Source organism: Oncorhynchus gorbuscha, linkage group LG05 (assembly GCF_021184085.1).
Source record: "Oncorhynchus gorbuscha isolate QuinsamMale2020 ecotype Even-year linkage group LG05, OgorEven_v1.0, whole genome shotgun sequence".
Taxonomy (NCBI): Eukaryota; Metazoa; Chordata; class Actinopteri; order Salmoniformes; family Salmonidae; genus Oncorhynchus; species Oncorhynchus gorbuscha.
The window spans coordinates 77,366,223-77,502,038 of record NC_060177.1 but is presented as its reverse complement, the minus strand read 5'-3'; the positions used below and the strand labels follow the sequence as shown (position 1 = coordinate 77,502,038).

The window sequence follows — 135,816 nt, the reverse complement described above, 5'->3', positions numbered from 1 at the left end:
AGACAGGACAGACAGCTGATCATCTTCGCAGTGGCAGACCATCTGTAACAACACCTGCACAGGATTGGTACATCCTAACATCACACCTGCGGGACAGGTACAGGATGGCAACAGCAACTGCCCGACTTACACCAGGAACACACAATCCCTTCATCAGTGCTCAGATTGTCCGCAATAGGCTGAGAGAGGCTGGACTGAGGGCTTGTAGGCCTGTTGTAAGGCAGGTCCTCATCAGACATCACCGGCAACAACGTCGCCTGTGGGCACAAACTGACCGTCTCTGGACCAGACAGGACTGGCAAACATTGCTCTTCACTGACGAGTCGCGGTTTGGTCTCACCAGGGGTGATAATTGGATTCGCGTATATGGTAAAAGGAATGAGCGTTACACCGAGGCCTGTACTCTGGAGCGGGATCCATTTGGAGTTGGAGGGTCCGTCATGGTCTGGGGCGGTGTGTCACAGCATTATCAGACTTAGCTGTGTGTTATATGGAAGACATCCTCCTCCCTCATGTGGTACCCTTCCTGCAGGCTCATCCTGGCATGGCCCTACAGCATGACAATGCCACCAGCCATACTGCTCGTCCGGTGCATGATTTCCTGCAAGACAGGAATGTCAGTGTTCTGCCATGGCCAGCGAAGAGCCCAGATCTCAATTCCTTTGAGCACGTCTGGGACCTGTTGGATTGGAGGTTGAGGGCTAGGGCCATTCCCTCCAGAAATGTCTGGGAACTTGTAGGTGCCTTGGTGGAAGAGTGTGGTAATATCTCACAGCAAGAACTGGAAAATCTGTTGCAGTCCACGAGGAGGAGATGCACGGCAGTACATAATGCAGCTGGTGGCCACACCAGATACTGACTGTTACTTTTGATTTTGACCCCTCCCTTTGTTCAGAGACACATTATTCAATTTCTGTTAGTCACATGTCTGTGGAACTTGTTCAGTTTATGTCTCAGTTGTTGAATCTTGTTATGTTCATACAAATATTTACACGTTTCATTTGCTGAAAATAAACGCAGTTCAGAATGAGAGGACATTTCTTTTTTTGCTGAGTTTATTTAAAGCAGTCAGTGTTTGAAACAATCTCTTTATGAAAATGTTGATCCCCAGTCGTAAATATACAGTACCAGTCAAAAGTTTGGACACACCTACTCATGCAAGGTTTCTACATTGTATATTTCTATATTCAAAACTATGAAATAACACGTATGGAATCATGTATTAATGAAAAAAGTGTTAAACAAATCAAAATATATTTTATATTTGTCACGACTTCCGCCGAGGTTGGCTCTCCTGCCCGTTCAGGCTGTGCTCGGCGGTCGTCGTCACCGTCATACTAGCCACTACCGATCCCTTTCGTGTATCTGTTGGTTTTGTCTGATTGTTTTCACCTGTATGTTGTTTAGTTAATTAGTGTCTGTATATAATGTAGGTTGTCCCGCCCTTGTTTTGTGCGGGATTGTTTATTTTGTCATTCATTTTACGTCTGTCGGTGTTATTGTGTTTCTTATTCCCCGGTTAGTCTGTTATCCTGTGTTGGATAATTTCACCCTGTGTGTATTTGGGTTGACCGTGTTTATTTTGTTCACCGGAGAATAAACTTTATATAGCTATCTGCTCTCTGCGCCTGATTCCACCCACCTTGATTAGACGTGACAATATTTGAGATTCTTCAAAGTAGCCACCCTTTGCCTTGATGACAGCTTTGCACATCTTGGGCATTCTCTCAACCACCTTCTCCTGGAATAATTTTCCAACAGTCTTGAAGGAGTTCCCAGATATATGCTGAGCACTGTTGGCTGCTTTTCCTTCGACTTCTGGTCTAACTCATCCCAAACCATCTCAATTGGGTTGAGGTCAGGTGATTGTGGAGAGGCCAACACTCTCCTTCTTGGTCAAATAGCCCTTACACAGCCTGAAGGTGTGTTGGGTCATTGTCCTGTTGAAAAACAAATGTCAGCTGTTGGAACCAAAAATCCAAAATTTGGACTCATTAGACCAAAGGACAGATTTCCACTGGTCTAATGTCCATTGCTCGTGTTTCTTGGCCCAAGCAAGTCTCTTCTTCTTATTGGTGTCCTTTAGTAGTGGTTTCTTTGCAGCAATTCGAACATGAAGGCCTGATTCACAAAGTCTCTGAACAGTTGATGTTGAGATGTGTGTGTTTTTTTAAACTCTGTGAAGTATTTATTTGGGCTGCAATTTCTGAGGCTGGTAACTCTAATGAATTTATACTCTGCAACAGAGGTAACTCTGGGTCTTCCTTTCCTGTGGTGTTCCTCATGAGAGCCAGTATCATCATAGCACTTGATGGTTTTTGTGACTGCATTTGAAGAAATTTTCAAAGTTTTTGACTTACCTTCACATCTCAAGTAATTATGGACTGTCATTTCTCTTTGCTTATTTGAGCTGTTCTTGCCATAATACAGACTTTTACCAAATAGGGCAAATATCTTCTGTATTCCACCCCTACCATGTCACAACACAAGTGATTGGGTCAAACGCATTAAGAAGGAAACAAATTCCATAAATGTACTTTTAACAAGTCACCTCATGAAGCTGGTTGAGAGAATGCCAAGAGTGGTTACTACATGATTCCACATGTTTTATTTCATAGTTTTGATGTATTCACTATTATTCTATAATTTCGAAAATTATCAAAATAAAGTAAAACCTTGGATGAGTTGGTGTGTCCAAACTTTTGACTGGTCCTGTAAGAGCCAAGTTGTGTTTGTCCTGCTAGAACCTTATGGCTGTGAGTGATCACACCTTGCTGTGTGCGTGTGGGTGCATGCACCTGTGAGTGTGTGTACAGATGTGTGTGTGTTTGTGCATGTGTTTGTGTCCATGTGTTCGTATATGGGCTACCACACCTGGCCCTTGGTGCCTGCAGTAGAGGACCCGGGGCCCTATTCATTAATGAATGTTTCATAACCACGTTCAGACCCATGGCAGTGACCTAGGTTTACAAGCAGGGTTCTGCTAAGCCAACATACGGAATTGTTTTAGGATGGTCGCACGTGGATCATTTAGCTATTTGGTTTTTCATTTGAAGAACCCCTGTAGGTATAAAAACAAAATATAAAAACATTAGTTTATAAAATATTTAATTGGGGCTTTACTACCATATCCCATAGAAATGCATTGAATAAAAAAAGTAATAAATGGAAAAACAGACAGTCAACAACAAAATAATCATAAGGAACCATGTTTTGAAGTGTCTGTCCTGTATCTAGGAGATGTAAGAAAGCTCAGGAAGTATTTTTGTTTTTGGCCACCCTTTGTTTGTTGGCACAAAACTACCTACATACTGTTTTAAAGGGTTACTTTGGAATTTTGTCAATGAGGCCCTTTATCTTCTTCCCCAGACTCAGATGAAGCAGTTACAAATCAGTTACAAAACCCCTACAAGTACTGTAAGGAAATTCTGCCAATGTCATTAGGCCTCCACTTGCAGTCTGAATTTAAGTGTCCACTGTTGTCCACGCGCGCCTCGATATTGGCCACTCATCTCCGCCTTGTCCACTCCTGTCTTGGTAAAAAAGTAAGTGTTCTCGTTGAACCACAATGCAATTTGAAGCATTTATACCACCCGGTTTCAAGTCACGTGGCTGACATACAGTAATGTTAAATAATGGTGTAGTAGCATATAGTTTTCTTGGCATTTTTAGTTAATTGTGATAGACTCACGTTTTATCGGTACGGCGTATCCCCAGAAGTGTTTTACTTACTTTCATCCCTGCTGCAAACTAGCACTAGCACAATTGCTAACTAGCATTAGCGTGATGACTAGGTGGGTATCTGCTAGCATTGGCTCACAAAACGACCTCTACCTTCCTTCATACTGGACATAGAGACATAATAATTGTATCCACAAGTTCATCTGACATTGGAGGGCCTCAATACCAACATTTTGAAAAATCCCTTTAAATCAGTACTGGGTTACCATGACTGTTGTGGGGGTCATGCAGAAAAGCAGAGAGAACACCACCGTGTTCTTGAGAGTGTTATCTTTCCATAGAGTGATATAGCTTGGACACTACATCCGTTTTCGTGAGAAGACCGATTTTCAGAATGTCGCCTGTAGCTCTGAATGTCGCCTGTAGCTCAGCACTGTAGCTCTGCCACTTTCCACTACAGATGTGGAAGGACAACATAGGATTAAGTGGTGGATTCCGCTTCAGCCATTACCACGAGCCTGTCCTCCCCAATTAAGGTGCCACCAACCTCCTGTGGTGTAGAGTACAGACCTGAGTGCTGCCTGTCAATGCAATAGAATCCTACTCAGATGCATTCTGCCTCCAACAAAATCTCTTGCATAGTTAGTTTTGCATAATAATTCTTTCATAGTTAGTTTTCTTTCTTGCATTGAAAGTGGCTAATATTTTGTTGATTAGATCACAATTCTCACAGTAAAGGGGAACATTGATAGTGTTAACTAAATGGGAAACCTCTAGTTAAGCGAAGTTCAGTCTCTTGCTTCTCTGTGCATGCTGATATTTATTTTTGCCTGGTGTGAAGGGTGTTGCTTTAATAATAATATAATATATGCCATTTAGCAGACGCTTTTATCCAAAGCGACTTACAGTCATGTGTGCATACATTCTACGTATGGGTGGTCCCGGGGATCGAACCCACTACCCTGGCGTTACAAGCGCCATGTTCTACCAACTGAGCTACAGAAGGACCTTTGAGGGAACATTGCAACTCACACATGGTTATGGGCAACAACAAATAAGACACCTGTACTATGTCAGATATAGAGTTGAAATGCATTCAATGTTGAGTTTGCATCCCAATATTACACTTTATATTCATCACAAAAATATTTTTATCAATTGTGAAATTATGAAAAATATGAAGAACATTGAGGCCAAAGAGGGCACTTTTGGTCATTGACTGCAGGAAAGGACTACGGATTTTAAGAGCACTAATCATTGCGCTTACAGTACACACATACAGTATATACATGCATACTTGTACATACATGCACTGAACTACATGTAATTAATCATTCATGTTTTGGTTCAGGATTTCTTGCTGCTGGAGTCCTTTTTTGACACGGAGAGTTAAATTGATTTGAGAAATGCATAGGGAAATGGACACATTATCAATCCTGAGAGTATTGTATAATATCTCCTTTCTATTCCATCTTTCTCACCTTGCCTCTTTCCCACTTCAGCATCTGTCCCTGCTTGTCTCTGTCCCAATCCCTGCTTGTCTCGATCCACTTCACTCTTTCTATCTTTCTCACTCCCTCTCCTCTCTCCTCTCAAAGCAGTCTTCTCACTCCCTTTCTCCCCCTCCTCTCTCCTCTCAAAGCAGTGTCTTCTCCCTCCCTTTCTCCCCCTCCTCTCTCCTCTCAAAGCAGTGTCTTCTCCCTTCCTGTGCTGTAGCTTGTGTCCAGAGCAGATTGATTTCATTAAAGTGAGAGCTGGAGGGAAAGGTAAGGACGGTCAATATTTGTGTCTGCTGCATCCAACTGTAAACACCATAGACTGAAGGAAGAGGTGTGTGTGTGTGTGTGTGTGTGTGTGTGTGTGTGTGTGTGTGTGTGTGTGTGTGTGTGTGTGTGTGTGTGTGTGTGCGTGCGTGCGTGCGTGCGTGCCAGAATTTCCCTTCTCTGCTATAAGTGTTGCCCAAATTTTTCTTCACAATACAATAACTATTTTCCCAGGATTATGTTTAATCATTGTGTCTTAGCTAATAACAGTGGTTACATTAACAATAACAATTATTCTGAACTAAAATATAAATGCAACATGCAACAATTTCAAATATGTTTTCTGAGTTACAACCCTAACCCTAACCCATATAAGGAAATCAGTCAATTGAAATACATTCATTAGGGCCTAATCTATGGATTTTGCACGTCTATGAATACAGATATGCATCTGTTGGTCACAGATACCTTAAAAAATAGTTAGGGTCATGGATCAGATAACCAGTCAGTATCTGGTGTGACCACCATTTGCCTCACACAGCACATCTCCTTCTTATAGTTGATCAGGCTGTTGATTTTGGCCTGTGGAATGTTGTCCTACTCCTCTTCAATGCTGTGTGAAGTTGCTGGCTATTGAGGGGAACTGGAATACACTGTTGTACACATCGATCCAGAGCATCTCAAACATGCTTAATGGGTGAAATGTCTGGTGAGTATGCAGGCCATAAAATAACTGGGACATTTACAGTTTCCAGGAATTGTGTACAGATCCTTGCAATATTGGGCCGTGCATTATCATGCTGAAACATGAGATGATGGCAGAGGATGAATGGCACAACAATGGGCCTCAGGATCGCATCACGTACAGTATCACTGTGCATTCAAATTGCCATTGATAAAATTAAATTGTGTTCATTGTCCGTAGCTTATGCCTGCCTATACCATAACAGCACCGCCACCATGGGGCACTCTGTTCACAAAGTTGATTTCAGCAAACCACTCACCATCACGACGCCATACACGTGGTCTGTGGTTGGGAGGCCGGTTGGACGTAGCGCCAAATTCTCGAAAACAACATTGAAGGTGGCTTATGGTAGAGAAATACACATTAAATGATCTGGCAACAGCTTTGGGGGACATTCCTGCAGTCAGCATGCCAATTACATGCTCCCTCAAAACATGAGACATCTGTGACATTGTGTTGTGGGTAAAACTGCACATTTTAGAGTGGCCTTTTGTTGTCCCCAGCTCATGGTGCATCTGTGTAATGATCATTCTGTTGAATCAGCTTCTTGATATACCACACCTGTCAGGTGGATGGATTATCTTGGCCATGCAGAAATGTTCACTAACAGGAATGTAAACAAATTTGTGCACCACATTTGAGAGAAATAAACTTTTTGTGCGTATGGAACATTTCTGGGATCTTTCATTTCAGCTCCTGAAGCCAACACTTTAAATGTTGCATTTAGGTATTTGTTCAGTGTATGTTCTGCCATTGTATTCCAGACAAGGCCTCACCATTTAAGCTATTTATGCAGACTGGCTGGATTGACCAGGAAATCCTAAAGTAAGCTGAGTGGTTGAAACGTCTGCAGTAACACTGGTCAGAATAGGCCTAGTATGCTATAGTGTTGAGGTTGAACTCTGGAGTTAGTTCAGTTACATTTTACTCATTTAGCAGACACTCCTATCCAGAGCGACATACGGTAGTGAATGCATACATTTTTTGACTGGTCCCCCGTGGGAATCAAACCCAAACCCTGTCGCCATGCTCTACCAACTGAGCTACATAGGAACAGTTATTCCTCTTTTGGTTCATTTTTTAAAAGTTGTATTTATTAGAAAAGGCAGATGGTACCACGAGTCAGACACTAGTGATGTATTTTTCATAACTGTGAAAACATTGTGGTCATGTCTAATACCAATACAACATTATTGAACATGTGATGTACAAGGTTTGAACTTGGGAAGCTCTCTCTCTCTCTACATTGCCAAAGCAAGTGAACTAGACAATAAACAAATGTGAAATGTCTATATAGAGTGTTGTAACGATGTACAAATAGTCTCTCTCTCTTTCTTTCTTCTTCTTGGTGTTCAAATAAGGTGTTTTCCTCTATCAGCAGTAACATGACTCATCTCTACTGTATTGACATAAGTGGATATGAATGGTGCTGTGCTTCTCTTTTCATTAGGAACTCCCAGCGTATAGATATCATTTAAGGTCTGACAGCTCTCTGCTAGTCACAGCGCTCCAACTCTCAGCTCTCTGTTAGCCACAGCGTTCCAACTCTCAGCTCTCTGCTAGCCACAGCGCTCCAACTCTCAGCTCTCTGCTAGCCACAGCCCTCCAACTCTCAGCTCTCTGTTAGTCACAACGCTCCAACTCTCAGCTCTCTGTTAGTCACAACGCTCCAACTCTCAGCTCTCTGCTAGCCACAGCCCTCCAACTCTCAGCTCTCTGCTAGCCACAGCCCTCCAACTCTCAGCTCTCTGCTAGTCACAGCGCTCCAACTCTCAGCTCTCTGTTAGTCACAACGCTCCAACTCTCAGCTCTCTGTTAGTCACAACGCTCCAACTCTCAGCTCTCTGTTAGTCACAACGCTCCAACTCTCAGCTCTCTGTTAGTCACAACGCTCCAACTCTCAGCTCTCTGCTAGTCACAGCGCTCCAACTCTCAGCTCTCTGCTAGCCACAGCGCTCCAACTCTCAGCTCTCTGTTAGTCACAACGCTCCAACTCTCAGCTCTCTGCTAGTCACAACGCTCCAACTCTCAGCTCTCTGCTAGTCACAGCGCTCCAACTCTCAGCTCTCTGCTAGCCACAGCGCTCCAACTCTCAGCTCTCTGTTAGTCACAACGCTCCAACTCTCAGCTCTCTGTTAGTCACAGCGCTCCAACTCTCAGCTCTCTGCTAGTCACAGCGCTCCAACTCTCAGCTCTCTGCTAGTCACAACGCTCCAACTCTCAGCTCTCTGCTAGTCACAGCGCTCCAACTCTCAGCTCTCTGTTAGTCACAATGCTCCAACTCTCAGCTCTCTGTTAGTCACAGCGCTCCAACTCTCAGCTCTCTGTTAGTCACAGCGCTCCAACTCTCAGCTCTCTGCTAGCCACAGCGCTCCAACTCTCAGCTCTCTGCTAGTCACAACGCTCCAACTCTCAGTTCTCTCTACTCGTCACAGCCTTCTAACTCTCAGCTCTCTGTTAGTCACAGCCATCCAAATCAAATCAAACCTACTCTCAGCTCTCTGCTAGTCAAATCTCTCCAACTCTCAGCTCTGCTAGTCAAAGCTCTCCAACTCTCAGCTCTCTGCTAGTCACAGCCCTCCAACTCTCAGCTCTCTGCTAATCACAGCCCTCCAACTCTCAGCTCTCTGCTAGTCACAGCCCTCCAACTCTCAGCTCTCTGTGAGTCACAGCCCTCCAACTCTCAGCTCTCTGCTAGTCACAGGTCTCCAACTCTCAGCGCTCTGCTAGTCACAGCCCTCCAACTCTCAGCTTTCTGCTAGTCACAGCCCTCCAACTCTCAGCTCTCTGCTAGTCACAGCCCTCCAACTCTCAGCTCTCTGCTAGTCACAGCCCTCCAACTCTCAGCTCTCTGCTAGTCACAGGTCTCCAACCCTCCCAACCACCTCACAATCAATCTACTCTAATGACTACTCCTAATCACCATGATAACTGATCTTAATTACCTCGTAGTGTTCCTTTGTCTGGCAATCCTTACCTCCAGGAATATTCACTGATAAGTTGTCATCATCCCAACCTTGGAATGCGTGACGGTCAGTTGATCGGAGAGTTGTGTTTTCTGACACTCAATTGCCGTGTTTTTTCAGTGTATGATATGTTGGTAACATTGGCAGAATCTGGATCAATCTGAACCTTTTAGATATCGTCTTTTTTCAGTGTATGATATGTTGGTAACATTGGCAGAATCTGGATCAATCTGAACCTTTTAGATATCGTCTTTTTTCAGTCCTTCACTTGATCCATTACTCTAAGGTTAACAATACATTATCTTGAACATGGCTGGAAATAGAAAATGGCAGGCAACAGTTTGGAGACATAATAATAAACAATGACATCCCCACACATCCCAGAAAGGCCAAATGGAATGGGAACTGAGCTGCTGTCTATTTTTAGATCACTGTTAGTATGAGTAAGCAGCAAGGTTGTTATAGTAAACTGAAGTTAAAATGAAAAACTACCGCTAAATACAGCATTTAGTAAACAAATAGAAATAAAAAGTAATGTAAAACACAAACTATATTAACCTTGGTAAGCATGCAGTTTGGGGATGAGTCTAGGGTGGGTCATAACAATTCAATTAGGCCACCCTCCAGAGCCACCCTCCAGAGTCACCCTCCAGAGTCACCCTCCAGAGCCACCAGACAGAACCACCCTCCAGAGCCACTAGACAGAACCACCCTCCAGAGCCACCAGACAGAACCACCCTCCAGAGCCACCCTCCAGAGTCACCCTCCAGAGCCACCAGACAGAACCACCCTCCAGAGCCACCTTCCAGAGTCACCCTCCAGAACCACCAGACAGAACCACCCTCCAGAGCCACCAGACAGAACCACCCTCCAGAGTCACCCTCCAGAGCCACCAGACAGAACCACCCTCCAGAGTCACCCTCCAGAGCCACCAGACAGAACCACCCTCCAGAGCCACCCTCCAGAGCCACCAGACAGAACCACCCTCCAGAGTCACCCTCCAGAGCCACCAGACAGAACCACCCTCCAGAGCCACCCTCCAGAGCCACCAGACAGAACGCGTAAAATCATCTTTCCTCATCTTTCCTCGGTTGCAACACTCCCTACCGAGTCCCAAACTGCCTCTGGAAGCAACGTCAGCACAATAACTCTTTGTTGGGAGCTTCATGAACTGGGTTTCCATGGCAGAGCAGGCGCACACAAGCCTAAGCTCTCCATGCACAATGCCAAGCGTTGGCTGGAGTGGTGTAAAGCTCACCACTATTGGACTCTGGAGCAGTAGAAATTTGTTCTCTACAGTAATGAATCATGCTTCACCATCTGGCAATTTGACGGACTAATCTGGGTTTGGCAGATGCCAGGAGAACGCTACCTGCCCGAACTCATAGTGCCAACTGTAAAGTTTGGTGGAGGAGGAATAATGGTCTGGCGCTGTTTTTCATGGTTTGGCGTAGGCCTCTTAGTTCTAGTAAAGGGAAATCTTAATGCTAAAGCAGACTATTACATTATCAACGATTCTGTGCTTCCGTCTTGGTGGAAACAGTTTGGGGAAGACCCTTTCCTGTTTCAGCATGACAATGACCCTGTGCACAAAGCGAGGTCCATACAGAAATGGTTTGTCGAGTTTGCTGTGGAAGAACTCGACAGGCCTGCACAAAGCCCTGACATCAACCCTACCGAACACATTTGGGATAAATTGGAACGTCGACTGCGAGCCAGGACTAATCGCCCAACGTCAGTTTCCTACCTCACTAATGCTGGTGTCTGAATAGAAGCAAGTCTCCACAGAAATGTTTCAACATCTAGTGGGAATTACTACCCAGAAGAGGAGAGGCAGTTATAGCAGCAACGGAGGGACCGACTGCATATCAGTGCCCATGATTTTACAATGACACATTTGATGAGCAAATGTCCACATACGTTTGGACATGTAGTGTATGTGTGTGTTTGAGCTTGTAGCATGAATCGCTAGTGTCTTTGAGCACTTGGAGTGTTTTTACAAGTGGGGCCAAGGCTATGAAAGGGTTGTGTGTGACTCTCTCTCAGGAGTACAAAAGCCTTGCTATGCAGGGAATGGCAGCAGTTATCTAGGCTGTAAAACAGCTATGTGTGGTATCCTCCAACACAATGGCACTTTACTGCCTCAACGCTCACTACATTCTACCCTACCCACTCTCTCACAATCACCATGACAAACACATTAACACACAATACTAGATTCATTCGTACACAAACACGTTGGCAGACAACGTTAGTATTGAAATAGGAATGTTGACATCTTTTGGCAGGTCCACAAACAAAGCAGCTCATTTCATTCCAGTGTCTAAAGCATTGACAAGATCATAAACAACCTAAGTGGTCTGTAATAGTGATGTGTCCAGGCCTAAACCCGGATCGGTCAACATTCAACATACATTTCGCAGATAAAGAGCTAAGTTGTACATTTACCAAGGATTCAAGAATCTTAGCAAGACAAGGACGCCTTGAAATGGGGTGGTAATTAAGATCACAAATATCCCCTCCGACACATGAGCTGATTTCCATACTTTTTGAATATTTCCTGATAACAACTTAAAAAATGGTGCGTTATTGGGCCAACAATAGTGGGCGCTGCAGACTTCAGGAGAACAGGATCCGATTGGTCAGCACCAGTTGATTTCTTGTTGTCAATTACTAGCAAAGCATCCAGGACTTATTTTTCTGTAAATAGTCTTAAAGAAAATCATTGACTATAATTCCTATTATCATTCAGCAAGTTTCCCTTATCAGCATCCAGACCATTATCAAGATAGCCCGCTGAAATAAAATGGTGATTAAATGCATCAATGATGGCATATTTTTCTGTAATGAGGCCAGTGTCTGCATTAACGTGTTGTGGGAGAGAGGAAGTAGAGCCCTTCAGGGATTAAGTTCAGAATTTAGACGGGTTCCTATTAAAATCCAAATGGTTACATAATAATCAGATTTATCCTTTGTGTTTTGTCTTAAACAATGATTCCTCAGTTGCTTACTAAAAGCTTGCCAGTCTGGACCTAAGCCTGTGTTGCTGGCCTTGACCCTAGGATCAGCTCTTTTATGAATGACTTCTGATAATTCCGGAGTGCACCAGGCATTCGACTCACCTTTAACCCTTTGGGGGTTTTTTGGAGCATGATTATCCACAATATTATTGAAGACATCTGAATGAAGGCTGAAAGCTAAGTCAGGTTCAGGGATAGCTGAAGTACAGTCAAATCAATAAAATAAGGAAGTTATTAAAGTTCCCCTTTCTGATGACATGAGGCTGACAGAAACAACTGTGCAATGGTCACTAATATCTTGGGCGAAGCCACCAGTAGAAACAGATTTCTCTGATTTATTCGAATGAATACACAAATCTAGAGTTGACTTTGAAGGATTCGGACATGTAGGCTTAGTCACTAGCTGGGTTAAGTTTAGATCATTACACATGTATTTTAGATTGTCTGAAGCCTGCATTTTCCACTCATAGGTCACCCAGGATAATAACTTCTGATTTAGTAGAAGATGTTACGCACGCCTCTAGTGAGAGGGAACGCAACATCCTGCCACAACTCAACTCCCCGTGGTGTGAAAGAGGTATGGGACTGTAAGGACGACAAAAGGCAGATAATTTACAGTTTACTAGGAATGTATTCCTTCACACGGTAATATGGGGAAAAGGGTCTGGACGGAACCAAAGCAAAGAAAATAAATATCGAAACCCCCTCTCCTATCTTACCTGCCTACCCACTACTTATCACCACATGGTGCACTAACCAAAATACAGGGGGTGGTCCACCCAGGTCTTACCTAGTGTGCATAGACCGAATATATACTACAGGTATATGTATGCCAGCGGGCCTCTTGCCTAAGCACTCCCTAGGTGCCTTCCCCCCTGGGAACAAATGAAACAGAATATTACAAACAATTTCAATCTAAAACAGTCCTTTTGGTCATAGACCTTAGTAGGACCGACTACAAAATACTGGCAACAAATTATACCTCTGCGCAACACCGAAAACACAGGACATACGAATCATCTCCCTCTGAGCACAAACAACACAGCATATAACCAACACAGCATATAACCAACAGAGCATATAACCAACACAGCATATAACCAACACAGCATATAACCAACACAGCCTATAACCAACAGAGCATATAACCAACACAGCATATAACCAACACAGCATATAACCAACAGAGCATATAACCAACACAGCATATAACCAACATAGCATATAACCAGCACAGCATATAACCAACACAGTACTTAACCAACACAGCATATAACCAACATAGCATATAACCAGCACAGCATATAACCAACACAGTACTTAACCAACACAGTACATAACCAACACAGTACATAAACAACACAGTACATAAACAACACAGTACATAATGTCACGCCTTGGTCTTAGTGTTTTGTGTTTTCGTTGATTGTTTGGTCAGGCCAGGGTGTGACATGGGTTTGTTTTGTTGTATTTCGTATTGGGGTTTTGTGGTTATTGGGATTGCGGCTGAGTAGGGGTGTTGTATGGGCTTGGCTGCCTGAGGCGGTTCCCAATCAGAGTCAGGTGATTCTCGTTGTCTCTGATTGGGAACTGTATTTAGGTAGCCTGGGTTTCGCTTTGTATTTCGTGGGTGATTGTTCCTGTCTCTGTGTAGTGTTCACCAGATAGGCTGTAATAGGTTTCACGTTCCGTTTGTTGTTTTTGTATTTATTAGTTATTTCATGTATCGTTCCGTTTTTCTTCATTAAAGACATGAGTAACCACCACGCTGCATTTCGGTCCGACTCTCTTTCAACAAACAAAGAACGGCGTTACAGAATCACCCACCACACACGGACCGAGTGGCATGGTAACAGGCAGCGACAGCATGAGCAGCGAAAGGAGGATGAATTATTCGGAGAATGGACATGGGAAGACGTTATGGACAGCAGAGGTATGGAGTATACTACGTGGGAAGAAATAGACAGGTGGGCGGTCGCCCCAGAGAGAGTGCAGGAGACCGCCTGGGATTCGCTGGAGCAGTGCGAAGAGGGCTATAGGAGAGTGGAGTCGAAGAGAAAGACACGGCGGCGCAGAAAGAAACCCGAAAGTCACCCCCAAATATGTATTGGGGGAGGGCTCAGGGAGAGAGTGCCAGAGTCAGGAGTCAGACCTGAGCCAACTCTCCCTGTTAATCGTGAGGAGCAGCGATCAAAGGACTTCTGGACTTGGGAGGAGATATTAGACGGAAAAGGACCCTGGGCTCAGCCTGGAGAATATCGCCATCCCAAGGAAGAACTAGAGGCGACTAAAGCGGAGAGGCGCGGGTATGAGGAGGCAGCACGGATGGAAGCCTGAAAAGCAGCCCCAAAAAAATTATTGGGGGGGGGGGGGGGCTTACGGGGAGTATGGCTACGCCAGGTAGGAGACCTGCGCAAACTCCCTGTGCTTACCGGGGGGCTAGAGAGACCGGGCAGGCACCGTGTTATGCTATGGAGCGCACGGTGTTCCCAGTGCGGGTGCATAGCCCGGTGCGGTTCATAACAGCCCTTCGTATTGGCCGGGCTAGAGTGGGCATCGAGCCAGGTAAGGTTGGGCAGGCTCGGTGCTCAAGAGCTCCAGTGCGCCAGCACGGTCCGGTCTATCCAGAGCCACCTCCACACACCAGTCCTCCAGTAGCAGCTCCCCGCACCAGGCTTCCTGTGTGTGTCCTCGCTCCAGTATCACCAGCGCCAGCACCACGCATCAGGCCTACAGTGCGCCTCGCCTCTCCTGTGCTGTTGGAGTCTCCCGCCTGTTCAGCGCTATCAGAGCCTTCCTCCTCTACAGCGCTGCCGGAGCCTCCTGCCTGTTCGGAGCAGCCTGAGCTGTCAGTCTGCATGAAGCAGCCAGAGCTGTCAGTCTGCAAGGAGCTGCCAGTCTGCAGGGTGCTGTCAGTCTGCATGGAGCAGTCAGAGCTGTCAGTCTGCATAAAGCAGCCAGAGCTGTCAGTCTGTATGGAGCAGTCAGAGCTGTCAGCCTGCATGGAGCAGTCAGAGCTGTCAGTCTGCATAGAGCAGCTAGATCCGCCAGTCAGCCATGATCTTCTAGATCGGCTAGTCAACCAGAATCTTCCAGATCCGCCAGCCAGCCAGGATCTACCGGAGCCGGCTACCTACCTGAGCTTCATCTCAGTACTGGGCTTCCTCTCAGTACTGGGCTTCCTCTCAGTACTGGGCTTTCTCTCAGTACTGGGCTTCCCCTCAGTTCCGGGCTGCCCCTCAGTCTCGAGCTGCCCCTCAGTCCCGAGCTTCCCCTCAGTCCCGAGCTGCCTCAGTCCCGAGCTGCCTCAGTCCCGAGCTGCCCCTCAGTCACGAGCTGCTCCTCAGTTCAGTGGGGTTCTGGGTGAGGACTATTAGGCCATGGTCGGCGGCGAGGGTGGATTATCCTGGGATGCGAAGGGGAGGAACTATGACTTTAATGGAGTGGGGTCCACGTCCCGAGCCGGAACCGCCACCATGGACAGACGCCCACCCGGACCCTCCCTATGGTTTTGAGGTGCGTCCGGGAGTCCGCACCTTAGGAGGGGGGGGGGGTTCTGTCACGCCTTGGTCTTAGTGTTTTGTGTTTTCGTTGATTGTTTGGTCAGGCCAGGGTGTGACATGGGTTTGTTTTGTTGTATTTCGTATTGGGGTTTTGTGGTTATTGGGATTGCGGCTGAGTAGGGGTGTTGTATGGGCTTGGCTGCCTGAGGCGGTTCTCAATCAGAGTCAGGTGATTCTCGTTGTCTCTGATTGGGAACCGTATTTAGGTAGCCTGGGTTTCGCTTTGTATTTCGTGGGTGATTGTTCCTGTCTCTGTGTAGTGTTCACCAGATAGGCTGTAATAGGTTTCACGTTCCGTTTGTTGTTTTTGTATTTATTAGTTATTCCATGTATCGTTCCGTTTTTCTTCATTGAAGACATGAGTAACCATCACGCTGCATTTCGGTCCAACTCTCTTTCAACCAACGAAGAACGCCGTTACACATAACCAACACAGTATATAACCAACACAGTATATAACCAACACAGTATATAACCAACACAGTATATAACCAACACAGTATATCGCCATCAGCCTCCTCTCAGCAATCCTCTCTTTCTGAGAACAACCAACACAGTATATATAGCTTCAGAAGGAGTCGTTAATTGAAGACAGCTGCGTCCTGACGAGGGGGCGGGGTCAGCTCTCCAATCATGAATGGGGCTGACCAATCAGCTGCTTGGGGAGAATTTCAGGAAGCCATTTCCTGCAACACACTCACAAATACACAAACTACAACACAGAAACTGAGGAACGTAACAGAAGACAACAAACTATACTGAACAAAAATATAAACACAACATATAAAGTGTTGGTCATATTTCATGAGCTGAAATAAAATATCCCAGAAATGTTCCATATGCACAAAAAGCTTATTTCTCTCAAATGTTGTGCACAAATTTGTTTTCATCCATGTTTGTGAGCATTTCTCATTTGCCAAGATAATCCGTTCCACCTGACAGGTGTGTCATATCATGAAGCTGATTAAACAGCATGATCATTACACAGGCACACCTTGTGCTGGGGACAATAAAAGACCACTGTAAAATGTGCAGTTTTGTCACACAACACAATGCCACAGGTGTTTCAATGCGTGTAACACAATGTGTGCAATTTCAAAATCAAATCAAATTGTATTTGTCACATGTGACGAATACAACAGATGTAGACCTTACAGTGAAATGCTTACTTACAAGCCCCTAACCAACAATGCAGTTTAAAAAATATGAGTAAGAATAAGAAATAAAAGTAACAAGTAATTAAAGAGCAGCAGTAAAATAACAATAGCGAGACTATACAGGGGGGTACCGGTACTGAGTCAATGTGAGGGGCACCGGTTAGTTGAGGTAATATGTACATGTAGGTAGAGTTATTAAAGTGACTATACATAGATAATAACAGAGAGCAGCAGCAGCGTAAAAGGGGGGGGGGGCAGAGAGAACAGTCTATGACTAGGGTGGCTGGAGTCTTTGACAATTTTTAGGGCCTTCCTCTGACACCGCCTGGTATAGAGGTCCTGGATGGCAGGAAGTTTGGCCCCAGTGATGTACTGGGTCGTACACACTACCCTCTGTAGTGCCTTGCGGTCGGATGCCGAGCAGTTGCTATAACAGGCAGTGACGCAACCAGTCAGGATGCTCTCGATGGTGCAGATGTAGAACTGGTTTTGTCGTGCCCTCTTCACGACTGTCTTGGTGTGCTTGGACCATGTTAGTTTGTTGGTGATGTGAACACCAAGGAACTTGAAGCTCTCAACCTGCTCCAATATAGCCCTGTCAATGAGAATGGGTGCGTGCTCGGTCCTCCTTTTCCTGTAGTCCACAATCGTCTCCTTTATCTTGATCACGTCAAGGGAGAGGTTGTTGTCCTGGCACCACATGGCCATGTCTCTGACCTCCTCCCTATAGGCTGTCTCCTCACTGTTGATGATTAGGCTGTAACAGTTTTCCTCCTCTTCTGAGTAGGAGTAGGATGGATTGGACCAATATGCAGCGTGGTAAGTGTTCGTCATTTTATTAAACTGAACTGAACTGAACACTACAATACAAAGTAAACAAAAAGAACAACCGAAATAGTTCTGTCTGGTAACTAATACAAAGACAGAAAACAACTACCCACAAATCATAGTGGGAAAACAGGCTGCCTAAGTATGGTTCTCAATCAGAGACAACGATAAACAGCTGCCTCTGATTGGGAACCATACCAGGCCAAACACAGAAATACAAAAACATAGAACAACACATAGAATGCCCACCCCAATTCACGCCCTGAACAAACTAAAATAGAGACATAAAAAAGGAACTAAGGTCAGGACGTGACATAGGCCTACCACTGTTGTGTCATCGGCAAACTTAATGATGATGTTGGAGTCGTGCCTGGCCGTGCAGTCATGAGTGAACAATCATATATATATTTTTCCCTAGAAAAAGGCTTAAAGATAATAGCAAAAATGTTGGGGTAAAGGAAATGGATTTCAGTAAACAGACAGAGAAATTATTTTTTATAAGAATGGCCACTCCACCACCTCTACCCTGTCTGTCAACTCTGAATACATTATTTCCCTCAATATTAAAATGAGTCCAGAATGTCCCCAGAGATCCAAATTGTAGTCCTTACCAGAATGTCTGGATTCGTCTGCATAGCCCAGATCTTGATGTAATCCAGTTTAGGAAGTAAACTCCTAATGTTCAGATGCATCAACCCAAGTCCTTTACGATTTGTGACCAAGCACCTCTTTTCAGTCTTATGTAGCAACATTTGAAATTGTGTTTTTTTATACATTGGATAAAGTACAGACTCAGAGCAAGACAATTGTATATCATACACCACAGCTGAGGAACAATGGGAAAGTAATTATTGAAAAACTTGTAACCCCACTTTTGAGAAAATGGCCCTTCAATTATTTGGTACAGCTACTGGAGAGCTCTTCTTTGTCTATACCCATTCAGCATCATCCACACCCTCTTAAGCCTTAGCCCCACCCATCTCTTTAAGGACTCACATGTTACATTACATTTACATTTAAGTCATTTAGCAGACGCTCTTATCCAGAGCGACTTACAAATTGGTGCATTCACCTTATGACATCCAGTGGAACAGTCACTTTACAATAGTGCATCTAAATCTTAAGGGGGGGGGGTGAGAGGGATTACTTATCCTATCCTAGGTATTCCTTAAAGAGGTGGGGTTTCAGGTGTCTCCGGAAGGTGGTGATTGACTCCGCTGTCCTGGCGTCGTGAGGGAGTTTGTTCCACCATTGGGGGGCCAGAGCAGCGAACAGTTTTGACTGGGCTGAGCGGGAGCTGTACTTCCTCAGTGGTAGGGAGGCGAGCAGGCCAGAGGTGGATGAACGCAGTGCCCTTGTTTGGGTGTAGGGCCTGATCAGAGCCTGGAGGTACTGAGGTGCCGTTCCCCTCACAGCTCCGTAGGCAAGCACCATGGTCTTGTAGCGGATGCGAGCTTCAACTGGAAGCCAGTGGAGAGAACGGAGGAGCGGGGTGACGTGAGAGAACATGGGAAGGTTGAACACCAGACGGGCTGCGGCGTTCTGGATGAGTTGAAGGGGTTTAATGGCACAGGCAGGGAGCCCAGCCAACAGCGAGTTGCAGTAATCCAGACGGGAGATGACAAGTGCCTGGATTAGGACCTGCGCCGCTTCCTGTGTGAGGCAGGGTCGTACTCTGCGGATGTTGTAGAGCATGAACCTACAGGAACGGGCCACCGCCTTGATGTTGGTTGAGAACGACAGGGTGTTGTCCAGGATCACGCCAAGGTTCTTGGCGCTCTGGGAGGAGGACACAATGGAGTTGTCAACCGTGATGGTGAGATCATGGAACGGGCAGTCCTTCCCCGTGAGGAAGAGCAGCTCCGTCTTGCCGAGGTTCAGCTTGAGGTGGTGATCCGTCATCCACACTGATATGTCTGCCAGACATGCAGAGATGCGATTCGCCACCTGGTCATCAGAAGGGGGATTAGAGAAGATTAATTGTGTGTCGTCTGCATAGCAATGATAGGAGAGACCATGTGAGGTTATGACAGAGCCAAGTGACTTGGTGTATAGCGAGAATAGGAGAGGGCCAAGAACAGAGCCCTGGGGGACACCAGTGGTGAGAGCGCGTGGTGAGGAGACAGATTCTCGCCACGCCACCTGGTAGGAGCGACCTGTCAGGTAGGACGCAATCCAAGCGTGGGCCGCGCCGGAGATGCCCAACTCGGAGAGGGTGGAGAGGAGGATCTGATGGTTCACAGTATCGAAGGCAGCCGATAGATCTAGAAGGATGAGAGCAGAGGAGAGAGAGTTAGCTTTAGCAGTACGGAGCGCCTCCGTGATACAGAGGAGAGCAGTCTCAGTTGAATGACTAGTCTTGAAACCTGACTGATTTGGATCAAGAAGGTCATTCAGAGAGAGATAGCGGGAGAGCTGGCCAAGGACGGCACGTTCAAGAGTTTTGGAGAGAAAAGAAAGAAGGGATACTGGTCTGTAATTGTTGACATCGGAGGGATCGAGTGTAGGTTTTTTCAGAAGGGGTGCAACTCTCGCTCTCTTGAAGACGGAAGGGACGTAGCCAGCGGTCAGGGATGAGTTGATGAGCGAGGTGAGGTAAGGGAGAAGGTCTCCGGAAATGGTCTGGAGAAGAGAGGAGGGGATAGGGTCAAGCGGGCAGGTTGTTGGGCGGCCGGCCATCACAAGACGCGAGATTTCATCTGGAGAGAGAGGGGAGAAAGAGGTCAGAGCACAGGGTAGGGCAGTGTGAGCAGAACCAGCGGTGTCGTTTGACTTAGCAAACGAGGATCGGATGTCGTCGACCTTCTTTTCAAAATGGTTGACGAAGTCATCTGCAGAGAGAGAGGAGGGGAGGGAGGGGGAGGAGGATTCAGGAGGGAGGAGAAGGTGGCAAAGAGCTTCCTAGGGTTAGAGGCAGATGCTTGGAATTTAGCGTGGTAGAAAGTGGCTTTAGCAGCAGAGACAGAGGAGGAAAATGTAGAGAGGAGGGAGTGAAAGGATGCCAGGTCCGCAGGGAGGCGAGTTTTCCTCCATTTCCGCTCGGCTGCCCGGAGCCCTGTTCTGTGAGCTCGCAATGAGTCATCGAGCCACGGAGCGGGAGGGGAGGACCGAGCCGGCCTGGAGGATAGGGGACATAGAGTCAAAGGATGCAGAGAGGGAGGAGAGGAGGGTTGAGGAGGCAGAATCAGGAGATAGGTTGGAGAAGGTTTGAGCGGAGGGAAGAGATGATAGGATGGAAGAGGAGAGAGTAGCGGGGGAGAGAGAGCGAAGGTTGGGACGGCGCGATACCATCCGAGTAGGGGCAGTGTGGGAGGTGTTGGATGAGAGCGAGAGGGAAAAGGATACAAGGTAGTGGTCGGAGACTTGGAGGGGAGTTGCAATGAGGTTAGTGGAAGAACAGCATCTAGTAAAGATGAGGTCGAGCGTATTGCCTGCCTTGTGAGTAGGGGGGGAAGGTGAGAGGGTGAGGTCAAAAGAGGAGAGGAGTGGAAAGAAGGAGGCAGAGAGGAAAGAGTCAAAGGTAGACGTGGGAAGGTTAAAGTCGCCCAGAACTGTGAGAGGTGAGCCGTCCTCAGGAAAGGAGCTTATCAAGGCATCAAGCTCATTGATGAACTCTCCGATGGAACCTGGAGGGCGATAAATGATAAGGATGTTAAGCTTGAAAGGGCTGGTAACTGTGACAGCATGGAATTCAAAGGAGGCGATAGACAGATGGGTAAGGGGAGAAAGAGAGAATGACCACTTGGGAGAGATGAGGATCCCGGTGCCACCACCCCGCTGACCAGAAGCTCTCGGGGTGTGCGAGAACACGTGGGCGGACAAAGAGAGAGCAGTAGGAGTAGCAGTGTTGTCTGTGGTGATCCATGTTTCCGTCAGTGCCAAGAAGTCGAGGGACTGGAGGGAGGCATAGGCTGAGATGAACTCTGCCTTGTTGACCGCAGATTGGCAGTTCCAGAGGCTACCGGAGACCTGGAACTCCACGTGGGTCGTGCGCGCTGGGACCACCAGAGTAGGGTGGCCGCGGCCACGCGGTGTGGAGCGTTTGTATGGTCTGTGCAGAGAGGAGAGAACAGGGATAAACAGACACATAGTTGACAGGCTACAGAAGAGGCTACGCTAATGCAAAGGAGATTGGAATGACAAGTGGACTACACGTCTCGAATGTTCAGAAAGTTAAGCTACGTAGCAAGAATCTTATTGACTAAAATGATTAAAATGATACAGTACTGCTGAAGTAGGCTAGCTGGCAGTGGGTGCGTTGTTGACACTACACTAATCAAGTCGTTCCGTTGAGTGTAATAGTTTCTGCAGTGTTGCTATTCAGTGGCTAGCTGGCTAGCTAGCAGTGTTGTTTACGTTACGTTGCGTTAAAAGAACGACAATAGCTGGCTAGCGAACCTAGAAAATCGCTCTAGACTACACAATTATCTTTGATACAAAGACGGCTATGTAGCTAGCTATGTAGCTAGCTACGATCAAACAAATCAAACCGTTGTACTGTAATGAAATGAAGTGAAAATGTGATACTACCTGTGAATGCGACCGGGTTGTTGAGTTCTATTCAGAAGACGTTGGCTAGCGTTGGCTAGCTAGCAGAGTCTCCTACGTTAAGGACGACAAATAGCTGGCTAGCTAACCTCGGTAAATTAAGATAATCACTCTAAGACTACACACTCTAAACCTAAACAACACAATTATCTTGGATACGAAGATACGAAGACAGCAAAGACAGCTATGTAGCTAGCTAACACTACACTAATCAAGTCGTTCAGTTGAGTGTAATAGTTTCTCCAGTGCAGCTAATCAGTGGACTTTAGCTAGCTGGCTAGTGAAGACTACGTTAGGACGGCGAAATACGATAATTACGCAATTATCTTTGATACAAAGACGGCTATGTAGCTAGCTGAGAAGAAATTGCTAAGATTAGACAAATTAAACCGTTGTGCTATAATGAAATATAATGAAATGTAATGAAAAAGTTATACTACCCGCGGGAGCGAAGTGCCGATGCGACCACTCGCTCCAACCCGGAAGTACCTATTATATGTGAGGCCATGTGCTAAACAGAATGAGTAAGGTAGTGTAGTAAACAACCAAAGATTTCAAGACTAAAAGTGGTCAAAATAGTAGCCTACAATAAGGAAAAACTCCAGGTAAAATGACACTTTATCTCGTCCTTGGCCTATATCCTAATCTTACTTTTGTGCAGGTCATGTTGTTCTTCACATTACCGTCTCTGGTAAACACACACTATATCAAATAAAGTCTATGTTTATTTGTCACATTCACAAGATACAGAAAGTGTAAGCAGTATAGAAAAATGGTTACTTGCATATTTGCATCGTAGCAATATCAAAAATAGTGGTCCAGGTAAAAATGTGTTATAAATCATTTATAATTATTAGATTATGTTTACCCAGACATACTTGTCTAAATTGATGGGACATGTGAAATAAATGCTAACCACCCTCCAGCCACATCTAGATAAGTGGATGGGGTCACTATTGTCTGTACACATGTTCATGAAATACAATAGATGGCCGTAATCACTTGATGGGTCACTTGATAACTTGATGAGTCATGTGAAAGAGTTATAGGCACCCCACAGCCACGTCTAGCTAAGTGGATGGGGCTCTACAGAAGGCGTAAATGGTACAGTGAAATTATTACTTGCATATTTGCATAGTAGCAATATATGAAATAGAAAGTGTCAATATCATTTTGTTTAAATAACAAAAAGTATCAATGCCAGTAGAGAAAGAACAAAATAATATACCGTGTGTACAAAAACAATATCAGCGATACTGGTGATAGGCAAGGAAGTTATATGTGTAACTGGTGTGAAATAGCTAGCTAGTTAGCAAAGTGCATTTTAAGTAAAATATACTTAAGTATCAAAAGTAAAAGTATAATAATTTCAAATCCCTTATATTAAGGAACCCAGATGGCACCATTTTCTCATTTTTTAAATGTATTTACGGAAAGCCAGGGGCACACTCCAACAATTCAATTCAAGGGGCTTTACTGGCATGGGAAACATACTTTAACATTGCCAAAGCATGTGAAGTAGATAATATACAAAAGTGAAATAAACAATAAAAATGAACAGTAAACATTTCACTCACACTTGTTCCAAAAGAATAAAGACATTGCAAATGTCATATTATGTTTACACTCAGACATCACTTACAAACAAAGCATTTGTGTTTAGTGAGTCCGCCAGATCAGAGGCAGTAGGGATGACCGGGGATGTTCTGTTGATAAGAGCGTGAATTAGACCATTTTCCTGTCCTGCTAAGCATTCAAAATGTAAAGACTACTTTTGGGTGTCTAGGAAAATGTATGCAGTAAAAATTACACTATTTTCTTAAAACTTCTTTGGGATCAGTGTCCCTTCCACGGGACGGTTGAGCTAACGTAGTCTAATGTGATTAGCATGAGGGAGTAAGTAACAAGAACATTTCCCAGGACATAGACATATCTGATATTGGCAGCAAGCTTAAATTCTTGTTAATCTAACTGCACTGTTCAATTTATAGTAGCTATTACAGTGAAATAATACCATGCTATTGTTTGAGGAGAGTGCACAATTTTGAATTAGGCACATTTGGAAAGTCTTGATACAACATGTTGAACATAAATGCAATGGTTCATTGGATCAGTCTAAAACTTTGCACATACACTGATGCCATCTAGTGTCCAAAATCTAAATTACACCTGGGCTGGAAAAATACATTATGGCCTTTCTCTTGCATTTTAAAGATGATGGTACAGAAAAATACAAAATAATGTTTTTTTTTCTTTTAATGATCTTTTACCAGATCTATTGTGTTATATTCTACTACATTCATTTCACATTACCATAAACTTCAAAGTGTTTCCTTTCAAATGGTACCAAGAATATGCATATCTTTGCTTCAGGGCCTGAGCTACATGGCAGTTAGATTTGGGTATGTCATTTTAGGCTAAATTTAAAATAAAAAAGGGGCTAATCCTTAACAGCTTTTTAAGAAATCTAGTGAAGTAAAAGTAGTCAAAAAATATACATGGTAAAGTAAAATACAGATACCCCCCAAAAACATCCTAAGTAGTACTTTAAAGTGTTTTTACGTAAGTACTTTACAGCACTGGTAGTAGGTACCAGGCTCACTGGTTGGAATGTAAAGAACAGCAGCGATGCTGTGTTTTTCACTCTCAACAGTTTGCCATGTTTATCAAGAATAGTCCACCGCCCAATTGACATCCAGCCAACTTGACACAACTGTGGGAGTCAACATGGGCCAGCATCCCTGTGGAACGCTTTCGACACCTTGTAAAGTGCATTCCCTGACAAATTGAGGCTGTTCTGAGGGCAAAAGTGGGTGCCACTACATTATTAGGAAGGTGTTCCTTGTTTTGTACACTCAGTGTGTTAGTCTCCAGCATTATTAAGTTATGTGAAAAATACATCAACTTACAGTGCAGTAAAACCGGCGCTTAAGTTGTTAGAATGTCAACTTCTATTGCAGGGACCCACCTTCCTGGACAGGTGAGTTTAAATGGGTATAATCGTTTAAAGTGAGTCCAGGGGTTAAATACCTGCCGTTAAAATGTCATCGGGAGTACGAGTGGATAAAATCACAAAATGATCGAGGTATACTACAGTGTGTAGTATAGTATTCTACAACAGTGTGTAGTATAGTATTCTACAACAGTGTGTAGTATAGTATTCTACAACAGTGTGTAGTATAGTATTCTACAACAGTGTGTAGTATAGTATTCTACAACAGTGTGTAGTATAGTATTCTACAACAGTGTGTAGTATAGTATTCTACAACAGTGTGTAGTATAGTATTCTACAACAGTGTGTAGTATAGTATTCTACAACAGTGTGTAGTATAGTATTCTACAACAGTGTGTAGTATAGTATTCTACAGTTTACAACATAATTATATAGTAAATGCAGCAGCATTCTATTGTAAACTGTAGCATTTTTTATGTGTGTTTGTGAATACCTTGAGTGTGTGTGTTTGTGAATACCTTGAGTGTGTGTGTTTGTGAATACCTTGAGTGTGTGTGTTTGTGAATACCTTGAGTGTGTGTGTTTGTGAATACCTTGAGTGTGTGTGTTTGTGAATACCTTGAGTGTGTGTGTTTGTGAATACCTTGAGTGTGTGTGTTTGTGAATACCTTGAGTGTGTGTGTTTGTGAATACCTTGAGTGTGTGTGTTTGTGAATACCTTGAGTGTGTGTGTTTGTGGGCGTTAGTGACTTAGTCCTATGTGACGCTCTACACACCGCTTTACGTAATGAGGGGATTTTGCCTCTGCTCCATCTCCTCCTCTAATTTCTTCCTTCCCCCCTCCCTTCCTCTTCTTTCTCATTGTTGCTCTCATCCTCTTCTTCCTTCTCCTCCTCCTCTCTCTCATTCCTGTCTCTCCGAAGTCAAGCCGTGAGTTTTTGTCAGAAAGGAACAAGTGATCTAGCTCACTCCTTTCCTCTTTCTCTCTTTCTCCCTCCCCTTCCATCTCTCTCGCTCTCTCTCCCTCTCTCCCTCCCTCTCTCTCTCTCTCTCTCCCTCCCTCTGCTCAACATTCCTCTTTCTCCTGTTCGATCACTCCTCTCTCTCTCTCTCTCTCTCTCTCTCTCTCTCTCTCTCTCTCTCTCTCTCTCTCTCTCTCTCTCTCTCTCTCTCTCTCTCTCTCTCTCTCTCTCTCTCTCTCCATTTCCCTGGTTCACACCCTCCTCTCCTCTCCCGATCAGTCTCTATGTGAAGGGAGTTCCGTATGGTTACAGACTCGGCTGGAAGAAGAAGAAGCAAGGTAGGGGAACACACCTCCCCCTCTCTCTTTTCCTCTCTATTTCTTCCCCTATCTCTAGTTCACTCTTTCTTACCCTCTCTGTCATGTGTCTTTGAGAAACTCAGAGATTAAGTTGTTTCCTCAGCTGTTTGAAAGACATTCTCACACTTTCTCCGCTCAGTTTATTCTGCCTCTCTCTCTCCCTATTGCTATTTCAGCCCTTTTCACTTTCTTTCTCTTGCTCCCAATTGCTCACTCTATCTCTGTCTCTCTTAGTCACCATGCATACATCTGCTGCATGTTATGAGGTGGTGTCTACTGTAGTATATGAGGGGTCAAACCCTGTCTTTATTACAAAGTCATTTGTGATAGTGGTTTGGGTTAAATAGAGATTGTCTGTGATACAGATAGATATACTGTTGCGTGTGTATGAAAGAGTGTGTGAGACACAGAGAGTGGTAGAGAGGAAGATCTGCATTTTTATCTGGTTCTCTTACAGACAGAGCACTCCTTACTGAAGGAAAAACTAAATAACTGTCGAAAAAATGTGTCAGTAGGTGTGTATGTGCGCGTTCTGGCGTGTGTGTGCGCGCATGCACTATGAGATTCTGATAGAAATAGCTGGCAGTGTGGTAGAATTAAGGTGCTCTTGTCTAAGGCAGTGTGGAAGTTTTTTGGTGTTCTTGTCTAATGCAGTATGGTAGTATTTGGGTGCGCTTGTCTAATGCAGTGTGGTAGTATTTGGGTGCGCTTGTATGAGGCAGTGTGGTAGTATTTGGGTGCGCTTGTATAAGGCAGTGTGGTAGTATTTGGGTGCGCTTGTATAAGGCAGTGTGGTAGTATTTAGGTGCTCTTGTCTATGGCAGTGTGGTAGTATTTAGGTGCTCTTGTCTAATGCAGTGTGGTAGTATTTGGGTGTTCTTGTCTAATGGGGTGTGGTAGTATTTAGGTGCTCTTGTCTAATGCGGTGTGGTAGTATTTGGGTGTTCTTGTCTAATGCGGTGTGGTAGTATTTAGGTGCCCTTGTCTAATGCGGTGTGGTAGTATTTAGGTGCTCTTGTCTAATGCGGTGTGGTAGTATTTGGGTGTTCTTGTCTAATGCGGTGTGGTAGTATTTAGGTGCTCTTGTCTAATGCGGTGTGGTAGTATTTGGGTGTTCTGGTCTAATGCGGTGTGGTAGTATTTAGGTGCTGTTGTCTAATGCAGTGTGGTAGTATTTAGGTGCTCTTGTCGAAAGCAGTGTGGTAGTTTTAGGTGCTCTTCTCTAAGGCAGTGTGGTAGTATTTGGGTGTTCTTGTCTATGGCAGTGTGGTAGTATTTAGGTGCTCTTGTCTAAAGCAGTGTGGTAGTTTTTAGGTGCTGTTGTCTAAGGCAGTGTGATAGTTTTAGGTGCTCTTGTCTAAGGCAGTGTGGTAGTATTTAGGTGCTCTTGTCTAAAGCAGTGTGGTAGTTTTTAGGTGCTGTTCTATAAGGTAGTGTTGTAGTTTTAGGTGCTCTTGTCTAAGGCAGTGTGGTAGTATAGCCATGATGTGACCACACTCTGTAGGGACTGATAGGGTTACTTCTGCGGCAAGACCGTATCGCTGTGTGGCTATACCTCCACCGCTGACTCGCTCTTGGGGCTTGCGTGTAATCAGCCGTGTAGATGTCAGTGTTTGTGTGTGCGTGCGTGCAAGTCTGTGTGTTTGTGTGTGTGTGTATGGGTCTTTCCACTTAAGCAATGGAAAGTGCGTCTAAAATCTGTTTATAGGTACTAACTTATATTAGATGTGTGCTACTTTTTCCCCTCCCTCCCTCCCTCCCTCCCTCCCTCCCTCCCTCCCTCCCTCCCTCCCTCCCTCCCTCCCTCCCTCCCTCCCTCCCTCCTTTCCCTGGGCAGGTATTAAAATGGATTGGTGTCAGTCCGAGCGATGGAAAGGGCAGAAAGTGGAAGAGAACAGAAAGAGAACTTCAAAGAGGTAGGAGCCCCTTTAAATAGACCTCTATCTCAAGCTCTCATAGTCTCAGTGTGTTCTGTCTGTCAGACACACTGCTTCCTAGTGGTCTCTCTATCTAAGGCTGTCTGCGCTCTCTCTCTCTTTCTCTCTCTTTCTCTGTACCTCTCTCTGTGCATTTGTACATGTGAACATGTGTGTATGTCTTTACCTAATCTGCATGTCACTGGGTTTTGGGCCAAGGTCAGGTATCAGGGTCAGGGATTAGAGGTCAGAGATTAGCTGAGGTCAGATTGCGTGTTAATGAGGAATTCCCCAAGGACAACACACACACACCTGCATCACTAATGAGCAAGAACCAATCTATTACCCACCGAGGGTTAGGAACCTTCAGCCTATATTTCCTGCCTGAAATAATGAACCTCATGGGTTAGCTGCTACTGACCATTTTAAATGGAGGCTGTAGCTTGTCACAATATAGTATAAAACAATATAGTTTAAAAACTTGTAGCCAAGGTTGTCCTGAAAAGAAAATGGTAAAACTCTTTATTGTGAGGCTAAATACACTGAGTGTACAAAACATTATGAACACCTGCTCTTTCCATGACAGACTGACCAGGTGAATCCAGATTAAAGCTATGATCCCTTATTGATATCCCTTATTGATGTTAAATCCACTTCAATCAGTGTAGATGAAGGGGGGAGACCGGTTAAAGAAGGATTTTTAAGCATTGAGACAATTGAGACATGGATTGTGTGGAATTCAGAAGGTGAATGGGCAAGACAAAACATGTGCCTTTGAACAGGGTATGATAGTAGGTACCAGGTGCACCGGTTTGAGTGTGTCAAGAACTGTAATGCTGCTGGGTCAATAGTTTCCTGTGTGTGTCAAGAATGTTCCACCACCCAAAGGACATCCAGCCAACTTGACACAACTGTGGGAAGCATTGGAGTCAACATGGGCCAGCATCCCTGTGGAACACTTTTGACACCTTGTAGAGACCATTCCCTGACAAATTGAGGCTGTTCTGAGGGCAAAAGGAAGTGCAACTAAATAGTAGGAAGGAGTTCCTAATGTTTTATACACTCAGTGTTTGTCAACGTGTGTCAAATGTGTACGTTGTAAGTTAAAGGCACTTTGTGTGTGTAATTAGTTCCACAGCCATTTGTGCAGGTAAAATGCCCAAATAATAATTTCTAGTTGAATGAACATATGAGACTATTTGAGCAAACACATGATTTTCAGTTGATCGAATATCTGCCTAGGTTTTCTCATGTTGGAGCTAATGTTGGGCCAACTAAAAATGTTAAGTTCAGGTAGCACTTTGACTGAAAAGTTGAGTAAACAAAAAAGAAGCTGTGGAACCAGTTAATTAATCATATTTACAGTTGAAGACGGAAGTTTACGTACACTTAGGTTGGAGTCATTAAAACTAGTTTTTCAACCACTCCACAAATTTCTTGTTAACAAACTATAGTTTTGGCAAGTCAGTTAGGACATCTACTTTGTGCATGACACAAGTCATTTTTCCAACAATTGAGTTCCTGTATGTTGTTATGATCACACCACGACTTGTTAATCAGTGCATGCACAAAGTGACTGGTGTGTTTACGGACATATTCAATCAATCCCTATCCCAGTCTGCTGTTCCGACATGCTTCAAGAGGGCCACCATTGTTCCTGTCCCCAAGAAAGCTAAGATACCTGAGCTAAACGACTATCGCCTACTCACTTCCGTCGTTATGAAGTGCTTTGAGAGACTAGTCAAGGATCATATCACCTCCACCGAACCTGACACCCTAGACCCACTCCAATTTGCTTACCTCCCCAATAGGTCCACAGACGACACAATCTCAACCACTCTGCACACTGCCCTAACCCATCTGGACAAGATAAATACCTATGTAAGAATGCTGTTCATCGACTACAGCTCAGCATTTAACACCATAGTACCCTCCAAAGTCATCATTAAGCACGTGACCCTGGGTCTTGACTCCCCCCTTTGCAACTGGGTCATGGACTTTCTGACGGGCCGCCCCCCAGGTGGTGAGGGTAGGAAATAACATCTCCACCCCGTGTGTGAAAGGAGTGTGCAAGGAGTCCTACAAACCTGACTCAGTTACACCAGCTTTGTCAGGAGGATTGTGGGAAGACTTATTGTGGGAAGCTTGTGAAAGGCTACGAGAAACATTTGGCCCAAGTTAAACAATTTAAAGGCAATGTTACCAAATACTGATTGAGTGTATGTAAACTTCTGACCCACTGGGAATGCGATGAAAGAAATAAAAGCTGAAATAAATAATTCTCTCTACTATTATTCTGACATTTAGAATTCTATAAAGTGGTGTTCCTATCTGATCTAAGAAATGGACATTTTACTAGATGTCAAGAATTGTGAAAAACTGAGATTAAATATAGTTGGCTAAGGTGTATGTAAACTTCCGACTTCAACTGTAGTTGAAACAACTAGATTTGTATTTTTTACAGTGCACACTGAGGGGCAGCAAAAGGGTATCTTCCTGTGGGAGTGAGAGTGTGGAAATCAGGCCCCATGAAAGAATAGCCAATTACTGCCTGCTTGGCAATGCACCTCAGCCCACCCTACCCCTTTCCACCTCCCTCCTCAGGCCTCTTCCCTGTGGCCCATCATCGCTGCCTCCCTCTCTCTATCTCTTTGTTTCTGTGTACAGAGGGAGCCCCTAGATGGGGCCAGGTGTATTTAATATTAGTCCTTCATGTACTTCAAACGTGCCTGCCCCCATCCTCCATCCTCTCCTCCCCCCATCTGTCTGTCACAGGTTTATAAATCACCAAGCAGACTGACTCTGAAAAACAGAGGATGATAGGAGAGACGGAGAGGGGAAGCAGGGGAGAATAAAGGTAGAGGAGATAGCAGGAAGTGGAGAGAAGACGGGGGATGAAAGATGGGGAGAGGTGATATTAGAGAGGGTGGTCGGGAGGGAAGAGAATGGTGAAGGGGCAGAGAAGATAGGAGAGAAGACAGTCGAGAGGAGAGAAGGGGTGAGAGAGAAGTGCTTGGATGGTAGTGGAGTAGGAGGAGAAAAGGATGAGAAAATATTTGACTTGAGGAGGACGACAAAAGATGAGAGACGAGAATGGAAGAGACAAGATGAGACGAGACAATTGGGTGTCTATCCATGTCCTGCTAGAGGTAACAGTGAGCTCTATTACCATCAAGTAGGGTAGGGCTTTGCTAGGGAGTTGTGGACATAGGTCGTAGACAGGGGTGGTGGATGGATGGAATCCCATGACTCCAGATCAGAAGGTTGTGTGTTTGATCCCAGTGGTCTACCCTTGTTTTGTATTTTTTGGTTTTAACCCTATTCCAAACCATAACCCTTACCTTAACCATTCAGAATGAGTGCCTACATGTAATGTTTTAATCATATCCAAAACCATAACCCTTAATTTGGAGCTGCTTCACAATTTGACATTTTTAGAAATGGAATGATACTGAGAAGGAGGAGTCAACCCAGGGATTGAAAAAACGTTGGAGCAACTTAGAAATTTTACATTTGAAGAAATGTGGAAAAGTGTCTAATTCTGTAGTGAGAGCTTGTTGATTACGTCATAGATGACTGGTGTACACACACACACACACACACACACACACACACACACACACACACACACACACACACACACACACACACACACACACACACACACACACACACACACACACACACACACACACACACACACACACACACACACACACACACACACACAGAGCATATAGAGAGAGGCCTTAAATGAGGGTTGCTTTAATAGAGCCAGAATGTATTACCTCTTTCCTTGCTTTTATGTGCCGTGAGTGCGTGCGTGCGTGCGTGTGTGTGTGTGTGTGTGCGCGTGCGTGTGTGTGTGTGTATACATGTGTGTGTACTTATATATGTGTTTGTGTGTCTGTTTCTGTCTGTATGTATGTGTGGGTGTGGGTGTGTGTATCAGGGGCCTGCTGAAGGATATTAGTCATGCTCTCATGGTAATGGGCCTAATTTTGTTCTCATTTTCATCTGTGGTCGGTGTAATGAGGGTCTGTCTGCCCCTGCTAACCAGCCCAGGAAGCCCTGTAGGCAAAGGCAGTCTGGGTCCGGCGGGCAGCGGCTTCTTTGGTCGTCATCCCAGTCACAGACATTCTCCAGATGCTGTGCAGGATTTTGTGCTAGCCCAACACTAAAACACCTGACGCAACTTATAGACGGATAGATTATAATCACCAAGCTGTTGATTAGTGAAATCAGGTGTGTGAGAGCTGGGCTGGAACAAAAGCCTGCATCCCATGATGTTCTGTTTTGCTTGTCTGTGGAGCCTCTCTTTGCTGTACACTGCATGGGGAAAAGGGGGAAAAGGGTGAAATGAGTCTCCAAGCAGCACAATATCACACAATATCACCTGATTCACACCAAGGTGACGGCATGTCCTATAACTCACATCACTAATCACAGTTTATAGGTTGCCATAGCAACGGGCACAACGCATATCGGTCCCCTCCCTCGGCTGCCTCCTGAAGTCAAGTCTGCTACTCTCTGTTCATCATATATGCACAGTCACTTTAACGATACCTACATGTACAGTGGGGCAAAAAAGTATTTAGTCAGCCACCAATTGTGCAAGTTCTCCCACTTAAAAAGATGAGAGAGGCCTGTAATTCTCATCATAGGTACACTTCAACTATGACAGACAAAATGAGAAGATAAAAATCCAGAAAATCACATTGTAGGATTCTTTATGAATTTATGTGCAGATTATGGTCGAAAATAAGTATTTGGTCAAAAACAAAAGTTTATCTCAATACTTTGTTTATAGACCCTTTGTTGGCAATGACAGAGGTCAAACATTTTCTGTAAGTCTTCACAAGGTTTTCACACACTGTTACTGGTATTTTGGCCCATTCCTCCATGCAGATCTCCTCTAGAGCAGTGATGTTTTGGGGCTGTTGCTGGGCAACATGGACTTTCAACTCCCTCCAAAGATTTTCTATGGGGTTTAGATCTGGAGACTGGCTAGGCCACTCCAGGACCTTGAAATGCTTCTTACAAAGCCACTCCTTCGTTGCCCGGGTGGTGTTTTTAGGATCATTGTCATGCTGAAAGACCCAGCCACGTTTCATCTTCAATGCCCTTGCTGATGGAAGGAGGTTTTCACTCAAAATCTCATGATACATGGCCCCGTTCATTCTTTCCTTTACACGGATCACTCGTCCTGGTCCCTTTGCAGAAAAACAGCCCCAAAGCATGATGTTTCCACCCCCATGCTTCACCGTAGGTATGGTGTTCTTTGGATGCAACTTAGCATTCTTTGTCCGAGTTGAGTTTTTACCAAAAAGTTACATTTTGCTTTCATCTGACCATATGACATTCTCCCAATCTTCTTCTGGATCATCCAAATGCTCTCTAGCCAACTTCAGACGGGCCTGGACATATACTGGCTTAAGCAGGGGGACACGTCTGGCACTGCAGGATTTGAGTCCCTGGTGGCGTAGTGTGTTACTGATGGTAGGCTTTGTTACTTTGGTCCCAGCTCTCTGCAGGTCATTCACTAGGTCCCCCCCGTGTAGTTCTGGGATTTCTTTCTCACCGTTCTTGTGATCATTTTGACCCCATGGGGTCAGATCTTGCGTGGAGCCCCAGATCGAGGGAGATTATCAGTGGTCTTGTATGTCTTCCATTTCCTAATAATTGCTCCCACAGTTGATTTATTCAAACCAAGCTGCTTACCTATAGCAGATGCAGTCTTCCCAGCCTGGTGCAGGTCTACAATTTTGTTTCTGGTGTCCTTTGACAGCACTTTGGGCTTGGCCATAGTTTGGAGTGTGACTGTTTGAGGTTGTGGACAGGTGTCTTTTATACTGATAACAAGTTCAAACAGGTGCCATTAATACAGGTAAGGAGTGGAGGACAGAGGAGCCTCTTAAAGAAGAAGTTACAGGTCTGTGAGAGCCAGAAATCTTGCTTGTTTGTAGGTGACCAAATACTTATTTTCCACCATAATTTGCAAATAAATCAATGAAAAATCCTACAATGTGATTTTCTGGATTTTTTTTCTTCTCATTTTGTCTGTCATAGTTGAAGTGTACCTATGATGAAAATTACAGGCCTCTCTCATCTTTTTAAGTGGGAGAACTTGCACAATTAGTGGCTGACTAAATACTTTTTTGCCCCACTGTACATACTACCTCAATAAGCCTGACACACCGGCGCTGCCGGAATCGCCCTTCACTCCGGCGCTGCTCCCTTCCATTCGGGGCCCTCTGCTAGGGTCCCCAGTCCGAGGTCGGCGGCGAGCGTCGCTGCTCCCAAGATGCCACTTAAGTGGGCCGAGACTATGATGGAGTGGGGTCCACGTCCCGCGCCAGAGGCGCCACCGCGGACAGACGCCCACCCAGACCCTCCCCAATAGGTTCAGGTTTTGCGGCCGGAGTCAGCACCTTTTTTTTGGGGGGGGGGGGGTACTGTCATGTTCTGACCTTAGTTCTTGTGTTATGTCTTTGTTTTAGTATGGTGAGGGTGTGAGTTGGGTGGGTAGTCTATGTTCTTTTTTCTATGTTGTGGTTTTGTTTTGGCCTGGTATGGTATGGTTCTTAATCAGAGGCAGGTGTCGTTCGTCGTCTCTGATTGAGAATCATACTCAGGTAGCCTTTTCCCACCTGTGTGGGGTGGGTGATTGTTATGTGTATCTCACCTTACAGAACTGTTTCGTTTCGTTCTTCCTTCACTGACATAAGAAGCGTGATTAGCCGGTTTAAATTACCCTGAAGTTGTAGACATGCGCCCCATAATTAAGAGAAACTGACTGTTATCAGTCGGTAGATCAGCATGTTTCTCCACGATCTTATCATTTTGTCAGCTGAGCACAGCAGCTGACTGAGGAGGCTACTGCAATGACTTGTGGGGGAAGAACAGCTGCTTTAGCAAATCTCATAATGTAAGCGTTAGCACTACTAGCTACCGTAGCTTGCTAGCTAGCTATTGTTGGAAGATTCAACATTGTATGCAGCACTAAGTAGGTAGCTGGTTGGTTAGCAGTATCGTTTCAGTCAAAATTCTTTCAGTGACTGGCTCAATATTCAGCAAATTTATGCTAGCTTTCATGCCCGTAATCAAACTTCAGAAATACAGCTAATTGAAGCACAATAATCCTTAGCTAGATGTAAAATGGGGTGACTAAGATTTACTCATTAAAAAAAATACATTGTTTTAGCTTAGATTAATTCAGACAGTTTTGAAGCGGAAATTGACGATTTCACTTCGGGAATATTTTCAGAATGCTACAGCAGCCCATTGTAGCCCGACAACTTTTGAACTATCCCATGGCTATTTGGGAGATCCGAGACAGATCAGTGCTGGTGGAATCGAGTCAATAAGTCAATATTACTGCATATACTGTAATGTATCTTGTAGAGGGAAGGTCAAACATCTATGTGTATGTCTGAAAGACAAAGACTAAATCTATTACTAGACATGTTGACCTCTGCATTACCAGACACTGGATTATCAGACTGGTCTCTGATGGCGTGAGGTAAAGAATTAAAGAATTACAACTTCAGTGGCATGAGGTACGTCCTAACCTTGTCCTTGGTTGATAGACAGGTTGTGGTATGTGGCATGTTGCGTGCCTGCCTCTGTGATCCCATGTTGCGTTTCCATGTACACACAGTAGTCTCCAGACTGCACTGTGACACACCTGGCCAGAGCATGTGAAGTGTTACGGTTAGGAGGAGAGGGGGGACCCCACCATAAAGTCATGAGAATGATATTATACACACACACACACACACACACACACACACACACACACACACACACACACACACACACACACACACACACACACACACACACACACACACACACACACACACACACACACACACACACACACACACACACACACACACACACACACACACACACACACCCTTGCACACACAACCACAAAATAGTGGATTATCACATTCCACAAAACACTCCAGAGGGAAAGATTCCTCTCAGCTTAGATTCATGAGGTACAGAGCGAGAGAGAAACAAAGAAAGAGAGAATACTACATTTCTTGCCATTGCAAGTAAAGTGGAATATACCCACCTTATTAAACATATCTACCCGTCTTTCAGCTCCTCTATACACAGAGCTTTATGGAAACAGATGTCTGTCTTGCCTCTCCTTTTAGTTGTCTCTTTCCATTGTAGCAGTGGCCAAAACACTGGCCCATTGACTAGAGAAAACTGTTGTATGAGAAAGAGGGACGGACGTGTTTCCCTAATGTTTAAACAATGTCTGTTGCACTCACCTCTCATATATATAATACTGCTAACCAATAAGTATCTATTGATTTGACAAAACAATTGATTCCCATTCAAAATCCTAACCTTCACCTTAACCTTAATCCTAACCCTAACCTTTACCCCTAACCCTAACCCTAATTCTAACCCTAACCTTAATTCTAACCCTAACCCTCAACCTAACCCCTAAGCCTAAAATAGCCTTTTTTATTGTAGGGACCAGTGAATTTGTCAGAATTGTCCCTGTTATACTAGACTTGTGAGATATTCTGGTCCCCACAAGGATAGTAAAACCAAAAACACAAACGTACACACACAAACTGTATTCAAACTGTGTATACGTATGCTTTATGTAAGCTGGTACTTGGCACCACACTTTCCTCGTCATCACACTTCAGTTTTACTGTGAAGTTATTTTAAGGAAGATCATGAGTGTAAAATGTTATGCTGGTGAATGAGGACCCAAAAGCGACTTAACGAAAACAGAGTCTTTATTCCAGTAAATGACAAAAGTAATAATCCTGGAAAAATCAAGAAGAAAACAAAACAGGAAAAAAACTTAAATCCACTCGTAGTAACGAGGACAGACTGGAGACTCGACCATTGACTGCAGGTTGCTTCGGGAAGGCACCGACCGTAGCAGACTAAGACACCTGCTCACACGCAGCATCTGAAGGAGACAAAACACGACAGGGCGAGACAAGGACACAGAACAGCGAACATCATACAAGGATCCGACAAGGACAGAAGCGGAAAACAAGGGGAGAAATAGGGACTCTAATCAGAGGGCAAAATAGGGGACAGGTGTGAAAAGAGTAAATGAGTGAGTTAGGAGAATGAGGAACAGCTGGGAGCAGGAACGGAACGATAGAGAGAAGAGAGAGAGGGAGGGGGAGAGAGAGGGATAGAAAAAGGGAACGAACCTAATAAGACCAGCAGGGGGAAACGAACAGAAGGGAAAGCACAAGGACAAGACAATATATGACAAAACATGACAGTACCCCCCCACTCACCGAGCGCCTCCTGGCGCACTCGAGGAGGAATCCTGGCGGCAACGGAGGAAATCATCAATCAGCGAACGGTCCAGCACGTCCCGAGATGGAACCCAACTCCTCTCCTCAGGACCGTAACCCTCCCAATCCACTAAGTACTGGTGACCACGTCCCCGAGAACGCATGTCCATGATCCTACGTACCTTGTAAATAGGTGCGCCCTCGACAAGGACGGGGGGAGACGAACGGGGGCGCGAAGAAAGGGCTTGACACAGGAGACATGGAAGACAGGATGGACGCGACGAAGATGTCGCGGAAGAAGCAGTCGCACAGCGACAGGATTGACGACCTGAGAGACACGGAACGGACCAATGAACCGCGGAGTCAACTTACGAGAAGCTGTCGTAAGGGGAAGGTTACGAGTGGAAAGCCACACTCTCTGGCCGCAACAATACCTAGGACTCTTAATCCTACGTTTATTGGCGGCTCTCACAGTCTGCGCCCTGTAACGGCAAAATGCAGACCTCACCCTCCTCCAGGTGCGCTCACAACGTTGGACAAACGCCTGAGCGGAGGGAACGCTGGACTCGGCGAGCTGGGACGAGAACAGAGGAGGCTGGTAACCCAGACTACTCTGAAACGGAGATAGCCCGGTAGCAGACGAAGGAAGCGAGTTGTGAGCGTATTCTGCCCAGGGGAGCTGTTCTGCCCAAGATGCAGGGTTTCTAAAAGAAAGGCTGCGTAATATGCGACCAATCGTCTGATTGGCCCTTTCTGCTTGACCGTTAGACTGGGGATGAAAACCGGAAGAGAGACTGACGGAAGCACCAATCAAACGACGGTCCTGTGTAGCTCAGTTGGTAGAGCATGGCGCTTGTAACGCCAGGGTAGTGGGTTCGATCCCCGGGACCACCCATACGTAGAATGTATGCACACATGACTGTAAGTCGCTTTGGATAAAAGCGTCTGCTAAATGGCATATATTATTATTATTATTATTATAGAACTCCCTCCAAAACTGTGACGTGAATTGCGGACCTCTGTCTGAAACGGCGTCTAACGGGAGGCCATGAATTCTGAACACATTCTCAATGATGATTTGTGCCGTCTCCTTAGCGGAAGGAAGCTTAGCGAGGGGAATGAAATGTGCCGCCTTAGAGAACCTATCGACAACCGTAAGAATCACAGTCTTCCCCGCAGACGAAGGCAGACCGGTAATGAAGTCTAAGGCGATGTGAGACCATGGTCGAGAAGGAATGGGAAGCGGTCTGAGACGACCGGCAGGAGGAGAGTTACCTGACTTAGTCTGCGCGCAGTCCGAACAAGCAGCCACGAAACGGCGCGTGTCACGCTCCTGAGTAGGCCACCAAAACCGCTGGCGAATAGAAGCAAGTGTACCTCGAACGCCGGGATGGCCAGCTAACTTGGCAGAGTGAGCCCACTGAAGAACAGCCAGACGAATAGAAACAGGAACGAAAAGAAGGTTACTAGGACAAGCGCGCGGCGACGCAGTGTGAGTGAGTGCTTGCTTAACCTGTCTCTCAATTCCCCAGACAGTCAACCCGACAACACGCCCATAAGGAAGAATCCCCTCGGGATCGGTAGAAGCCACAGAAGAACTAAAGAGACGGGATAAGGCATCAGGCTTGGTGTTCTTATTACCCGGGCGATAAGAAATCACAAACTCGAAACGAGCGAAAAACAACGCCCAACGAGCTTGACGTGCATTAAGTCGTTTGGCAGAACGGATGTACTCAAGGTTCTTATGGTCAGTCCAAACGACAAAAGGAACGGTCGCCCCCTCCAACCACTGTCGCCATTCGCCTAGGGCTAAGCGGATGGCGAGCAGTTCGCGGTTACCCACATCATAGTTGCGTTCCGATGGCGACAGGCGATGAGAAAAATAAGCGCAAGGATGGACCTTATCGTCAGACTGGAAGCGCTGGGATAGAATGGCTCCCACGCCCACCTCTGAAGCGTCAACCTCGACAATGAATTGTTTAGTGACGTCAGGAGTAACGAGGATAGGAGCGGACGTAAAACGCTTCCTGAGGAGATCAAAAGCTCCCTGGGCGGAACCGGACCACTTAAAGCACGTCTTGACAGAAGTAAGAGCTGTGAGAGGGGCAGCAACTTGACCGAAATTACGAATGAAACGCCGATAGAAATTAGCGAAACCTAGAAAGCGCTGCAACTCGACACGTGACCTTGGAACGGGCCAATCACTGACAGCCTGGACCTTAGCGGGATCCATCTGAATGCCTTCAGCGGAAATAACAGAACCGAGAAATGTGACAGAGGAGACATGAAAGGCGCACTTCTCAGCCTTCACGTAGAGACAATTCTCTAAAAGGCGTTGGAGTACACGTCGAACGTGCTGAACATGAATCTCGAGTGACGGTGAAAAAATCAGGATATCGTCAAGGTAGACAAAAACAAAGATGTTCAGCATGTCTCTCAGTACATCATTAACTAATGCCTGAAAAACAGCTGGAGCATTAGCGAGACCAAACGGCAGAACCCGGTACTCAAAATGCCCTAACGGAGTGTTAAACGCCGTTTTCCACTCGTCCCCCTCTCTGATGCGCACGAGATGGTAAGCATTACGAAGGTCCAACTTAGTAAAGAACCTGGCTCCCTGCAGAATCTCGAAGGCTGACGACATAAGGGGAAGCGGATAACGATTCTTAACCGTTATGTCATTCAGCCCTCGATAATCCACGCAGGGGCGCAGAGTACCGTCCTTCTTCTTAACAAAAAAAACCCCCGCTCCGGCAGGAGAGGAAGAAGGCACTACGGTGCCGGCGTCAAGAGAAACAGACAAATAATCCTCGAGAGCCTTACGTTCGGGAGCCGACAGAGAGTATAGTCTACCCCGAGGGGGAGTGGTCCCCGGAAGGAGATCAATACAACAATCATACGACCGGTGAGGAGGAAGGGAGTTGGCTCTGGACCGACTGAAGACCGTGCGCAGATCATGATATTCCTCCGGCACTCCTGTCAAATCACCAGGTTCCTCCTGAGAAGAGGGGACAGAAGAAACAGGAGGGATAGCAGACATTAAACACTTCACATGACAAGAAACGTTCCAGGATAGGATAGAATTACTAGACCTATTAATAGAAGGATTATGACATACTAGCCAGGGATGACCCAAAACAACAGGTGTAAAAGGTGAACGAAAAATCAAAAAGGAAATGGTCTCACTAGTAATAATCCTGGAAAAATCAAGAAGAAAACAAAACAGGAAAAAACTTAAATCCACTCGTAGTAACGAGGACAGACTGGAGACTCGACCATTGACTGCAGGTTGCTTCGGGAAGGCACCGACCGTAGCAGACTAAGACACCTGCTCACACGCAGCATCTGAAGGAGACAAAACACGACAGGGCGAGACAAGGACACAGAACAGCGAACATCATACAAGGATCCGACAAGGACAGAAGCGGAAAACAAGGGGAGAAATAGGGACTCTAATCAGAGGGCAAAATAGGGGACAGGTGTGAAAAGAGTAAATGAGTGAGTTAGGAGAATGAGGAACAGCTGGGAGCAGGAACGGAACGATAGAGAGAAGAGAGAGAGGGAGGGGGAGAGAGAGGGATAGAAAAAGGGAACGAACCTAATAAGACCAGCAGGGGGAAACGAACAGAAGGGAAAGCACAAGGACAAGACAATATATGACAAAACATGACATAAAAGGCATAGTATAACTGTACGGGAAGGAAAGGTTCAGGATTTTATAGTAGGACAGACAGTGAGAAGAAAGTAGGATGTAGACACAGATTTGAAGAGACCCAGAAAGAGAACGAGGAAGAGAAAGAGAAAGAAAAGAGAAAGAGAAAGAGAAAGAGAAAGAGAAAGAGGGACATGGAGAGAGAGAGATAGAAATAGACAGAGAGAGCTAGATTGAGATATAGAGATGGGAAAGAGAGATATAGACAGAGAGAGCTAGAGCTAGACAGAGAGATAGATATAGAGCAAATCATGAGAAAACAAAAAGCAAATCATGAGAAAACAAAAAGAAAATTACTTGACACATTGGAAAGATTTTTTTTAAACAGAGCAAACTAGAATGCTATTTGGCCCTAAACAGAGAGTACACAGTGGCAGAATACCTGGCCACTGTGACTGACCCAAACTTAAGGAAAGCTTTGACTATGTACAGACTCAATGAGCATAGCCTTGCTATTGAGAAAGGCCGCCGTAGGCAGACATGGCTCTCAAGAGAAGACAGGCTATGTGCACACTGCCCACAAAAGGAGGTGGAAACTGAGCTGCACTTCCTAACCTCCTGCCCAATGTATGACCATATTAGAGACACAACTCTAACCCTTACACAGATCCACAAAGAACTCAAAAACAAACCCAATTTTGATAAACTCCCATATCTACTGGGTGAAATTCCACAATGTGCCATCACAGCTGCAAGATTTGTGACCTGTTGCCACAAGAAAAGGGCAACCAGTGAAGAACAAACACCACTGTAAATACAACCCATATTTATGCTTATTTATTTTCCCTTATGTATTTGAACCATTTGTACATTGTTACAACACTGTAAATATACATAACATGACATTTGTAATGTCTTTATTGTTTTGAAACTTCTGTATGTGTAATGTTTACTGTTCATTTTTATTGTTTATTTCACTTTTGTCATGCCTACAAACCGGACTCAGGTACACCAGCTCTGTCAGGAGGAATGGGCCAAAATTCACCCAACTTATTGTGGGAAGCTTGTGGAAGGCTACACGAAACGTGTTTCCCATGCCAATAAAGCCCCTTGAATTGAATATAGACAGAGAGAGACAGAGAAAGCTAGAGCTAGACAGAGAGCTAAAGATAGACAGAGAGAGATTGATATAGACAGGAAGAGAGCTAGAGCTAGACATAGAGAGCTAGAGCTAGACAGAGAGAGATAGATAGACAGAGAGAGAGAGATAGACAGAGAGATAGAAATAAACAGAGAGATATAGACAGAGAGAGCTAGAGCTAGAGCTAGATAGAGATAGAAAGAAAGAAAGAAAGAAAGATAGATAGATAGATAGATAGATAGATAGATAGATAGATAGATAGATAGATAGATAGATAGATAGATAGAGAGAGAGAGAGAGAGAGACAGAGAGAGCTAGAGCTAGACAGGGAGAGATAGAGAGATTACACTTTACACTTCTGTGAGTGTATTCACACTTCTGTGAGTGTAATGTTTACTTTTCATTTTTATTGTTTATTTCCCTTTTGTATATTATCTACCTCACTTGCATTGGCAAAGTTAACATATGTTTCCCATGCCAATAAAGACCCTTGAATTGAATTGAGAGTGAGATAGACAGAGAGAAAGAGACAGACAGACAGACAGACAGACAGACAGACAGACAGACAGACAGACAGACAGACAGACAGACAGACAGACAGACAGACAGACAGACAGACAGACAGACAGACAGACAGACAGACAGACAGACAGACAGACAGACAGACAGACAGACAGACAGACAGACAGACAGACAGACAGACAGACAGACAGACAGACAGACAGACAGACAGACAGACAGAGAGAGAGAGATAGATATACAGTTGAAGTTGGAAGTTTACATACACTTAGGTTGGTGTCATTAAAACTAATTTTTCACACGCACGCACGCACGCACGCACGCACGCACGCACGCACACACACACACACACACACACACACACACACACAGAGAGAGAGCAAGAGAAAATGCAGAAACATTTCACTGTCATTAAAATGCAGCTGTGTTAGTCTTTCCACCACACCTGGAAAACTCATCAGAGGGAAACAGACACACACACACACACACACACACACACACACACACACACACACACACACACACACACACACACACACACACACACACACACACACACACACACACACACACACACACACACACACACACACACACACACACACACACACACACACACACACACACACACACACACACACACTGAGGTAACATGTGGGTCTATCCAACAGCTCACTCACAATAATTCATACCAAACACCAACTGACAAATACGCCATTGTACTGTATATAGGACAGAGAGTGGTTGGGTAAATGACATGGTGTGTTTTGATAGAGTGGTTGTGTAAATAATGTGGTGTGTTTTGATAAAGTGGTTGGGTAAATGACATGGTGTGTTTTGATAGTGGTTGGGTAAATAACATGGTGTGTTTTGATAGAGTGATTGGGTAAATAACGTGGTGTGTTTTGATAGAGTGGTTGGGGAAATGACGTGGTGTGTTTTGATAGAGTGGTTGGGTAAATGACGTGGTGTGTTTTGATAGAGTGGTTGGGTAAATGACGTGATGTGTTTTGATGGAGTGGTTGGGTAAATGACGTGGTGTGTTTTGATAGAGTGGTTGGGTAAATGACGTGGTGTGTTTTGATAGAGTGGTTGGGTAAATAATGTGGTGTGTTTTGATAGAGTGGTTGGGTAAATGACGTGGTGTGTTTTGATAGAGTGGTTGGGTAAATGACGTGGTGTGTTTTGATAGAGTGGTTGGGGAAATGACGTGGTGTGTTTTGATAGAGTGGTTGGGGAAATGACGTGGTGTGTTTTGATAGAGTGGTTGGGGAAATGACGTGATGTGTTTTGATGGAGTGGTTGGGTAAATTACATGGATTGTTTTGAGTCAAACATGACGGAGAGTAAGACAGGGGAACAGATTTCAAAACGGAAACGTGACTCTTCTACAGACACAGACAATTTAATATTTTCACCACAGGGAATGGTAAAGGTCGAAACCGATATGTTAAAATCAATAAATGACAAACTATACTTGAATTAGGTAGTAAGGATATAAAAGAGTTGAAGGCAAGCCTTGAGATGAGTGATGAAAAAGCTGCGACATTGGAGAAGTTTATTATACATTTGATTAGTTATTGTCCTATCATGGTGGAACAGTTTTAAAATAGATTATACATTTGATTTGTTATTGTCCTATCATGGTGGAACGGACATATTCAATCAATCCCTATACCAGTCTGCTGTTCCCACATGCTTCAAGAGGGCCACCATTGTTCCTGTTCCCAAGAAAGCTAAGGTAACTGAGCTAAACGACTACCGCCCCGTAGCACTCACTTCCGTCATCATGAAGTGCTTTGAGAGACTAGTCAAGGACCATATCACCTCCACCCTACCTGACACCCTAGACCCACTCCAATTTGCTTACCGCCCAAATAGGTCCACAGACGATGCAATCTCAACCACACTGCACACTGCCCTAACCCACCTGGACAAGAGGAATACCTATGTGAGAATGCTGTTCATCGACTACAGCTCGGCATTCAACACCATAGTACCCTCCAAGCTCGTCATCAAGCTCGAGACCCTGGGTCTCGACCCCGCCCTGTGCAACTGGGTACTGGACTTCCTGACGGGCCGCCCCCAGGTGGTGAGGGTAGGCAACAACATCTCCTCCCCGCTGATCCTCAACACGGGGGCCCCACAAGGGTGCGTTCTGAGCCCTCTCCTGTACTCTCTGTTCACCCACGACTGCGTGGCCACGCACGCCTCCAACTCAATCATCAAGTTTGCGGACGACACAACAGTGGTAGGCTTGATTACCAACAACGACGAGACGGCCTACAGGGAGGAGGTGAGGGCCCTCAGAGTGTGGTGTCAGGAAAATAACCTCACACTCAACGTCAACAAAACTAAGGAGATGATTGTGGACTTCAGGAAACAGCAGAGGGAACACCCCCCTATCCACATCGATGGAACAGTAGTGGAGAGGGTAGCTAGTTTTAAGTTCCTCGGCATACACATCACAGACAAACTGAATTGGTCCACTCACACTGACAGCGTCGTGAAGAAGGCGCAGCAGCGCCTCTTCAACCTCAGGAGGCTGAAGAAATTTGGCTTGTCACCAAAAGCACTCACAAACTTCTACAGATGCACAATCGAGAGCATCCTGGCGGGCTGTATCACCGCCTGGTACGGCAACTGCTCCGCCCTCAACCGTAAGGCTCTCCAGAGGGTAGTGAGGACTGCACAACGCATCACCGGGGGCAAACTACCTGCCCTCCAGGACACCTACTCCACCCGATGTTACAGGAAGGACATAAAGATCATCAAGGACATCAACCACCCGAACCACTGCCTGTTCACCCCGCTATCATCCAGAAGGCGAGGTCAGTACAAGTGCATCAAAGCTGGGACCGAGAGACTGAAAAACAGCTTCTATCTCAAGGCCATCAGACTGTTAAACAGCCACCACTAACATTGAGTGGCTGCTGCCAACACACTGTCATTGACACTGACCCAACTCCAGCCACTTTAATAATGGGAATTGATGGGAAATGGTGTAAATATATCACTAGCCACTTTAAACAATGCTACCTTATATAATGTTACTTACCCTACATTATTCATCTCATATGCATATGTATATACTGTACTCTACATCATCGACTGCATCCTTATGTAATACATGTATCACTAGCCACTTTAACTATGCCACTTTGTTTACTTTGTCTACACACTCATCTCATATGTATATACTGTACTCGATACCATCTACTGTATGCTGCTCTGTACCATCACTCATTCATATATCCTTATGTACATATTCCTTATCCCCTTACACTGTGTATAAGACAGTAGTTTTGGAATTGTTAGTTAGATTACTTGTTGGTTATCACTGCATTGTCGGAACTAGAAGCACAAGCATTTCGCTACACTCGCATTAACATCTGCTAACCATGTGTGTGTGACAAATAAAATTTGATTTGATTTGATTTGACCAGTTTTAAAATAGATTATACATTTGATTTGTTATTGTCCTATCATGGTGGAACAGTTTTAAAATAGATTATACATTTGATTTGTTATTGTCTTATCATGGTGGAACTACATTTTTATTTTTATTTTTTATATTGAATTGTTTATTTATGATCCTATTTTAATGGTACGGTCCATGACCCTATACCTTACTCACCCACCTGAATGACCCAGATACTAAGGAGAAGTCCTATTTTAATGGTACGGTCCATGACCCTATACCTTACTCACCCACCTGAATGACCCAGATACTAAGGAGAAGTCCTATTTTAATGGTACGGTCCATGACCCTATACCTTACTCACCCACCTGAATGACCCAGATACTAAGGAGAAGTCCCTAACTGTTTTATGGGCATGCTGTAAGCGGTCTGTATGCAGCCATAATGATGGTCTGAGACCAAGAGCAGCACTGCCCCCTCAAGATTCTGAGGCTGCTTGGCAGGGTTGGTCCTGCCAAGCCTAAAGGGAGAGCATAATACACAAGGACATTCTCAAAGCTGCTAATGAGAACCTTGATGACCTTGTACCTAGCCGGTGGGGATTCCGGTGGGGTGCCCCCACCCAGGCAGTGGCAGTGCTGGCAACACTAGCTGCAGTAACCCATGGGGAGGGGGTCACACTCAGACATTCAGAGAGGGGGTTTATTATTGTGACCCTAGTGACACAGAATCAAAGTCTGACTGCATGGAGATGCTTGGGAATATGGTCAATACGGGTGACCGTATTGTGGGTGTTTCAGGGAAAAGGTGGCATTTGACCTCCATCATCTAGGATGTGAACAATGGTAAATAAAATCTCTCAATTTTTGCCTATTTTATGTGCCTTCTTGCAGGTCTTCTCATGCATCTGCAACTGCAAGTGCATTTGCGAAGTATACTTCTCCCATGGTCAAAGAAATTCAAAAAAGGGGTGATGATTTTAATTAACAATAATTTTGATCCAAATGTGCAAATTGTACAAACAGATCCTCAAGGTAGATGGATTATTTTAAACATGTTATTGGACAATAAACAGATATGGCTTATATATACGGTCCGGATAATGATGACCCAAGCTTCTTTGAAAATATATACAATTATTTATCAACGCTACAAGCAACACTAGACTCTATTATTATGGTGGGAGATTTTAATACGGTCTTTAATACCTCTATGGACCGGAAAGGAAATCACATTACAAACTATCACCCTCAGGTACTTAAGGAAATCACACTACAAACTATCACCCTCAGGCACTTAAGGAAATCACACTACAAACTATCACCCCCAAGCACTTAAGGAAATCACACTACAAACTATCACCCTCAGGCACTTAAGGAAATCACACTACAAACTATCACCCTCAAGCACTTAAGGAAATCACACTACAAACTATCACCCTCAGGCACTTAAGGAAATCACACTACAAACTATCACCCTCAGGCACTTAAGGAAATCACACTACAAACTATCATCCACAGGCACTTAAGGAAATCACACTACAAACTATCACCCTCAGGCACTTAAGGAAATCACACTACAAACTATCACCCTCAGGCACTTAAGGAAATCACACTACAAACTATCACCCTCAAGCACTTAAGGAAATCATGAATATTATGGATATATTGGAATTAGTGGATATATGGAGACTTAAATACCCTGACCTAGTGAGATATTCATTGCGGACGATTAATCAAGCTATTCACCTTGACTACTTTCTTATGGCACCAAAAGTTTAAAAAGTGTTGATAGGGGACAGAACGCGGTCGGATCATCACATAATTGGCATATATATTACTCTTACGGAATTTCCACGTGGGCGAGGATATTGGAAATTTAATCAAAGACTACTAGATGATACATTGTTTAGAACTAGGACAGAAGAATTTATAACTGACTTTTTCAGACATAACATAGGCACAGCAGATCCCCTTGCTGTATGGGACACTTTTAAATGTGCCTTTAGAGGCAATGCAATTCAGTACTCATATATAAAACAAAAGCAATTTAGATAAAAAGGGTCCATATTAACAAAGGAAATTGAAGGACTAACAATACAGTTAGATGGCAGTAAAAACGGGACTATAGAGGCACAGAATAAGTTAGAGGAAAAACAAAAATAAATGGTGTCACATTCTGACCTTTGTTCCTTTGTTTTGTCTTTGTTTTCGTATGGTCAGGGTGTGAGTTGGGTGGGTTGTCTATGTTCCTTTTTCTATGATTTGGTATTTCCGTGTTTGGCCTGGTATGGTTCTCAATCAGAGGCAGCTGTCAATCGTTGTCCCTGATTGAGAACCATACTTAGGCAGCCTGTTTTCACCCTTGAGGCGTGGGTGATTATACTTTCTGTTGAGTGTGTTGACCCTGACGGAGCTGTTTCGGCTGTGCTTTTTTGCTTCTTTGTTAGATGTTGTTCAGTTGAATTAAATAACATGAACAAGTACCACGCTGCGCGTTGGTCCTCACCTTCTTCCACCACAGACAACCTTTACAAATAGAGGAACTTATTCAAGAAAGATCCAGTGTACTATATTATAATAATAAAGCAAACTGGATGGAATATGGAGAAAAATGCACCAAATTATTTTTCAATCTTCAATATAGAAATGCTACCAAAAAAAAGTATTAAAACTTGTTACAAATGATGGAGTCACGCATGATTAATCTAATGATATTTTGAAAGAGGAAGTAAAGTACTTTAAGAATATGTTTTCATTTCAGGCTCCTCCATCTCCACTAACTGAAAATAATTGTATGGATTTTTCCCTAATAATAATGTAAAATTAATATCTGTACAGAAAGAATCATGTGAAGGTCAAATTACTGAGGAGGAACTGCTTGAGGGAATTGGGGCCTTTAAGGATGGGAAAACTCCAGGGCTGGATGGTATACCAGTGGAAGTATACAAAACTGTTTTTGGTATACTCAAAGGACTTGGCTTGTTTGAACCACTCCTATATAAATGGTAGATTATCAGAAACGCAACAAGAAGGTCTGATATCATTATTACTGAAACAGGACCCAAGTGGTATATATAAAGATCCAGTCCATTAAAAAAATTGGAGACCTCTTACTCTTCAGTGTTGTGATGCAAAAATCCTAGCAAAATGCTTGGCACATAGAATTTAAAAAGTATTGACAGATATTATTCATGCTTATCAGACAGGTTTTTTACATGGACGATACATTGGAGATAATATAAGACAAATACTGGAAACAATAGAACACTATGAAATATCTGGGAAACCAGGCCTGGTTTTCATAGCTGATTTTGAAAAGGCTTTTGATAAAGTACGACTGGAGTTTATATATAAATGTTTAGAACATTTAAATTTTGGGGAATCTATTAAAAAATCTGTAGAAGCTATGAGAATAGGAATGTTCAATTATTTTGTGAAGCATCACAGCGCAAATATATGGCAATTAGAAATCTGAAATGGATGATGTTGAGAGATAGATGTAAGGGTTTGAATGGAGCTGAAGGGTGGGACTAATAGCAAGATAAAACATGTAGAACATACGGAGTCTGTAAAATGTATATAGGTTCAGAACTTTTGTGAAATAGCACAGTTCCACATAGAAATCAACCTGGATGGACATCAGAAATAGAGGAAGGACTAAAAACAAACAAGAGAGAACTATTGTATAGTAGACTGTGTCTGTAAAATGTGTATAAGATGTACAAATTGAAGGTAAAAGCCAAAGTGTTTATTAGTTTACTACAATTGGGGGATCGGCGCAAGGGTTTGCGGGGAATTATAATGAAGGTATATTACTTTTTTTAAGTATGTATGTCTATATAGGTATGTGTATGTATATATGTGTGTATGTATGCATGTGTTTATGGATATATATATTTACCCCAAAAATATGGGTGATTGTAAATGATGCAGACAATTAAATTGGAAGCAACATTCTTTCTGCAATATTAAGCTGATCCACCCCGTAGAAATAAAAGGACCCAGTGTTCTGTGGGAAATTGAGTCAAAACTTTCACATAAAACCTAAAGTGGTGATTCAGGCATCACTTCATTCATAGGCTTTCATGGGCACAGTACTGTGTGTGTGTGTGTGTGTGTGTGTGTGTGTGTGTGTGTGTGTGTGTGTGTGTGTGTGTGTGTGTGTGTGTGTGTGTGTGTGTGTGTGTGTGTGTGTGTGTGTGTGTGTGTGTGTGTGTGTGTGTGAATGGGGTGGACTAAGTGCTAAAACATCTGTCTGTGCTGGTAATGATCGAGGAGCCGACGGGACCTTCAGACCGCCCGACGCAATTAGCCTCCTCCACACACACACACACACACACACACACACACACACACACACACACACACACACACACACACACACACACACACACACACACACACACACACACACACACACACACACACACACACACACACACACACACACACACACACACGAGAGCTTTATGTTACCGGGCCCATAGACGCCAGGGATTATGGAAGCGCCTGCACATGAATCCAGAAACTATACTTCTCTGAGATGTATCTTTGTGTTTGTGCTGGCAGTTTAACTCATTGATGATGTCTTTGTTAGTTGGACTAGTTTGGACGGACCATTAGGTAGTGGGTGGGGGTTTGGGGGGGGGGGGGTGATTTCATTTTCTCTCCTTTTGAATGGTAGGTTTAAACATTAAGAACACCTGCTCTTTCCATAACATACAATTACCAGATGAATCCACGTGAAGCTATGATCCCTTATTGATGTCAATCAGAGTAGATGAAGGGGAGGAGACAGGTTAAAGAAGTATTTTTAAACCTCGAGATATTTGAGATATGGATTGTGTATGTGTGCCATTCAGAGGCTGATTGAGCAAGACAAAACACTTTGAAAGGGGAATAGTTGTAGATGCACCGGTTTGTGTCAAGAACTCCAAGGTCGCTGGGTTTTCCACGCTCAACAGTTTCCTGTGCATATAAGAATGGCCCACCACCCAAAGGACATCCAGCCAACTTGATACAACTGTGGGAAGCAAAGGAGTCAATATGTGCCAGCATCCCTGTGGAACTCCCTCCCTAACTCACTCACTCACTCACTCACTCACTCACTCACTCACTCACTCACTCACTCACTCACTCACTCACTCACTCACTCACTCACTCACTCACTCACTCACTCACTCACTCACTCACTCACTCACTCACTCACTCACTCACTCACACGGGTACACACGGGTACACACGGGTACACACACACACACACACACACACACACACACACACACACACACACACACACACACACACACACACACACACACACACACACACACACACACACACACACACACACACACACACACACACACACACACACACACACACACACACACACACACACACACACACACACACACACACACATTCCAGACCATGACCCAGTTTGCCAGACATGCCACAGAATCCAAGTCTGTACTGAACGCCAGGCTGTTTTGAATATCATGTGTTATTTTCCTCTGTTAAATTGGCTGTGGTTGCATTATGATGTTATACTATGAGAAACTTCGATATGGATCGCTTCACTAATGAGCTGCATTCCTCATTTCGAAGTAAACAAGTGTGTTTCACTTACTCAGATTAACAGGCACACACATCACTCTACCAGATAGACTCTGGTAACGTGTACCCATCCACCCTCAAACATGACTTGTTCCCATCCACCCTCAAACATGACGTGTTCCCATCCACCCTCCAACATGATGTGTTCCCATCCACCCTCCAACATGATGTGTACCCATCCACCCTCAAACATGACGTGTTCCCATCCACCCTCAAACATGATGTGTACCCATCCACCCTCAAACATGACGTGTTCCCATCCACCCTCCAACATGATGTGTTCCCATCCACCCTCAAACATGACGTGTTCCCATCCACCCTCCAACATGATGTGTTCCCATCCACCCTCAAACATGACGTGTTCCCATCCACCCTCCAACATGATGTGTTCCCATCCACCCTCCAACATGATGTGTACCCATCCACCCTCAAACATGACGTGTTCCCATCCACCCTCCAACATGATGTGTACCCATCCACCCTCAAACATGACGTGTTCCCATCCACCCTCCAACATGATGTGTTCCCATCCACCCTCAAACATGACTTGTTCCCATCCACCCTCAAACATGACGTGTTCCCATCCACCCTCCAACATGATGTGTTCCCATCCACCCTCAAACATGATGTGTTCCCATCCACCCTCAAACATGATGTGTTCCAATCCACCCTCCAACATGATGTGTTCCCATCCACCCTCCAACATGATGTGTTCCCATCCACCCTCCAACATGATGTGTTCCCATCCACCCTCAAACATGATGTGTTCCCATCCACCCTCAAACATGATGTGTTCCCATCCACCCTCCAACATGATGTGTTCCCATCCACCCTCCAACATGATGTGTTCCCATCCACCCTCCAACATGATGTGTTCCCATCCACCCTCCAACATGATGTGTTCCCATCCACCCTCCAACATGACGTGTTCCCATCCACCCTCCAACATGATGTGTTCCCATCCACCCTCCAACATGATGTGTTCCCATCCACCCTCCAACATGATGTGTTCCCATCCACCCTCCAACATGATGTTTACCCACCCATCCACCCTCAAACATGACTTGTTCCCATCCACCCTCAAACATGACGTGTACCCATCCACCCTCAAACTTGACGTGTACCTATCCACCCTCCAACATGATGTGTTCCCATCCACCCTCAAACATGACTTGTTCCCATCCACCCTCCAACATGATGTGTTCCCATCCACCCTCAAACATGACTTGTTCCCATCCACCCTCCAACATGATGTGTTCCCATCCACCCTCCAACATGATGTGTTCCCATCCACCCTCAAACATGATGTGTACCCACCCATCCACCCTCAAACATGACGTGTACCCATCCACCCTCCAACATGATGTGTTCCCATCCACCCTCCAACATGATGTGTTCCCATCCACCCTCCAACATGATGTGTTCCCATCCACCCTCCAACATGATGTGTACCCATCCACCCTCCAACATGATGTGTTCCCATCCACCCTCCAACATGATGTGTTCCCATCCACCCTCCAACATGACGTGTACCCATCCACCCCCCAACATGATGTGTTCCCATCCACCCTCCAACATGATGTGTTCCCATCCACCCTCCAACATGATGTGTTCCCATCCACCCTCCAACATGATGTGTTCCCCTTCCACCCTCAAACATGACGTGTACCCATCCACCCTCAAACATGACGTGTACCCATCCACCCTCAAACTTGACGTGTACCTATCCACCCTCCAACATGATGTGTTCCCATCCACCCTCAAACATGACGTGTACCCATCCACCCTCAAACATGACGTGTACCCATCCACCCTCAAACATGACGTGTACCCATCCACCCTCAAACTTGACGTGTACCTATCCACCCTCCAACATGATGTGTTCCCATCCACCCTCAAACATGAAGTGTACCCATCCACCCTCAAACATGACGTGTACCCATCCACCCTCAAACATGACGTGTACCCATCCACCCTCAAACATGACGTGTACCCATCCACCCTCAAACATGATGTGTACCCATCCACCCTCAAACTTGACGTGTACCTATCCACCCTCCAACATGATGTGTTCCCATCCACCCTCAAACATGAAGTGTACCCATCCACCCTCAAACATGACGTGTACCCATCCACCCTCAAACATGACGTGTACCCATCCACCCTCAAACATGATGTGTACCCATCCACCCTCAAACATGACGTGTACCCATCCACCCTCAAACTTGACGTGTACCTATCCACCCTCCAACATGATGTGTTCCCATCCACCCTCAAACATGAAGTGTACCCATCCACCCTCAAACATGACGTGTACCCATCCACCCTCAAACATGACGTGTACCCATCCACCCTCAAACATGATGACCCATCCACCCTCCAACATGACGTGTACCCATCCACCCTCAAACTTGACGTGTACCTATCCACCCTCCAACATGATGTGTTCCCATCCACCCTCAAACATGACGTGTACCCATCCACCCTCAAACATGACGTGTACCCATCCACCCTCAAACATGACGTGTACCCATCCACCCTCAAACTTGACGTGTACCTATCCACCCTCCAACATGAAGTGTACCCATCCACCCTCAAACATGACGTGTACCCATCCACCCTCAAACATGACATGTACCCATCCACCCTCAAACATGACGTGTACCCATCCACCCTCAAACATGATGTGTACCCATCCACCCTCAAACTTGACGTGTACCTATCCACCCTCCAACATGACGTGTTCCCATCCACCCTCAAACATGAAGTGTACCCATCCACCCTCAAACATGACGTGTACCCATCCACCCTCAAACATGACGTGTACCCATCCACCCTCAAACATGACGACCCATCCACCCTCAAACATGACGTGTACCCATCCACCCTCAAACATGACGACCCATCCACCCTCAAACATGACGTGTACCCATCCACCCTCAAACATGACGTGTACCCATCCACCCTCAAACTTGACGTGTACCTATCCACCCTCCAACATGATGTGTTCCCATCCACCCTCAAACATGAAGTGTACCCATCCACCCTCAAACATGACGTGTACCCATCCACTCTCAAACATGACATGTACCCATCCACCCTCAAACATGACGTGTACCCATCCACCCTCAAACATGATGTGTACCCATCCACCCTCAAACTTGACGTGTACCTATCCACCCTCCAACATGATGTGTTCCCATCCACCCTCAAACATGAAGTGTACCCATCCACCCTCAAACATGACGTGTACCCATCCACCCTCAAACATGACGTGTACCCATCCACCCTCAAACATGACGTGTACCCATCCACCCTCAAACATGACGTGTACCCATCCACCCTCAAACTTGACGTGTACCTATCCACCCTCCAACATGATGTGTTCCCATCCACTCTCAAACATGAAGTGTACCCATCCACCCTCAAACATGACGTGTACCCATCCACCCTCAAACATGACGTGTACCCATCCACCCTCAAACATGACGTGTACCCATCCACCCTCAAACATGATGTGTACCCATCCACCCTCAAACTTGACGTGTACCTATCCACCCTCCAACATGATGTGTTCCCATCCACCCTCAAACATGAAGTGTACCCATCCACCCTCAAACATGACGTGTACCCATCCACCCTCAAACATGACGTGTACCCATCCACCCTCAAACATGACGTGTACCCATCCACCCTCAAACATGACGTGTACCCATCCACCCTCAAACATGACGACCCATCCACCCTCCAACATGACGTGTACCCATCCACCCTCAAACATGACGACCCATCCACCCTCAAACATGACGTGTACCCATCCACCCTCAAACTTGACGTGTACCTATCCACCCTCCAACATGATGTGTTCCCATCCACCCTCAAACATGAAGTGTACCCATCCACCCTCAAACATGACGTGTACCCATCCACCCTCAAACATGACATGTACCCATCCACCCTCAAACATGACGTGTACCCATCCACCCTCAAACATGATGTGTACCCATCCACCCTCAAACTTGACGTGTACCTATCCACCCTCCAACATGATGTGTTCCCATCCACCCTCAAACATGAAGTGTACCCATCCACCCTCAAACATGACGTGTACCCATCCACCCTCAAACATGACGTGTACCCATCCACCCTCAAACATGACGTGTACCCATCCACCCTCAAACATGACGTGTACCCATCCACCCTCAAACTTGACGTGTACCTATCCACCCTCCAACATGATGTGTTCCCATCCACCCTCAAACATGACGTGTACCCATCCACCCTCAAACATGACGTGTACCCATCCACCCTCAAACATGACGACCCATCCACCCTCCAACATGACGTGTACCCATCCACCCTCAAACATGAAGTGTACCCATCCACCCTCAAACATGACGTGTACCCATCCACCCTCAAACATGACGTGTACCCATCCACCCTCAAACATGACGACCCATCCACCCTCCAACATGACGTGTACCCATCCACCCTCAAACTTGACGTGTACCTATCCACCCTCCAACATGATGTGTTCCCATCCACCCTCAAACATGACGTGTACCCATCCACCCTCAAACATGACGTGTACCCATCCACCCTCAAACATGACGTGTACCCATCCACCCTCAAACTTGACGTGTACCTATCCACCCTCCAACATGATGTGTTCCCATCCACCCTCAAACATGAAGTGTACCCATCCACCCTCAAACATGACGTGTACCCATCCACCCTCAAACATGACGTGTACCCATCCACCCTCAAACATGACGTGTACCCATCCACCCTCAAACATGATGTGTACCCATCCACCCTCAAACTTGACGTGTACCTATCCACCCTCCAACATGATGTGTACCCATCCACCCTCAAACATGACGTGTACCCATCCACCCTCAAACTTGACGTGTACCTATCCACCCTCCAACATGATGTGTTCCCATCCACCCTCAAACATGAAGTGTACCCATCCACCCTCAAACATGACGTGTACCCATCCACCCTCAAACATGACGTGTACCCATCCACCCTCAAACATGATGACCCATCCACCCTCCAACATGACGTGTACCCATCCACCCTCAAACTTGACGTGTACCTATCCACCCTCCAACATGATGTGTTCCCATCCACCCTCAAACATGACGTGTACCCATCCACCCTCAAACATGACGTGTACCCATCCACCCTCAAACATGACGTGTACCCATCCACCCTCAAACTTGACGTGTACCTATCCACCCTCCAACATGAAGTGTACCCATCCACCCTCAAACATGACGTGTACCCATCCACCCTCAAACATGACATGTACCCATCCACCCTCAAACATGACGTGTACCCATCCACCCTCAAACATGATGTGTACCCATCCACCCTCAAACTTGACGTGTACCTATCCACCCTCCAACATGACGTGTTCCCATCCACCCTCAAACATGAAGTGTACCCATCCACCCTCAAACATGACGTGTACCCATCCACCCTCAAACATGACGTGTACCCATCCACCCTCAAACATGACGACCCATCCACCCTCCAACATGACGTGTACCCATCCACCCTCAAACTTGACGTGTACCTATCCACCCTCCAACATGATGTGTTCCCATCCACCCTCAAACATGACGTGTACCCATCCACCCTCAAACATGACGTGTACCCATCCACCCTCAAACATGACGTGTACCCATCCACCCTCAAACTTGACGTGTACCTATCCACCCTCCAACATGAAGTGTACCCATCCACCCTCAAACATGACGTGTACCCATCCACCCTCAAACATGACATGTACCCATCCACCCTCAAACATGACGTGTACCCATCCACCCTCAAACATGATGTGTACCCATCCACCCTCAAACTTGACGTGTACCTATCCACCCTCCAACATGACGTGTTCCCATCCACCCTCAAACATGAAGTGTACCCATCCACCCTCAAACATGACGTGTACCCATCCACCCTCAAACATGACGTGTACCCATCCACCCTCAAACATGACGACCCATCCACCCTCAAACATGACGTGTACCCATCCACCCTCAAACATGACGACCCATCCACCCTCAAACATGACGTGTACCCATCCACCCTCAAACATGACGTGTACCCATCCACCCTCAAACTTGACGTGTACCTATCCACCCTCCAACATGATGTGTTCCCATCCACCCTCAAACATGAAGTGTACCCATCCACCCTCAAACATGACGTGTACCCATCCACTCTCAAACATGACATGTACCCATCCACCCTCAAACATGACGTGTACCCATCCACCCTCAAACATGATGTGTACCCATCCACCCTCAAACTTGACGTGTACCTATCCACCCTCCAACATGATGTGTTCCCATCCACCCTCAAACATGAAGTGTACCCATCCACCCTCAAACATGACGTGTACCCATCCACCCTCAAACATGACGTGTACCCATCCACCCTCAAACATGACGTGTACCCATCCACCCTCAAACTTGACGTGTACCTATCCACCCTCCAACATGATGTGTTCCCATCCACCCTCAAACATGAAGTGTACCCATCCACCCTCAAACATGACGTGTACCCATCCACCCTCAAACATGACGTGTACCCATCCACCCTCAAACATGACGTGTACCCATCCACCCTCCAACATGACGTGTACCCATCCACCCTCAAACTTGACGTGTACCTATCCACCCTCCAACATGATGTGTTCCCATCCACCCTCAAACATGACGTGTACCCATCCACCCTCAAACATGACGTGTACCCATCCACCCTCAAACATGACGTGTACCCATCCACCCTCAAACTTGACGTGTACCTATCCACCCTCCAACATGATGTGTTCCCATCCACTCTCAAACATGAAGTGTACCCATCCACCCTCAAACATGACGTGTACCCATCCACCCTCAAACATAACGTGTACCCATCCACCCTCAAACATGACGTGTACCCATCCACCCTCAAACATGATGTGTACCCATCCACCCTCAAACTTGACGTGTACCTATCCACCCTCCAACATGATGTGTTCCCATCCACCCTCAAACATGAAGTGTACCCATCCACCCTCAAACATGACGTGTACCCATCCACCCTCAAACATGACGTGTACCCATCCACCCTCAAACATGACGTGTACCCATCCACCCTCAAACATGACGTGTACCCATCCACCCTCAAACATGACGACCCATCCACCCTCCAACATGACGTGTACCCATCCACCCTCAAACATGACGACCCATCCACCCTCAAACATGACGTGTACCCATCCACCCTCAAACATGACGTGTACCCATCCACCCTCAAACTTGACGTGTACCTATCCACCCTCCAACATGATGTGTTCCCATCCACCCTCAAACATGACGTGTACCCATCCACCCTCAAACATGACGTGTACCCATCCACCCTCAAACATGACGACCCATCCACCCTCCAACATGACGTGTACCCATCCACCCTCAAACATGACGACCCATCCACCCTCAAACATGACGTGTACCCATCCACCCTCAAACATGACGTGTACCCATCCACCCTCAAACTTGACGTGTACCTATCCACCCTCCAACATGATGTGTTCCCATCCACCCTCAAACATGAAGTGTACCCATCCACCCTCAAACATGACGTGTACCCATCCACCCTCAAACATGACATGTACCCATCCACCCTCAAACTTGACGTGTACCTATCCACCCTCCAACATGATGTGTTCCCATCCACCCTCAAACATGAAGTGTACCCATCCACCCTCAAACATGACGTGTACCCATCCACCCTCAAACATGACGTGTACCCATCCACCCTCAAACATGACGTGTACCCATCCACCCTCAAACATGACGTGTACCCATCCACCCTCAAACTTGACGTGTACCTATCCACCCTCCAACATGATGTGTTCCCATCCACCCTCAAACATGAAGTGTACCCATCCACCCTCAAACATGACGTGTACCCATCCACCCTCAAACATGACGTGTACCCATCCACCCTCAAACATGACGACCCATCCACCCTCCAACATGACGTGTACCCATCCACCCTCAAACATGACGTGTACCCATCCACCCTCAAACATGACGTGTACCCATCCACCCTCAAACATGATGTGTACCCATCCACCCTCAAACTTGACGTGTACCTATCCACCCTCCAACATGATGTGTTCCCATCCACCCTCAAACATGAAGTGTACCCATCCACCCTCAAACATGACGTGTACCCATCCACCCTCAAACATGACGTGTACCCATCCACCCTCAAACATGACGTGTACCCATCCACCCTCAAACATGACGTGTACCCATCCACCCTCAAACTTGACGTGTACCTATCCACCCTCCAACATGATGTGTTCCCATCCACCCTCAAACATGAAGTGTACCCATCCACCCTCAAACATGACGTGTACCCATCCACCCTCAAACATGACGACCCATCCACCCTCAAACATGACGACCCATCCACCCTCAAACATGACGACCCATCCACCCTCCAACATGATGTGTTCCCATCCACCCTCAAACATGATGACCCATCCACCCTCAAACATGACGTGTACCCATCCACCCTCAAACATGACGACCCATCCACCCTCAAACATGACGTGTACCCATCCACCCTCAAACATGACGTGTACCCATCCACCCTCAAACATGACGACCCATCCACCCTCAAACATGACGTGTACCCATCCACCCTCAAACATGACGACCCATCCACCCTCAAACATGACGTGTACCCATCCACCCTCAAACATGACGTGTACCCATCCATCCTCAAACATGATGACCCATCCACCAGACGGCATCCCAATAACCTCACAGACGTGTGAAAGAGTGAATGAAAACATATTTCTGCTAGAATTGCCTCTGTTTTGTTTATAATGTACCTGATCAGGGTTGATCATTCTAAAGGATGTTTTTAATGGTTCGGGCAGTCAGACAGACAACTTCGGGATTACACAATTGTTTTTCTCCCGCTGGTTTTATAAACAGACGTCTTTCTATTCATTTGTCATTATATTCCACGTATAAAATCACCTTTATTCACACATAAATCTTGCTTGATCAACTTCATTGTTTATTCATTCCTCTCCTCTCCCAATTTGGGCCATGCGTGTGTTTGTGCTGTGCCGAATGCAGGCTGCATGGGGCTGCAATGGGGAGTGTGAGGCAAGCTGATTAATAATAATGTTTTTAACTATAAATAAATAATAAAGGAATTTCAACTTGTTTTCATTAAAATTAGATTTTTTGGAGTCTAAGTGAATTTTTGCACAGCCCTACAAAAGCAACAAAGGCAAATACCTAGATATACAGTATGTATTTATATAATGAAGCAAACCTATGCCTATACATTTGCTGCATGCAAATAAAGACAATGTACCTTTATTTTTATTTAACCAGGTAGTTCCCCTTTATTCAACTAGATGGGCCTAATTGATATGAAAATTGAATAGATGGAGCAAAAATATCTAATATCATGCAAGCAACCTATAATCTCCAGAAATTAATGAAAGGGGTGATTTTCGCCGTACACCGGCAACAAACACAACTGCTCCTGTTTCATTTAGCTATGTTGGTTCTTTCCATGATATTGTGAAATGATGTTAAAACAGTACAAAACAATTCATCTCAAACAACATATAGCCTATCATATCGTGGCACGCAGGCTACAAACACCCGTAGTAGTGATTACGGTTTGTCCATATGCTTTTAATGATAGCAACATTTTTGACCCCCAAGTTGCGTCTTCTTAAGATGCTGGAGGAAACTGCACATGAGGAAGTTAATTAGGCAACCAAAGAGCTCATTATGACATTGGGCCTTGAGGGTGGAGCCCACTGATGAAGAGCCAGGACCCTCACAGCGAAATAGACCAATGGTCAGTTCTCCGACTGGAGCAGATAACATTACGCCGAGTCAAGACAACTATAAAACAAAGTAAAAGACTATATGTCAGTCAAACTCGATCCCAGTCTAACAACCAGACTTGGCACTGTTTTGTTTTTGTGGCAGGCACAGAGATTTCACTTCCCGATGCTCAGCAACCTCAGCAACCTTGCCCACCAAGGCTTCTAGTGCGTTGGTGTGTGTGTGAGAGACACTCAGTGCTCAAAACAACCTCATTCTCCACGGGCATTTAAAATGATGGATAAATGGCCTATAACCTAATTCACTGTGTTTGTTTCATTAAGAAATGCCTTTGTTTTTAACTCTGTTAGGCATGAGATGTTTTGTTCTGTTTTAACAAACATAGTTTTAATATGTGACCTTTATTTAACTAGGCAAGTCAAGAACAAATTCTTATGTACAATGACGGCCTACCCCGGCCAAACCCTAACCCAGATCCAGACAATACTGGGCCAATTGTGCGCCGCCCTATGGGACTTCCAATCACGGCCAGTTGTGATACAGCCTGGAATCGAACCAGGGTCTGTAGTGATGCCTCTAGCACTGAAATGCAGGGCCTTAGACTGATGCGCCACTTGGGAGCCAGAAGAAAGAAACTTAGACCCATACTAATATAATAATATATATAATACCAACCCACCACAACCAGACCGCAGATACGCCACCACCCCCGCCCCGCCGATACACACACTAGCCTCTAATACCACCACCTAGATGCATCATAGCCATTGTACACTAATGCAGTACTATATTCAGAGTGCAACCGAACACACACACACTGTTAGAAGATATCTACAGAACACACACACACACTGTTAGAAGAGTTCTACAGAACACACACACACTGTTAGAAGACTTCTCCAGAACACACACATTGTTAGAAGACTTCTACAGAACACACACACTGTTAGAAGACTTCTACAGAACACACACACTGTTAGAAGACTTCTACAGAACACACACACTGTTAGAAGACTTCTACAGAACACACACACATTGTTAGAAGACTTCTACACAACACACACACTGTTAGAAGACTTCTACAGAACACACACACACCGTTAGATGACTTCTACAGAACACACACACACCGTTAGAAGACTTCTACAGAACACACACACACCGTTAGAAGACTTCTACAGAACACACACACACACACACACACACACACACACACACACACACACACACACACACACACACACACACACACACACACACACACACACACACACACACACACACACACACACACACACACACTGTTAGAATACTTCTACAGAACACACACACTGTTAGAAGACTTCTACAGAACACACACACTGTTAGAAGACTTCTACAGAACACACACACTGTTAGAAGACTTCTACAGAACACACACACTGTTAGAATACTTCGACAGAACACACACACTGTTAGAAGACTTCTACAGAACACACACACACTGTTAGAAGAGTTCTACAGAACACACACACACTGTTAGAAGACTTCTACAGAACACACACACACACACACACACACACACACACACACACACACACACACACACACACACACACACACACACACACACACACACACACACACACACACACACACACACACACACACACTGTTAGAATACTTCTACAGAACACACACACTGTTAGAAGACTTCTACAGAACACAGACACTGTTATAAGACTTCTACAGAACACACACACTGTTAGAAGACTTCTCCAGAACACACACATTGTTAGAAGACTTCTACAGAACACACACACTGTTAGAAGACTTCTACAGAACACACACACTGTTAGAAGACTTCTACAGAACACACACACTGTTAGAAGACTTCTACAGAACACACACACATTGTTAGAAGACTTCTACACAACACACACACTGTTAGAAGACTTCTACAGAACACACACACACCGTTAGATGACTTCTACAGAACACACACACACCGTTAGAAGACTTCTACAGAACACACACACACCGTTAGAAGACTTCTACAGAACACACACACACACACACACACACACACACACACACACACACACACACACACACACACACACACACACACACACACACACACACACACACACACACACACACACACACACACACACACACACACACACACACACACACTGTTAGAATACTTATACAGAACACACACACACTGTTAGAAGACTTCTACAGAACACACACACACTGTTAGAAGAGTTCTACAGAACACACACACACTGTTAGAAGAGTTCTACAGAACACACACACACTGTTAGAAGACTTCTACAGAACACACACACACACACACACACACACACACACACACACACACACACACACACACACACACACACACACACACACACACACACACACACACACACACACACACACACACACACACACACACACACACACACTGTTAGAATACTTCTACAGAACACACACACTGTTAGAAGACTTCTACAGAACACACACACTGTTAGAAGACTTCTGCAGAACACACACAATGTTAGAAGACTTCTACAGAACACACACACTGTTAGAAGACTTCCACAGAAGAAACACTGTTAGAAGACTTTTACAGAACACACACACACTGTTCGAAGACTTCTACAGAACACACACACACTGTTAGAAGACTTCTACAGAACACACACACACTGTTAGAAGACTTCTACAGAACACACACACTGTTAGAAGACTTCTACAGAACACACACACACCGTTAGAAGACTTGTACAGAACACACACATACTGTTAGAAAAATTCTACACAACACACACACTGTTAGAAGACTTCTACAGAACACACACACACCGTTAGAAGACTTCTACAGAACACACACACACCGTTAGAAGACTTCTACACACACACACACACACACACACACACACACACACACACACACACACACACACACACACACACACACACACACACACACACACACACACACACACACACACACACACACACACACACACACACACACACACACACACACACTGTTAGAATACTTATACAGAACACACACACACTGTTAGAAGACTTCTACAGAACACACACACACTGTTAGAAGAGTTCTACAGAACACACACACACTGTTAGAAGAGTTCTACAGAACACACACACACTGTTAGAAGACTTCTACAGAACACACACACACACACACACACACACACACACACACACACACACACACACACACACACACACACACACACACACACACACACACACACACACACACACACACACACACACACACACACTGTTAGAATACTTCTACAGAACACACACACTGTTAGAAGACTTCTACAGAACACACACAATGTTAGAAGACTTCTACAGAACACACACACTGTTAGAAGACTTCCACAGAAGAAACACTGTTAGAAGACTTTTACAGAACACACACACACTGTTCGAAGACTTCTACAGAACACACACACACTGTTAGAAGACTTCTACAGAACACACACACACTGTTAGAAGACTTCTACAGAACACACACACTGTTAGAAGACTTCTACAGAACACACACACACCGTTAGAAGACTTGTACAGAACACACACATACTGTTAGAAAAATTCTACACAACACACACACTGTTAGAAGACTTCTACAGAACACACACACACCGTTAGAAGACTTCTACAGAACACACACACACCGTTAGAAGACTTCTACAGAACACACACACACCGTTAGAAGACTTCTACAGAACACACACACACCGTTAGAAGACTTCTACAGAACACACACACACCGTTAGAAGACTTCTACAGAACACACACACACCGTTAGAAGACTTCTACAGAACACACACACACACACACACACACACACACACACACACACACACACACACACACACACACACACACACACACACACACACACACACACACACACACACACACACACACACACACACACACACACACACACTGTTAGAATACTTCTACAGAACACACACACTGTTAGAAGACTTCTACAGAACACACACACTGTTAGAAGACTTCTGCAGAACACACACAATGTTAGAAGACGTCTACAGAACACACACACTGTTAGAAGACTTCCACAGAAGAAACACTGTTAGAAGACTTTTACAGAACACACACACACTGTTAGAAGACTTCTACAGAACACACACACACTGTTAGAAGACTTCTACAGAACACACACACACTGTTAGAAGACTTCTACAGAACACACACACTGTTAGAAGACTTCTACAGAACACACACACACCGTTAGAAGACTTGTACAGAACACACACATACTGTTAGAAAAATTCTACACAACACACACACTGTTAGAAGACTTCTACAGAACACACACACACCGTTAGAAGACTTCTACAGAACACACACACACCGTTAGAAGACTTCTACAGAACACACACACACACCGTTAGAAGACTTCTACAGAACACACACCGTTAGAATACTTCTACAGAACACACACACTGTTAGCAGACTTCTACACAACACACACACTGTTAGAAAACTTCTACAGAACACACACACACACACACACACACACACACACACACACACACACACACACACACACACACACACACACACACACACACACACACACACACACACACACACACACACACACACACACACACACACACACACACACTGTTAGAATACTTCTACAGAACACACACACTGTTAGAAGACTTCTACAGAACACACACACTGTTAGAAGACTTCTGCAGAACACACACAATGTTAGAAGACGTCTACAGAACACACACACTGTTAGAAGACTTCCACAGAAGAAACACTGTTAGAAGACTTTTACAGAACACACACACACTGTTCGAAGACTTCTACAGAACACACACACACTGTTAGAAGACTTCTACAGAACACACACACACTGTTAGAAGACTTCTACAGAACACACACACTGTTAGAAGACTTCTACAGAACACACACACACCGTTAGAAGACTTGTACAGAACACACACATACTGTTAGAAAAATTCTACACAACACACACACTGTTAGAAGACTTCTACAGAACACACACACACCGTTAGAAGACTTCTACAGAACACACACACACCGTTAGAAGACTTCTACAGAACACACACACACACCGTTAGAAGACTTCTACAGAACACACACACACCGTTAGAATACTTCTACAGAACACACACACTGTTAGCAGACTTCTACACAACACACACACTGTTAGAAAACTTCTACAGAACACACACACACACACACACACACACACACACACACACACACACACACACACACACACACACACACACACACACACACACACACACACACACACACACACACACACACACACACACACACACACACACACACACACACACACACACTGTTAGAATACTTATACAGAACACACACACACTGTTAGACGACTTCCACAGAAGAAACACTGTTAGAAGACTTCTACAGAACACACACACACTGTTCGAAGACTTCTACAGAACACACACACACTGTTAGACAACTTCTACAGAACACACACACACTGTTCGAAGACTTCTACAGAACACACACACACCGTTAGAAGACTTCTACAGAACACACACACTGTTAGAAGACTTCCACAGAACAAACACTGTTAGAAGACTTCTACAGAACACACACACTGTTAGAAGACTTCCACAGAACAAACACTGTTAGAAGACTTCTACCGAACACACACACACTGTTAGAAGATATCTACAGAACACACACACAATGTTAGACAACTTCTACAGAACACACACACACCGTTAGAAGACTTCTACAGAACACACACACTGTTAGAAGACTTCCACAGAACAAACACTGTTAGAAGACTTCTACAGAACACACACACTGTTAGAAGACTTCCACAGAACAAACACTGTTAGAAGACTTCTACAGAACACACACACTGTTAGAAGACTTCCACAGAACAAACACTGTTAGAAGACTTCTACCGAACACACACACACTGTTAGAAGATATCTACAGAACACACACACAATGTTAGAAGAGTTCTACACAACACACACACACTGTTAGAAGATATCTACAGAACACACACACAATGTTAGAAAACTTCTACAGAACACACACACACACACACACACACACACACACACACACACACACACACACACACACACACACACACACACACACACACACACACACACACACACACACACACACACACACACACACACACACACACACACACACTTCCCATTATCTGAAGCTTAGAATTAAAAAAGAGAAAGTATAAATAATATCTAGAAAACTCACTGAAACATAAAACACTGGCTGGTTGCTTCTCAGGGGGGGCTGGCTGGCTTCACTCTGTCAAAGTAGTAGACAGCACAACAATAGACAGCACAGTGAACCAGGAAAAAGAGACCCCATGCATTTGGGAGTAAAGAGAATGTTAAGTAATCAAATTCTACCTTATTGGAGGAGCAGTTCTCAGCATCTCACTTTTTTCTAGCTTTGCGCAAAGATTCACAGTTGTTTTAGCTACAGATTATAAATATAGGAACATAGTGGAGACAACAGCTTTATAGTCAGGCTGAATCATCATGAATTTAAATAGTAAAGACTCACTAAAGTAAGTAGTAGGGCTCAAACAAACATTAACCTGTTAAATTTAATGTAAATACAGAGGATTACCAGGCATTGTTCTCCGAGCATTCGCTGTCCAACTGGCAAGTGTTTTCACTGACATTTCCAACCTGTCCCTGGTCGAGTCTGTAAAACCAACATGTTTCAAGCAGACCACCATAGCAGACCACCTTGTCCCTGTGGCCAAGAAGACCAAGGTAACCTGCCAAATGACTACCGTTCCGTAGCACTCATGTCTGTGGCCATGAAGTGCTTTGAAAGGCTGGTCATGGCTCACATCAACACCATGATCCCAGAAACCCTAGACACACTCCAATTTGCATACCGCCCCAAGAGATCCAGAGATGACACAATCTTTATTGCATTCCACACTGCCCTTTCCTACCTGGACAAAAGGAACACCTACGTGAGAATATTATTCATTGACTACAGCTCAGCGTTCAACACCATAGTGCCCTCAAAGCTCATCACTAAGCTAAGGACCCTGGGACTAAACACCTCCCTCTGTTATTGGATCCTGGACTTCCTGACAGGCCTTCCCCAGGTGGTAAGGGTAGGCAGAAATACATCTGCCACACTGATCCTCAACACGGGGGCCCCTCAGGGGTGCGAGGTTAACCCCTCCTGTACTCTCTGTTCACTCATGACTGTGTGGCCAAGCACGACTCCAACGCCATCATTTAGTTTGCCGACAACCCAAAGGTGGTAGGCCTGATCACCGACAACGATGAGACAGGCTATAGGGAGGAGGTCAGAGACATGGAAGTCTGGTGCCATGACAACAACCTTTCCCTCAATGTGATCAAGACAAAGGAGATGATCGTGGACTACAGGAAAAGGAGGGCCGAGCACGCCCCTATTCTCATCGATGGGGCTGTAGTGGAGCAGGATGAAAGTTTCGAGTTCCTTGGTGTCCACATCACCAACAAACTATCATGGTCCAAACACACCAAGGCAGTCGTGATGATGGCACGACAACGCCTATTGCCCCTCAGGAGACTGAAAATTTGTCATGGGTCCTCAGATCCTCAAAAAGTTCTACAGCTGCACCAATCGAGAGCATCATGTGCCTGGTATGGCAACTGCTCGGCCTCCGACCGCAAGGCACTACAGAGGGTAGTGCGTATGGCCCAGTACATCACTCGGGCCAAGCTTCCTGCCATCCTGGATCTCTATACCAGATGGTGTCAGAGGAAGGCCCTAAAAATTGTCAAAGACTCCAGCCACCCTAGTCATAGACTGTTTTCTCTGCTACCGCACGGCAAGCGGTACCAGAGCGCCAAGTCTAAGGCCAAAAGGATTCTTAACAGCTTCTACCCCCAAGCCATGAGACTGTTGAACAGCTAATCAAATGACTACCCGGACTCTTTTGCATTGAGCCCCCTCTTTTTTTACTATTCTGTTACTCGCTTTTTTATTATCTATTATCTATGCATAGTCACTTTACCCCTACCTACATGTACATATTACCTCAATGACCTGGACTAACCTGTACCCCCGTACATTGACTCTATACTGGTACCCCATGTATATAGTCTCATTATTATTATTTTATTGCTACTTTTTATTTTATTTTTTACTTCAGTTTATTTTGTAAATATTAAAATTTTCTTAAAATTGCATTGTTGGTTAAGGGTTTTGTAAGTAAGCATTTACACCTGTTCTATTTGGCGCATGTGACAAATACAATTTGATTTGATTTGTAAATGTATATTTCTGCCTCAATAGACATAACCAAAGCAAAGATTTATCATGAGGGGGCCATAAACAATAACTAGTAATGATGCATACTCCATGAAAGATTAAAATCTCACCTTTCTGTTAAAAATGGTAAGAAATTGCTGAGGTATAATCACTTTTGAGGAAGAAAAGTAGAGCCGCACACTGCAGGATGCAATATTTGAATAACCAACGTTTCGACAGACAAGCTGTCTTCATCAGGGTATAATGACAAAAAATGCGGGTCACTAGTTTATATAGTGTCACACACATTTGTCTGTAATCATGGCTGTGTGTGGCTTGATGTCATTGGTTAATTTACAGAATAGAACATGTAAAAAACATGAATGGATAACATATGATCATAGATACATTTTGGCTACATAAGCCTACGAACATTCACAAGAATGGCTTCAGATCAAAGTCTACGTTGAGACCGTAAGGAGCAAAGGGTCTTTAAATTAAAGATCCAGGCATTCTCTCGTTTTAACAATAAATTGTTGAGGTCACCCCCTCTCCTAGGGAGGGTGAGGTGTTCGATGCCGATATAACGTAGGGACCAAATCGAGTGGTTCGCTTCCAAAAAGTGGGCCGCAACTGGGTGTCAAATTTTTGCACCTAATGATGGTCGGAGATTTGTACTTTTAATTCACATTTAACTAGCCTTTTCTTTTTCAAGTGTTCTACTCCGCTAGTCAGCACCTCACCTAAACAGGCGTTCTACTCCGTTAGCCAGCACCTCACCTAAACAGGTGTTCTACTCCGCTAGCCAACACCTCACCTAAACAGGTGTTCTACTCCGCTAGCCAGCACCTCACCTAAACAGGTGTTCTACTCCCCTAGCCAGCACCTCACCTAAACAGGTGTTCTACTCCGCTAGCCAGCACCCCGCCTAAACAGGTGTTCTACTCCGTTAGCCAGCACCTCGCCTAAACAGGTGTTCTACTCCGCTAGCCAGCACCTCACCTAAACAGGTGTTCTACTCCGCTAGCCAGCACCTCACCTAAACAGGTTTTCTACTCCACTAGCCAGCACCTCACCTAAACAGGTGTTCTGCTCCCTGAGCCAGCACCTCACCTAAACAGGTGTTCTACTCCGCTAGCCAGCACCTCACCTAAACAGGTGTTCTACTCCGCTAGCCAGCACCTCACCTAAACAGGTGTTCTACTCCGCTAGCCAGCATCTCACCTAAACAGGTGTTCTACTCCGATAGCCAGCACCTCACCTAAACAGGTGTTCTACTCCGATAGCCAGCACCTCGCCTAAACAGGTGTTCTACTCCGCTAGCCAGCACCTCACCTAAACAGGTGTTCTACTCCGCTAGCCAGCACCTCACCTAAACAGGTGTTCTACTCCGCTAGCCAGCAGCTCACCTAAACAGTTGTTCTACTCCGATAGCGAACACCTCGCCTAAATAGGTGTTCTACTCCGCTAGCCAGCACCTCGCCTAAACAGGTGTTCTACTCCGCTAGCCAGCACCTCACCTAAACAGGTGTTCGACTCCGATAGCCAGCACCTCACCTAAACAGGTGTTCTACTCCGCTAGCCAGCACCTCGCCTAAACAGGTGTTCTACTCCGCTAGCCAGCAGCTCACCTAAACAGGTGTTCTACTCCGCTAGCCAGCAGCTCACCTAAACAGGTGTTCTACTCCGATAGCCAGCACCTCGCCTAAACAGGTGTTCTACTCCGCTAGCCAGCAGCTCACCTAAACAGGTGTTCTACTCCGATAGCCAGCACCTCGCCTAAACAGGTGTTCTACTCCGATAGCCAGCACCTCACCTAAACAGTTGTTCTACTCCGCCAGCCAGCAGCTCACCTAAACAGGTGTTCTACTCCGATAGACAGCACCTCACCTAAACAGGTGTTCTACTCCGATAGACAGCATCTCGCCTAAACAGGTGTTCTACTCCACCAGCCAGCAGCTCACCTAAACAGGTGTTCTACTCCGATAGACAGCACCTCACCTAAACAGGTGGTCTACTCCGATTGATAGCACCTCACCTAAACAGGTGTTCTACTCCGATAGACAGCACCTCACCTAAACAGGTGTGCGTTTCTTTCGCTTCCAGAATACTCACTTTTGAGGACACAAACTCAAGTACATAATAAAAATGCAATGAAAATATGGAAATATGAAACAGTCAGTCCTCAAGTATTAGCGGTTAGAGCGTTGGGCCAGTATCCGAAAATCTTCTGTTTTGAATACCCGAGTCGACAAGGTTCAAATCTGCTGACGCGTCCTTGAGCAAGGCACTTACTGCTAATTTGCTCCAGGGGTGCCATACTTCTATGGCTGACCCTGTAAAACAATACATTTCACTGCACCTATCCGGTGCATGTTTTTTGTTATAGTGGAAGATTTGTGTTTGTCCTCCATTGTTTTACTATTGATAGATATGTCCTCTAAGTGATGAGCCAACATGGGCAGGGCCAGTCCTGAACATTTAGAACTGAATGAATTTCAACCAGAATGAATCAGACTTGCACAGGTCATGTAGGTGTTAGACGTGTTCAATAGTTCCACTATGACCTAGGAGTTGACCAGAATAGAAAGGTTGTGGCTCCATGTATAGAATCGACTAGTCACTTTTTTCAATACTTCTATGAAAAATGTATTTAAAAAAAGATCATAATTCACACATTCACACGTTTAACAAGGTGTTAGTAAAGGCGTCTGCATGCTTCCCATTCGAAACAGTTCGGAACACTTTGTGCATATATTACCATTACATTTTGTGACGTTTTGGTCTTCAGCGAGGGTTTTATAGGGATTCCTCAGTTAAGTGTTTGTTGTCATTCAACAAGAGACGACTCGTTTTCTTGCACATTTTTTTCTGCACCAAAGATCTTTATATGATGTAAAATCACGCTACTAAGACCTTTGCAAACACATCCAAATTAAAGACAGTTTTATTGAGTTATCTTAGATTAATTCAGACTATTTTGGGGAAGTGTATACTGGCTACGGCATCTCAATATGGACAAACAGTACTATTACTGATTTTTTCTCATTTTTCAAGCGAAGATCTTATAAGGGAGAATGTGAGCATATTCGCTTGAGTTCGGCTAGGCGCCATACAAAGTGAAGTCATGTGATGGTATGGTGTGATATACAGTATATGGAATGGATTGACCGTTTATAGTTCATGTTGTGAATGTCCCATTTACTGAGAGCAGTCATCTATCTGATAGTCACTCATTGTCTGTCCCTCCATTCAAAATAAATCAAGAAGCATTGTTTGTGGATGAGACCGTGTGTGTGTCTCGAAATCAGGCTTAGCATACCTTGTAATCAAGATGAAAATTTTACACACACACAAACAAAAGGACATCTTGCTGAGAGGGGCCAGATAAATAAGAGGGTGGGGAGGTATGGAGGGAAGAGAATGATGTACATTAAAGAGGGAAATGGAAAGAGAGCGCGAGAGAGAGAGAGAGAGAGCGTAACCCTGGTACCTGTAGCAGGGGCTGAGGCGTTTAGCAGGTGGTGCCAGAGAGCTTTTACCAGTCTGTGGTCAGACAGAAATTAAAGGCAATGGAGCGATTGAATGGTCAGTCACACACACACACACAAACACAAACACAAACACAAACACAAACACACACACATACAAACACAAACACACACACAGTTGAACGGAATTTGAGAAATCACTGTTAGATGTTATAATGTCACAGTGATTCCACTATATTGCATATCAATTTATAACATTTTTGACATGTGTGTTTCTGGATTTTTTTGTTGTTATTCTGTCTCTCACTATTCAAATAAACCTACCATTAAAATTATATTCTGATCATTTCTTTGTCAGTGGGCAAAGTACAAAATCAGCAGGGGATCAAATACTTTTTTCCCTCACTGTATACCTATACGGATATTTTGGGAGGTGTTTGTAGCGAAAGCATTGATAACAACCACATCAGTCAACATTACATTTCAGATGGATACCATGATAGCAGTGATTAGTAGAAGGTAGGGTTTTCTGTAAATCTCTCTCAATTAGCGTTTTTTGGGGGGGAAAGAAAGATTGAGAGAAGGGTGGAGAGAGAGAGAGAGAGAACAGGTCAAAGATAAAGAAGCTCTCACTGTCTTTCTGTCTTTCTCGCTCTCTGTCTCTGTTTCACTGTTTATCTTCTGTCATTTCTATAGTGAAATAACAGGCAGGTCATACAAGGCAGTTTTCAACGTCCATCCATGTCTGAGCGTGTCGGAGATTACGTGGAAATTGACCACTATGGGCAACAGTGAGCACTACCACCTTCAAGTAGTCTTCAGTTCGGTTTTGTGAGGGATTGGGTATGGGGATGGTGGATGTACGTAAGCATCTGTCTCTGATTCAAATGGTTGCATGTTCAAATCTGGTGATAAAAAGCATCCTCCATGTTTCTACAATGCCGAACATCAAATTTCAAATAGTTTAAGGCATCGTTTCCTAATCTCAGTCCTTCGACTGTCACGACTAGTCAAGGTGGGTGGAATCAGGCGCAGAGAGCAAATAATGAATAAAGGTTTATTCTCCGGTGAACAACAAATAAACAAGGACAACCCAAAAATACAAACAGGGTGAAAAATATCCAAAACAGGAATAAACAGACAAACCGGAGAAATAAAACACAAAAACACCGACAGCCGAAACGAAATGTCAAAAACAAACAATCCCGCACAAAACCAGGGCGGGACAACCTACATTATATACAGATACTAATTAACTAACACACAGGTGAAAACAATCAGACAAAACCAACAGATAACCGAAAAGGGATCGGTAGTGGCTAATAGGACGGTGACGACGACCGCCGAGCACAGCCTGAACGGGCAGGAGAGCCAACCTCGGCGGAAGTCGTGACATCGACCCCAAGGAGAGCACTTTTGTTTTTGCCGTAACACTACACAGCTGATTCAAATGATCAAGCGTTGATGATTAGTTGATTACTTGAATCAGCTGTGTAATGCGAAGGTAAAAAAAAAAACATGCACCCCTTGGGGTCCTGAGGAATGAGTTTGGGAAACCCTGGTATAAGGTCTAAGATGAAGTTTGAATCCAGCGATAGAAAGTCGGAATTAGACGTTCATCCATGTTTCTCAAATGTCAAAGTTGTTCCAAACGTCAAATTTGGCGTTAACTCCAAATTGTTAAGGTTAGGGTTAAGTTTAGGCATTATATAAAGTATCAGAAACAACTTTCTATTGCTGGTTAGGAACGTGCAAACTTTGGAAGACGCTTACGCCCATCCCCCGTCCACAACTCCCTCGCAAAACCGAAGCCGACTTGAAGGTAACAGCTCCCACTGTTGCCCTTAGTGGCCGGTTTCCATGTCATCTCCTAATGTTCTCAGACATGGATGAACATTGAATACTGACTTGTATCATGGGTGACGTGGCTGCACACACACACACACACACACACACACACACACACACACACACACACACACACACACACACACACACACACACACACACACACACACACACACACACACACACACACACACACACACACACACACACACACACAAGGAGAGACTGAGACATAGGATGCACTGTATATGTTAGGGAAGCTACATTAATTTCCTGTGTTTGCTAAACATGTCATAAGCTTCCTTTGGTATTGTGCTGTTAGCTGTCCCTTGATGACGTGTGTGTGTGTGTGTGTGTGTGTGTGTGTGTGTGTGTGTGTGTGTGTGTGTGTGTGTGTGTGTGTGTGTGTGTGTGTGTGTGTGTGTGTGTGTGTGTGTGTGTGTGTGTGTGTGTGTGTGTGTGTGTGTGTGTGTGTGTGTGTGTGTGTGTGTGTGTCTGTTTCCCTCTGATTTAATTCTAAGCTTCAGATAATGGGAAGTGTGTGTGTGTGTGTGTGTGTGTGTGTGTGTGTGTGTGTGTGTGTGTGTGTGTGTGTGTGTGTGTGTGTGTGTGTGTGTGTGTGTGTGTGTGTGTGTGTGTGTGTGTGTGTGTGTGTGTGGGAGGAGCATTCAATAGATCATGGTAATGTAAAAGTATAACTCACAATTGTATCAGAGTTGCTGGTTTTTTCTTATTTCACCAGCATATTTCCCTAAGATACTCTGAGGCAGTCGTTTTCAAACTTTTCTTGCCCAGGGATCCTAATATGATAGCAAAAACGTTTAAAAATCATGTATTGTCTTATCATCAGGTGAATGATAATAGCAAGTAGAACTAATCCACATTTAAAATTAATTGATATTTGTATACAGTTTCATGGTTTCATTATTTTGCCCTCCCCACAGTTCATTTGACGAGGAGGTGTAAAACCCTAACATAGTCTGTTAACTAGAAAGGTCAAGATTTCTTGGCACATTTTTACATTGAGCTAAGAGAAAATGTTGGTATTGTTTTATTACTACTTGTTACTTATTACCCTAGTTATTAGTGTATTAGGGCAGTCTCATCTGTCAAGGTGCCTTCTTATTCTGGGATTTCACTGTGCCCCTGTGTGTGGAGACACCAATCTGTATGTTTGATATCAGTGGATATTAAATCATGTTTCACTAATATCCCAAACACCAAATCACACTTCAAAATGAATGATGATGGTTCCCCTAGTCCAGCTGTATTGAGCTGATGAGGGCTACACGATGGAACTAACTAGAGGGGGACAGAAATAGGGAAATTAAGATATGGGGGGGTTATGGTTCATACCAAGCCTCTCTCCGTACCCCCAAGTTTCCATCTTAAATGACCATTACCCCCCAAACCACTCTGAGAAGTGTTTATTTGTGTTCATTTTGGAGAAGGAGTTGTGGAGTGTTGAGAGATGTAGGATATGTGGAATGGAAGGATGGATGAAATGTCTCTTTCATGTGGAGGAGTTGAAGCAGACCACAAAGACCAACAGATCATGGTGCTAAGTGGCTCTGCAACACTCAAACGTACACACAGAACACACACACACACACGCAGTGTTTGATCTCATCCCTCGGTCAGGGCTGAGACTAACAATAGCCTCAATAGTCTTGTGTTGAAAGCATCTTGTGTTGAAAGCATTTTGTGTTGAAAGCATTTCCCCACTCTATCCCCTGTCAAACCTATCCCCTGTCTTGACCCTACACATAAGCTCACGTGAACCACTCACACATTGTGAGTGTGTTCGTGCGTATGCTTGACTTTGTGTGCTCGTGCTCGTGCATGTGAGAGTGAGAGAGAGAGAGAGAGAGAGAGAGAGAGAGAGAGAGAGAGAGAGAGAGAGAGAGAGAGAGAGTGAGAGAGTGAGAGAGTGAGAGAGTGAGAGAGTGAGAGTGAGAGAGAGAGTGAGAGAGAGAGAGAGAGAGAGAGAGAGAGAGAGAGAGAGAGAGAGAGAGAGAGAGAGAGAGAGAGAGATATTAGGGGTTTTATGACCAGATTCCTCTGGCTTTTCAAAGGTTCCCTGGCAAAGAAGAGGATAATGGGTGGGCCTCTCAGAGACCTTTAAATATGGAGGGACTTAATAGTCACCTCTCACAAAATGGAGGGACCTAACAGTCAGTTCTCACAAAATGGAGGAGTGGTGAGGTGAGGAGAGCAAGACAGAAAAACAGACAGACAGAGATGTCAAATTGTCTTTTTACCAAATTACCGTGCAACAGACCATGTATTCACCCTACACCCCCCAATTAACAAACCAACAAACCAAAATAAAGGCGTTTGATGTTTATTTGACGTCAAAAAAGCTTTTGATTACATTTGTCATGAGGGTCTGCTATACAAATTGATGGAAAGTGGTGTTGGGGGAAAAACGTACGACATTATAAAATCCATGTACACAAAAGTGTGTGGTTAAAATTGGCAAAAACACACATATTTCTTTCCACAGGGCCATTGTGCGAGACAGGGAGGCAGCGTAAGCCCCACCCTGCTAGTATCTGAAGTCAAATTTCTACTGTGTTCTGATGATCTGACACTTCTGTCCCCAACAAAGGAGGGCCTACAGCAGCACCTAGATCTTCTGCACAGATTCTGTCAGACCTGGGCCCTGACAGTAAATCTCAGTGAAAATAAAATAATGGTGTTGCATAAAAGGTCCAATTGCCAAGACCAAAAATACAAATTCCATCTAGACACCGTTGCCCTAGAGCACACAAAAAACTATACATAACTCGGCCTAAACGTCAGCACCACAGGTAACTTCCACAAAGCTGTGAAAAATCTGAGAGACAAGGCAAGAAGGGCCTTCTATGCCATCGAAAGGAATATAACATTTGACTAAACAATTAGGATCTGGCTAAAAATACTTGAATCAGTTATAGAACCCATTGCCCTTTATGGTTGTGAGGTCTGGGGTCCGCTCACCAACCAACAATTCACAAAATGGGACGAACACCAAGTTGAGACTCTGCATGCAGAATTCTGCAAAAATATCCTCTGTGTACAACGTAAAACACAAAATAATTCATGCAAAAAATACAGTACTTAGGCCGATACCCTGTAATTATCAAAATCCAGAAAAGAGGAGTTAAATTCTACAATCACCTATAAGAATGCGATTCCCAAACCTTCCATGACAAAGCCATTACCTACAGAGAGATGAACTTGGAAAAGAGTCCCCTAAGCAAGTTGGTCCTTGGGCTCTGTTCACAAACACAAACAGACCCCACAGAGCCCCAGGACAGCAACACAATTAGATCCAACCACATCATGAGAAAACAGAAAGATAATTACTTGACACATTGGAAAGAATTAACAAAAAAAAACAGAGCAAACTAGAATGCTATTTGGCCCTAAGCAGAGAGTACACAGTGGCAGACTACCTGACCCAAAATTAAGGAAAGCTTTGACTATGTACAGACTCATTGAGCATTTCCTTGCTGTTAAGAAAAGTTGTCATAGACAGACCTGGCTCTCAAGAGAAGACAGGCTATGTGCACACTGCCCACACAATTATTTGGAAACTGAGCTGCTCTTCCTAGCCTCCTGCCAAACATATGGCCATATTAGAGACACACATTTCCCTTAGATTACAAAGACCCACAAAGAATTTGAAAACATTTTTTTTTATAAACTCCTATATTTATTTGGTAAAATACCACAGTGTCCAATCACAGCAGCAAGATTTGCGACCTGTTGCCACAAGAAAAGGGCAACCATAAGAGCGTCTGCTAAATGGGATGCATAAGAGCGTGTGCTAAATGACTTAAATGTAAATGACTTAAATGTAAATGTAAATGAATAACAAACATCATTGTAACTTCAATCCATATGTTTATTTATTTCCCCTTTCATACTTTAACTATTTGCACATCATTACAACACAATATATAGACATAATATGACATTTGAAATGTCTTTAGTATTTTGTAACTTTTGTAAGCATAATGTTTACTGTTCATTTTTTATTGTTTATTTCACTTTTGTTTATGATCTATTTCACTTGCTTTGGCAAAATTACGGAAAATATTCCCATGCTAATAAAGCCCTTGAATTGAAATTGAATTGAGAGATCTATGTGCAGACTATCCACAATAAATTACTGTCAGTGTGTAGGCCTGGGATCTCCAACATTTTCAAGCACGAGAGCTACTTAAAAAAAGAAAACATGTCCTGAGCTGCACATTTTTGTCTGGCTTTCAAATAGGCACATTCTTCTCTTCTCCTCTCCCCTTGTCCTTAGTGTACAAGAGAAAGTAGTGCACTGTTTTCTGTCAATGTACTTGGTAAAATTAAGATTCATTAGCAACTCAAAGGAGAGCTCTATAAAATATTTGTTTTTCCTTACAAATTCTATTTGATATTTTGCCAAATTATTTTATATTTTTATATTTTTCCTGGTTTTAGATTTGTTTAGTTTTTCACTCGCAAAAAATTACAGAGAAACAACGAAATGGGATGTTTTGAGGCAGGGGTCTCCAAAAAATGAGTAGCTCGTGACATGTTGTATTTATCTCTCATGCTAGAAACGTTTGGAGATCCCTGTTCTGAGGCCATGTCCATGCATAAATCAGATCAGAAGACCTTTTGTTTTGTGTAATTCCTCTTTAATAGTGCATCTGACCTTTTAATTGTGAATCTAGTGAGTGAGGAATGTGCCTTCTAACGTGCTGGTTTAGCGATGGTTCTGTACTGCTGCTGTTGCTCATTTCATGGCAATGTGAACAAATGCCAAATAATAGATACAAATTCTATACTTACTCATGATATACTTCTGCCAGGTAAACCTACCTTTCAGTTAATTGTTTTGAGGAAAGTATTTCTGTAAACCCACAAGGTAGTTATCACATCAACTGGCTATACATGGAGTGATAGACAAACACACGCACCACACAGACAGAGGCAATATTTCTGGAAATTAATTGGCAGATATTGTATTAGGTTTGGCGTTTGAAGCCAATAGTGGCTAACCAGGGGTGGGATAACGTCAATGTTACGTTGATTAGATAATAGCTGGGAACTTGCGGTGTCTGATACTTGCGAGATTTGTTTATGGCAGTTTGCAGTGGAACAAGTGAAAAATGCATGTACGTTCAGAATTGTTAGGCGAGCTACTCATAGGTGCGCTACGAGCTACTCTCGACCTGATGGGGAACCCTGGTGTAGGCTATACTGTATTTGTTTCACTTGAGGTTTTGCCAGCCTCTGGTTGTGGATACCATGGTTGGAGGAGTGAAAAATATGAACAAGAGAGGAGAATTAGAAAAGTTGCATATCTAGGTGTGTGTGTGTGTATACAAATACACACACAGACACAGATCAATTTTCATACCTGTCTCTATGGAGCCTATTTGAGAGAACAAGAGTTGGGAAATATGTGTTTGGTCTATCCCAGTGAGAGGCAGGCAAGGCTGGGCACAGCTCACAGCACCGTGGGGGCGTCACTCTGGAGGCCCTTTCTGTATATTACCACAGAATACCACATCTCATCATAACACATCATTAATCAACACTACAACAGAACAAACTTAGAACTAAACATATCTAACATACTCTTCCTTTAATCGTCTCTTTCCAATCTTCCTCTGTATGGAAACCTGCTCGCTTTTTCCATTGATTAATATTTCATGGTCATAAAGCTTTGGGCATCAGCAGAGAATAACTTTAATCAAAGATGTTCCTTCTTTCACTTGTGGCTGTGTGCTGTCGATAGATTTAGAAGACTCATCATCTCCCAAAGGTGTGCTGTTTTAATAAGAGCTGTTTTCACTGTCTCTTTCACTCAGTCTACGGAATAACTCCTCCGCCTTCCTCAATCACCGCTCGGCTTCAAAATATAACATTTCCCCAACGTTTCCCTAACATTCCCTCAACATTTCCCTAACATTCCCCCAACGTTTCCCTTACATTCCCCCAATGTTTCCCTAACATTCCCCCAACATTTCCCTAACATTCCCTCAACGTTTCCCTAACACTCCCCCAAACATTCTGCCAATGTTTACCTCTAGTATTTTAATAGTGTTCTATCTGGACCCGAAGACTTTCAGTCTTTGTGCTAAGCTAGTTAGCATTGGGTCATGAAACTACATCTAACTTCCTTCACACTAGACACAGATAAAAACTGCGTATCCAAATGGTATCCAAGTTCATCTGACTCTGGGGAAGTAGATAAAGGGCATTGCCAAAATCCATAATCAATGTTTTTTTAATAAAATACCCCTCAAACAAAATAAAATGTTTCCCGATATGGGTATTGTACTGGAATTGTAGTACTGTATGTTGTGGAGGTTGACTTGATCTGTATGGCACATTTTCCTGTGAATACTGTAGTCGGGATGATGATTATTACAGGTGTTTGTTAGCTGTACGCTTAATGTTTCCCTCTGTGTGTGTGTGTGTGTGTGTGTGTGTGTGTGTGTGTGTGTGTGTGTGTGTGTGTGTGTGTGTGTGTGTGTGTGTGTGTGTGTGTGTGTGTGTGTGTGTGTGTGTGTGTGTGTGTGTGTGTGTGTGTGTGTGTGTGTGTGTGTGTGTGTGTGTGTGTGTGTGTGTGAGTGCGAGTGCACGTGGTCAAGTAAATCATACTGATGTTGTTGATCATTTTGAGACCCACAAATAACACTTCCCTTCTATTTCCATTGCCTAGTTGACGTCGGAGAAGCTGGTGTTGTTATTGGAGCTTCTGCTGACATACGGACCTCAGTGTGACGTCATTGCATACTATCCAGAGAACCTATGATGTACAGAACAAGGACGCTGAGGTAAGACACACACACACACTTTAGTTTTCATTTGTTCTCACCTCCCATGCAGTGTTTGGTGCTGTGTCATGTTACGTGCAGTATACTGTCCAGTATCTACATGATCAATTACATTTAAGTTGAACTGAAGTGAGCATCTCTTGTAGTGATCAATGTAAAAAGACAAAAAAGAGTAAGTGCACTCTTGCTCATAATTTAACTTCCTATTCTGACAATGTACTTCACTTCTAAGAATAAAAGACCGTAAAGTATGTGATTGCATTGACCCAGTCTGGCCTTCAGTGGTTCAGCACGAGAATTCCTTTGCAAAGGCCTGTATAGCCTGCCTGGAGGTAGCAGACCAACAGAGAAACTGCAAAACGACAGTACACGGACAAATTGGAGTCTCAATTCAATGGCTCAGACACAAGACACATGTGGCAGGAACTCCCGACAATCACGGATTATAAAGGGGAAAGCCAGCCACATCGAGGACACCGACGCCACGCTTCTGGAGAAGCTAAACTGGATGCTCTCCATCTCTGTGGCCGACGTGAGTAAGATATTCAAGTATGTTATTTCTCGCAAAGGCTGCCGGCACAGACGACATTTCAAACCGAGTCCTCAGAGCTTGTGCAGACCAGCTGGCTGGATTGTTTAGGGACATTTTTAATCTCTCCCTATCCCAGTCTGTTGTCCCCACTTGCTTCAAGATGTCCACCATTTTTCCTGTACCCAAGAAAGCGAAGGTAACTGAACAAAATGAGTATTGCCCCGTAGCATTCACTTCTGTCATCATGAAGTGCTTTGAGAAATTAGTTAAGGATCATATCACCTCCACCTTACCCGACACCCTCTGCGCAATACAATTTGCATACTGCCAAAGATCCACGGATGACGCAATCGACATTACATTGCACACTGCCCTATCCCACCTGAACAAGAAGAATACATACTGTATGTAAGAATGCTGTTCATCAACTACAGCTCAGCCTTCAAAACCATAGTCGCTCTCCAAGCTTATCACTAAGCTCAGGGACCTGGGTCTGAACCCATACCTGTGGAACTGTATCCTAGACTTCCTGAGGGCCGGTTGCAGGTGTTGAAGGTGGGCAAAATACCTCTGCGGCACTGATCGTCAACAAGGGGGCCCCACAGGGGTGCATGCTCAGCCCCTTCCTGTATTCCCTGTTCACCTATGATTGTGTGACCATAATGTCTCCAACTTAATCATTAAGTTTGCTGACGACACAGCAGTGGTAGGCCTGATTACTAACAATGACAAGACAGACTACACGGAGCCCTGGTGGAGCGGTGCAGGAAAAATAAACTCTCCCTAAACGTCAACAAAAAGAAGGAGCTGATCGTGGACTAAAAAATGCTGAAGAAATTTGTCTTGGCCCCTAAGATCCTCACAAACTTCTGTAGATGCACCATTGAGAGCATTTTGTCAGACTGTATCACCACCTTGTACATCAACTGCACCACCCACCCTCCAGGACTTCTGCATGCCCTCCAGGACATCTACAGCAGTTGGTGTCTTAGAAAGTCATCACTAGCCGGCCTCCGCCCAGTACCCTGCCCTGAACCTTAGACACTGTCACTAGCCTGCGACTACCGGTACTCTAACCTGCAGAGACTGCTGCTACTGTATGTACATTGTCATTGAACACTGGTCACTTTAATAATCTTTATATACAGTTTTACACATTTTATATGTATATAATCTATCCTAGTCATGGCTCATCCTATATAGCTACTGCTGTACACACCACGCTTGTTAAATCAAACTGTATTTGTTGCGTGCTTCGTAAACAACAGGTGTAGACTAACAGTGAAATGCTTAATTACGGGCCTTTCCCAACCAACCAATGTTATGGTTAGTGCTCTGTCCTTCCATGTAAGTGTTGTAGAATGTGTGTGAGATATGTGTGAGCAGTTAATGTGGTGTGAAGGATAGTGTGTGAGTGCACTGGTTTAACTTCTTATGGCTGCAGGGGCAGTATTGAGTAGCTTGGATGAAAAGGTGCCCATTGTAAATGGGCAGCTCCTCAGTCTCAGTTGCTAATATATGCATATTATTATTAGTATTGGATAGAAAACACTCTAACGTGTAAAATATTGTCTGTGTGTATAACAGAACTGATATTGCAGGCGAAACCCTGAGGAAAATCAAACCAGGAAGTGGCTTCTATTTTGAAAACTCCATGTTCCATAGTCTCCCTCTGCTCCATTTAAAGGGATATCAACCAGATTTCTTTTCCTGTCACTTCCTTAAGGTGTCAACAGTTTTCAGACATAGTTTCAGGCTTTTATTTTGAAAAATCAGCCAGAAAGATAACATCGCGTCAAGTGGTCGCATGAGTTTTGCTCGCGCAACAGAGTTTGGACAGCCGTTGCTTTTCCCTCTCCTACTGATAGACATACATTTACATTACATTTAAGTCATTTAGCAGACGCTCTTATCCAGAGCGACTTACAAATTGGTGCATTCACCTTAAGACATCCAGTGGAACAGTCACTTTACAATAGTGCATCTAAATCTTAAAGGGGGGTGAGAGGGATTACTTATCCTATCCTAGGTATTCCTTAAAGAGGTGGGGTTTCAGGTGTCTCCGGAAGGTGGTGATTGACTCCGCTGTCCTGGCGTCGTGAGGGAGTTTGTTCCACCATTGGGGGGCCAGAGGAGCGAACAGTTTTGACTGGGCTGAGCGGGAGCTGTACTTCCTCAGTGGTAGGGAGGCGAGCAGGCCAGAGGTGGATGAACGCAGTGCCCTTGTTTGGGTGTAGGGCCTGATCAGAGCCTGGAGGTACTGAGGTGCCGTTCCCCTCACAGCTCCGTAGGCAAGCACCATGGTCTTGTAGCGGATGCGAGCTTCAACTGGAAGCCAGTGGAGAGAGCGGAGGAGCGGGGTGACGTGAGAGAACTTGGGAAGGTTGAACACCAGACGGGCTGCGGCGTTCTGGATGAGTTGTAGGGGTTTAATGGCACAGGCAGGGAGCCCAGCCAACAGCGAGTTGCAGTAATCCAGACGGGAGATGACAAGTGCCTGGATTAGGACCTGCGCCGCTTCCTGTTTGAGGCAGGGTCGTACTCTGCGGATGTTGTAGAGCATGAACCTACAGGAACGGGCCACCACCTTGATGTTAGTTGAGAACGACAGGGTGTTGTCCAGGATCACGCCAAGGTTCTTAGCGCTCTGGGAGGAGGACACAATGGAGTTGTCAACCGTGATGGCGAGATCATGGAACGGGCAGTCCTTCCCCGGGAGGAAGAGCAGCTCCGTCTTGCAGAGGTTCAGCTTGAGGTGGTGATCCGTCATCCACACTGATATGTCTGCCAGATATGCAGAGATGCGATTCGCCACCTGGTCATCAGAAGGGGGAAAGGAGAAGATTAATTGTGTGTCGTCTGCATAGCAATGATAGGAGAGACCATGTGAGGTTATGACAGAGCCAAGTGACTTGGTGTATAGAGAGAATAGGAGAGGGCCTAGAACAGAGCCCTGGGGGACACCAGTGGTGAGAGCGCGTGGTGAGGAGACAGATTCTCGCCACGCCACCTGGTAGGAGCGACCTGTCAGGTAGGACGCAATCCAAGCGTGGGCCGCGCCGGAGATGCCCAACTCGGAGAGGGTGGAGAGGAGGATCTGATGGTTCACAGTATCGAAGGCAGCCGATAGATCTAGAAGGATGAGAGCAGAGGAGAGAGAGTTAGCTTTAGTAGTGCGGAGCGCCTCCGTGATACAGAAGAGAGCAGTCTCAGTTGAATGACTAGTCTTGAAGCCTGACTGATTTGGATCAAGAAGGTCATTCAGAGAGCGATAGCGGGAGAGCTGGCCAAGGACGGCACGTTCAAGAGTTTTGGAGAGAAAAGAAAGAAGGGATACTGGTCTGTAGTTGTTGACATCGAAGGGATCGAGTGTAGGTTTTTTCAGAAGGGGTGCAACTCTCGCTCTCTTGAAGATGGAAGGGACGTAGCCAGCGGTCAGGGATGAGTTGATGAGCGAGGTGAGGTAAGGGAGAAGGTCTCCGGAAATGGTCTGGAGAAGAGAGGAGGGGATAGGGTCAAGCGGGCAGGTTGTTGGGCGGCCGGCCATCACAAGACACGAGATTTCATCTGGAGAGAGAGGGGAGAAAGAGGTCAGAGCACAGGGTAGGGCAGTGTGAGCAGAACCAGCGGTGTCGTTTGACTTAGCAAACGAGGATCGGATGTCGTCTACCTTCTTTTCAAAATGGTTGACGAAGTCATCTGCAGAGAGGGAGGAGGGGGGAAGGGGGAGGAGGATTCAGGAGGGAGGAGAAGGTGGCAAAGAGCTTCCTAGGGTTAGAGGCAGATGCTTGGAATTTAGAGTGGTAGAAAGTGGCTTTAGCAGCAGAGACAGAGGAGGAAAATGTAGAGAGGAGGGAGTGAAAGGATGCCAGGTCCGCAGGGAGGCGAGTTTTCCTCCATTTCCGCTCGGCTGCCCGGAGCCCTGTTCTGTGAGCTCGCAATGAGTCATCGAGCCACGGAGCGGGAGGGGAGGACCGAGCCGGCCTGGAGGATAGGGGACATAGAGAGTCAAAGGATGCAGAGAGGGAGGAGAGGAGGGTTGAGGAGGCAGAATCAGGAGATAGGTTGGAGAAGGTTTGAGCAGAGGGAAGAGATGATAGGATGGAAGAGGTGAGAGTAGCGGGGGAGAGAGAGCGAAGGTTGGGACGGCGCGATACCATCCGAGTAGGGGCAGTGTGGGAGGTGTTGGATGAGAGCGAGAGGGAAAAGGATACAAGGTAGTGGTCAGAGACTTGGAGGGGAGTTGCAATGAGGTTAGTGGAAGAACAGCATCTAGTAAAGATGAGGTAGAGCGTATTGCCTGCCTTGTGAGTAGGGGGGGAAGATGAGAGGGTGAGGTCAAAAGAGGAGAGGAGTGGAAAGAAGGAGGCAGAGAGGAATGAGTCAAAGGTAGACGTGGGGAGGTTAAAGTCGCCCAGAACTGTGAGAGGTGAGCCGTCCTCAGGAAAGGAGCTTATCAAGGCATCAAGCTCATTGATGAACTCTCCGAGGGAACCTGGAGGGCGATAAATGATAAGGATGTTAAGCTTGAAAGGGCTGGTAACTGTGACAGCATGGAATTCAAAGGAGGCGATAGACAGATGGGTAAGGGGAGAAAGAGAGAATGACCACTTGGGAGAGATGAGGATCCCGGTGCCACCACCCCGCTGACCAGAGGCTCTCGGGGTGTGCGAGAACACGTGGGCGGACGAAGAGAGAGCAGTAGGAGTAGCAGTGTTGTCTGTGGTGATCCATGTTTCCGTCAGTGCCAAGAAGTCGAGGGACTGAAGGGAGGCATACATACATGCATTTTTCACTTGTTCCAAACAATGCTTGTTTTGCTATGGTTGAGAAGCATATTTTTGAAAATCTGTGATGACAGTGTTGTTAACAAAAGGCTAAGCTTGAGAGCTAGCATATTGATTTAATTTCATTTGTGATTTTCATGAATAGTTAACGTTGTGTTATGCTAATGAGCTTGCGGATAGATTTGCACAATCCTGGATACAGGTTTTTTTCGTAGCTAAACGTGATGCAGAAAATGGAGCGATTTGTCCTAAACAAATAATCTTTCAGGAAAAACTGAACATTTGCCATCTAACTGAGAGTCTCCTCATTGAAAACATCCGAAGTTCTTCAAAGGTAAATTATTTTATTTGGATGCTTTTCTGGTTTTTGTGAAAATGTTGCCTGCTGAATGCTAACGCTAAATGCTACGCAAAATGCTATGCTAGCTATCAATACTGTTACACAAATGCTTGTTTTGCTATGGTTGAGAAGCATATTTTGAAAATCTGTGATGACAGTGTTGTTAACAAAAGGCTAAGCTTGAGAGCTAGCATATTGATTTCATTTCATTTGCGATTTTCATGAATAGTTAACGTTGCATTATGGTAATGGGCTTGAGGCTGTAGTCACGATCCCGGATCCGGGATGGCTCGACGCACAAAGTTAAACGCATGCGTGTGTGATTGTGTTTGAAGGTGTGTGAGTGATCATGATCATGTGTGTGTGAATGCATGTGGAAGTATATGTCTGTGCCTACGAATGAGTTTGTTTGCATGTACTGAGAGTGAATGTGTGACTGTGGCTAGCTTCCTTTCATGTGGGTCTCATGTGATAGGGTGTGCATGTGTGTGTTTGTAACGGCCATCTGTCGGTCAAGAACATAGGGCATATTGAACCACAGAAGGCCTTGAAGCCCATGCTAGGTTGAAGGGTCCAGAGAGGAAATAAGTATGTTACACTATACCACACCAAGGACACTCCTCGTGTGTAGGAGGAGAGGAGAAGAGAGACCTGCAGGGTCGTTATATAATCAAATCAAATTTTATTTGTCACGTGCGCTGAACTACAACAGCTGTAGAACCTTACAGTGAAATGCTTGCTTACAAGCCCCTAACCAACAAAACAATTCAAGAAATAGAGTTAAGATATTTACTAAATAAACTAAAGTCAAAATAAAATTAAAATATTAAAAAAGTTACAATAAAATAACAACAATGAGGCTATACATAAGGGGTACCAGTACCGAGCCAATGTGCGCGGGTACAGGTTAGTCAAAGTAATTTGTATATGTTATTAGGGGTCACTGGGGGGAGGTCAATAGTCTGGGTGGCCATTTGATTAATTGTTCACCAGCCTTATTGCTTGGAGCTTTTTGGTCCTACACCTGGCGCTCCGGTACTGCTTGCTGTGCGGTGGTAGAGAGAACAGTCTATGACTTGGGTGACTGGAGTCTTTGACAATTTTTGGGGCCTTCCTCTAACACACCTAGTATGGATGGCAGGAAGCTTGGCCCCAGTGATGTAACTGGCCGTATGCACTACCCACTGTCGTGCCTTACAGTCAGATGCCAAGCAGTTGCAATACCAGGCTGTGATGCAACCGGTCAGGATGCTCTCGATGTTTCAGCTGTAGAACTTTTTGAGGATCAGGGGACCAATGACGAATCTTTTCATTCTCCTGAGAGGGAAAAGTTGTTGTTGTGCCCTCTTCACAACTGTCTTGGTGTGTTTGGAGCATGATAGTTTGTTGGTGATGTGGAAAACCAAGGAACTTGAAACTCTCGACCTGCTCCACTACAGCCCTGTCGATGATAATGGAGGCCTGTTCAGCCCGGCTTTTCCTGTAGTCCACGATCAGCTCCTTTGTCTTGCTCACATTGAGGAAGAGGTTGTTGTCCTGGCACCACACTGCCAGGTCTCTGACCTCCTCCCTACAGGCTGTCTCGTCATTGTTGATGATCAGGCCTAACACTGTTGTGTCGTCAACAAATTGAATGGTGGTGTTGTAGTCGTGTTTGGACGGGCAGTTGTGGGTGAACAGGGATTACAGGAGGGGACTAACCACGCACCCCTGAGGGACCCCAGTGTTGTGGATCAGCATGGCAGATGTGTTGATGCCTACCCTTATCACCTGGTGGTGGCCAATCAGGAAGTCCAGGATCCAGTTGCAGAGTGAGGGGTTTAAGTCCCAGGGTCCTTAGTTTAGTGATGAGCTTTGTGGGCACCATGGTGTTGAACACTGAGCAGTAGTCAATAAACAGCATTCTCACATAGGTGTTCCTTTTGTCCAGTTTTGGAAAGGGCAGTGTGGAGTGAGATTGAAGTTGCTTCATCTGTGGATCTGTTGGGGAGGTATGTGAGTGGGTCTAGGGTCTCTGTGAGTGGGTCCAGGGTTTCTGGGACGATGGTGTTGATGTGAGCCATGACCAGCCTTTCAAAGCAATTCATGGCTACCTACATAGAAGGATGTAGAGTACTGTGTAGTCAGGTCACATGTGTTACAAGTTAGTATTCAATGTCTATCCATGTCTTAGGACGTCGGGAGATGACATGGAAACCAGGCACTAGGGGGAAAAGTGAGCACTGTTACCTAAATCTTAAGGCCTCTGGTGCCAAAGGATGCATGTTTGAATCCTGCCATAGAAAGATGTTTTTGATATTTTTGTTTTAAGTCTATCCCAAACCTTAACCCTTAGATTAACCATTCAGCGTTAATGCCCTTACCTTAACATTTCTGAGTTTATGCCTAAATTAAACCTTAAACACTTTGAAATTTGATGTCTGACAAGCATAGATGAACGGCTAATGCAGACGTGAGACAGCGATAGATTGTTTCACTGCGACCTTTACCAGTTTAAGCTAGGGAAAGAACATGTTCAACATTTTTTTTGTCAAGTTCAGACCAACAGTTTTTTTATTTAGAGGTACTTGTCTGTGTATCTGTTTGAATGCCAACCAGGCCACCCTGCTCTGATGCCCTGAGTAACCCCATCAGTAATCCCATGTGCTGGGTTGCATTCCTGGGGAGAGCCCTGGAGCTCCCTCTTACCCCTTTCTTACCCCCCATCAGGCCTACAGGTCAAATCAAATCAAATCAAATTTTATTTGTCACATACACATGGTTAGCAGATGTTAATGCGAGTGTAGCTAAATGCTTGTGCTTCTAGTTCCGACAATGCAGTGATAACCAACAAGTAATCTAACTAACAATTCCAAAACTACTGTCTTATACACAGTGTAAGGGGATAAGGAATATGTACATAAGGATATATGAATGAGTGATGGTACAGAGCAGCATACAGTAGATGGTATCGAGTACAGTATATACATATGAGATGAGTGTGTAGACAAAGTAAACAAAGTGGCATAGTTAAAGTGGCTAGTGATACATGTATTACATAAGGATGCAGTCGATGATGTAGAGTACAGTATATACATATGCATATGAGATTTAAAAAATGTAGGGTAATTAACATTATATAAGGTAGCATTGTTTAAAGTGGCTAGTGATATATTTACATCATTTCCCATCAATTCCCATTATTAAAATGGCTGGAGTTTGGTCAGTGTCAATGACAGTGTGTTGGCAGCAGCCACTCAATGTTAGTGGTGGCTGTTTAACAGTCTGATGGCCTTGAGATAGAAGCTGTTTTTCAGTCTCTCGGTCCCAGCTTTGATGCACCTGTACTGACCTCGCCTTCTGGATGATAGCGGGGTGAACAGGCAGTGGTTCGGGTGGTTGATGTCCTTGATGATCTTTATGGCCTTCCTGTAACATCGGGTGGTGTAGGTGTCCTGGAGGGCAGGTAGTTTGCCCCCGGTGATGCGTTGTGCAGTCCTCACTACCCTCTGGAGAGCCTTACGGTTGAGGGCGGAGCAGTTGCCGTACCAGGCGGTGATACAGCCCGCCAGGATGCTCTCGATTGTGCATCTGTCGAAGTTTGTGAGTGCTTTTGGTGACAAGCCGAATTTCCGAATGTCTCCTGAGGTTGAAGAGGCGCTGCTGCGCCTTCTTCACGACGCTGTCAGTGTGAGTGGACCAATTCAGTTTGTCTGTGATGTGTATGCCGAGGAAGTTAAAACTAGCTACCCTCTCCACTACTGTTCCATCGATGTGGATAGGGGGGTGTTCCCTCTGCTGTTTCCTGAAGTCCACAATCCTCTCCTTAGTTAGGTGTGTGTGTTCATGCCAATGTGAGCGCATGTGTGTATTGAAAGCGAGGTAAAAAATATCAAAGAAATTGAGAAATATGTAGAACTGAAATGGCATGTTACTAAGTGATGTGGTATTACACCTGGTTGCTAAGATAACCACATCCCTTAAAACAGGAGGCTATCACCTGTTTGCTAAGATAGATAGACTCCTTTTATAAGGTATGTGGTATTGTACCTGCTTGATAAGACAGATAGACTCCTGTTATAAGTTATGTTTATTTTAGTTGCTAAGACATGAAGGGCACTTTTCGGCATTCACTGTATGATCGATGAGTTACGCCATTTTGCAAATGTACGGTCCCTTACTAGACGTCCGCAAATTTTTGTAAAATTTACCGAAGGCGGTGGGTCGTGCACCAGGGCCAGATCTTCCGGGAAGTCATCTCGGACATTCGGATTCCGTTTTATAACATTTTCACATTTTGGTCTTTTTTCCTCTGTCCGGGTAAATTCCACCAGATGGTGAATGGAATCTTATTGCAAATGTACAAAACATCACCAATCACGTCATGGCCATTTCTCCTAAACGGAAAAGATTTCGAAGACGAAACTTGGTGAGCATAGGTTTGGACTAATGGGCTGCTAGCCCCCAAAAAGATGGTGTCTAGGCCTCAAAGCTTTTTGAGTTAAGGACATTTTTCTGGGATTAAAGGTCAAAAATGAAAATAGAGCGCTAATTTGACTGCTTCATGTCAAAGTACATGAACCTACGGTGTCAGGGAAAAAAGAACCAGCCATTTATATATGGTAATTTAAAAGAAAATGTACAATGTACAATTGGTGATGCTCAATGTTTTTTTATTTTTTTATAAATAAATTTAAAAGAGTTACAGATCCAGTTGTGGCGGTTTCAGACGAATCCATTAAGGTAGATTTCGGATCTCTGCGAGATTTCTGTGATTTTATGAAATCACACACACTCATTCAACCCTTTGTAAATCAGTCAGTTCTTAACGTAAAGACTTAAAACTCGAGATTCTGTAAGAGCCTACGCCAAAGAGAATATGTGTTCACTTTGAGCTTTCTGTGTCAACCGGAAGTGCCTTAATTTGGGTCATAGGTGCTGTTTTGAATGGTTTAAAAAATTCAGATCTTTTCAAAACTTCATATGTGTGATTAGGCAACCCTCATGAACTGTAAATCAGTCATTTATTCCATCAGATTTCCAAGAAAAAAACACACACACACACAGCAAGGATGGAGTGACACAGTGTGGGGCTTAGAGACACACAGAGCCTGCAATAGTTACCTTCGTTCGAACTATCGAAGAACAGTCAGACCTAGAGCTGTGAACTTTAGAAACCTGTTCTAGAGCTCAAGTTGATAGTGCACGGTGAGTTATGTGGCTCTAGAAGGTTCTCAGACCGAGAAACAGCCACGTACATTTACAATAACTTAAATTCATTTTGACTATCATGAAAATGATGAGATTTAGAAAAGTCCCAGAGTCGCAAGAATAGGTGCACTGAAACCACCTCGGCCCATAGTGACAGACACCAACGTTTCTGTCCGATAGCTCATAGCCTGGAAAAAGTGGATTGTCAGCAACAATTAAAGGTCGTTGCTCGGGCATCGAATGACCTATCGAGCTGAAACTCGGGATTCCAGGTCGCCTCATAGGCCTACACATAATGTCAGAACTGGACGCAGCTGAATGTAACTACGTGTTTTATGTTTTTATTATGGTTTCAACTGAAGACTCTGTGAATTATGGGCCTGCTCTGAAATATGTGATAGTTGGCTTCTAAACAAGTTGGAAAAAGTGGGTTTGGTGTCAGATGATATCAGTTTTGTGTCAGAATGATATCTAATTGACTGATGGACGGTGACTTGCTTGCTGACTTTTGTACATTTGCAATATGTTTAAACAGTGATGAACCATCACCAAAATGATAGACTGAATGAAATCAACAATAAAAATTGCATCCCCATAGTCTCTAGGCCGTGCCGAGTTCAACGAGTTCCCCCGTTTGACCGTAGCTCGCTCTGAGTGCAGCGACCGTGAAATAAAAGAAGTCCCAAAATGAATCCTTTCCCTAAATTTCAGGTGCTTTTGGGGGACAGTGGTGGAACCGTTAGGGTTAGAAGGACAATCCAACCACAGGAATGTTCTTAAAGTCCTCCCAATCTGTGCAAGCCTAACCTTGACCGTGTGGCATTGACCCTTAACAGTGAAAACAGGGTTTTTTCATCTCACAGATTACAATGACATCTCTCCCCATAGGAATAAAGGTGCCCGTCTGCTAAATGACTTAAATGTAAATGTCTTAAATGGAATACATTGCCTGCTCCCCTAAATTCAACCTGAAGCCTATGTGGGTTATGAATGCCTTATGAACCTGTCTTTGATGACAATTCATCAGGCCACTATGAGGTCTACCTGTGTTGATTCTAAGCTTCCTGGATCAACCAGAAGTGATTAAATTCACCCTAAATGTGTTTTGATATACCAAACCTGCAGTTTGTGAAACTCACTGCATTCAACTCTGCGTAGATCAGTCAATTCTTAACGTAAAGACTTTAAACTCGGGATTCTGTAAGAGGATACCCCAATCAGGATATATGTTTTCTTTTAGCTTCCTGTGTCAACCGGAAGTGCCTTAAATTGGGGTCAGAGTGGCTGTTTCGAAGGGTTAAAAAGGTCAGATGTTTCCAAAACTTCATATGTGTTTACGCAACTCTTATGAACTGTAAATCAGTCATTTCTCCCAACAGATGTCAATGAAAAAACTCTCTCTCACACACACACAGCAAGGATGGAGTCACACAGTGCGGGGCTTAAAGACACACGAAGCCTGCAATGGCATTGCCATAATCTCTCGGGATTAAGAATTTGGGATTTGGGGTTGACTCAGCTAGGCCTACACATAATGTTAGAACTGGACCCGCAGCTAGAACGTAACTATGTGTTTTATGTTTTTATTATGGTTTAGACGCTGTGAATTTTGGGCCTGCTCTGAAATATGTGATATTTGGCTTCTAAACGAGTTGTAAAAAGTGGGTGTGGTGTCATCTTGTATCAGTTTGGTGTCAGAATGATATCTAATTGACTGATGGACGGTGACTTGCTGGCTGAATTTTGTCCATTTGTCATATGTTTAAACAGTGATAGACCATCACCAAATTGACATTCTGAAATCAACACCAAAGAGCGATGGAGAGGAACCAGAATCACTGCCCGGCCATCCAGAGTTCATCGGGCCAGTCAATTTCGCATTCCTGCAGTTTTTCTGAGAATGTCAAATTCGTGATGGTAAATGCCCATTGAAACATATTGCAAATGGACAGCCGAGCATCTGGTGATTGGAACGGGTTACCAGGAGCACATTTAAAAAAAAAAATGTTTTAATGCCTTTAGGGGGGTCCATGGTGAGGAACCACTATCACTGCCCGGCCATCCCGAGTTCATCGGGCCAGTCAATTTTGAGCATGTCAAATTCGTGATGGAAAATGCCTATTGAAACATACTGCAAATGGACAGTACATTTGCAATAAGATTCAACAGTGAAAAAACATATTCAAATGGACATGATGAAATCCACACAATGAGCAATGGAGAGGAACCAATATTACTGCTTGGCCATCCCGAGTTCATCGGGCCAGTCAATTTTGCATTTCTGCATTATTTTTGAGCATGTCAAATTTGTGATGGTAAATGCCCACAGCCGTGCACCTGGTGATTGGAATGGGTTAACAGGAGCACATTTGAATTTTATTTATATTTTTATGCCTTTAGGGCATGAGTCCCAGTTCTCCCTCATCATACATGACAAATAGACCATCGAGGTTGATTCATGGCTTAACATAGTGCTATATATCATTTGTGCAGTATAAATACCATTTGGACATGGTTCACTGACTTTTGGGTTTGGAATCTGACGTCCTATGGCGTGTACATGGCAAATGGACATAACATCCTGATTTGGTACTTTCAATACTTACATTTTGCATTTGGACATTTCTTATGGCATTTGGCAATAGTTCACTGACTTTTGACTTTGACTTTTGACTTCCTATGAAATCATATTGCAAATGGACAAAACATATGCCTTATAGACCATTTAAAAAATATGACAATAAAATATGACAAAAGTATGTTCATACAGTTCTTATACATATATAATTGACAAAAGAATCGAAAGATTTTTGAAAGACGGTCTAGAAAGCACTTTTTTAAGGGGTGCTAGAAAAAAAAATCACGTGTTCAAAATTTGACCCTTGGTTCTTGACTTGATGGCATTTGCAATATGAACATTTACCGTGGCGCGCGCTCGCCATCTATTGGAATTTTGCTGTGTGACACTTGGCATTTGCAATAAGATTTGAATGAAACAACGTCTATTTGAGTGGTATTGTACATCGTGTATATGTTTTGTACGGTGCCAATAAGTTTCCATTCATTTTTGTCAATTTCAGGGGGGTATTCCCTTACTGTTATAAGGGATGTGGTTTACATCTGGTTGATAAGATAGATAGACTCCTGTTATGAGGGATGTGGTATTACACCTGCTTGCTAAGATAGCCTCCTGCTATAAGGGATGCGGCATTACACTTGGTTGCTAAGATAGATGGCCTCCTGTTATAACTGATGTTTGTTTTTATTTATTTTTAATTTCACCTTTATTTAACCAGGTAGGCTAGTTGAGAACAAGTTCTCATTTACAACTGCGACCTGGCCACAATCAACACCACAGAGTTACACATGGAATCAACAAACATACAGTCCATAACACAATAGAAAAGTATATATACAGTATGTGCAAATGATAAGGGAGGTAAGGCAATAAATTGTGGTCCTTCTGTAGCTCAGTTTGTAGAGCATGGCGCTTGTAACGCCAGGGTAGTGGGTTCGATCCCCGGGACCACCCATATCTAGAATGTATGCACACATGACTGTAAGTCGCTTTGGATAAAAGCGTCTGCTAAATGGCATATATTATTATAAATAGGCCATAGTGGCAAAATAATTACAATTTGGCAATTAAACACTGGAGTGATAGATGTGCAGAAGATGAATGTGCAAGTAGAGATACTGGGGTGCAGATGGGCTATGTACAGGTGTCGTGATCTGTGAGCTGCTCTTTCAGCTGGTGCTTAAAGTTAGTGAGGGAGATATGAGTCTCCAGCTTTAGTGATTCTTCAAATTCGTTCCAGTCAATGGCAGCAGTGAACTGTAAGGAAAGGCGACCAAAGGAAGAATTGACTTTGGGGGTGACCAGTGAAATATACCTGCTGGATCGGATGCTACGGGTGGGTGCTGCTATGGTGACCAGTGAGCTGAGATAAGCTGTAGCTTTACCTAGCAAAGACTTATAGATGACCTGGAGCCAGTGGACTTTGGTGACAGTGATAGACTGAATCCAATTTGCTGAGTAGAGTGTTGGAGGCTATTTGGGAAATGACATCGCCAGTGCAGTGGCAACTGGGAGGAGGTGCTCTTGTTCTCCATGGACTTTACAGTGTCCCAGAACTTTTTGGAATTTGTGGTACAGGACGCAAATTTATGTTTGAAAAAGCTAGCCTTTGCTTTCCTAACTGCCTGTATATATTGGTTCCTAACTTCCCTGAAAAGTTGCATATCGCGGGGGCTATATAGCACTTTTAAAGAATAATCAGGCATCCTCTACTGGCAGAATGAGGTCAATATCCTTCCAGGATACCCGGGCCAGGTCGATTAGAAAGGCCTGCTCGCTGAAGTGTTTTAGGGAGCGTTTGACAGTGATGAGGGGTGGTCGTTTCACAGTAGACCCATTACGGACACAGGAAGTGATTGCTGAGTTCCTGGTTGAAGACAGCAGAGGTGTATTTGGAGGGCAGGTTGGTTAGGATGATATGAGGATGCCTGTGTTTATGGATTTGGGCTTGTACCTGGCAGGTTCATTGATCATTTGTGTGAGATTGAGGGCATCAAGCATAGATTGTAGGATGGCTGGTGTGTTAAGCATGTCCCCTTTTAGGTCACCTAACAGCACGTGCTCTGAAGATAGATGGGGGGCAATCAATTCACATATGGTGTCCAGGGCACAGCTGGCAGAAGGTGGTCTGTAGCAAGCGGCAATGGTGAGGGACTTGTTTCTGGAAAGGTGGATTTTTAAAAGTAGAAGCTCAAATTGTTTGGGCACAGACCTGGATAGTAAGACAGAACTCTGCAGGTTATCTCTGCAGTAGATTGCAACTCCGCCCTCTTTGGCAGTTCTATCTTGTCGGAAAAGTTATAGTTAGGGATGGAAATGTCCGGGTTTTTGGTGGCATTCCTAAGCCAGGATTCAGACACGGCTACAGAGTGTGCTAAAGCAGTGAATAAAACAAACTTTAGGAGGAGGCTTCTAATGTTAACATGCATGAAACCAAGGCTTTTACGGTTACAGAAGTCAGCAAATGAGAGTGCATGACGAATGGGAGTGGAGCTAGGCACTGCAGGCCTGGATTAACCTCTACATCACCAGAGGAACAGGGGAGGAGTAGGATAAGAGTACGGCTAAAGGCTATAAGAATTAGTCATATAGTATGTTCAGAACAGAGAGTAAAAGGAGCAGGTTTCTGGGCATGGTAGAATAGTTTCAAGACATAATGTACAGACAAAGGTATGGTAGGATGAGAGTACAGTGGAGGTAAACCTATGATGAGAGAGGTATCGTCTCTAGAGACACCATTTAAACCAGGAGAGGTCTCCTGTGTGGGAGGTGGGACAAAATGATTAGCTAAGGCATATTGAGCAGGGCTGCAGTGAAATAAGACAATAATCACTAACCAAAACAACAATGAACAAGGCATATTGACATTAGGGAGAGGCATGCATAGCGGAGTGATCATAGGGTCCAGTGAGTAGCTAGGCAGGCTGCAGACACGGCGATTCAGACAGTTAGTGAGCCGGGGCTGCAGGCTAGCAGAAGAGCCTTAGAGGGACGTCGTGACGGAAGAAGTCTGTTGTATCCCCCCCGTGCAGTAATGTCGGCAGACCAGTCGTGATGGATCAGCAGGGCTCTGTGTAGTAAAAGGATCCAGTCCAATTAGCAAAATATATATAGTAGCCCAAGAAATTGACTGATGGACCTCTTCAGCTAACAGTCCGGTATGCTCTAGACAGCTAGCGGGCCCCAGCTAGCAGGCGAGCAGATGGGCATTCAGGGGACGTCGCGACGGAGGAGCCTGTTGAAAAAACCCTTCGGGCGGATTACTTCGGTTGTCCAGTTGTGATGAACGGGGCTCCGTATCGGTTGTAAAAGGGGTCCAGGCCAATTGGCAAAATAGGTATTGTAGACCAAGGAGTGGCTGATGGACCTATTCAGATAGCTGGGAGATGGGCCTAGCATAGGTTAGCTCCAGGCTAAATGGTGCTTTTTGGGGGACAGAGACGTTAGCCAGGAGTAGCCACTCGGATAGCAGCTAGCTAGACTGTCAGGAGTTGTCCGGGCTAAAGGTTAGCTGATGACCGCTAGCAGTGGCTAGCCTGACTACTAGCTAGTAGCTAGTTAGCTGGCTAGCTTCTGTTGGGGGTTCCGGTTCTAAAGTAAAGATAATAGCAGATCCATACCACATTGGGTGAGGCGGATTGCAGGAGAGTATGTTGAAGTTGAGGTTAAGAATTGAAAAAAAAATATATATGCAAAGAAGAAACGATATGAAAAGATATTTACATGGGACAGGACAAGACGAAGACAAAGACGCCTGACTGCTACAACCATCTTGGATAAGTGATGTAGCATTACACCTGGTTGCTAGTGTGCTAATAAAGTTTCTGAGGTGTACTGTAGAACTAATGATAAATAGAAATGGAAAGAGATGGTAGAGAATTGGGAAATAAAGATGAGCGGAAAGATAGTGAATGATATGTCAGATGGCGGGATGTTGACAGACAGACAGAAAGTGAAGGAAATAAGAAGGGAGAGGGGTTAATGACAGAGGGAAGAGGGAAAAGAGTTAAGCGATAGAGAAGAAGGAGAGTGAAGAGAGAGATAGGCCATCTGAGGCCTAAATAAGCTCATGTTTATTTACGAGGCTCCAGAGGTAAAGGGTGCTTTCAGAGACACTGCTATCAATGGAGTGTTGCCCAGCTCTGTTTCTCACTGTTTTTCACGCCCCCAAACACAGGTGGAAGGGAAAACAGTGTGTGTGAGCGTGTGCGTGTGTTTGCACTCGTTTGTCTGTGCATACATCTGTGTGGGCGTGTGTGGAACATCAATCAAGACATGAGAAGAAAAATAATCCTCCTCAGTATTGCTGCTTCCATCGAGGAGAATGTATCATCTAGGAGAGAAAAAAACACCCTCTCCTCATTTAACTCACAGATCACTCCCATCACACACGCACACTCACACGCACGCACGCACACACACACACACACACACACACACACACACACACACACGCACATACGCACACATGCACGTGCACACACACACACACACACACACACACACACACACACACACACACACACACACACACACACACACACACACACACACACACACACACACACACACACACACACACACACACACACACGCACGCATACACACACACACACACAGACGCACGCACACACACACACACACACAGACGCACGCACACTCACACACACGCACGCACGCACACACACACACACACACAGACACACACACATACGCACGCACACATGCACGTGCACGCACACACACACACACACACACACACACACACACACACACACACACACACACACACACACACACACACACACACACACACACACACACACACACACACACACGCACGCATACACACACACACACACAGACGCACGCACACACACACACACACACAGACGCACGCACACACACACACACACAAACAAGATCTCACAGTTTGACTTCAGTATTTGACGTTTGTCCAGGGGAGCTAAACACTGGGAGCCGAAGCTCGCAGTTTATGCCCATCCTACATCTCCGTCTACAACACCCTAGCAAGCCTTCTTGATGACAATATCGCTCACCATTGCACCTAGTGGTCTGTTTTGAAAGCATCTCCCGACGTCTTGGGGACCTGAATGAACATTGAATATCGCCTTGGATCCGGAGTGACCTGGCTGCACACACACACACAGGGACACACATAGAGAGGATGAGGAGGGATGATGATGACAGGGACAGTCTCTGAGCTCTCTGGTGACCGTGGCAACAGAGCTGCCATTGATCCTCTGGGAAAAAGGCCAGGCCTTTTCTTACAGATACACACACACACACGGACAGACGGACGACAGAGAGAGAGAGAAAGATTGTTGGTCTAAAATGTTATAGATTTTATTGTTCTTAGTAAATTATTCTCCGTGTCAGACTATGACCCTCATGAGCTCTTCCATGTATCTGCATGCCTGTTTTTTTTCTTTCAGGTGAGGTATTGCTGGTGTGAGCTGCTGGTCAAACACAAATACTCTCAGGCTTATGGAGATGTGGAGCACTTCCTCATTCACCACTAGGTAACACACACACACGCACAAACGCACACACACTCACTTACATAACATGTAACGCTGACCCTTGTGCAAAAACATGTTGTGTGTGTTTCTGTATGTTCTATATGTATACTGTACATGTGTGTGTGTTTCTGTATGTTCTGTATGTATACTGTACATGTGTGTGTGTTTCTGTATGTTCTGTATGTATACTGTACATGTGTGTGTGTTTCTGTATGTTCTGTATGTATACTGTACATGTGTGTGTGTTTCTGTATGTTCTGTATGCATACTGTACATGTGTGTGTGTTTCTGTATGTTCTGTATGTATACTGTACATGTGTGTGCGTTTCTGTATGTTCTGTATGTATACTGTACATGTGTGTGCGTTTCTGTATGTTTTGTATGTATACTGTACATGTGTGTGCGTTTCTGTATGTTCTGTATGTATACTGTACATGTGTGAGCGTTTCTGTATGTTCTGTATGTATACTGTACATGTGTGTGCGTTTCTTTCTGTATGTTCTGTATGTATACTGTACATGTGTGTGCGTTTCTGTATGTTCTGTATGTATACTGTACATGTGTGTGCGTTTCTGTATGTTCTGTATGTATACTGTACATGTGTGTGCGTTTCTGTATGTTCTGTATGTATACTGTACATGTGTGTGCGTTTTTGTATGTTCTGTATGTATACTGTACATGTGTGTGCGTTTCTGTATGTTCTGTATGTATACTGTACATGTGTGTGCGTTTCTGTATGTTCTGTATGTATACTGTACATGTGTGTGCGTTTCTGTATGTTCTGTATGTATACTGTACATGTGTGTGCGTTTCTGTATGTTCTGTATGTATACTGTACATGTGTGTGCGTTTCTGTATGTTCTGTATGTATACTGTACATGTGTGTGCGTTTCTGTATGTTCTGTATGTATACTGTACATGTGTGTGCGTTTCTGTATGTTCTGTATGTATACTGTACATGTGTGTGCGTTTCTGTATGTTCTGTATGTATACTGTACATGTGTGTGTTTCTGTATGTTCTGTATGTATACTGTACACGTGTGTGTGTTTCTGTATGTTCTGTATGTATACTGTACACGTGTGTGTGTTTCTGTATGTTCTGTATGTATACTGTACACGTGTGTGTGTTTCTGTATGTTCTGTATGTACATGTGTGTGTGTTTCTGTACTGTACATGTACTGTACACGTGTGTGTGTTTCTGTATGTTCTGTATGTATACTGTACACGTGTGTGTGTTTCTGTATGTTCTGTATGTATACTGTACACGTGTGTGTGTTTCTGTATGTTCTGTATGTATACTGTACACGTGTGTGTGTTTCTGTATGTTCTGTATGTATACTGTACACGTGTGTGTGTTTTTGTATGTTCTGTATGTATACTGTACACGTGTGTGTGTTTTTGTATGTTCTGTATGTATACTGTACACGTGTGTGTGTTTCTGTATGTTCTGTATGTATACTGTACACGTGTGTGTGTTTCTGTATGTTCTGTATGTATACTGTACACGTGTGTGTGTTTCTGTATGTTCTGTATGTATACTGTACACGTGTGTGTGTTTCTGTATGTTCTGTATGTATACTGTACATGTGTGTGTGTTTCTGTATGTTCTGTATGTATACTGTACATGTGTGTGTGTGTTTCTGTATGTTCTGTATGTATACTGTACATGTGTGTGTGTGTTTCTGTATGTTCTGTATGTATACTGTACATGTGTGTGTGTTTCTGTATGTTCTGTATGTATACTGTACATGTGTGTGTGTTTCTGTATGTTCTGTATTTATACTGTACATGTGTGCGTGTTTCTGTATGTTCTGTATGTATACTGTACATGTGTGTGTGTTTCTGTATGTTCTGTATGTATACTGTACATGTGTGTGTGTTTCTGTATGTTCTGTATTTATACTGTACATGTGTGCGTGTTTCTGTATGTTCTGTATGTATACTGTACATGTGTGTGTGTTTCTGTATGTTCTGTATGTATACTGTACATGTGTGTGTGTTTCTGTATATTCTGTATGTATACTGTACATGTGTGTGTGTTTCTGTATGTTCTGTATGTATACTGTACATGTGTGTGTGTGTTTCTGTATGTTCTGTATGTATACTGTACATGTGTGTGTGTTTCTGTATTATCTGTATGTATACTGTACATATGTGTGTGTTTCTGTATGTTCTGTATGTATACTGTACATGTGTGTGTGTTTCTGTATGTTCTGTATGTATACTGTACATATGTGTGCGCATGTGTTCTCTCCAGGTCATGGGTGTTTATCTGTATGGGGAGCTGATGGTTCAAGAGGACTCTGGGCAGCAGGCTCTGGCCAGGCGCTATCCCTCATTGGTCCAGAATGAGAAGGACCAATCAGCTCGCAGAGTGGTGGAGGAGATAGTTGTATGAACTGGCACACAACTGGTACTGACCCGCCCAACTGAGCCTTCTCATAACTAATGGTACTATATGTTTCTGAACATTCTTATGTACCAAGTGATGATGGTACCTTTTCTATTATGTAAAAAACAGGCTGATGTGAGCTCATATTGCTCTGAAACTATTCTGTATGATCTCGTCAATACAGTAGATGGGCTGACATGTACTGCCTCTTCATTGCCATGTTTTCTCTAGTTCCTCTGCCGCGTTTAGATGTTTGTAATGGGTCTTGTTTCGTCATTTTGCTCTGAGAGTGATAATGTAAAAAAAAGTATTTGTGTTGGGTGTATTTCGCCCAGCCTGAAGTGACTTGGCCATCTCTCTCTCACACATTCCTCCTCAAGCTCTGTTAGTGTGTACGTACACTACCGTACACTAACGTTCAGAAGTTTGGGGTCACTGAGAAATGTCCTTGTTTTTTAAAGAAAAGCTCATTTTCGGTCCATTAAAATAACATCAAATTGATCAGAAATACAGTATACCATGGTTAATGTTGTAAATGACTATTGTAGCTGGAAACAGCTGATTTTAATGGAACACAACGTGCCATTGGAACACAGGAATGATGGCTGCTGATAATTGTCCTCTGTACGCCTATGTAGATATTCCATAACAAATCAGTTGTATACAGCTACCATAGTCATTTACAACATTAACATTAATGTCTACACTGTATTTCTGATCAATTTGATGTTATTTTAATGAACAAAAAATGTGCTTTTCTTTTAAAAGCAAGGACATTTCTACCTGACCCAAAACCTTTGAACGGTAGTGTATGTGTGTGTTAGTGTAAGCTCAGAACGCTGCCTTTTCCGTGGTTTCACAGGAGCGCTGTCAAGATGTGTTTGTCAGGGCAGGAATTTGGGAATGTGTTCCTCAAACAAACTGACAGCAGACGAGGAGAGGAGGAGAGAGAGTGAGCGTTTTCAGAGAGAGGGGGAAATGAGAGGACCTAGTCTGCGGTTAGCCCTGTGCGGCTTTTTAATGTGTTTACTCTGAAATTCCTGTGTATGTGTGTTGTGTTTGTGTGTGTTGTATGTATAACTGCACTGTCCCCCACTTGGAGGGAAGGTGGTCTCAGGCTTCTTATAACAGCAAGGGGTTTATTTGTTACCTCCCTCCCAGCAAGGGGAAGAGAAGAAAAATGTATGATTCAGAGAGTGAGAGAGAGAGTGAGAGTGAGAGTGAGAGAGAGAGAGAGAGAGAGAGAGAGAGAGAGAGAGAGGAGAGAGAGAGAGAGAGAGAGAGAGAGAGAGAGAGGACTCTGAAGGAGTAGATATTTTCATAGTGTGGGCAATAACAGGAACACTAGAACTAGGAAAGAGGGCCATTCAGACTATCTAGCGAGGTCAATCGTGAATTAAATCAGTTTTCGACGTCCATCCATTTCTGAGGACGGGAGATGATGTGGAAACCGGCCACTAGGGGCAACAGTGAGCGCTGTTAGATATTTTTTTATTTCTTATTTTTTTTATTTCACCTTTATTTAACCAGGTAGGCTAGTTGAGAACAAGTTCTCATTTGCAACTGCGACCTGGCCAAGATAAAGCATAGCAGTGTGAACAGATAACACAGAGTTACACATGGAGTAAACAATTAACAAGTCAATAACACAGTAGAAAAAAAGGGGAGTCTATATACATTGTGTGCAAAATGCATGAGGAGGTAGGCGAATAATTACAATTTTGCAGATTAACACTGGAGTGATAAATGATCAGATGGTCATGTACAGGTAGAGATATTGGTGTGCAAAAGAGCAGAAAAGTAAATAAATAAAAACAGTATGGGGATGAGGTAGGTAAAAATGGGTGGGCTATTTACCGATAGACTATGTACAGCTGCAGCGATCGGTTAGCTGCTCAGATAGCAGATGTTTGAAGTTGGTGAGGGAGATAAAAGTCTCCAACTTCAGCGATTTTTGAAATTCGTTCCAGTCACAGATAGATAGAAGAAGTTTTGGTTTTGATTGGGTGTTGTGGATGGGGATGGCTGTACCTATCTGTCTCTGGTGTCTAAGGTTGCTTGGTTCAATCCAGTGTCGTGTCTTTACTATCACTAAATGGAAGACTTTGTTTTGATCAAATATTCTCTGTAATTAGTATTATGTGATCAAACTGATTAATCATGTAACTGTAATTAACTAGGATGTCGGGGCACCAAGGAAAGTATTCAGATTACAAAGTTATAGTTTCCCAATATAACCTTTCAGATATTTTAATATCTGATCAATAGTCTTCTGATTAATGAATTATTTATTTATTTATTTATTTATTTTACCTCACGTTAGTCTCATTCCAAATGTCTGCACGAACCCAGTCTTCACTGTGAGTCATCCATACATCAATTGTCTTAAATCATTTATTTATTAACTAACTAAACAATCACAGAAGTGCACACACAAACACAGTAAATATGGTTACAAGAAATGATAGGAGAATGTGCCCTAGTGGGCTAAACCGGTATGGGGGCTTGTTAGACAAAAGGGGGAGTGGGGTTCACCGGAGATATCACTACAGAGTTAATCATTATAACAATTTAAATGCTAATCCTTTGCACATGAACGCTCACTCATTTGGGAACAATTGCAAACAATATATATATTGTCGTATTGATCGCTGTTGAAAAGTTAGTTTCTGTTGGAGTTTTCGTCCTCTCTCTCTTTCTCTCTCTCTCTCTCTCGCTGTGGTTTGGATGGATCGTTCAGAGTGACATTCATTTGTTTGGTTATAGAATGAATGTTTCGGCGGTTGTCATTCTTCGCGTTCAATGATACCGAATTCCTAGCTGCAGATTAGTAATTAATATCAAAGACTTGTTCTTATTCTGTTGGTATCAATCATCTAAGAGTTTCACCACGTGGTATGGTTAAAAGATTCAGCAATGGTCTGCAACCTTTGTCCTCCCGTGTTTGAGAGAAACATGGTCTACTGAGAATTTCTCAAAGTTGGGTTTTATTCGGAATTGCAGAAAAGGGTCTGTCCCAGGATGCCTGACCCTAACTGGGCTCATGGGCAGTCCTCTGATTTAGTTCAACTCAAAAGGGAACTGGAGTTTCCTTCATTAAACAGTCCAAAAATCACATTACACAATTTTACAAACAGTATCATCCTCACTCATTCGCCTTATACAACAATTAGATGTAAACCTCATATCTGAGGCTATTATATAAACAGTGTTATGGTAATGTGGCTACACATGAGCTTCTCCCATGAGCTTCTCCCATGAGCTTCCCCAAGTTGTAACAAATGGACCAGTTCGTAGCTGGATTCTTCACCGATCTTTTAAACCTTCTCTGGAATGTAAACGTTATTCGGGCCTCAAGTTCTGTGAGGTGGAAGAAATTCCTTTGTTCTCTATGAAACTTCACTCTATCTCTATACTGTGTGGCCATGAGGTAGGGTCTTCCCTAGGAATTTACGACCTCACTCTGACCACTGCAGTCTGGTTGTAGAAGCAGAGAGTGGGGGATGGTGCTCGCTGTACCCAAAGAGGACAACGTCATGACACCAGCAATAGAAAGTTGTTTTTGAGATTTTTGTTTTTAGCATATCCCAAACCTTAACCCTTACCTTAACCATTCTAAGTGTATGCTTAACCTTAAGATGTCAGAGTTAATGCTTAACTTAGCCCTAACATTAACAAATCTGAGTTAATGCCTAAACTTAACCTTCCACACTTGTAGATTTGATCATTGGAACAACTTCAAAATTAACTTTTTGAGAAATATGGATGAACGTCTCATTTTGGTGTGAGACGGAGGTTTATTCACTGTTCTTGCTCTGGATATCTACATATTCTGCCTGGTGTAATACCCACAGTCATGTCAAGCCCTCGCCATTGCATACACACTGAACAAAAATATAAACACGACATTCAACAATTTCAAGATTTTACTGAGTTACTGTTCATATAAGGAATTCAGTTAATTAAAACAAATTCAATAAGCTTTAATCTATGGATTTCACATGACTGTGAATACAGATATGCATCCATTGGTCACAGATGCCTTTTATTTTTTTAAAGGTAGGGGCGTGGATCAGAAAACTAGTCAGTATCTGGTGTGACCACCCTTTGCCTCATGCAGCGTGACACATCTCTTTCACATAGAGTTCATCAGGCTGTTTATTGTTGTCCCACTCCTCTTCAGTGGCTGTGAGAAGTTGCTGGTTAATGGCTGGAACTGGAACACGCTGTCATACACGTCAATCTAGAGCATCCCAAACTTCCTCAATGGGTAACATGTCTGGTGAGTATGCAGGCCATGGATGAACTGAGACATTTTCAGCTCCCAGGAATTGCTTAGAGATCCTTGCGACATGGGGCCATGCATTATTATGCTGAAACATGAGGTGATGGCGGTGGATGAATGACTCAACAATGGGCCTCAGGATCTTGTCACGGTATCTCTGTGCATTCAAATTGCCATCGATAAAATGCAATTGTGTTCATTGTCTAGCTTATACCTGCCCACACCTTAACCCCACCGCCACCATGGGGCACTCTGTTCACAATGTTGACATCGCCCACATGATGCCTTACACAATGTCTGCCATCTGCCCGGTACAGTTGAAACTGGGACTGGCCATCGAAGCTGAGCATTTGCCCACTGAAGTTGGTTACGACGCTGAATTGCAGTCAGGTCAAGACCCTGGTGAGGATGATGAGCACGCAGATGAGCTTCCCTGAGATGGTTTCTGACAGTTTGTGCAGCAATTCTTCGATTATGAAAACCCACACTTTCAGTCAGCAAAACTTTCCAAACTTGAGACATCTGTGGCATTGTGTTGTATAACAAGACAGGACATTTTAGAGTGGCCTTTTATTGTCCCCAGCACAAGGTGCACCTGTGTAATGATTATGCTGTTTAATCATTTTCTTGATATGCCACACCTGTCAGGTAGATGGATTATATTGGCAAAGGAGAAACACTCACTAACAGGGATGTAAACAAATGTGTACTCAAAATTTGAGAGAAATACGCTTTTTGTGCTTATGGAACATTTCTGGGATCATTTCAGCGCATGAAACATGGGACCAACACTTTACATGTTGTGTTTATATTTGTGTTCACTACAATATCAGTTACACACACACACACACACACACACACACACACACACACACACACACACACACACACACACACACACACACACACACACACACACACACACACACACACACACACACACACACACACACACACACACACACACACACACACACACACACACACACACAGGGCAGCGTTGTGTGTGCAGAGGGGTGGAGAAAGGTTTTCCAGGCGAGTGCTCTGTCTGTCTCTACTCAGATAAATCACTTTACACGCACACTCTGCTGGGGCCACAAGCCGTTGGCCCTTCCTGTCACAGTGGCTCTGTCTCTGTCCACTACTGTCTGGCCATCATCACTCACTTTCCTCAGTACAAATCCACATATAATTCCAGCTTCAGTACAGCCCTAGAATAGAATATAGTAGAATAGAATAGAGTCTGCTGCAGTTCTCCCAAACTCCAAACCTGGGGTCACAGAACCATTCGTTTTGACTTAATCCATTTCTTTGTATTGACTTGTTCATGTCTCTGACTAAAAGGTAACACACTACACCAAAGAAGAAGGAAGAGACTAGGGCTACAATAACATGCATGTCTGCCTGCCTGCCTGCCTTTCTGCTTGTCTGTCTGTCTGTCTGCCTGTATGTCAGACTGCCAGTCCAAGATAACTTTTCCACCACTTTGTTTTTAAAACAGGGGGGTAGAGATGGACACACCCCCTCTTTCCTCCCCTCCCTCTTTCCTCCCCTCCCTCTCTGTCTCTTTTCTTCCCCCTGTACATGCCTGTGGAATCCCTCCTGATCCGCTTAATGAGGGGCATATCATCGGTGTGGTGGAGCATAGCGAATGGGAGAGGAGGAGAGAAGTAGAGGGGGAGAGAAAGTGGGAGAGAAAGATAGAGAGGGAGAGAGAGATCCACAGGTTTGGCCTTTCATGTATCGCCTTTAATGTCCGGATTCCTGGTACGCTGAGTTAGGGATAGAGAGGAAAAGAGAGAGAGAATAAGAGAGAGAGAGAGAGGAAAAGATAAAAAGAGGGAGAGAAACAGAAGAGAGGAAAAGAGAGTCTCCTGGTCTTTCATGTCTGCTCTGGAAGGGTTCCTGGCGTGCTGATTTGTGCCTTAAGATAAAATCACATTGCCAGGGATTACCACCCAGGCCAGACCCTGCCGGTTGCCATGACAACTAGAGGCTCCAACACTCAGCCGCCCAACAATAATAAAGTCAAATAAGACATGATGATCTGGGAGGGTGTGTGGTGTGCATGACGAGGATGAGAGGCCCCACACAGGGGAGAGGGGCAGGGGTGGAAACTTCTCTATGTGGCAGTCTATGTTCAGCCCACCTTCATGAAAATGTACTGTACTACTGAATTACTCCCCATCACTACACAAGATCTACACAAAACCTACTGGTTTTACTATTTGATTGCTATTGAGATGTGTAGTAAACCAGTATTGATTTACGTAGTAATTTAAGTAGTAATGAGTGAGAAATTGGGATGTTTCACTACTATTTCCTACTCATATCACTACATAATTCTCCCTTAATGATGAGCTTTTGGGTATCTACTACTTAAAACCTACACAATTCTAACACGTTCACAATTGAATTACTACGTACTACTGCTGTATGCCTACTCAATCCCTATTGAATTACTACATACTACTGCTGTATGCCTACTCAATCCCTATTGAATTACTACATACTACTGCTGTATGCCTACTCAATCCCTATTGAATTACTACGTACTACTGCTGTATGCCTACTCAATCCCTATTGAATTACTACATACTACTGCTGTATGCCTACTCAATCCCTATTGAATTGCTACGTACTACTGCTGTATGTCTACTCAATCCCTATTGAATTACTACATACTACTGCTGTATGCCTACTCAATCCCTATTGAATTACTACGTACTACTGCTGTATGCCTACTCAATCCCTATTGAATTACTACGTACTACTGCTGTATGCCTACTCAATCCCTATTGAATTACTACATACTACTGCTGTATGCCTACTCAATCCCTATTGAATTACTACGTACTACTGCTGTATGCCTACTCAATCCCTATTGAATTACTACGTACTACTGCTGTATGCCTACTCAATCCCTATTGAATTACTACTGCCATTTGTGTGTGTCGTATTGTGTCACTGCTGAATTGCGCCTGATCCTTCTTCATTTCCTACATAAACCCTTTTAAATTACTATTGAAACTGTCACATTTACTACAGTTTGCCTTTTCAAAATTACCATTGACAAAGTCAAGTCTTCTTATGCCGAGGGCTAAACACAATACAGTTTTGGCTAGCAAGATTTTTAATCTGGTGTGTGTATCTATCTGCCAGACAGGCAGTGACCTCTCTCCCACCAGGTACAGAGCTTAGCTGATTGGTGAACAGTGATTGATCTCCTCTTTGTTCACAGTGGCTAAGTTCTGCACCTGAGGAGAGCATGACAGCTAGAACCAGACAAAGAGATAAAGGGAGAGAGAGGTGGAATGAGAGGATGCGCTGACACCATTTCCCTCCCCCCCACACATCTAAACCATATGAACAGCTTTGCATGCAAGATAAATTCCTCTCTCCTGTCTCTGCATGTCTGAAGAGACCCTACCTACACTGGAGTGGAGATGTACAATAGGAATTTAGTGTTTGTGTGTGTGTGTGTGTGTGTGTGTGTGTGTGTGTGTGTGTGTGTGTGTGTGTGTGTGTGTGTGTGTGTGTGTGTGTGTGCGTGCGTGCGTGCGTGCGTGCGTGCGTGCGTGCGTGCGTGCGTGCGTGCGTGCGTGCACGCTCCATGGGAATTCGAACTTGGAGTCTCCTTCATAAGTTTGATGTGCTGCACAATTACTAATGAGCCTTGCGTTATGCACTCCTGCCCATTCTCTGTTTCTCCCTCTCTCTTCTCTCTCACCACACCTCTTTCTCTATTCTCTTTCTCCTCCTGTGTCTCTATGATCACTCTCTCGCTCTCTCTCTCTCTCTGGGCAGACTGATGGTGATAGGGATAGGGAGGGCTGGGGACACAGGAGACAGTGTTAATGAGAAATTAGGAGACAGGCTCTGCTAATGCTGCTGCTCAGTGAGCCACTATGACATGGACCCGGGAGGACCATCTTCCTCCTCCTCCACTTCCTTATCCTCATCTTCCTCCTCCTCTTCCTTGTCCTCTATTTTTTTAAACTACAAACAGATGTAATCAGCAGCACTAACAAATAGGGATGGGACTCAAATTGTTACTATGGGATTTTAGCAATGAGGTCCTTTATCTACTTCCCCAGAGTCAACTTAATTTGTGGCTACCACAAAGTATACCTTTAAAGATTTTGGGCACTGGCCCACAGGGATAGTAGAACACTATTTCTACTAGCCCGGGTCCAAAGTCCTAATCAATGGCCCGGGATTCAATCAAAGGCGTGTTGTCGTTAAGAGCATTGCACTTAACTTTTAAAGGTTACTATGGTTGCGCCAAAATCCACAGAATATCAGGGAAATTGCCTTTAATAGCCAGATTTTCGCAAATGCAGTGTGCTGCTCTATAACGTGTTTTTGATTGAATCCCAACCAATGGATCAGCACTGAGCTGGAAAGGCAATTGTGGTGGTGGTGCGGTCAGTGGAAGGACGGGAAGAGGTAGGTGGAGAGCTGTCGTCTTTTCTTCCTGAAACAAAATGGTGGTTGTAAGCAAGGACAGATGTGTGAATTAGAAATGAAGGCCATGTGGAGTCTGCCTGGAAAGGACTATATTTAGGGCCTGTTAAAAGAGTAATGACTATCAAAGGCCTGTAAAAGAGAGGAATTACCATCGGTGACAATATCTTAAGCTTGATTTATTACAGCCAAATGGGGGGGGGAGTGGGGCACATCAAAGCACAATGAAAACCTTATAGACAGGAGAAACCCAACTTTTTTCACTCTATTGCCAGAAGTCAACCTAACTTTGCTCACTTTAATATCCTAGGTTAACCTCACTTTGTTATCTTATTATAAGCCTATTGTGAGGTGCCATATTCCTGGTGTGGGACTGTCTAACTGTTTCCCCAGCCAGACTCCAGCACCTCTGACTTGTTATTGGTGTTGTTAATATGGAGCTTGAATGCATGAATGGAACTGTGAGAAATCAGAGCCATGTTATGTTAGACTTACTGTTCTTACTTAACTGCTTTCAGTGAGACATACGGTACTGTTGCATTGTTGTTGATGATAGGTTCTCAATTCATATTTCAAACAGCGTGAAAGAGACTTGCCTCCCAGAGATGCAGGTGCGTCTCAGCAAGAAAGACAACATTTCATTACAAAATATTGAGAAGAAGGAGAAGGAGAAGGAGAAGAAGAAGGAAGAAGGGGAAAGAGGAAGAGAGCACTATAGAGGACTGTGCCTCCTGTGCCTACTGAGCTGATAACAGTACTACTGAATGACTGGCTCAGTTCAGCAGGAACAGGAGTCCAGCCCACACCAACACCAGATAGACATACAAACAGTCAGACAGACGGACAAGCATCAGAATCATCCTCCAGCCCCAAAGAGCTACACAAAAACATCAACACACCTGACTGATACCGTCAGGGGATGCATCCCAAATTACACTGTATTCCCTATATGTGACCGACCGGCTCAATTCGCTTATGTAGCAAAATTAGAAATGGTGTTTTTTACATTGGATAAAAGTAGAGACTAGGAGCCAGAAAATGGTGTATCATACACTACATTTGAGGAACAATGGAAAATTAATTCTGCTTTGAAAGTTGATCAACTTGTAACCTCGATTTTGAGAAAATTGCCATATTTTGGTACTGTACCTACAGGAGAACTCTTCTTTGTCTACACACATTCAGCATCGTTCACACCCTCTTAAGCTTCAGCCCCACCAATCTCTTTAAGAATTCCCATGTGACAAAGATTTCAAGACTAAAGGTGGTTTTATACTACGGGTGTGTTTGTAAATTTAATCTGGAGTGCCAGAGTGTGCTCTGGGCGTTCGTAAACTCAGAGTGTTGTCAGATTGTCTGTTCGGAAATTCAGAGCGTTTTGATCTCGGAGGAGTAGGGTTGATTTGACTGTGCTGGCCTAACAACAGCAGTCAAGCACCCATGCTAACTGGCTAACGTTGATTAGCTACTTCCAGACACAAATGAGAGAACAGCTCACTCTGACCATTTTACTCACCCTACCAGAGCTGGTTAGGCTGTTTTTATGTTATCTAGAGCGTTGGTGACTGCAACTGTGCTTCTGCAAAAAAATGTGAGTATGCTTTTTTGCCCAAGTATACTGACACCGGCCATATTCAAAGGGTGTTGAGCGTTTGTAAATTTAGTCAGATATTCTGCTCTCTAGCACACTCAGATGAGAGTGTTCTGAAATCGGAGTAGATAGCCAGAGCGAATTTACCAACTAAGTCTATCGACAGTTGTCGCTATGACATCATAAACATTCTATTGAAATAGTTACTTGCATAGTGAAGTCTTTTGTTTATACATGTAGCTAGCTAGCTAAACAATGAACCCTAATCCCAACTCATAACGTTACTACCCTGAATGAATATGCACGTAGCTAACATTAGGCTATAACTAGCAATGCAAATGGCTCTGAGATACAAATAATATTACTACACAGATCATACACGTAACATTAGCTAGCTAGCCAGCCAGTTAATGTTAGCTAGCTTGCTAACAGTACACATTAACTTGAAATGAAAATTACTTTCTGGCAAAATTAGAAACGTGTAATATCTGAAAATGTCATTAGCTAGACTCTCTTTCCCAAATACATGGGATGGATGCTTCTCCCGCTCTGTCACGGATGCCATGGTTGCTCTTAGTTTGAAGATGTAATCCGGAGACATGTGTTTTATATAACAGCCCCACTGTGTGTTCTCTTTTCAACTTTGTCTATATATTTGCAATCTTCCCAGCTATCATACTCTAATTCCACTGATTTCAAATCTCGGTCCTCCAGAAAGTGGAGAGCAACACTTATGCAGTTCTACTATGTGATATGGTAAAAAAAGCCATATTAGAAATGATTACCTACACATACTGACCAACTCATGTTATAGACAGAAGCATGCTATATGGCATGCCAATCCGAACTCATCTCTCGGCATGTCCAGCTCACTCATTATCTCAGCCAATCATGGCTAGCGGGAAGGTTTGCTCACTTTTTCCATGGCTAAACCAACCAGTCTCATAATTTAACAATTGTATTTGTATTTACTGGTGGCATACAAGTTTGTTATTAAGGCACATGAAAGTTCACATGTTCCAGAAGACATTTCTGCCAAAAAAACGCATTTTGAGAATAATACATTTAAAAATTAAGTTCAAATCCTGTGAAGTATTTGTCCTGTGAAGTAGTGACGTGCAACATATGGCTAGTTTCCTGAAACGAATCACATATCGTGCAGTACTTTTGACCAGAGCAACTTCCCTATATTGTGTGCTATACCTATGACCCCTTGCCAAAAGTATTGTACAATACAGGGAAAAGGGAACACATATGGAACACAGATACTCCCATGACTGTACTATAAATTGCACACCAGCTCTGAAGAGAATAGCAGCGCTCCTGCTCTTACACTGTTCTCACTTACAGGCTGTTCAGCTGCCCACCTTGGGACATGAAAGGGAGAGGAAAAGCTGAGGAGTCACAAGGAAATAATGCTCTCACTACTTCCTCTCCAGACAGGAAGACAACCAGAATCCAACTTCTATATGGCTTCATGTCCTTATTTCCTTTCCTGCGTAATCACTGAAGTGAAAGCAAAGATGGTGGATAAACAAAGATGTCCCATTTAGATGTTTACCAAAAAATGGTCAGTTCCGGTCTGCATAACGCGGTGGCTCTCCCATAGGCACCAATGCATTATCAGCTGGGTCTGGTCTGCTTAGTTAATTGACTGTATATGAACCAGAAAAAAGGAGGGACTGGGATGTCTTGCTTTCTCTTCAGTCTTTGATTGAAACTGGTCAGAAATATTACACTATACACTCAGTGTCTAGTTTATTAGTTACACACATCTAGTACCTGGTCGGAACCCCTTTGCCTCTAGAACTGCCTGAATTCTTCGGGGGATGGATTCTATGTTCAGATACACTTTGGCATTCAAATGTTGCTCAATTGGACCCAAGGGACTTAACGTGTGACAGGAAAACATTCCCCACAGCCACCAGCCTGTACCGTTGTGTCCAGGCAGGATAGGGTCATGGACTCATGCTGCTTACGCCAAATCCTTGCTAACCACTGTTGTACTGCGCCGTTATTTGCTTGATTGTGGCCCTCCTGTTAGCTTGCACCATTCTTTCCATTCTTCTTTTACCTCAACGAGCTGTTTGACCACAGGACTGCCGCAGACTGGATGTTTTTTGCTTGTCACCCTATTCTCTGTAGGAAAAGCTCAGGAAGCTGGCCGTTTCTGAGATACTGGAACCGGCGCACCTGGCACCGACGATCATACCACTCTCAAAGTTGCATATGTCACCCGTTTTGCCCATTTTAACATTCAATCAAACAGTAACTGAATGCCTTGATGTCTGCTATATATAGCAAGCCACAGCCACATGACTCAACTGTCTGTAGAAGGGCAAAAACATTTCGTGAACAGGGTAGTGGACATAAGAAACTGTCCACTGAGTGTATAGTACATTATATTGGGATGCCCACAGCTATGTAGTGAGAACCTATCCAGTTCTTTTCTCCATGGGTGCTCCTAATAGTGAGGTATTTTGGGACACAGATTGGTCGTTCCACGAAATGAGTCCCTTTTGGGTAGTGTACTCACATCATTTTAACATTCTGTCATAAAGAGCACATGTTCAACTTAATAAAAAATATGTTTTCCATCACAAGACTTTCAATTTTTAAAAATACAATAGTATGTACCTATTAAGTGCAAAATAAGGTAACAGGGTTGACTGTAACAGGTTTGACTGTCACAGGGTTGACGATTTCAATATGAAATCAGCCATAAATCCCCTTCTGAAAGGAGGAATGGAAGCTTTTTTTTTAAATACCCTTAAAAATGAATTGCTAATCACATGAAAAAATCATCTCCAGAAATGACTTCTTCAAAGCAACAAAATAACTAGGGCCACATTCACATGCTCGTCGGAACTTCCTATTTCCTAGTTGTGATGTCAATTTTGTTTCATTCGTGTGCTTTTTTGTCAGAACAAATTCTTCAACCAATATGACTTCAGCTAGCTTGATGCTGTTATTAATTATAAGGTTAGCTAGCTTGCTTAACATTGGTGATATGGTCAAATTAGCTAAACTATCCATATTTTTAAGGTTGCAATCTTTCGGTTCAAAAGGTAAGTGGTGAAACGTCACAACTCGGCAACTATATTTTTTCAGGCGGAACTAGGATTTTCCGATAACTCAGATATCACGTGAATGCGAGGTTTTCAAAGATGGTGAAAACGTGGAGGAACTTTGGGGTTAAGCGGGTTCAAATATTAAACTCCACAGAGGAACATGCCAGAATTCAGCATTTTGTCACTTTAGCAAACTAAAAAACAGATTTATTTCAGTTGACATGTGGTCTATATTAAAGGGTACTTCATTTAATATAACTTGCTTTTAAAATTCTAAATTGGTGCACAATGTCTACTTAAAATGTCAAAGGGATACAAAAGGACTTGACCCAGATAGTACAGGGAAAAAGACAAACCAGAGTGTGTAAAGCCAGACCACCATGGTAAATTCCCTTAGATCTGCTCAGTGTGTTTAGTCTGTGGCTGGGATCTGCTCAGTGTGTTTAGTCTGTGGCTGGGATCTGCTCAGTGTGTTTAGTCTGTGGCTGGGATCTGCTCAGTGTGTTTAGTCTGTGGCTGGGATCTGCTCAGTGTGTTTAGTCTGTGGCTGGGATCTGCTCTAAGTGTTTACACTGGAAATACCACCAGGAAACTATTAACATTACCTCTGTCACGCCCTGGTCGAAGTATTTTGTGTTTATCTTTATGTATTGGGTCAGGCCAGGGTGTGGCATTGGTTTTTGTATGTGGGTGTGTATATATTGGGATTGTAGCTCTTCCAGATCTGCCAGTCAACCAGACTCTTCCAGATCTGCCAGTCAAACAGACTCTTCCAGATCTTCCAGTCAACCAGACTCTTCCAGATCTTCCAGTCAACCAGACTCTTCCAGATCTTCCAGTCAACCAGACTCTTCCAGATCCGCCAGTCGGCCAGGATCTGCCAGTCGGCCAGGATCTGCCAGTCGGACAGGATCCTCTCACTCCTCTCACTCCTGAGCTTCCTCTCACTCCTGAGCTTCTTCTCACTCCTGAGCTTTCTCTCACTCCCGAGTTTTCTCTCTGGCGCCGGAACCGCCACCATGGACAGACGCCCACCCGGACCCTCCCTATTGTTGTGAGGTGCGTTCGGGAGTCCGCACCTTAGGGGGGGGTCTGTCACGCCCTGGTCGAAGTATTTTCTGTTTATCTTCATGTATTGGGTCAGGCCAGGGTGTGGCATGGGTTTTTGTATGTGGGTGTGTATATATTGGGATTGTAGCTAGTGGGGTGATCTAGCAAAGTCTATGGCTGTCTGGAGTGGTTCTCAATCAGAGGCAGGTGTTTATCGTTGTCTCTGATTGGGAACCATGTTTAGGCAGCCATATTCTTTGAGTTTGTTGTGGGTGATTGTCCTTAGTGTCTTTGTTCCTGTCGTTGTGTTAGTTCACACAAATATAGGCTGTTTCGGTTTTCGTTTCGTTATTTACGTTCTTTGTTTTGTAGTGTTTGTGTTAATTCGGGTTTACGTTGTTTATTAAACATGGATCGTAATCTACACGCTGCAGTTTGGTCCGACTCTCCTTCACACCTAGAAAACCGTTTCAACCTCGCTAACTCTAACTCTGTAATCAAGGGTTCTCAAAAATATAGGAATCAAAGAGAAATCCTATTCTTCTGGCATTTGTAAACATGAAATGTGGTCTTTTTAATAAAGTGCTGGCTTGTTTGACAAGACATTTATTTTCCTCAGGAAATTAGTCAGGAAATATTTTCTACACTTGATCATGGGGACCAGTGGATCTGTCAATAAAAAACATTGTAAAACAATGCACATATTTTTTTAATTAAATGATAGACTAAAATGTATTTCAGTGTACACCACAGTTACACAATATACACGCATATACTTATTGTTTTAACATATCATTGAATTGTTTTGCCCTAAAAGGGATGTTACGGAACTGTATCATTTCAGCCAGTCATTTTGAGTGGTACTCACATAGGCAAAACAGCGCACCTTTTCTTGTGTACTACGTTATCCATTTGGTATAAGATGTTACCTCTTGCAACAACATATTTTGGGGCAATTCGTACGATACATTGACTTTGGAAAGTATTCAGACCAATTGACTTTTTCCACATTTTGTTACGTTACAGCCTTATTCTAAAATGGATCAAATAAATACAAATCCTCAACCATCTACACATAATACCCCATAATGACAAAGCAAAAACAGGTTTTTAGAAATATTTGCAAATATATTAAAAATATAACTTAAATACCTTATTTACATAAGTATTCAGACACTTTGCTATGAGACTCAATATTGAGCTCAGGTTCGTCCTGTTTCCATTGATCGTCCTTGAGATGTTTCTACAACTTGAATGGAGTCCATCTGTGGTAAATTCAATGGACTGGACATGATTTGGAAAGGCACACATCTGTCAATTCAAGGTCCCACAGTTCACAGTGCATGTCAGAGTGAAAACCAAGCCATGAGGTCGAAGGAATTGTCCGTAGAGCTCAGAGACAGGATTGTGGCGAGGCACAGAGCTAGGGAAGGGTACCAAAAAATGTATGCAGCATTGAAGGTCCCCAAGAACACAGTGGCTTCCATCAATCTTAAATTGAAGAAGTTTGGAACAACCTAGACTCTTCCTAGAGCTGGCCACCCGGCCAAATTGAGAAATCGGGGGAGAAGTGCATTGGTCAGGGAGGTGACCAAGAACCCGATGGTCACTCTGACAGAGCTCTAGATTTCCTCTGTGGAGATGGAGAACCTGCCAGGAGGACAACCATCTCTGCAGCACTCCACCAATCAGGCCTTTATGGTAGTGTGGCCAGACGGAGCCCACCCTCAGTAAAAGGCGAATGCCAGCCCGCTTGGAGTTTGTCAAAGGGCACCTAAAGACTCTCAGACCATGAGAAGCAAGATTCTCTGGTCTGATGAAACCAAGATTCAACTCTTTGGCCTAAATGGTGAAGCACGATGGTGGCAGCATTATGCTGTGGGAATGTTTATCAGAGGCAGGGACTGGGAGACTAGTGAGGATCAAGCAAAAGATGAATGGAGCAAAGTACAGAGAGATCCTTGAATGAAACCTGCTCCAGAGCGCTCAGGTCCTCAGACTTGGGTGAAGGTTCACGTTCCAACAGGAAAATGACACTAAGCACACAGCCAAGACAAGGCAGGAGTGGCTTCGGAACAAGTCTCTGAATGTCCTTGAGTGGTCCATCCAGGGACCGGACTTGAACCAGATACAACATCTCTGGAGAGACCTGTGTAGCAACGCTCCCCATCCAACCTAACAGAGCTTGAGAGGAACTGCAGAGAAGAATGGGAGCAAGTTTGTAGCATCATACCCAAGAAGACTGTAATCGCTGCCAAAGGTGCTTCAAAAAAATACTGAGTAAAGGGTCTGAATACTTATGTAAATGTGATATTTCTGTTTGTTATTTGTAATAAATTAGCTCAAATTGATTTAAAAAACAGTTTTTGCTTTGTCATTATGGGGTATTGTGTGTAGATTGTTGAGTATTTTATTTTAAATCCATTTTAGAATCAGGCTGCACCGTAACAAAATGTGGAAAAAGTCTATGGTTCTGAATACTTTCCAAAGGCACTGTGTGTTACAAATCCAATTTGTACAATATGTTAAGATATTTGTTGTGCTTAAGATCCCGGACTGCATCTTTAAGTCAGCCAATGTACAGAATCTAAAAACCACCATGATCAGTTTACAGACCATTACTCAGATTGTATTAACACATTAGAAATATTTACATATTCATAATCAGAGTTGAAGTGTTGTCATGGTTTGTATTCAATACCATCCAGTATAGCTGGTGTAGAGACATTCTGTCAGTAAACATTGAGTCCATAACAAGTGTTCCATGTCCTTCTCTTCAACACACAAATTATGCTTCTCCATGTGTGTATAATGTGAGGAATGTGTTGTGAGACAGTTATATGGGTGGGAAGGTTAGGACACATTTTATGACTTGTTGCCCTTGAGTGGCTAAAAGTGTGTCTTGTCAAAGTTCCCGCTAAGCTGCGTGCCAGCCTGGCCACGCAGCTCCTGGAGAAGTCCCGTGTAGAAACACACAAGATTGAAGTTCACTAAAATGTGCACTATCTTTCCTGGCTTAAAACAGATAACATTTTCACTCTACTGTGTTCATTGGGATTTAATCAACATAATTACAGTCTCTTTCAATGCATCAAACCAAATCTAACTTGTTGTAGTCTGAGGAGCGCATCAGAGTAGCCTTGTTCTATTTAACAGGCATGAGCTGTTTTTCCATCAGCCGTGGTCGGAGAGTAGCCTAGATCAGAGTAGCCATTGGTTTTGCCTCGGGACCCAAACAGGTTCTCTCAGTTACCACCCAATATTCACATTGTGTAAAATCATCTCCAAAATACAATCTGGAAAACTATTTATAATGGTATATTGATATTAAATGTTGCAATTATATGACAACAGAACAACATTCCCATCTCTTGCATTGTCAATAATAAAACATCTCCCACATTGTTGATGAAGAGTTGTTATAAACTCACTGGTTTGAGACCACAAAATCAAACCAACTTGGAGCTGCTAATAGTTTGATACAGAAATTAGCAATGTGTGCACATTTGTTGATATTCTTTTGTAGTTAGTGAGTTACTGGGCCGGTTATAGCAAATTTGGGTCAGCAATAGGAGAGTGATTCCTTCCCACAAAATCACAAAACTTTGACATATCTGTCTTTGAAAAGCGAGTCAAGAGAGTTTTTTTGTCTTAAAGGGGCAGTGTCCTATTTTGAGACAGGCTTGAATATGCAAATAAGCCAATAGGCAGAGGATAGAATACATTTTTGTATAATTCTCTATATGGTAATAATGATGCTAACAATTAATACAACATTTTTTTTAAGTGGTTTCTTGCTTCTTGTATTATATAACACAATGTACCCTCTGCCGAGTCACCAAAAAACGGATGTTCAGGTTTTCATGGGACATGGAAAGAAAGCCTGTGATGTGACTTCGGCTTTGGGACGATAACAAGGCGACGCTCCATATGAACTCCTCCTCCCCCTCCACATTTCCTGGATTGGAGTTATTTTTCTTCTCGCCTTCCTTTTTTACGACTGCTACGTTAGGTTAAACACATCAGCTATTTGGCCAATTGTATTACATATTTCTAAACGGATTTGAGCTTTCGGAAAACATCATTCCTAAAATGGCTCATGTCAAGCCATGCATAATATTTTTTTAAAGTTTGATGGAATGTAGGCCTACATTGAACACCACATATTAACCTATTGTAGGAAATATCATAGAAGTTAACAGCCATATCTATGGGGAAATATGATGGTATTTGCTCCACTGGTTTTGTTGATAGGTCACTCTGACAGGACTACATTATGCTCAAATAGCCACAATAGCATATTGGACACTGTCTGAAATTGTAACTTAAAGCAGGAACGGCCTCAGTGTTTACAGTTAATGCACGCCGTTAAAACAGTTACAACTCTTGTCAGAGTCATAGTGTCTGGTTGGTGGAGCAGCCTAGCACAGCTATGAACTCTGGATGAACTCTGTCAGTGAGGCTGGAGGAAGATCTCACTCTGTTTACTCTGAGCTCAACCATGGTGAGGACACTGCTTCACGGACCAGCCCTGACTGCTGCACTACCTGAAACACACAAATCACAAACACAAGTGTTAAGGTATATAATACAAGGCAGAAAATGTGTTCACATAAAGGTGATGCCATCATGTGTATAGCGGAATAGAGAGAAAAAACAGGTGTTTTGTAGTGTGTGTGTGTATGTGTGTGTTCCTGAAGGAAGAGCTCTCCCTTGCAACACTGTGGGAGAAAACTGCAAAATCTACCAGGAGGCTGACGATCAATAGCTAGGCCAGAGGCGGCTACTGGGAGCAGGCTGACATCAGCTCGGCCAATGACTGCAGTCAGTCAGCAGGAAGGGGATGAGCTGAGAACAGGAAGGGTGACCTGAGGTGATCCCAGGCTTCTCTGGCTGCCACCTGGAGAAAGAAAGTATACTACCTTCTTCTGAGTAGAAAAAAAGAAGCAAACTTCACCCCCTCTTTCTTTCTCCTCTCCCTTTCTCTCTCTCTATCTCTCTCTATATATATATATTTTTCCCTCCGCTCGCCTCTTCCCTTCTAACCTGGAGAAACGATATATTATTCATCCCTCAGTCGATTATTCATCCATCTATCTATTGGGCGAGCTATGCTGAAACCAACCAGGGCAGGTCAGCCAGGACAAGGAGGTGGCCATCTATTGACGGAGTTGACACCAGTAACCACCAAGCCATACCTTCTTCACATATTCTCACATGGGTTTAACAATGGTAGAAACTCCCGCCAGCCAATGCTCACACCAATCATATGCTTTCAAATCCATGACAGGGAGTGTGTAAGTGCACACCGTGTGGAGCATGGGGACGCACTGAACGTCTCTATCCAGCCAGCCAGTACACACCAACTGCTGTGTCCTGTGGTGTCCCCTGTTGGCTGGTGGTAGAAGGTTAAGAGCCACAGCAGAGGGCCACAGTCCTGGGTTCTGGTTGAGACCAGTAGCTCGCTGGCCACCTCCACCCAGTCAGCACACTGCACCAACAGGAACCAGGCCTCAAACACCCCACACTGACCCCTGGAGGACGGGAAGACAACGCTTACACACACACAACTAATTAAACTATAGCACCCAACTTTTATCTGATAGAGAGAAGGCGGGAAGAGAAAAGGCATGGTTGAGAAAAGGGAAAGACACTTTTAGAGAGAGATGACAGAGTTAGATATGGGAGAAGATAAGTAAGACAATGCGAGAATGAAAGGGGAGAGAGAGTAGATTGTAAAATAGAGTGAAACAGAGAGAGAGGGGAGAGAAAGGGAGGTGAGGTTAGAAAGAGATTGGTAAGACACTAGAGTTCAGACAGCTGCACGAGACAGAGTTTTAGATAAGAGTCAGGACAATAATCTCTCTCAAATGTCCTTAATTCCATCATTAGATTCCCTCTCTTCCGGCCTTCCGCTTCATAACTTTTAAACACACCCCTCAGAAGCCCCTGGCAGCTGTGTCTCTGTTCCGAAAACTGTTTCCCATCACTGGCTGGGAACGGCTGGGAATTCCGCATGGTGTTCCAGAATGGAGTGGTCTGGATAATGGGTTGAGTTTGAAGCCACAGCTGGTGGGCAGCAAGTCAGCCGTTCCAATCCCCAGACTGGATTACCATCTCTCTATTCTCAGTGCTGCCTCTCTTTCTTCCTTTCTCTCTTCGCTTTCTATCAATCCATGGGCTGGGCCACCATCTCTCTCTCTCTCTCTCTCTCTCTCTCTCTCTCTCTCTCTCTCTCTCTCTCTCTCTCTCTCTCTCTCTCTCTCTCTCTCTCTCTCTCTCTCTCTCTCTCTCTCTCTCTCTCTCTCTCTCTCTCTCTCTCTCTCTCTCTCTCTCTCTCTCTCTCTCTCTCTCTCTCTCTCTCTCAGCAATATTCACCTTCTCTGCTCTCTAGCTAACAGGCTTTACTAATCCTGTGAAACCAAACCACACACCAAGAGTAGTGTGTTCTGACTCAGTTGGGAAAATATCCTGCAAACCAACATGTTAGCAGCAGACTAAAGAAAACAGAGCTGAGGTGCTGAAGACAACATGCATAGACAACTCTAATGTACTTGTCTTCTTGCTCAGTTGTGCACCGGGGCCTCCTACTGAACTGAAGAGATATAGCTCCCAAAACTTGAATAACTCCCAGACACACAGTCTATTAAATATTTATACTTGTTCATATTTATTGCCAGATTGCTGAAGTTGGTTCAGTCTCTCTGTGCCTGACTAATGAAAGCCCACGTTAATGCTCTCTCACCTGATCCTCTTCATTCACAATCATTCAAGCATGCACACACACCGTGCGTAATGATTAATCTTGTGTGTTGACAGGTAGCCAGCATGACCATATATGGCTCTGCTAGATGTCAATAAGCCATGCCTCTAGGTAGTGTGGTTTGGCCACACTTAAAACACTGCTGTATTAGGCCTGATCACTTACACACCTCAGAACATTCAACATCCCCATACAGCCTGCCATGTGACATTATTCCATACCATTCAAAGGTTTGGGGTCACTTAGAAATGTCCTTGTTTTTGAAAGAAAAGCTTAAAATGGCCAGAAACAAGGAACTTTCTTCTGAAACGTGTCAGTCTATTGTTGTTCTGAGAAATGAAGGCTATTCCATGCGAGAAATTGCCAAGAAACTGAAGATCTCGCACAGCGCTGTGTACTACTCCCTTCATAGAACAGCACAAACTGGCCCTAACCAGAATAGAAAGAGGAGTAGGAGGCCCCGGTGCACACCTGAGCAAGAAAACAAGTACATTAGAGCGTCTAGTTTGAGAAACAGACGTCTCACAAGTCCTCAACTGGCAGCTTCATTAAATAGTACCCGCAAAACACCAGTCTCAACGTCAACAGTGAAGAGGCGACTCCCGGATGCTGGCCTTCGAAGCAGAGTTCCTCTGTCCAGATACTCAACTAGTCTAAATAAGTTTTATTGCTTCTTTAATCAGGACAACTGTTTTCTGCTGTGCTAACACAATTGCAAAATGTTTTTTTAATGATCAATTAGCCTTTTAAAATGATAAACTTGGATTAGCTAACACAACGTGCCATTGGAACTCAAGAGTGATGGTTGCTGATAATGGGCCTCTATATGCCTATGTAGATATTCCATAAAAACAATCTGTCATTTCCAGCTACAACAGTCATTTACAACATGAACAATGTCTACACTGTATTTCTGATCAATTTGATGTTATTTTAATAGACAAGAAATGTGCTTTTCTTTCAAAAACAAGGACATTTCTAAGTGACCCCAAACTTTTGAATGGTGGTGTACACAGTGTACAAAACAATAGGAACACTTTTGCCCTCAGAACAGCCTCAATTTATTAGGACATGGACTCTGCAAGGTATCGAATGCGTTCCACAGGGATGCTGGCCCATGTTGACTCCAATGCTTCCACAGGGATGCTGGCCCATGTTGACTCCAATGCTTCCACAGGGATGCCGGCCCATGTTGACTCCAATGCTTCCACAGGGATGCCGGCCCATGTTGACTCCAATGCTTCCACAGGGATGCTGGCCCATGTTGACTCCAATGCTTCCACAGGGATGCTGGCCCATGTTGACTCCAATGCTTCCACAGGGATGCTGGCCCATGTTGACTCCAATGCTTCCACAGGGATGCTGGCCCATGTTGACTCCAATGCTTCCACAGGGATGCTGGCCCATGTTGACTCCAATGCTTCCTACAGCAGTGTCAAATGGCTGGTAGTGGATCTCTACTCTGAACAGCTCGTTCCATCTCATCCCACAGATGATCAATTGGATTGAGATCTGGTGACTGGGCAGGCCACTGCAGTAAACTGAATTCACTGTCATGTTTGTGGAACCATTCCTGGACAATCCTAGCCTTGTGGCATGGGGCATTATACTACTGAAAAAATGTATTTGCAGACGGATACACTGCTGTCATGAAGGGATGCACCTGATTGGAGATGATGTTCAGATATCCTGTGGCATTCAAACGTTGCTCCACTTATCAGGGGCCCAATGTAAGCCCTGGAAACACACCCCATTTTGTGATAAAAGCAGAAATATATAGAGTACTATGAAGAGTAACCAAGGATAAAGCTCAGTTACTGATGATCTTGTGATTATAGTTGATGATAGTCAGGAATTAGTAACTACTTCACCTTTTTCATTCATCACATATGGATTATAATGCAGCTGTGACACACGTATCTTATACATAACAGTTATTTATTGTGGCTCCCGAGTGGCACAGCGGTCTAAGGTACTGCATCTCAGTGCTAAAGGCATCACTACAGACCCGGGTTTGATTCCAGGCTGTGTCACAACCAGCTGTAATTGGGAGTCCCATAGGGCGGTGCCCAATTGGTCCAGCATCATCCAGGTTAGGGTTTGGCCGGTGTAGGCCATCATTGTAAATAAGAATTTGTTCTTAACTGACTTGCCTGGTTAAATAAAGGATAAATAAAATTAATGAAACACAGAACGCCATTAATTCACTCTGAGGTTAAGATTATTGACACACAAGAAATCACACACACAGGATGGGTCATTAGTAAGCTCTGGGATGTGTGTTTGAAAGATCTTCAAAGGACAAACACTCATGAAACAACACATACACACACATTCAAACACCTCAAAGTTCTAGTGTTTGAGGGGGAAAATGTCAAAAGGCCTCATACCTACAGTGTAAGAAAAAGTAGTTAGTTCTTTGAATTGAAAGTCAATATATATAAAAAATATTTTTAAAAATAAAAAGAGTTCTTAAGAGGGCATGTTTTTTTTACTCTCACAGGTGTCATCTGATGTGGATTTTGATTCAGGAAGCCCCCCGCACCTCTCTGATTCAGAGGAGTTGGGTTAAATGTGGATGACACATTTGGGCTGAATTAATTCAGTAACTGATTAGGTATCTCATTTCCTTCCAGTTGAGGCAACAAAAAAGCAAGCCTAAAATATACAGAATGTGTTACAGTGCCCTCTAGTGGAGTTGGTAACACATCTCAAAATCACATCTGTACACTCCAACCGGAACACAGGCATCTGATTCCCAGCCCTTTTCCCACTGCAAGAGAACTAAATACAACTGTGGACAGTATTGATGGAGTTCCCTTATAACTGGAGGTGTGGCTGTACAGTTCTACCTCATGATCTGTAGACGATAAGGGTAAGGGATTATGTATGCGTGTGTGCGTGCGTCTACTGTTGGATGAGGCTACCTGTAAGTGTTGTATCTTCCTATGCACCCATGAGTTTCCCAGTCCAATTGAGTTTCCATGGCTATTCTATTGATTCTGCTTCTATGATTACTGTACCTGAGGCTGCAGGGCTGCAGGGCTGCCAGTTGCTTGTGGAAGCAAAGGGTGAAGATGTGGACAAAAACATATCAGCACCTCCCAACATCTTCAAGCGTCTTGGGACCTACACAGAGCAGAGCAGGACAGAGCATAGCAGAGCAGGACAGAGCAGAGCAGAACAGAGCAGGAAAGGACAGAACAGAGCAGGACAGAGCAGAGCAGGACAGAGCAGAGCAGAACAGAGCAGGAAAGGACAGAACAGAGCAGGACAGAGCAGAGCAGGACAGAGCAGAGCAGGACAGAGCAGAGCAGAACAGAGCAGGAAAGGACAGAACAGAGCAGGACAGAGCAGAGCAGAACAGAGCAGGACAGAGCAGAGCAGGACAGAGCAGAGCAGAGCAGGACAGAACAGAGCAGGACAGAGCAGAGCAGGACAGAGCAGGAAAGGACAGAACAGAGCAGGACAGAGCAGAGCAGAACAAAACAAGACAGAAAAGAACAGGCCAGATCAGAGCAGGACAGAGCAGGACAGAGCTGAGCAGAGCAGAACAGAGCAGGACAGAGCAGAGCAGAGCAAACAAGACAGAGAAGAACAGGACAGAGCAGAGCAGAGCAGGACAGAGCAGAGCAGAGCAGGAAAGAGCAGAGCAGAGCAGAACAGAGCAGAGCAGGACAGAGCAGATTAGCACAGAGCAGGATAAAGCAGAGCAAAGCAGGAAAGCAGGACAGAGTAGTACACGACAGAGCAGAGCAGAACAGGAGAGATCAGAGCAGAGCAGGAGAGAGCATAGCAGGACAGAGCAGGACAGAGCAGAGCATGACAGTTGCCTGCGGAATCAAAGGGTGGAGATGTGAACAAAAACATATCAGCACCTCCAACATCTTCAAGTGGCTTGGGACCTACACAGAGCAGAGCATAGCAGGACAGAGCAGATCAGAACAGGACAGAGCAGAGCAGGACAGAAGAGCAGAGCAGAGCAGAGCAGGACAGAGTAGAGCCGGACAGATCAGAGCAGGACAGAGCAGGTCAGAGCAGGACATAGCAGGATATAGCAGAGCAGAGCAGGACAAAGCAGAGCAGGACAGAGCAGGACAGAGCAGAGCAGAGCACAACAGAGCAGGTCAGAGCAGAACAGAGCAGAATAGGACATCTACTTTGTGCATAACACAAGTCATTTTTTCAACAATTGTTTACAGACAGATTATTTAACTTATAATTTGCTGTAGCACAATTCCAATGGGTCAGAAGTTTACATACGCTAAGTTGACTGTGCCTTTAACCAGCTTGGAAAATTTCAGAAAATAATGTCAAGAATTTAGAAGCTTCTGGTAGGCTAATTAACATCATTTGAGTCAATTGGAGGTGTACCTGTAGATGTGTTTCAGGGCCAACCTTCAAACTCAGTGCCTCTTTGCTTGACATCATGGGAAAATCAAACGAAATCAGCCAAGACCCCAGAAAAATAATTGTAGACCTCCACAAGTCTGGTTCATTCTTGGGAGCAATTTCCAAATGCCTGAAGGTACCACATTCATCTGTACACACAATAATACACAAGTATAAACACCATGGGACCACACAGTCACCATACCGCTCAGGAAGGAGACGTGTTCTGTTTCCTAGAGATGATTGTGCTTTGGTGTGAAAAGTGCAAATCAAAGCAAGAACAACAGCAAAGGACCTTGTGAAGATGCTTGAGGAAACAGGTACAAAAGTATCTATATCCACAGCAAAACGAGTCCTATATCGACAGAACCTGAAAAGGCCGCTCAGGAAGGAAGAAGCCACTGCTCTAAAACCGCCATAAAAACTACGGTTTGCAACTGCACATGGGGACAAATATTGTACTTTTTGGAGAACTGTCCTCTGGTCTGATGAAACAAAAATGGAACTGCTTGGCTATAATGACCATCGTTATGTTTGGAGGAAAAAAGGGGAGGATTGCAAGCCAAAAAACACCATCCCACACCATGAAGCACGGGGGTGGCAGCATCATGTTGTGGGGTGCTTTGCTGCAGGAGGGACTGGTGTACTTCACAAAATAGATTGCATCATGAGGAAGAAAAATGATGTGGATATATTGAAGCAACATCTTAAGACATCAGTCATGAACTTCTCAGGGCTAGTGGTCCCGCTAGAGGGACAACTTCCTGTGAAACTGGAGGGCCCGCAATTCAAATAAATAATCATGAATATTATGGATTTTAAGCATTTATGTACATATAATTGTCTTATATTGGCTGAAAACTTAAATGCTTGTTAATCTAACTGCACTGTCCAATTTACAAAAACATGCCATGCGATTGAGGACGGCACCCCACATTAAAATATTTTTCCACTGGCACAGGTTTCATACATTCACATATAATGATAAAATATTCACTTACTTTTTGAAAATCTTCTTCTGATTTGTCATCCAAAGGGTCCCAGCTATTACATGTAGTGTCTTTTTGTTGGATAAAATGTTTCTTTATTACATCCCAAAAAGTCAGTTTAGTTGGCGCCATTGATTTCACTAATCCTCTCGTTCAACTTGCAGAGAAAGGAATCCCAAAATCTACCCCTAAACTTTATTTCAACAGGTCAAAATACGTTTATATTTACTCCTCAGACACCCTAAAATGTTTTTATTTCGAAAACTTATTGTGGGAAGACCAGACAGGAGTAGTGTGAATTTGCCCCTAGACACTAATCAACTGTCAGTGTTGCCTTCAATTCCACTAATGGTTAAAGAGTATTTGGAAAGGATTAGCTGATCCTAGCTTGGTGACTAACTTGTAGCAGGTGATGGGAGGTGATGTCTTTGTAAAAGTAACTAGCCCCCTCTAGTGTTCATCTTGTGGCATTGCACCATCCTACCCCAGACCCACTACATCCTCTTGCCCTATTCCCATCCTCTAACTCTTATGGTCATGACACATGAGACATATTTATAATGTAGTAGGTCGCCTCTCCTCCACTCAGCTTAGCAAACGAGAGATCAAATACGACAATCCTGGAGCCATATAAAAGGTGTTAAGTGCGTGTGTGTGAGCGAGCACACGTGTGTGTGCGTGTGTGTGTGTGAGAGCGTGTGCGCACGTGAGGACGGTTTTTCTCTAGTGAAAACAGATATGTTTTTATCATCCTCCTCTTTCCACTAATACTTCATGGAGGGTCAATTACAGCTCGTCCAAACATCCTGTTGTTGGCAGCCAGGCCCAGGAAGATCCTGTTTATGGTTACTGAACCTCCATCTCAGGGAGAGGATAAGGAGGGAGAGGAGGGAGAAAAATCTCAAAACAGGAATGTGATACTAATGACATGTTTCCCATTTTTGATTGCAGTTTAAACAACTGAGGGAGACAAGCGAGCCAGTCAGCTACGATACCTATCACACACACGCACGTGCAAAGACACACATGTGGACACACGGGCACACACTGTCACGTAGAGTAGGCCAGAAGGCTAAACTGGATAACCTAACCTCTATCAAAATAAAAAGATGGCGGAACCGCAAAAGTTCTTCTGTGCAAAGATGTTTATTTACAAGTGATTCCGGAACAAAAAAACAACAGTACTGCCATCAACGTCTACCTTATGGGACAGCTTAAAAACAATGCTGCCCCATCCACAGCTCAATCCAAAACAAAAACCTCCCCCATGACTGAAAGAGAGGCTCCTTTTGTAGGGCTAGCCCCTCCCCTCAGAACAATTAACTCTAATTAATTAATCAATTAACAAAACAAACCTACATTTTCCATGAACTACACATACTAAAGGATATACATTGCAACACGGTTTTAAACAATATCACAACATAACATTTACAACATTACATCACTACTGACAATATCTTTCAATAAGCCCATATGCATTAATGAGCCATTTGGGACAGGCACTATAAAGCCAACCCAATTCCCTTAGCTCGGGTCCTTTTCCAGCATACCCGGAAGCTACAGAGATGGAGAGAGAGGAACAGAACAAACAAACAATGCGCTCATCCACAACATTGATAAGTATAATAATTATTGTATCTCTCAAATATGAACACTGACAGGTGTGAAATGCATGCACCAAGACAGAAGTTAATTTGTGTGTCGACCCACATTGTTAACTTATCTTATAATGGCGCAGGGAGGAGTGAAGAATATGTGTGTGCGTTAAAGAACCAAATGCTGCCCGCGGCCAGTGACGGACTTCTACGTCACACACACGCATGCACAAATGCAAACACACACATGGGCTCGGGCACACAAATACACACAAAGTCTACACACATCTCTATCGAGACAAAGTGGAGTCGCTATTCGGCTCAGACGTGAGACGTATGTGGCAGAGTCTACAGACTATCATGGATTACAAAAGGAAAACGAGCCATGTTGCAGACACCAACGTCTTGCTTCTAGACAGGCTAAACAGGTTCTTTAACAGCATTGAGGATAACACAGTGCCACCGACCTGGCCAGCTACCAAGGACTGTGGGCTCTCCTTCTCTGTGGCCGACATGAGTAAGACATTTAAACTTGTTAACCCTCGCAAGGCTGCCGGTCCAGACAGCATCCCTAGCCGCGTCCTCAGAGCATGCGCAGATCAGCTGACTGGTGTGTTTACGGACATATTCAATCTCTTCCTATCCCAGTCTGTTGTCCCCACATGTTTCAAGATGGCCATTGTTCCAATTCCCAAGAATGCAAATGTACCTGACCTAAATGACCATCGCCCCGTAGCACTCACTTCTGTCACCATGAAGTGCTTTGAGAGACTTGTCAAGGATCATAATATATGCCATTTAGCAGACGCTTTTATCCAAAGCGACTTACAGTCATGTGTGCATACATTCTACGTATGGGTGATCCCGGGGATCGAACCCACTACCCTGGCGTTACAAGCGCCATGCTCTACCAACTGAGCTACAGAAGGACCATATCATATCACCTCCACCTTACCTGTCACGTTAGACCCACTTCATTTTGCTTACCTCCCCAATAGGTCCACAGACAATGCAATTGCCATCACACCGCACACTTCCCTATCCCATCTGAACAACAGGAACACCTATGTAAAAATACTGGTCATTGGCTATAGCTCGGCATTCAACACCATTGTACCCTCCAAGCACATCATTAAGCTCGAGGCTTTTGGTCGGTAACCTGCCCTGTTCTTGACTTCCTGACGGGCCGCCCCAGGTGGTGAAGGTAGGAAACAACCTCTCTACTCTGCTGATCCTCAAAACTGGGGCCCCACAAGGGCGCGTGCTCAGCCCCCTCCGGTAATCCCTGTTCACCCACGCCTCCAACTCAATCATCAAGTTTGCAGACGACACAACAGTAGTAGGCTTGATTACCAACAACGACGAGACAGCCTACAGGGAGGACGTAAAGTCTCTGGGAGTGTGGTGTCAGGAAAATAACCTCTCATTCAACATCAACAAAATGATCGTGGACTTCAGGAAACAGCAGAGGGAGCATCCCTCATCCACATTGATGGGACAGCAGTGAAAAAGGTGGAAAGTTTACTCGTTAGATATTTCTGCGCTGTCTGAACTACGTAGAAGCACAAGCATTTCGCTACACCAGCAATAACATCTGCTAAACACGTGTATGTGACCAATAAAATTAGATTTGATTTGATGATCCAAACAAAAAAGAAAGCTATGTGGAACACAACATAGGCCTCCCTTGCTGTTAATGACCTACGACAGACGCAGCCAACCAGATGTTGTCAAAAAAAAAACAAGCTGGAGCTGTGTGTATGTGTATGTGTATGTGTGTGTATGTGTGTGTGTGTGCGCGCGCTAAAGATAGGCGATATGGACAAAAATCCATTGAACGATACCAGCGATACCATTGAACAACAAAAAATTGTGTTAATGATAAAATCACAATAAATGATGTTAAAAAAAGTTGTGAGGGAAGTGTCAGAGCTGGGCAATATGGACAAATAGGCATATTGTGATAAATGTTACTATACAGTTGCTTTATATTAGCAGCAGGGCTCTAGACAATTTTCCAGTGCCAAGTAAGACAACTAAGATGGAAGCCTGTGATTACAAAAGTTAGCTATTTCATCTAACTTATTCAGGGGATGCATGATTGAAATTTTGATGTGCAACCTGTCAAATAGGATCCAGAACTTTCAGATTTATTTTGGGCTCTTCAGGGAATTTGCTGACATTCCTGTGCATTTTCACCTAGGCTATATTATTCCCAACCTGAGGAAGTGGGAGGAACACTTAGCTAGATTGCTAAATCTAAATATGATATTGTTGCACGTAGGCTAATTGATAAATCTATCAGTAAATGTAGGCTAATGTCCTACAAAAACATTCCAGTGCTAGCACTCTGGACCCCCGCAAGGTTGGTGAAATTGAATAAAACCCATCTATTAATGCTAAATAATACAATCATTCCACACTCATACACACTAGTTTACTAGGGATTGTTTTATTATGCAGTCTACTATCTATAGTTCTATAGCTTATATATAGTTCTATAGCTTATACCCGTCTATATAAGGTCGCACAGTTGACAGTGCATGTCAGGGCAAAAAGCAAGCCATGAGGTCAAAGGAATTGTCCGTAGAGCTCTGAGACAGGATTGTGTTGAGGCAAAGATCTGGGGAAGGGTACCAAAAAAGTGTCTGCAGCATTGAAGGTCCCCAAAAACACACTGGCTTCCATCATTCTTAAATGGAATAAGTTTGGAACCACCAAGACTCCCCCTAGAGCTGGCTGCCTGGCCAAACTGAACAATTGAGGAAGAAGGGCCTTGGTCAGGGAGGTGATAAAGAATCCGATGGTCACTCTGACTGAGCTCCAGAGTTCCTCTGTGGAGATGGGATAACCTTCCAGAAGGACAACCATCTCTGCAGCACTACACCAATCAGGCCTTTATGGTAGATTGGCAAGACAGAAGCCACTCCTCAGTAAAAGACACATGACCGCCCACTTGGAGTTTGCCAAAAGGCACCTAAAGGACTCTCAGACTATGAGAAACAAGATTCTCTGGTCTGATGAAAACAAGATGAACTCTTTGGCCTGAATGCCAAGCATCACGTCTGGAGGAAACCTGGCACCATCCCTAAGGTGACGCAAGATGGTGGCAGAATCATGTTGTGGGGATGTTTATCAGCGGCAGGGACTGGGAGACAAGTCAGCATCGAGGCAAAGCTGAACAGAACAAAGTATAGAGAGATCTTTGATGAAAACCTGCTCCAGAGCGCTCAGGTCCTCAGACTTGGGTGAAGGTTCACCTTCACTAAGCACACAGCCAAGACAAGGCAGTAGTGGCTTCGGGACAAGTCTCTGAATGTCCTTGAGTGGTCCATCCAGGGCCCGGACTTGAACCCGATCCAACATCTCTGGAGAGACCTGAAAATAGCTGTGTAGCAACGCTCCCCATCCAACCTGACAGAGCTTGAAAGGATCTGCAGAGAAGAATGGGAGAATCTTATCAAATACAGGTGTGCCAAGCTTGCAGTGTCAGAGTCAAGAAGAATCGATGCTGTAATTGATGTCAAAAGTGCATCAACAAAGTATTGAGCAAAGGGTCTGAATTCTTATGTAATTATAATATATAAGTTGTTAATTTTTATAAATTAGCAAAAATAAATCTAAAAACCTGTTTTTGCTTCGTCATTATGGGGTATTTGTCACGCCCTGACCTTAGAGAGCCTTGTTAATTCTCTATTTGGTTAGGCCAGTGTGTGACTTGGGTGGGCAAATCT

The 135,816-nt window shown here is 44.2% G+C and overlaps 1 long non-coding RNA gene across 1 annotated transcript; it reads left to right on the top strand.

The window, feature by feature from the left end:
- Nucleotides 1-26,377: 26,377 nt before the first annotated feature.
- Nucleotides 26,378-101,485, top strand: LOC124036526. The gene is made up of 4 exons (XR_006838925.1): nt 26,378-26,524; nt 28,383-28,461; nt 82,399-82,513; nt 101,397-101,485. It is a non-coding gene; the product is annotated as an uncharacterized LOC124036526 (long non-coding RNA).
- The last annotated feature ends 34,331 nt before the right edge of the window (nt 101,486-135,816 follow it).